At 32.9% G+C, this 144,179-nt stretch overlaps 1 protein-coding gene and 1 non-coding gene across 2 annotated transcripts; one reads left to right on the top strand and one right to left on the bottom strand.

Annotated features, from left to right (window-relative positions):
* Positions 1 to 18,616: 18,616 nt before the first annotated feature.
* tll (nuclear receptor subfamily 2 group E member tailless) lies at positions 18,617 to 66,759 on the bottom strand. Its single transcript, XM_035354471.2, has 9 exons — positions 66,593 to 66,759; positions 53,485 to 53,566; positions 42,844 to 42,862; positions 40,038 to 40,179; positions 33,984 to 34,246; positions 31,169 to 31,309; positions 23,459 to 23,555; positions 20,547 to 20,696; positions 18,617 to 19,014 (listed from the first exon to the last, which is right to left on the bottom strand). Exons 1-9 carry the CDS (start codon positions 66,675 to 66,677, stop codon positions 18,746 to 18,748), a joined length of 1,248 nt encoding a protein of 415 aa, XP_035210362.1. The 5' UTR covers positions 66,678 to 66,759; the 3' UTR covers positions 18,617 to 18,745.
* Positions 66,760 to 92,461: 25,702 nt separating this feature from the next.
* TRNAE-CUC (transfer RNA glutamic acid (anticodon CUC)) lies at positions 92,462 to 92,533 on the top strand. The gene has a single exon. It is a non-coding gene; the product is annotated as a tRNA-Glu (tRNA).
* The last annotated feature ends 51,646 nt before the right edge of the window (positions 92,534 to 144,179 follow it).

Consider the following 144,179-nt stretch of genomic DNA (forward strand, 5'->3'; position numbering starts at 1 on the left):
GACCGCAGATATCGTCATTTGCATAGGTGTCCAAATACTTATTGGTAGTCAGTGTATAAATGTATTGGAAGCAAAACACACTAAAGTAGAATTTAAAATCTGGCGAAAAAGCAGACTTTGCTTCTCGTTGTTCTAACGCAAACTCTTTCTCTTTCGAGGAAGTCCCTATTGTTAAGGCGTGAAAATTTTTACAAAGCCGAGTAATGGAAAACCATATTTATAGTGAAGCACTTTGTGGAACAAAGAGAAAACGAATGTACTGTAACTTCTTGGATTCTTAGTGTGGTTTGACATACATTTTCCAAACCGAATTAGCGGTGGAATTTCACATCAATGCATTCCCATCTTGTGTTCGTAAAAGAAAAATAAGCAAATCCTTGGTACCTAATCATAACTAGTTGTTTAATCACAATTTTGACTTCTGAAAAAGTTATTCATCTAGTTTCTTCATTTGTAGACTGCAATTACTTTTCATATCTGTAAAAATTCGTTCTTTAATAAACGGTTTTATTTCCAATTCCGTTCTCATAAACGCTTTCAAAATGATAACGTCTGAGATTTTTCGCTTTTTCGCTTTTCATTTCGATTTTCCTCAACAAATGGCGTTAGTTTTGGTTTCTCTTTGTTCTGCCCAATAAAAGTTGTTCTTGCTTCTGTCCCCTTGCAAATCCTTTTGGTGCTGGACAAAAGGGATTTATGTCTAAGCTCCCTCTGCGTAAATCTAAAGTTTGCTAATTTTTAATAGAGGCAATTTGCCCAGAATGACTACTAAGTTCGTTTTGGCATTTTGCGTCGATTCACTATAAACGTTGATTCACTTTTCAAATTGTTGCCACCAAATATTATAGCCCTCTGTTATATTTAAAGACATTAAATAATAAAAAAATCTGCGTAAATGTATCTATGTTTCTCCCATTGTGATAAAACAACGGTACCTAGCGCCATCAAATTTTGAATAACGTAATCTTCCACCGAATATGTGCATCTGGAAGCCCTAATTTGGAATTTTAATTTTAATTTTTTTTTTTTTTTTTTTTTGCTATAGATTTCATATTTTGTAACACTTGAACGAATTTTTGATTAACAAACTCAACGATTTCAAAGCGAGCAACTGCAACACCATACGGGAATAAAATAAAATAAAATAAATATGATGCGTACACCACATGACCTCCTTGTACGGAATATTAAATTATACGCATTTTTTCTTGCATTTCGTTTAAACTTATTGGATTGAATTAAACCTACTTCGCCGACAACGCATAAACCACAATAGAATAAATGCATTCTTTAAAATTCACACTATTTGTTTACCATAGCGACACTCTGGCGCTAGGTTCACTTACCAGCATTATAGTTCGTTCATATTATTTCATATTATTACTCAGAATACACAAAATTTATATCATTTAAAGAATTATCTAATCGATGCCACATGTTCTATTCAAATACTATAATAAAGCTAGAACGATGTATCAAAGAAATTAAGCAAACAAAAAAAAGAAACCGTTTTTCACAGACGATTGAGTATTTCTCATTCAATTAATTCAGTTCCCACTTCGTGATAAGGCAAAAATTCATAAAAACTCAAAATATCTGTATTAAAAATTACGAAGTAAATCTTAAACACTTATTTCCTCGAAAAAATTCCAGAAAGGATTAAGCATGATTTAATTCGCAATAATAAATGAAGACGTTATCTTTGTTGTTTCCAAGCTAAGTTTCTCTAGATTGGCAACAAATCCACTACTCTGCTGTTTCATATATAAACAAGCAATAGCCGCCATAAGAAAAATTATTAGGCTTAGCGGCACTTAAACAACTTTAAAATTGTGGATAATTCTAAAAATATCGCATACAGATTTACTAAAGGCATAAAAACCTTAAGCGGAAGATAACAACAACATAATTCAATCATTTTTAAAGCAAAAAATGTACAATTTACAAACATATAAGAGTAAAGAAAGTGAGATCACTGAGCCGGGTAACAGAGTGGATAATATATAAATATATTTATATACGTTTGGTGCGGCCGATTGCAACCAAAATACGAGGTGCACATCTACATGTTATAGTAGTGCTATATAGAAAATTTCAACGTTCTGAGGCTACTCGTTTGTGAGTTATATGAGATACATATGTACATACGTTCGTACAGACGCCACGAAAAATTCTCTTCAGAATTCATTTTAAAGCAGATTTATAATTTTTTTGCAGGAAAAGAGTCTTTTATTCTGTCCTTACGTACAGATATCACGCAAATACATCGTTAAATTGCATTCGAAAGCGGTCAAAATATATATTTTCGTTGAAATATGCTGCCTGAAACTTTTCGCGATTACAATACTTCCTTTTCACTTCGTATAGGGGAGTAAAAAATGTTTATCTCCAACGCGCGAGACTTCGCATCGCAAATTCTAAAGGTATTCTTATTTTAAAATTATTTTGCGATATTGCTCTTGAATTGAATTTTATGGTTTAAGTGCGAAGAACATAATATTTAACAAATAAAGGTAACACACAAAATGTTAAAAAAAAACTTCCCTTCTGGCGTAATGTAAAATCTGAAAGCTTTCAGATTTTTTTAACCTTTTATTTACTTATTTACATTCATATTTTACTAAGCGTTTAACTTCCTTATGTATGTATACGACATTACATTGGCTAAACCAAAGTACATTAGCTAACTCATGCAATTGAAGAAATGTAATTTCAGAATTCAGAAGTTATTTAAGGTTTCTCATCGTGACTGTTGTCTTGTATAATAATCTTTATCCATCGAACAAGCACCTTTCACTACTAAATTATCCTTTTAATAACGCATGAAATTTTTTACTTTCTTATTTGCTTCTGTACGGCTTCTGTCACAAGAACCATATGCGGGCTTGCGGCACCCACGGTCACATTTCCTCCCTCCCACTTTGACATTCCCTGTCAACGCACCCCTCCATTGACAACAATGAATGGCACGACGAATATATACTCGACTATATATACTACATAAGAAGCCGTCAGCGCTCGGTTAGGTTATTGTGAATAGGAAAAGGTGGCTCAGAGTAAATCCTCCCTCCAAAATCCTACTTCCAACCGCTTTGGGATTCAGTGGCTATGAGCTGAGCCGGAACAAAATAGGCATTGAATAAAATGGCAAAGAGGGGGCTGGGATCTTCCCCTGTCATTTAGCACGTCTATTGTGGAGCCATGTTTTCATTCTTACAGCAGACTTTTAAGGGGATTTTGATGGAGTTGGAACCATTTTTCCATCTTCTTTGCTTCCCTTCCCTCTTTTAACTCCGGCGGAACACCTACAAACGGTGGCGGAGTCAGAAAGGTAGGCAAAGAAGCTTGCAGGATCCGATTTTAGGGGGTTTTCGTATATTTTGTCTATTTTTTTTTCATTGTTCGTTCATTCGTTTCTTTGTGATTTGATACTGGTACAAATGAGCCCGCAAATTGTTGAAGAAAGGGACTTTGAATCTTGCCTTAGGAAACACTACTGGAGGTAAGACTATAAAATGAAAGTGCAAGAAATTCAAGCCGGGTTGGAGAAAGGAGTGCATACCGATCCAACTTAGATTGCTCTTTTCCTAGTAGCGACATTTGATGTATGATGTCCCGGGTTAAACATTTCATGAAAAATACTCGAATATCTGAATTAAAATATTTTCTTATCAATGTAATTTTTCTTAAATTTGTTAATGCAGTTTTTTGCTCTCTTAATGTAAAACAGAAGCAGATATATTTAATCTATTTTTTTAAATTCTGTATATTTTCCTAAGCTACCTTGTAAGGTATTTCACCCGCCTTCATAGCGTGCCTTCGTGGTGTAGTTGTCTGCATGCTGGGCCCGTATTCCAGCGGTCCGTGGTTCGATTCCCGGCGAAGACGCTGCTCATTTTTTCACTTCTCCTCGTTTCAAAAAAATACCTAATGCCTTTACAGACGCAGCAGACAAACATAGATCCCCAACCCAGGTCTGACTTGCGAACCCATGCGGAGTTTGGATATCTATGGTCCAGAGGACCTCGTCCTAGCGGGCGCAATCCCCGCAGTCCCCGCCCGGCTTTATACAAAGCATTGGGCAGAACAAATCGTAGATATGAATTGAACTTAGTTTGCCTCCGCGCACCACTCCATCGGCTAAACGTACGTCGTAAAGTGCGCTCAGACCACTCTGTCAGTCCCCGTCACGAGAACTGAATAGGGTCAAACTTCCGGGGACTTGGTCGACGATCTCCAATCTAAAGAAGGAACAGACACGACAGTACCAGTACGGTCAACCGAAGGAACAGACAACCGAGGGAACAGACACGACAGTACCAGTACGGTCACTGCCAAGCCTGAACCAACCTGAGCACAATACTCGGGTTCTAGTCCTGTGAAGTCAAATTATATACCCCCGTGGTTGAGACTGCCTAGGTACAGATCCGAACCAGTACTTCCCAGGAATTCTCCTGAGTCAACCCCCCGGGGGGGACTAATGTCTCTACAGTGGCTCTCGAACTAAAAAAGGTGGGGGATGAAGATTCTCCACTACCAGGATTTGGCGACTCGGTCTCCTAAAACCCCAATCGCTCTTTAAAAGGGGAAATATGTAGGGTATTTCTCCCACCTTCTCAGCGTGCCTTTGTGGTGCAGTGATCTGCATGCTGGGCGCGTATTCTATAGGTCCGTGGTTCGATTCCTGGCCAAGGTGTTGCTCATTTTTTATCGGTCCTGCTTTCAAAAAAATACCTAAAAAAAATACCTAACCTGAGCAAATTATTTCGCGTAAAATTATAATATTTTTATATTAACATAACGTGTTTATACTAGATGTTTTGCATTCTCATTAATTTGAATTTTTTTTTAATATTTATTTCATTTATTTAAACATTTATTTAAATATTTAGCACATTTCTTTTAATTTACTCAGTCGTTTTCTTTACTTGGGCAATTCTTTTCATAGTGTTTATTTTTACAGCATTTTTACTTTCTTGTACGATGTAAGGCAAATAAACGTTGCAAACATTTTGCATAAACCTTCGCTGAGGACGTTTCTAACATCAAACAAATTTGACTATTAAGTTACCGAAAAAGTTTCCTTGCATTTGATTCGGATAAATTAGGTTTTATTGTATTCAGACACGTTGTAATTTCATAATCTTCCAGCTGTTCTTTGCGAATAATGGCATCATAATAACAATAACTGCACGAAGCCGCAAAACATCTTTCATAATATGAATGAGGACTCGCTTTCACAGGATCAACAATACGTATAACTGGCATGGCACAGGATCAAAACTGGATACTTACGTATTAACATGACTACCTTGGCGCAGTTTGACGATTTTTTACAGATGAAAAGGTAAAAGTTACTTATCGAGTGCAAGTTTGCATGTTTTCGCGCCTTTTTTAAAAAGATTCCCAAACTGTCGATATTTATTGTAAATCGGTAGATATTATGAATGTCTGTAAAGCAAACGTACTTTAGCAATTTAAAATACAAATTTTAATTATTAAATAAGGATTTTATGATACACTAAAAAATAAAACACTTACATTCTTTGTCAAATCTTTATGTAATGTTTGCACTGTTTTTCTCCCTACACAGCTCTTCTCTGTAAACAGCCATCTGTTTTCGCTTAAAAAAAAAATTAGATAATTGCACGGACTAGGTATTGCACAAATCTCTGCTATACCGGCTATATACCAAACGTATCTCTTCGTTGTTCTCTTTAGCTATTTTGCTGCTAAGTTCTGTATTTCTGCTGAAATTTCACCGCAGCTTCATCCACCGCTGGCAAACTCCGCAAGCGTATATTTAAACTGAATTTAAGACAAAAATATCTGAATTCGTCTATAAAATCGGTTGCAATTTGGAATGCAACCGAAACGCATTCGAAAACGGCGACACTGCTCAACTGAAGGTTTGTGTTGAGTATGGTTGCCTGAAGAATGGTTATGTGCATGATTGCCACAGTTTGGTACATTCTGGAAATATGGCGACTTTTATTAATGGGGTTGCAACAATGCGTAAGTAAGCTCCATACGATTAAAAAAAAAGGAAATCATAATCTTTTAATAATTAATGAAATCTAATAGTTAGTTAATATTCTAAAAATAATGCCCATTTGTCACCTCTGCTGAGTTGTTGCAAACATACGAAACTTTTCCGACTCCCACCCTTCTTCCTCTGAAGTTTTATGACACTTGTTCCTTTTTCGCATAAGCTCTCCTGCTGGCAAGACGCTTTTCATTCATGCTGCTGCTGCTTACGTTCTGAAGATGACGTCGTACTTCAAAATGCAACTTACTGTATTCAAATATAATTATGAAACATCTTGTCTGAAAAAGGATGATTTGATATACGTTAAAAAATAAAGATTGAGATTCTTCAAAATACGTTGGGCTAAATTGTGTCATCATGCTTTCCACTCAGCCAACTACGCAATATCGTTAAGCAGGTTGTTTCAGTGTCTTCGTCTACGAATTTTAAAATTAAAAATTACATATATATGGAATGATTGGGAATATATATGTGTATGTAATATTTTAAATCAATTGATTAAATTAAATTCTAATAATATTGCTTAATAATGTGTTGGCGATTCTCTACCTAAATTGCATCCCTGTTCCTAAATTTTGGCGAAATCCTTTCTTTAGTATAAAATATATTAACCTGTTGGCGCCCGCCAAATCGCCAAACTCATAAATCTGTCATATTACATAAAGTACTTAAGAACACTCCTGATGAGAAGATAGCGTCACCTCGTGATTTCAATTAATATCGCTGATTGGATGAGCCTCGTGACGCACACATATGTATAAGTAGGGCTTCTGCTCAAGGTACGACAGAAACGCTTGTGAGATGGATGCTAAAATAAACCAACCACTTTATATTCCAAAATTTGTCTCATTCCTGTTGCCCCGGCTGCACGAAACAAATAATGTATGAGAAATTACATTTCATATATATATATATTCCCAACCTGTTATCAGGCACGGTGAGATCAGTATTTTTATTCTTATATTACCATTTTTTGCTTTAAAAGTGGTTCAACTATGTTGTACTTATATTTCGGTTGAGCTTTTTTAGTTAATCTATAGTTGTTGAATTATCAAAAATTCAAAAGTTTAGGAGGTACTAGGCGTAACAAGGCCACCATTTGTTTACATTTCAAACTGTTAGTAGAAAACTGAATTAGATCATTTGTTGAAACAACTGCAATGTCTTTTTGCCCAGTGGGACAGAAAGTTAACTTTCAATTTTGTGCATCGAAAACTTGGTCTTCCGTTGGCCGCTTTGCTTCTTTTTGCATATAAACTTTAATTTTAATTGCAAAAATGGATTATAAACTGTTTTTAACTATATTTGATGTTTCAGATTTTTCTTTATTTTACAAATTTGAATGAAGATGTTTTGAGTTTTTATGTATTTTTCCTTTGCTGCCAAATGAGAACTGAATTGGTTTAATGAGAAACATATCTGTAAAGAAGTTATAGGAAATAAGTTTAAATGAAATCCAGCTAAAATTGTGTATAATTTAATAGGCCGTACAAGGAAGTCGCGTGGTGTCCACATCAGATATTTTATATATGTCTAAATATTTTACAAATTTCATGACTAAAGTTTATACTTTATTATTGCTTTTATGTAAGATTCGACATCTTTTACCTTACGTATTCTTCAGTCTATGTAAATCAGAGATCTAAACTTATTTTCCACTGTATTCTTTCTTTTCCTTTTTCCTTTTTCCAAAATCAGAGGATTATTCTACAGCTGAGAGGGGTGCCATCGCTGAGAAGGAATTGGTTAGCCATTCTTTTTTTCTCGTATTCACTCAACGAAGCAAATCCGACACCGATCCCTTTCCTTGCAACATTTGTTCCTATTTGTCGCCCTTTTTAGCATACAAAAAGACCGGAGGAGGACCTTTCTGGGACGTGCCGCTTCCCAGCTAAAAGTGCCTTTCACCGATGGTGTCAAAAATCAAATTCAGAAACGATGCTTGACAAAAGAGTTCCTTGTTTGTTTAACTTTAAAAAAAAAAAAAAAAGTGCTGTAGCCAATCAGGATGCTTGTTGAAAAAATATGTTATTTTTATGTGGAAAGTTTGGTGTATGGTTTGGTATATATGACTGTGAATCATTTGTGGCTTATATTTGCTACTGCTTTGAAAAGTTGTTGCAAATTGTTATTTGAATTTGAAGAAAGACATTGTGCAGTGGCAATTGAACATAACAGATAATTTTGCCTCTTGCCTGTAGACGCGAGAAATTCTAAAAATTACAATTTTTTAAAACTAGATACATGAAAATCTTAATTAAAAGGAAATTTTTACTTCTTCGTCTATTCAGGTTTAGTTCTTAAAATTGTGTGATGATGTTAATTTAGTCTCAGTGAGGAGTTTTTTAGACAAAATGAGCTGGCTCCCTGAGTTTGCGGTGAAAATTTTCCAAAATGTAAGATAAAAAATGAACCATTTTATTGCGTTTTTCTCAACACCAACAGCGGCAGAGCGGTTAAGTAGCTGAACACTGGTATTTCAGTCCAAGATTCGAATCCCTGCAAATGGGTTGGCTGCATGAGCATTTTTGTGGTTTTCCCCATTGTAATGCGTATACAAGGTTGTTTCCCTTACAAATTCCGCCGGGAAGGCATCCCTCATCTTAGGCACATAATATTATTCTGTGGAAACTTTGCTGTAATACGAATGCCACTGTAGTAAGGAGTGAAGAAAATTACTTTTTCTTAACATTAAAACTAAATTAAATTAATACAGCATAATATGCAGCAGAAAAGTTGTAAAATTCACGAAAGGAATTAGAAGTTTTCATAACGTTTACGGATGTTAATAATAACAATATTAATAATAATATATTGATTAAATAAATAAAAAAAGGTTTGAAAAAGAATAAATTTATTTTTAAGAGATTATTAGGTTACCAAAAACATCTACAGTAAATTATAATAATATCCCAAGTAGCACAGCAACGTCTTAACGACGTTGCAAACTCGTCGCGGATGTCGTTTCAAAAATGTTGCAATATGTCGTCTTTAAGACGCCCAGATGTTCTTTGCAACGGTAGCAAAATAGTGGATGATGACATCCACTATTTTGCAACCGTTGCAAAGACGTCTTTATTACGTATTTGCAGATGAGGTTTTTGTCGCATAGACGTCGTTATTGCGTCTTCCGCAGGTGATATTTTGGTTGTGAAAGCATCGTATCACTACGTCTTAAAGACGCCTAAATGCTCGTGAAATTCCATCTTTTTGCAACAGTTGTTAAAATATAGTTATTATGTCCTTGTGTTACATATTGATTTATGCAGAAAAATAAGCTTAATAATTAATATATTTTTTTTTTCTTTTTTAAAGCCCACCAGCGCCGAGCGGTAAAGTCGCTGAACACTGGTAGTTCAGTCCGAGGTTCGAATCCCGCGAACGGGCTGGCTGCAAGGGCGTTTTCGTGGTTTTCCCTATGTGAAACGTGTATACGAGCCAGTTTCCCTTAGAAAGTCCTCCACGAAGGTATCCTTCCCTTAGGCAGATATCCCTCGAAACTTTGTCATAATCACACACACACACTGGCTCGTATACTGGTAATACATTTGGAAAACCATAAAATGCAGCTACCCCGTTCGCGGGATTCGAACTACCAGTGTTCAGCGATTTTACCGCTCGGCCTCTGGTGGGCCCCATTCTTTCGTAAAATATGGACTCGACAACAAACAAACAAAATCAGAGACCATTTTATAATTGGTTGTTTGTGCTTAACCAACGCAAATATTGATTTATTTATAATTTTTGTTTTTAATAACCGACGCAAATGTTGACTTGTTTATAATTTACTTACTTTCGCGAATTTAATTCTCTAACACAAATTTGTTCAGTTGTGTATTTTGCTTTGCAGCCTGTGTCTTCTATAAACATACATGGGCGTTTTCGTGTTTTTCCCCGTGTGTAACGTGTATAAGAGCCAGTTTCCCTTAGAAAGTCCTCCACGAAGGCATCCCTCCCATTAAGCAGATAGCCCTCGTTGCTTTGCCATAACTCAACACTTGTATTTATCTAAAGTTTAAATATTTTATCATTTCCTGAAAACCAGAAGATAATGCAATTTTTTCTCTTTAGAATAAATATGCATAATTAATAATAGTTTTAATTATTTTCAGCACTTTAAACTATATTTTTTAAATAACTTCAATTTCAAGTTACGATTATTTAAGATTTCATAATTTTTTCCATTAATCCTTTAGTATGTGAATGAGAGTAATTATGAAAGTGGTTATTATAAATATATAACAATAATAGTAGGTTTTAAGTACATAAAACTCAATCAGACATAAGTAAATCTATATATATGGTTAAAAAAAGAGCGTTTCTGATTATAACAGCATTATCGCATTTTCTGTTAAATCTCAGAGACAGCTTTGCAAAATAGCTATATCATTTCAAAGATATTAAATTACTACTGTAAAAGCTTCTTTACCATATATTATGAAAATAAGTAAACTTTTTTCTTTTAATTAAAAAAATTATGATACTAGTCAAAATACATCAAAAGTAATAAAACTTTAACGATATAACATAAAATGGTTAATTATGCACCCTAAAAATGTTATTGTTTGTTTAAGAGCAGCAATTTATTAAATGCATAAACTGTAACTGAAAACATTTCATTTGAAAAGTGTAATATTAATTGAAGACCATAAACCCTTAACAATGTAACACTAAATGCTTAATTATTCACAACGAAAGTTTGATGAGATCTCCGCCAATTTTCATGATTGATGCAATTTCACAAGTGAATGTAATGTTTAACTATGGCGTTTAGATTTGCAATGCCCTTTTTTTTAACTTCCTTGTATGAAGTAAAAAGGAAGTATTGTAATCGCAAAAAATTTCAGGTGTCATATTTCGACGATAATATCCACTCTGACCGCTACCGAATGCAGTTTAACGATATTTTTGCGTGACATCTGTACGTAAGGACAGAATAAAGGACTGTTTTTCCGCAAACAAATTATAAAACTAATTTAAAATGAATTCCGAAGAGAAGTTTTCGTGGCGTCTGTGCGTACGTATGTATCTTGCATAATTCAAAAACGAGTAGCCTCAGAACATTAAACTTTGGTATATGGGACTGCTATAACATGTAGATGTGCACCTCTTATTTTATCTGCAATCAGCCGCACCAAAAGTATGTAAATGTATGTATCCACTCTGTTACTCGGTTCAGTGATCTCAGTTTTATATACTTACATGTTTTTAAATTGTGCATTTTTTGCTTTAAAAATGATTGAATTATGTTATTCTTATCTTCCGGTTAAGGTTTTTAGGTATTTAAGTTACGGCTTTACTAAATTTGCATGCAATATTTGTAGAATTATCAACAATTTAAAAATTGTATAAGTGCCGCTAAGCTTAATTATTTTGCCATGGCGGCCATGTTTATTTACATTTGAAACAGCAGAATAGTAGATTTGTTGCCAATCTAGAAAACTTAAGCTTCGCAACAGCAAAGATAACGCTTTCATTTATTATTGCGATTTAAATCGTGCTTAATCCATTCTGGAATTGTTTCCGAGGAAATAAGTATTCACGATTTACTTCATAACTTTTAATACAGATATTTTGAGTTTTTATGTATTTTTCCCTTGTCGCGAAGTGAATACTGAATTAATTGAATGCGAAATACTAAATCGTTTATGAAAAACTTCTTTTTTTCCTTTCTTTCGTTGTTGTTTGTTTAATTTCTTTTGTACATCGTTTTAGATTTATTATAGTATTTGAATAGAACATGTGGCAACGATTGGATAATTTTTCAGATAATAGAAATTTTGTGCATTGTGAGGTATAAAAGGAATGAGATGTACGCTATTAAGAGAACCTAGCGCCAGAGTTTCGTTATGGTAAACAAATAGAGTGAATTTTAAAGAGTGTATTTATTCTATTGTGGTTTATGCACTATCGACGAAGTAGACTTAATATAATCTTATAAGTTTAAATGAAATGCAAGAAAGAAAGCGTATAATTTAATGTTACGTACAAGGAAGTCATGTGGTGTACACATAACGTTTTTTCTTTTGAAATTTCACATCAAAAAATGCGATTGAAACATTTTTTGCGCATCGTAAAAAATTATGACAAGCGATTTAAATTTTTTGTACGTTATGTCGATAATTTGTCTGTTCTGATTTTACTTGATTACTAAATAAAGACTAATCTAGATCTTCAGTACTCTACCGGAATGATTTCTTTTGTACATCGTTTAGCGCAAGTTTTGGCTATATCTCCGCCAATTTTCATGATTGACGGAATTTCGTAATCGAATCTAATGATTTCCCTCAGTTTAGGTCTGAAATACCGTTTTTTACTTCCTTGTACGAAGTAAAAAGGAAGTATTGTAATCGCGAAAAGTTTCAGGCAGCATATTCCAACGAAAATATCCATTTTGACCGCTTTCGAATGCAATTTAACGATGTTTTTGCATGATATCTGTACGTAAGCACAGAATAAAAGACTCTTTTCCTCCAAAAAATTATAAAACTGCTTTAAAATGAATTCTGAAGAGAATTTTTCGTTGCGTCTGTACGAACATACGTACGTACGTACGTATCTCCCATAACTCAAAAACGGGTAGTCTGAGGCTACCCGTTTTTGAGTTAAAAACGGGTAGCCTCAGTTAAAAACGTTGAAATTTTGTATATAGGACTGCTATAACATATAGATCTGCACCTCGTATTTTGGTTGCAATCGACAGCGCCAAACGTATATAAATATATTTATAAATATATCCACTCTGTTACCCGGCTCAGTGATTTCAGTTTCTTTACTCTTATATGTTTGTAAGTTGTACATTTTTTGCTTTAAAAATGATTGAATTATGTTGTTTTTATCTTCAGGTTAAGGCTTTTGTGCCTTTAGTAAATCTGTATGCAATATTTTTAGAATTATCAACAATTTTAACGTTGTTTAAGTGCCGCTAAGCCTTTTTTTTTTAATGGCGGCCATTGATTGTTTACATTTGAAACAGCAGACTAGTGGATTTGTTGCCAATCTAGAGAAACTTAGCTTCGCAACAACAAAGATAACGCCTTCCTTTATTATTGCCAATTAAATCATGCTTAATCCTTTCTGGAATTTTTTCGAAGAAATAAGTGTTTAAGATTTACTTCGTAATTTTTAATATAGATATTTTGAGTTTTTAGGTACTTTTGCCTTCTCGCAAAGTGAGAACTGAATTGATTGAATGAGAAATTCACAATCGTCTGTAAAAAAAACTGTTTCTTTTTTGTTTTATTTGCTTAATTTCTTTTTTGCATCATTCTAGCTTTATTATAGTACTTGAATAGTACATGTGGGAACGATTTGATAATTCTATTTTTTAAATGATATAAATTTTGTGCATTATGAGTTATAATATGAACGAAATATAATACTGTTAAGTGAATCTAGCGTCAGAGTGTCGCTATGGTAAACAAAAACTTAATGAATTTTAAAGAATGAATTTATTCTATTGTGGTTTATGCGTTGTCGGCGAAGTAGATTTAATTCAATCCAATAAGTTTAAATGAACTGGAAAAAAAAAAAAAAAAAAAAAAAAAAAATGCGTATCATTTAATATTCCGTACAAGGAATTCATGTGGTGTACGCATCAGATTTTTTTATTTCGACCTTAGATAATTTAATTGTAAGTGTTTGATCTTTACGTTAATCACAAGCAAAATTACTCTGATTTTGAACCGGAAATTCTTAGTCCTGTTGATTTGGCTTCTCTGCGGTGAATGGATATTTTATAAGCTCTATCCGGAGTTCAACTTTTCCCGAGATTTCCGGATAGTCGAGCTGTTACTGTACATATACGCATTTTCTGCTGTAAATTATGATGTATCAATTGAACTTTTGCTTAATATAGATTTCATTTCTATAATTCTTGTAAACATCTTCTATTAATTACTCCTATAATCATATTAAGTTTATTAAGCTGGAAATCTATTACAATTACTAGACCAAAAGGGCTATTAGTCACGAAACAGCATTTTGCGTCATTATATGTATCACCTTTCGGCTGTATTACCTTTCAAACTGCTGCAACCATCTATATTTAAAGTACACTTGTACATATTAGCGCCCTGTATTACAATAAAAGAATTTAGATAATGAAGATTCTGCATGAATGTATGAGTTTCCCGCACTGGGAGAAAACCACGATACCTACAGCCACCAAATTTTGAATAACGTAGTCTTCCATTCGAATATGGGTACCTGGAAGCTTGAATCTTGAATTTGCTTTATTATCTATTTCATATTCTGTAAAACTGTAACGATTTTTTTATTAATAAACTCAACGATTTCAAAGAGAGCAATAGCAGTACTGTACGAAAAAAAAAAAAAAAAAAAAAGATTATCTCCAGCGCGTGAGATTGTCTGTCGGAAATTCTGAAGGTATGCTGTTTTCAAATATTTTGTGATACTGCTTCTGAATTGCATTTTATCAGGTTCAAGTGCGAAGAACGTATTTTATGAATAAAGGTAACATACAAAGCGTTAAAAAAAACTTCGGGCGTTTTTTTTTTATCTGAAGGCTTTTATACTTTTTGTCCTTGTTCTATTATTAATTCAGAATTATTCTGAATTTTAAACGCTGCATTGTAATTACGCGCATTATTTGTATTGTTAAATAAACGAATTCTTACACTCACTGTTCTTTTCAAGTTTCTAAATGCCTATAGTTATTTTAAACTCGAGGTAAGCATTGATAATGGTTTTGTTTTCATGTGAGATTTAATTCATTTGTAAAATAAAATTCTTCCAAGTAGAAAGTTTCTCAAACACTATACAGTAATTTATTTCTTTTTCTGTTTATACATTAATACGTCATAATCTTTTATAACATATATTCTATGACTATAGTGCATAAAAGGCTTCATAGTCATCTTCTCAACGAATCACATGACTAGAACATACATCGATAAAATATTCTAGTTAAATATCTTACATACTTAATAACAATAATACAAAAATACATATGTATAATTGCAATCTTACTTGTGAAAAAGGGGTACTTTTTTTACATTATACAGCAAATGATAATGCCTAAAAATAGAATTTTTTACTTGTAATTTAGCATTCTCAATTAATAACTTTTAATTTAATTAAAATGAGAATATAAATGCATTAATAGTTTTACATTTTATGACAAAATAATACTGAACTTTGGTGATATGCAGAAACTGTTTAAGATCAGTACTTAAATCAAAGTTATTCATATTGTCTAGGCCATTTGCCTTACATTTATACATAAGTTGAAAAAAAAATCATGTACATTTAACAGACTATCTGTACACAAATATTCAACTATCTTATCTTCAGCTGATGAAAAGGTGAGAATTTTAATTTAATTAAAATCAGAATATAAATGTATTAATTGTTTTACATTTTATGACAAAATAATACTGAACTTTAGTGATAGGCTGAAACTGTTTAAGATCAGTACTTATAAATCAAAGTTATTCATATTGTCTAGGCCATTTGCTTTACATTTATACATAAGCTGAAAAAAATCATGTACGTGGTGGTGTGGTGTGGTGTATTTAATTATGGCTAAGCACACTAGGGCTATCTGTCTAAGAGGAGGGATGCCTTTCGTGGAGGACTTTCTAAGGGAAACTGGCTCGTATACACGTTACACATGGGGAAAACCACGAAAACACCCATGCAGCCAGCCCGTTCGCGGGATTCGAAACTCGGACCGAACTACCAGTGTTCAGCGACTTTACGCTCGGCCGCTGGTGGGCCTAAAAAAAAAATCATGTACATTTAACAGACTATCTGTACACAAATATTCGACTATCTTATCTTCAGCTGATGAAAAGGTGAAAATTTTAATTTAATTAAAATCAGAATATAAATGTATTAATTGTTTTACATTTTATGACAAAATAATACTGAACTTTGGTGATATGCAGAAACTGTTTAAGATCAGTACTTATAAAACAAAGTTATTCATATTGTCTAGGCCATTTGCCTTACATTTATACATAAGCTGAAAAAAATCATGTACATTTAACAGACTATCTGTACACAAATATTCGACTATCTTATCTTCAGCTGATGAAAAGGTGAGAATTTTAATTTAATTAAAATCAGAATATAAATGTATTAATTGTTTTACATTTTATGACAAAATAATACTGAACTTTGGTGATATGCAGAAACTGTTTAAGATCAGTACTTATAAAACAAAGTTATTCATATTGTCTAGGCCATTTGCCTTACATTTATACATAAGCTGAAAAAAATCATGTACATTTAACAGACTATCTGTACACAAATATTCGACTATCTTATCTTCAGCTGATGAAAAGGTGAGAATTTTAATTTAATTAAAATCAGAATATAAATGTATTAATTGTTTTACATTTTATGACAAAATAATACGGAACTTTGGTGATATGCAGAAACTGTTTAAGATCAGTATTTATAAAACAAAGTTATTCATATTGTCTAGGCCCTTTGCCTTACATTTATACATAAGTTGAAAAAAAAAATCATGTACATTTAACAGACTATCTGTTCGACTATCTTATCTTCAGCTGACGAAAAGGTGAGAATTTTGTAGATGCCAAACTTATCTAGGAAGAATTTTGACTTTGAAAGTTCGCCATCAAAGTATATAAATGCCTTTTTTCCAAGATGGACCTCTTTAGATTTTTTTCCAAGATGGTAATTTGCAAATATTCAAGTTTAGGCACTTTTAAATTAAAAAAAAAAAAAGAAAGTTGTAAAATTATGGAATCAAACTTTTTATTAACCCCCCCCCTGGTTTTTAGTTATATTTAGAAATTTGTTAATCTCATTTTTACTTCCTTGTACGAAGTAAAGGAAGTACTGTAATCGTTAAATATTTCGGCTATCATATTTCAACGAAAATAATCTTATTTTTACTTCCTTGTTCGAAGTAAAGGGAGTATTGTAATCGTTAAATATTTCGGCTATCATATTTCAACGAAAATAAATCTCAGGAAGTATTATAATCGTTAAATATTTCGGCTATCATATTTCAACGAAAATAATCTCATTTTTACTTCCTTGTTCGAAGTAAAGGAAGTATTGTAATCGTTAAATATTTCGGCTATCATATTTCAACGAAAATAATCTCAGGAAGTATTATAATCGTTAAATATTTCGGCTATCATATTTCAACGAAAATAATCTCATTTTTACTTCCTTGTACGAAGTAAAGGAAGTATTGTAATCGTTAAATATTTCGGCTATCATATTTCAACGAAAATAATCTCATTTTTACTTCCTTGTACGAAGTAAAGGAAGTATTGTAATCGTTAAATATTTCGGCTATCATATTTCAACGAAAAGAATCTCATTTTTACTTCCTTGTACGAAGTAAAGGAACTATTGTAATCGTTAAATATTTCGGGTATCATATTTCAACGAAAATAATCTCATTTTTACTTCCTTGTTCGAAGTAAAGGAAGTATTGTAATCGTTAAATATTTCGGTTATCATATTTCAACGAAAATAATCTCAATTTTACTTCCTTGTACGAAGCAAAGGAAGTATTGTAATCGTTAAATATTTCGGCTATCATATTTCAACGAAAATAATCTCATTTTTACTTCCTTGTTCGAAGTAAAGGAAGTATTTATTGTAATCGTTAAATATTTCGGGTATCATATTTCAACGAAAATAATCTCATTTTTACTTGCTTGTACGAAGTAAAGGAAGTATTGTAATCGTTAAATATTTCGGCTATCATTTTTCAAGGAAAATATCCATTTTGTCCTCTCTCGATTCCATTTGAACTATATTTCTGCATTACATCGGCACATAAGGACAGAAGAAAGGACTCTTTTTCCGAAAACGAATTGGAAAATAGATTCACAAACAAAATTTTCTTGACGTCTGTACGTACGTATGTAAGTATCTCGCATAACCCCAAAATAAGTAGCACCAGAACGTTGAAATTGTGTACATAGGAGTGCTATTACATGTAGTTGTGCACCTCCCTCTTTAGTTGTAATCGGCCCAACCAAATGTATATAAATATATGTAAATACATACCCACTCATCTACTCGGCTGTATGAGCTTAAGTTTTTCATTCTTATATGTTGCTAAATTGTGCACTTTTTTTGTTTTTAAAAGTGATTAATATATTTAATTATATTGCTCTTATTTTCCGGTTAAATTTTTTATGCCTTTAGTTAATCTGCATGCAATAGTTGTAGAATTATCAAAGATTCAAAAGTTTTTAAGTTCCATTAAGCATGACGACACCGGTATTTGTTTGCATTTAAAACTCAATAACATAAAGTGAATTAAGTAAAGTTCTGCACTTAAGTGTGTTTTTTGCCGAGTGGAGCCAAAAGTTTTGTGCACGGAAAAATCTGCTTTTCTGCCTAATTTTATTTAATTTAAACTTTAATTTTAATTGTAAAAATTGGTTTAAACGGTTTTTAATTCTATTTGTCAGTTTAGAATTTTCTGTGTTTTACAATTTTTAATGAAGGTTGCTATGAGTTATTTTTTTTCTACTTTTTAGGATAAGTATAAACTTTTATTAAATACAACTATACGGACCTGGGGGCTATTAGTTAGATTTTCCAATTTTCACAAAATTTTAGAAATTTAAAAGTAGTGTAATATGAATATTTTTCTTATTTAAAGCATTTTTATAACTGAAGGCTGCTGCGAAAATAAATAAGAGTTTTATTATTTACAGGAAGTTCTTTCTTTCAGAATTCTCCACTTTTGTACATATCACTCAGAAGTCTTTCAATGGTGATGGCACCTATAGTTTTTCTGAAAAAGAGTTCTTCAATTGTGTTGCTACTAACATCTCTCAAGAGTGGTAGCAAGAGCAGGAGCCTTCCAAATCGGGAGGGATCCAATGGGTAGGTCCTCTGGATGTAGTTACTAAGAGAAATATTAGTTTGGTCTTGAATAGACGACACAGTGCTGTTATCCTGAAGACCTCGAGTCGTAGTTGCACCAGAAGTAAGATCTATTGGAAGGAAAAGTCAGAAATTTTAAATACTATAACATAAATAATATTATAAAATACTATATAACAATTTGAAAATAAATCTTGCATTTTTAGTCCAAAGGGATTTGAATCCCGAAGGACTATTAGTTTCGTTTTGGCATTTTGCGTCGGACTCATAAATGTCGGTTCACTTTTCAAACTGTTGCCACAAAATGTTAGAGTCCTGCATTATATTTGAAGAAATTAAATAATGAAAAATCTGCGTAAATGTATGTATATTTCTCGTATTGTGATAAAACAACGGTACATAGAGTCATCGAATTTTGAATAACGTAATCCTCCAACGAATATGAGCATGTGGAAGACCAAATTTGAAATTTGAAATTTGTTTTATGATCGATTTCCTATTTTTTAAAACTTTGACGAATTTTTGATTAACAAACTCAAGGATTTCAAAGCGAGCAATGGCAACGTTGTGCAGAAAAAACATTTTTATCTCCAGCGCGTGAGTCTCTGTATCGGAAATTCTAAAGATATGCTCGTTTTAAAACTATTTTGCGATATTGCTGTTGCACTGGATGTTATGGTTTAAGTGCGAGGAACATGATATTTAATAAAGAAAGGTAACACACAAAATGTTAAAAAAACGCCCCTTTGGACGTAATTTAAAATCTGAAACATTTCAGATTTTTTTTTTTTATATATATATATTTATTTTATTTTATTTTATTTTATTTTATTTATTTATTTATTTATTTATTTATTTTTTTTTTTTTGTTGTTGTTGTTGTAATTAAACAGCAAGCGAATAACAGTGAAAACACGGTTCACGAATTAATTCCCTACTTAAAGCCGCGTCATTTCGAGAGCCGAAACTTTTTCTCCGTTTCGTAAAACGAAACTTTTTCTCATAGGAATTAATAATAAGAAAAGTAAGGAATTAATTCCTTACTGAAGGCCGTTCGTCATTTCTAAACCAAAACTTTTCTATAGGAATTAATATTAAGCCTTCAATGAGGAATTAATTTCTTACTGAAAGCTGTCCGTCATTTCGTAAACCCAAACACCCATACTTTTTCTCATAGGAATTAATATTCAGTAAGGAACTAAATCCCCATTGAATCCGAGATTAACAGCCATTCTGGGCTAACGCCCCTTTGGGCTAAAAATAAATATTATTGTGACCGTTTTTGATGAAGTACAATCTCTGAAATAGTAAGGAAAATATCAATAAAAATTTGAGCTAAAATTATACATTTTGATATAAACACTGAAAAAAATTAAATGTGCACTCTGATAAACTCTGATAAACTGCTAAACTAATTTGATTTTACATGATTTTCTAAATGCGTGCCCAGAATAAGGACACTTTGCCTTTTTCGCAATAAAACTTTTGCTATTTTTGCAATTTAATCAATTTTTGCAATAAAATTGATTAATTTGAAAAGCGTTGTTGTTACAATGTTAGCAGAACAGATGCCGAAATTTTATAATCGTAGTTTCGGTATTATTACTTTACACAATTCCTTTGCAGAAAGGAAATACACTTACTTGGTTTGAATAAAACGAGAACCTTCAAAAGCATGAACTCTGTGGGATCAAGATTTATCTGTTTAAATTTTGAGATAATTTCTTGGAAAGCCGTTATCTCGGTCATGATAGTCATCATCTTCTGGGAAGATTCAGATTCAGAATTGATACCTAAGGAAACAGATAAATTCAATGTAAGACAACCCAAAATATAAAATTAATAAGTTTCATAAATTCACATTTTTTGGATTTACTTAGCATTGAATTGCAAAGGATTGCAAATCACTGTACTGCAAGAATGAAAAAACTGGACATTTTTTCCCCTTCCTTTCTTTCCTCCAGTATTCGCTTACTTCTACAGTGTGAGTGAGAAATATAACTACAGATTTGACCAATTTATATGATGACAGTATGTTACGGTTACGATAACTGACATAGCACCTCTGGGAAACCAGGAAAAATACGCAACGTTACCAACCAGACTTTTTGCAATGCCTCAAACTGCTGGTCGTTTTGAGCATTTGCAACCCTTGTCAACCTTGTTTGCCGTACTAGTATTACTACAGCCCTTTTAGGTTTTCTTTTTTCTGGCTGTTTCTTTTGTTAAGCAGTCATTTTTGCCACTTTCCACCAGTCGACGCGATTAACACTGCATTAAATTAGCTTCGCAATCATGAAGAACAATAGTCATTATTAGACGGATCATAGCATCTATCATTCTGGGTAATGATTGTTTGCAGCATGGGCAGATGTAATATGCCCATGCAGCAACTGCCCCTTTCATGCTCACTGGCATCTTGGCTAGCGTGCAGATGCTAAAGGCTCAGCGCCATTTTGGAGATGATATAGTTGATATATGTCCAACATCGTATTGGTTATAAGAAAAGCTTGGGCAAGGAACTGATATATTACCATTGGAAACGAAATGATGAAGTTCTAGTTTAATATACCATTCATTACATCAGTCCATAATATATTATAGCATACTATTTATTATTATTATTATTTCCAATGGCAGAAGCTAAGACAAACATTCTAAACACAGAACAAAACTGTGTAAAAACATACCGCAAAAAGTCAATATATCATCATCTGGCCTCTAGCGCTGCAATGCTTCTGCATTTCACAGGCTTCACGCAATGCCAGGAACTTTCGTGGATGTGGGTCTTGTCCATTACTTCAACTAAGCCGCAAGGTGGGAGTTCGGCTGGTAAGGATACAAACACGACAGAGATGGCTCGACAAGAAGTCGTGACTAGTCGCCAAGAAGTCGTGACTAGTCGCCAAGAAGTTGTGACTAGTCGCCAAAAAGTCGTGACTAGTAGCCAAGAAGTCGTGATAAGCCTAAAGCTGCCCACAGCTTCTCCCCGTTGTTTGTTTGGGTATTTCCTTTCCAAGATGTGCTTCCACCTCTTGGTTGAGATAGGCGTCAGATGTTCACCTCTCCATTTTTGTTTCAAAAATTTAAGAATATATAGTTTTGAAGAATGGAAGAATAATTTGTAGATATCTACGAACAATCTTTCTCACTTTGGAAGCAGTTTGTCGGCCTGCTCATTACCATAAAATCGCCAAGAAGTCGTGACTTCTTGGCGATAAATCCATTGCAGCATGTAATCAATCCATTGTAATCAATCCATTGCATCAATCCATTGTAATTAATCCATTGCAGCAAAATCTCTTTACCCCTTACTCTCAATTTATCCAAAACAATTTGGCATTCAAGTCTTTCCACGGAGACTGAAAAAGGTCGCTCATAAAATAGCCTGTAGTGCAGCCCTGGAGACCGAGAGGATGATCCCTTTGTCTTAGCTGAAATCTGTGCATTAATCTACCTTAGGGTCACAAAAACAGCCATTACCTCGCCCTGGAAAGCAGTTCCCCACGTATTGTAACACTATATTTACTTCAAATGTGTAGTCGTACTTCTGACTGACCTTACATATGGTAACAACTGTTATCTGATATTGCATAAACTCTTTCTGCTCACATGTTAAAAGCACTTAACAAAACTGAACACTTGTATAAAAGTCTCTGTCTTGGATCCATAAAACTGTCCTCACTTCTGCAATGTAATATCTGTGATACATCCTTTATGAAAGCTCACTTTGATACTTCCCAGATACACTTACCATCAGGCGACGTAAAGTGTCTTGCGTCATATTCGCGATCTTCAGACATATTGCACTTTTAAGACTGTTAGTATCGGTTAGCATATGACTTTGATACTTCCCAGATACGCTTGCCATCAGGCGACGTAAAGTGTCTTGCGTCATATTCGCGATCTTCAGACATATTGCACTTTTAAGACTGTTAGTATCGGTTAGCATATGACATTAGTATCGGTTAGCATATGGCAGAAAAATTGGATTTTTAAATACCTTTTAAAAATGTTTGATGATTTCCCCGATTGACGTCTCTTCCGAGTTTGTAACAATCGGTGGTTCCCATTCAATTTACAGACTTTACAACAACAGACTTTCTTTTCCTCACCCCGGAGTTATTTGAAAGTTGAAGTTCTCACTCACATCCTACGTGATATAACAGCCTTAAAACGCAGTTCATCAGGATCTCTGTTACTACGCAGCCTACGCTACGCGCCCTACGTAGTGTAGAACTCTGCATAGAGTTTAGTCTGTGAGAGCTACGCTGTACTAGAAGATGGCAGCACAGACTTTTGATTGTCGTAAAAAACATCTCTCAAGCATTGTATTGAAGATATGGGGCTTTTTGTGAATTCGAGACACTGTCTAACTTCTGTTATATTTAGTACAATAAATGTGTTATCCTACTTTGAAAATTCGGTAACGTTAAATGACGTTTCTTGTAGAACAAGCTATTGATTCTAAGCAAAGCATTTTTATTGCATAACAACAATAATATTCTTCTGGTATTAAATAAAAAAATAATATTAAAGACGAAGGATTATTTACCTGCGGCAGCTAATAAAGGTCCTGCTTCAACCGGTAAATTATACTGAGAAAAACTTAATATGAAAAGATCTCTCCAGCCTTCTTCCAATAGCAGCAACTAAAAATAAAAAAACGAGCTTCATTATAAATTTGCATAAATAATATAAATATTTACAAACACCTATAGAATAAATCTGTAAGCCGCCCAGACGGTATAGTGGTTAGGGGGGCCTACTGCGATACCAAAAGGGCCTAGGTTCGAATCCCGGAGAAGGCATGGATGTTTGTAAATGTATAGTGTCTTTGCGGCATGAGGGCACTTTAAATACATGGCGAGCCATAAGTCCTCTCGGGAGGTTTATGGTAAAGGAAGAGAGGTGGGATACCCTCGGATCTGTCCTCCCGGAGTGCTGTCCATCAAAATAGCGGCCAAAATGAGCGAAGTTGAATTGTCCCCTGCATAGTGCTCAAGGCTCTAGCCAAGCAACGTAATCTTGCTCCACTAGTCAGGAGGCGCAATCTTGTTCTCCTTGCCACGATGGACTTCGTAGGCTTGTTTTGATGTTACTATCAGATAAGTGAGATAAGTCACAACAACAATACAAATCTGCAAGGATCTATTGCATTACGGTTGCAGAACATTCGATGGAAGCTGCGAAATTGCGATGCAGCTTTAAACTGACGCATTTTATTCAGGGCTATGGTCATATCTAGAAATTGGTACTTGCAATAAAAAAAATCATGTGATTTTTAAAAGGAAAAGGATCATTTAAATAAGCAACAAGAGTTTATACTTATGTAACTTTTAGCCAAGAATTAATTATCTTATCTTATCTTAGGTTATATCCAATAACTGGCTTTTTCAGTAATTCTAACAATTGTCATTCGCTGTGTAAGTTTTCACTTAATAGTAGATGCGATTGATGAGATCTGTAAATTTCGAGATTAAGTAACTACTATAATTCACCTAGCAAACGACTAACGAATACGTATAAATGGGAAAATTGCATAAATGAAGATTCAGCTTAAGAATGCAGTACATTTATGTTAACTGTAGAATTTTATATATTACTATCATACCTATTATTAAATAAGATTAACACTATCATCCGGTTTTTATTTTGGTTTAAATATTTACTTTTATTTTTTTAAAAGATTAAGATTCGTTTTTTAAATCATAAAAATTCGAAATACATAACAATTAAGGAAAGTTAGACTATGCTTTTATTTCTTTTGTTCCTCTTGAACTAAATTATGCATGCATATTTAAACCTTTCCTAAAAAAAGCTGATACGCTATTTAACCTTTATGCAAAGTACTAAGAAACTCAAAGGTTAAAGCTTTAGGACATGAGATAAAAATGACGTATCTCTTAACAGCAAACGTGTCTGGTTAGCAGGCTTCATCAGTTATTTATTATGTATTCATCCTTTCAAATCACTGTCATGATTTGAGTCCCTAACCAGTATAAGATATTCCACGTCTTTTCCTATGTCTTAGCTGTACATTGTATCTCAATATAAACTTCGAAATATGGCGAAAAAAAGAAATGACTTTTCGAAGATATATTCCAACTTCCAAAAGCATTGCTAATAAATAAATTAGGAGGGTGGACACATAAGCGAAGTTGTGAGTCGTATACATGAATTATTTTACTAGTAAGATAAATAGGAAATAATGAAGACGGAGGAGAAAAAATATTAAAATAAGTGAGAAACCATAAAAAGGCCTTCACTGCATTGGTTATCTGATAAATAGTTATTTTAGTCCAAAGGAGCAATTTGCGTTGGTTCACTATAAAAGTCTGATTTACTTTTCAAATTGTAGCCACCAAATATTATCGCCCTGTATTATATTTAAAGAAATTAAATAATGAAGAATCTGCTTAAATGTATACATGTTTCTCGCATTGTGATAAAACTACAGTACCTAGAGCCATCCAATTTTAAATAACGTACGTTTCCACCCGAATATGGGCATCTGGAAGCCTAAATTTGGAATCTGGAGTTTGTTTTATTATCTATTTCATATTTCGAAAAACTTTAACGAATTTCTGATAACAAACACAACGATTTCAAAGCGAGCTTTGGCAACACTCGAGGGATTTTTTTTTTTTTTTTTTTTTTTTTTTTAATCTCCAGCGCGTGAGACTGTGTATCTTAAATTCTAAAGGTATACTCATTTTAAAATTATTTTGCGATATTGCTGTTGACCTGAATTTTATAGTTTGAATACGTAGAACGTATTTAATAAATAAAGGTAACACACAAAACGTTAAAAAAACGCCCCTTTGGACATAATTTAAAACCTAAAACCTTTCTTCTTATTTATTATTATTTTTTTTTTTAATTTTCTTTAATGCGCACAAAAGTCATCTAATTGCGAAGAAAATTAATTAGTAACATGCTAAATCTGGAAGATTATTTGCCTTATGTAAACATTTCTCTACTGGTTTGGAATATATATATATAACTCGCTTATAAAGCGCCCTGATTTAACGAGAATCCGGATTTTACGAGGAAATCGGATGTACTTGGTCCTTATAATGTTAAATTTATGGGAGCATAACTCGTTTTTAACAAGCAAGCAATCCCCGGTTACAGTGAGTAGTATTTTTGAGATTCATGTACAATTTCTATTGACTTCCATCGCTCTCAACTCAACTAACCCTTTTTTGAAAAAAATTCATTCATTTTTGAAAAACATTCCGAAATCAGCTGAAAGTTAGTGATGACTCATTTAGTTAAAAAAATAGTACTTTTGAGTGCGCAGAAAACCTTCAAACTTTTTTCGAAGCCAAGGGTACAAATGACGATGTTTTCCGGGCCATGTGTTTTCTCCGAAGAATAAATAGCACAAGAAAGATATAATAAGGCAGTTCAAAGCTAATTAACCAACTTCTTTTGTACTGTACAGAAATAAAAAGAATAAGTAAAATACGTATAAAAAAATGTCTGAAAGGTTTCAGATTTTAAATTACGTCCAAAGGGGCGTTTTTTTAACGTTTTGTGTGTTACCGTTATTTATTAACCATAAAATTCAGTTCAATAGCAATGTCTCAAAATAATTTTAAAATGAGCCTATCTTTAAAATTTCCGTTACACAGTTCCGCGCGCTGGAGATAAAAAGGTTTTTCCCCCTCCGTAGAGTGTTGCCATTGTTCGCTTCGAAATCCTTGAATTTGTTAATCAAAAATTCGTTAAAGTTTTAAAAAATATGAAACCCATTATAAAATGACTTACAAATTTCAAATTTGGTCTTCCACATGCCCATATTCGTAGGAGGATTACGTCATTCAAAATTCGATGGCTCTATGTACCGTTGTTTTATCAAAATGCGAGAAATATACATACATTTATGCAGATTTTTCATTATTTAATTTCTTCAAACATAATGCAGGACTCTAACATTTTGTGGCAACAGTTTGAAAAGTGAAACTGATATTTATAGCGATTCAACGCAAAATCGCAAAACGAAAACAAAGCCCCTTTAGACTAATAGTAATATTTGTATTTTTATTTTGTATTAGCGCAGCCCCGGCCCCCCCCCAGCCGATTTAAATCGGCCACATGGCCAAAATGGGACAGGCCCGGAAAATAATAAAATCCACAAAGTTAGTAATAACATGAAACCAAGACAAAACAACACAGAACCATTCATACAAAACATAAAAAGAACTTCCTGTAAAATCTTGATCAGCCTTCGAATGAGCACAAAATTATTGAATAGGTCAGAAGATCTTAACTCTCAATTCCGATCTTTTCTTTATTGCCATTAATAATTTTCATTATTTCTTGAGCAAAATCTTTAAATCTATTACTATTTACGATCATTTCTTCAATCTTCTTGTCTCCATACTTAAGCCTCACACCCCGGGTAAGAATACACGACTCGACGAAGTGATCTGCGTCACCGATCTTATCACAAATGAGGCATTTATCGTTGCCCTGGAGATGGAATCTATGTAGATAGAAGGGAAATCTTCCATGATTGGTTATAATCTGGTTGGCATCAATATTCATATAACATTTCATTCTGTTTGAAACTTCAATAAAATTCAAGAACCTATTTCTTTTAATAGAGGTAGACCAAACCTGCTTCCATTTATCATAGTAAAAATTCTTCATAATTGAGATCATCTTTCTTCTAGCCGGTCTTACATCAAAATAATCCATACCATCCCCCAGGGCAGCCTCCTTTGCCAGTACATCCGCTCTCTCATTGCCAGGATGTCCAATATGTGCCTTAATCCAGTGAACATGGATAACATGATATCCTAATGCTCTTTTAAACAGATCTTTAATGTCTTCCAAAATTTCATTTTTAGGCTCTGGCCGGGAGAGAGCCGTTAGCACAGATAGGGCATCTGAGTATATATGTATACAGTGTCTCTTAGTAAGTTCTCTTAATATCCAGTTAAGAGTTTCCCTCAAAGCAGCCATCTCATCCTGATAAACTGAATTATGTTCAGACATTTTAAATTTCTCTACATGTATCTCAAGTCCATAAAAATAGACAACAAAAGCTGAACCGACTCCCCCCTCGAAGCCAGAGCCATCCGTATAAATTTCAATTTCCTGTAGGTCCAATTTATTGCAATCAAAACTAATGCTACAATAGTCCATAGGAAAAACACTCTCTGGATTAAAATATTTAATAAAATTGGCACAAACTTTAAAATCATTATAATTAAAAGAGTCTCTCAATCCATTACTTAGTAAAAATTTTTCAAAATAAAACTGGTAAAAAATCGAGAGAGGGGCATACCGGCAAGTATGCACAGAACCTCCGTCGAGACCGTCCTAAAAGCTCTGGTAACAGCCAAGAGCCAGCCTCTCTGCAAAGAGTCTAATTTAGTTCTTAAACGGAGGAGCTCCCCTGCCCGGACACCCCATGCGCCAATGCCATATATGATCTTGGGAAGAATAACGCTGATATAAATTTCTCTCAGGGTGGCACCTTTCTGAGCCAGAGTACTTGGATTAAAATTATAAACATAAAAAGTTAAAACCTTCTCTATCTTTCGTTGTATATCTTTAAAATGGGAAATAAAATTCAATTTCTGGTCTAAAATAACACCCAAATATTTTATCTCATCCTTAAAGCGTAGATTTTTTCCGTTAAATTTCAACTTAGGTGGTCTAGTATGAAAGCCACCCTTTGGAAAGAAAATAGCATTTGCTTTATCCAAATTAAAGCGAATAAATTGTTTATGGCTCCATCTATTAAATAAATGATCTATCTGGGAAAACCTCTGTTCCAACTTTTCCAAAGAAGAATCATACACCAAGACCAGAATATCATCGGCAAAGCAGTTAATTTCAATATTTGGTAAATCGATAAGTATTTCATTAATTATAAGGCTCCAGAACAAGGAAGCGCTGCAAGAGCCCTGCGGGCATCCTTTCGTGATCTCATATTTCAGGTTAACACCATCACTATTACCTTGAAAGAACACTTGTCTATTTCTTAGATAATCTTCAATTAAGTAGTATAATATTCCAATAACACCTAATTTCCTAAGGGCAGAAAGGAGTAAAGGCCAGGCAATAGAGTCAAAGGCACCATGTATGTCAAATGAGACAAGTGCAACATGAAAGTCCTTCTTCTTTTCCCTAATCAACTGTATAGTGTGATAAAGTGCAAGTTCAGTAGAACGCCCTCTTCTAAATCCATATTGTCTAGAGCTAATAAAATCTTTCTTGTATAGAATAAAATTAAGACGATTTGTGAAAAGTTTATCTAAAACCTTACCAAAAACTTTCAGAAGACAGATTGGACGATAACGACCTTCACTCTTCGGAACAAGAACAATTTTTCCAATTTTCCAACAGTCAGGGAAAACAGATAAAATTAAACATCGATTATATAAAATTATAAAAAAGGAAGGATATTCACAAAACAATTTTTTAATAATAGTAGCACCTATCCCATCCAAACCAGGAGCAGATCTTGTTCTTAATCTTGAAATCACACAATAAATTTCTTCGTACGTAAAAGGGGAATCATAAACTTCTCTATAATCCTGACTATTTTCTTCATGTCCTATATCTTCTTCATAAGAGTCTCTCATCACAGAGTCCTCCACTCCACCGGAATGGCCCTCATCCAATTTCAAAGCACTGCGGATAATACAGTCATAGTACTGTTCGACTGAATCATTATTCTTATCTTCCCTATCCAAAATAATATGTTGTCTTCTTTTATTTGTAGCAATCCTGTAATACTTATCATAATAATATTTACTATTCAAAAATATTTCTTCTCTATATTGTCTTTTAGTAAACTTAATCTTTTTCTTATAAAATGCAAGGTTTCTTTTATAATCCACTTTCCTTTTAATACGCAACTCATCAGGAATGTTTTTAACTTGGTAGCTTTTCCTAGAGGCTCTTAATTTCCTTCTAAGACTGTTCAATTCATTAGTCCACCATACGGTATGTTCTTATGTTGCAAGGTCTTCTTAATCAATAGATATCTATTCATATTACTAATCAACAGTCTCTCCATTTCACTAATACAATTATTCAACTCTAAAGAGTTGGAGGAACAACTAACTTTGTCTTCAATATCAAAAATATCCCTGCGACTCTTCTTCACCATTATTTCAATTCTTTTAATGTTTCCAGAGTACTTCTTTCTAATGTTACTATTGACTTTAATATCATTCAAATTAATCAAAATATATCTGTGGTCGCTAAGGGTATCCAAATCTAGAACTTCATATTTAACATTACTGATATCCATACCAGATGAACAAAGTGCAAGGTCAGTCCAGCCACTCCCCACAGAGGAAAAAAAGGTTGGAGATAAATTCTTATTGAATATTTAAAAGCTTCAAATTATATTGTACAATAAAATCATAAGTTCCCTAGCTCCCCAATTAAAATAGTAATATACTATTAGTAATTCGCACGAATTTTTTTATGTTTTTTTCACGAACCGGTTTTTTACAAACTCGGTTATAACGCTCAAACATTCGGTTATAACGAACAAAAATTGCGATCCCTTTGCGCTCCTTTTAAGCGAGTTCGACTGTATTGAGAACTTTCAGAAACTTAATGTTGTTAAATCCAATCCATAACGCAATATCTCCTCGTTCATTAATTAAATTTATGTGAAATATATAGACCTATACAAAGTTTGCATTATTCCCTGTATGTATTTGTACGAAAGATGCGTTTATTTTCCATGTTTCTTCTTATTAACAATTTAATAAAAACCGTTTTTATTTGCATTTGCATACTACATTGTCAGAATATAAATAGTTAAAATATGCATTCAAATTTGTATTTCTGTATTTATCAGTTGCTTGGGTTTATACTTATTTTGCACGTGTTATTATTAAAAACTTCAGTATGCACTAATTGATTATCTACAGTAATTGATAGTCTACAGTAATACGCATGCGAAAGATTTATAGGTGCAGAATCTAATGCATATTATCTGTTAACTAATATTTATGAAACGCTTATACTCTCTTTCTAAGAAGGTTTCAAGCTATAGTATGTTCCCGTAGTGTTAATTTGACCTTGGATTTTCAAACTTCCGCAAATATCATTGAGTATTCATCTTGTAAATTTAACTTTTTATTGATGAAAATAAATTAATGTGTTATATTATTCTTAATGTGTTACGTAATTAATGTTCTTTTTCCTAAACTATATCAATTTGGTAGATACAGAAGTCTCGAGCTTATGAGGAGGCGGGGACGAAATAAATCACACCTACCTGATCTCTGAATGGTAGATTAACAAAGGCGGGTACGCTTCTGGCCCACTGGACGTTATGGAAAAGCACCCGCGCTGCTGATTCGCAAATTATTTCTGGATTGAGCAAACTCGAGGGGAAGACCATCGTTGAAGGAGGATACTGAAGAAAATAAATACAAAAGAACAATGATACATTCGTAATGATTATTAAAGATTATTTTATATTACATTCGTTAATGATAAGGTATGACTAGTAAGGATTATTTCAACTTTACATTCATAATGATTAGTAATTAGTTACATTCGTAATCATAAGTAATAATTCTTTCAACATTACATTCGTAATGATAAGCAATGATTAGTAATTAGTTACATTCGTAATGACAAGTAATGATTAGTAATTAGTTACATTCATAATGACAAGTAATGATTAGTAATTATTGTACTAATCATTACTTGTACAGCTGTAAAAATACATTCGTAATGATAAGTAATGATTGTAATGAAAGGTTATAATCAAATGGCTAGTGAAAATTTCAGTGTGCATGATTTAGTAGCTGTCAAATATACATCTAAAAAATAATACTTCAAGCACTATAATTGCTAAATTAAAATAAAATCACATTTCAAATATTAATTAAATGTGAAGCAGACAGAAGAAACATATAACAATATAAAATGTAAAATTAATTCCTTCTTTTTAAACTTAAGATTAATATACTTTTTATATAAACTGTCAATTCTGAGGGACATTTGATATGACTCTCTTTTGTTTGAATTATATAAAAAAATTCTGCCATCTTCCTGTAGTTTTACAAGTGTGAATTAACTCGCAGATATCACGTGAGATAGTTAACAAAATGTACTTACATCGCTAATATTTGCTATCTGTTTCGCAAATATTTTTGAAATTGATAAAAAAATTTGCATTTTCTCAAATTAATGCAAAAATGTTCCTTTGTAGTAAAAGAAAATTTATATTATTGGTTTACAAAATTATTCGTTACCAAAATAGCTAAAAACTTTCGCTGCTGAAACTCCATTAATTCAAACACGTACTCTATTTTAAACATTTTCTTCTAACTTGTACTTTTCTTCAGTAGATCTTGTACTAATTGTATTTTTCTTCAGTAGATGGCAACATCAAATGCAGACGTATTTTTTGTTGGTTAATACTCGACTACAAATAGCAATCACATACTGGTAGAAGGCTTCATGAGTTACGATCATGTGCAAGAACACGTATGGCGTTATCAATATAGTTGACAAGAACTCTTAGTTGCCTAGCACCATTCCAATTTCGAGTGAAAATAATTTGCGAGGGAATTCGAGCCTCTTCTGCCTGCCTTGAGTTTCCGTACCCATAGTTTTAAATGCTTACATCATAAATGTCTTCCATGCGCCATAAATGTACCATAATAATAAACCATAACATTGTTGCAACCACAAATGCCTGACAAAATTGTCCAAAGCATTATCCCTCCGCTTAAAGAAGATAGTCACAGCATGTTTTGCCGTAATCCAATAAATCCGAATCCACCTCATGTCTTGACCATGAATGAAGACGGGTCACTACAGCCAATCTCTGCTGACTCTGAACACGATTATACATATTAAAAGTTAGACAGCAAATTTAAAGCTGGTCCATCTAATTGGGAATTCTTCTTCATAAGAGTGCCCGTCATTTAGGTGCACCCTTATTCAGGTCTACTACAATTCCAAGACATAAACCTCCATAAGGATGACCCCGCTGTAAAAATACACACACCCATCAACCAATCAATTTAAGTTGGAAGTTAAATTTTCAAGTTAGAAGACCAATTCTTAACATTGAAAAAATCAGTCTTTATAAGAAGGCACACACTTTTATGCCGGGGTATCCTAATGAAGTTACCTTTCTTTTCGAATCGTAACCGACCTGCTTAAGGGTGCAGGCACCTTATCACAGGCATCTTCATGAAGGCACCAGATCTAATCAGAGTATCCACCTAAAGTGATATTTTCCTATATGATGAAGATTACATATCTTAGAAACAGTCGACGAGTGATTCTCTAATATTAACGATAATCTCGTTGATCAGCTTGATACTTTAGACGATCATTAGCTCACACTGGTTAGACTCATCAATAAATTTAGGTAGCGTTTTAACAAACGCAATACGTCGAAGAATTCTTATTAAGTAGTTGTGCTACCATCTTAATTTAAACCGGTATTTTGGCTCAGATACCAAGCAGATACCAAGTTTGCCGCTCATGTTGAGGTTGAGTCATTTGAAGATGGCAAAGCACAGGAGGGTTACCTGTTTAGAGAGGATACCTTCGTGAAGGACGTTACTAAGCAAAACTGGAACACATGGGAAAAAACATGGAAACCAGCCATGGAGCCAGCCCGTTCACCTGGGATTGAACATGGGTCGAAATCACATGCTTCCAGTCGTCTTAACCACACGACCACCGGCGGATCAACTGGCACTGAGAATAATGGTTTTGATGTTCCGTCTATCTATTTGATGGCTGTTTCAGCTAGGGCAGTACCTATTACCATTGGATCAAAAAGTAAAATGCTGCAAGTAAGAATCAGTTCTTCCACAACAGATTAAAGTTTTCCACCTATCTAATGAGTTGTCTGAAGTATCACTGGATCTGACAAAGCATTCAGGTCCCAAATATATATATATATTTTTTAAATAAAAGCTGTAAAACTCATAATCTGCAATTTATACGCTTGATTTGGTACGTGAGCTGTAGAAGACATATATGGCAGATAACAAAATATTGTATTAGATTAATTTCCCAGCATTTATTACATTCGATTATACAACCATTTTTCTTACCTTTGCTATAGGATGACAAAGTGGAGCTTGTAGCCTCATCATACTAAAAGCCGTGATAGTGTTCAAAACAGGAGACCTAGAGGTCATAGGACAAGGGGAACCTCTACTGTCAGATGCTAATATGTTGCAGACTGGCGACACATGTGAGTATATAGGTGGTGGGAAGCTAGGTGGTGATACTGTATCGTGTGACCTGTAATCTTTTATTGTCGCCATCTGGCGACGGAGTGTGGAATTGCGAGGTCCTCTTTCGTGCTGTACTGCTGTGAAAAAAAAATCAGGCAAACGGGTTATTTGGAATTCGAAATAATAAATAAATTAGAAAAAACAAGCAAGTATATTAAGCTTAAATTTATTTCAGGAACTTGTATTAGGAGACTGTTTCAGTGTACATATATAAAAAATATTAGTAATATAACATTTTTTTTTCGTGACATCTGTACCTGTGTACGACATATTTATCTAGCATAACTCAAAAAAGATTAACAGTAGATCGTTGAAGTTTTGTATGTGGGACTGCTGTAACACGCTGTTGTGCACCTCCCTTTTTTTTAATTACAGGCAGCCGTACCAAAATATATGTATCCATCTCCCATTATCCAGCCTTTAGTTTCGCAATTCTTCATCGCAATCATGTACTTTCCAATAACAGAAGTATTTTAAATGACAAAAAAATTCCTATCCTGGCAATGTCAAATTAAAATAATAATAATAATAATTTTGGATAAATAACGAAATCTAGCTTTTGAAACGGTCTCTCGATTCCTATACTTGCATTTGGGAAAGTTTAATACTTGTTACGAAAAAATAAAATTATACAACGTTTGACTCCTCTACGATAAAAATTGACTGATATAGTTAATTTTAAAATTTGAAATTTTTGGTAACATTTTCAATTTGCCTCGAAGAATTGGTTAATTAAGTTAAAATAATTCGAGGAAATAAGTTTAAATAAAGTGCATCAAAAAATGTGTATCATTTGATCAGCCGATATCTTGTGTCATATATACTAAAAAAATCACCAGATCAGATTACTAAAAATTACTATATCAATTATATATGCTAAAAATACTATGACTGTGCACTTATCAAATATACTAAAAATCTGATGTGTACACCACATAACTTCCTTGTACGAAATATTAAATTATACGCTTTTTTTTTTTTTTTTTTTGCATTTCATTTAAACTTATTAGATTAAATTAAACCTACGTCGCCGACAGCGCATAAACCGCAATAGAATAAATGCATTCTTTAAAATTCACATCATAAAAAAAAAAAAGCTTAGCGGCACTTAGACAACTTTAAAATTGTTGATAATTCTAAAAATATTGCATACAGATTTACTAAAGGCACCAAAACCTTAACCTGAAGATAAAAACAACATAATTCAATCATTTTTAAAGCAAAATATGTACAATTTACAAACATATAAGAGTAAAAAACTGAGATTACTGAGCCGAGTAACAGAGTGGATATATATATATAAATATATTTATACACGTTTGGCGCGGCCGATTGCAAACAAAGTACGAGGTGCACATCTACATGTTATAGCAGTCCTATATACAAAATTTCAACGTTCTTGAGGCTACTCGTTTTTGAGTTATGCGAGATACGTACGTACGCACGTACGTACATGCGTTCGTACCGACGCCACGAAAAATTCTCTTCAGAATTCATTTTAAAGCAGTTTTATAATTTTTGGGAGGAAAAGAGTGTTTTATTCTGTCCTTACATACACATATCACGAAATACATCGTTAAATTGCATTTGAAAGAGGTCAAAATGGGATATTTTCGTTGAAATATGCTGCCTGAAACTTTTCGCGATTACAATACTTCTTTTTTACTTCGTACAAGGAAGTATTAAAAATCACCACATCAGATTCTTAGATATGTGACTGTGATAATTAGTTTCCTTTTGTGAATTATCAGTCAGATCTTTTACTTTTTTTTTTTTTTTTTTTTTTTTTTTTTTTTGTGTGTGTGTGTGTGTGTGTGGCATAATCCATTTTTTATACCGGATCGGACGCAACGAACCATCGAATATAACGAACCGGACATTCGGTTATAGGGGCTTTGACTGCGATAAAACATTAAAATTGGAGGGGCAATGACAAACTAAGTAATTTCTCACTTTTCTGGATATACAGCGAAACAGGTTAGGAGAAGAAGGATTGAAATTATGATTAAACATTAGAAATTCAAATGAAAGAGGATGAGCACGGTTGCAGTCAAAGGATAATTCAGAAAATCAATAAAAAAAATTCGGATCACCCTGCGCAGCATCAAGCAGCAAATCGTGCATAAGCGTGTGTCAAAACGCAATTCGCACAGCCACGCACATGATTCCACCCCGTCCTATTAGAATCAGTCGAATGAGTCCTTGTCATCGATACTGTGGACACCCCTGTGCACCAATTAATGCAGGTGCTCGGGTCCCATACAGACCGAATTCGAATGTTTTTGTTCACCAACTGAGCTTCCGACTGCAAGTTCGGCCTGTCTAAACTCGGTTTTTCTGCTCCAAGCATGCCTTTGTGACGTAATGGGGGCTCTGTTATTGATCCACCCCACCCCCCACACGCATTCTTTTAACGAAGAGCAGTGCACCTGGTGGGCCCGAGTGCTTCGTTATAAAAGGGGGATCATGATTCTATCCGATTTCTGAATTCACATCTAACTCCCTTCTTTGAAAAGAGGAATGGGGGAACTCATTATCAGCGGTGAAGTTGCACCCATCAGTTTGAATAACTCATGAAGCTCTTGCTGCTTTATTTACGCACTTTCCGCGGATGGACTTTTAAGGGTACTTTGGTTGAAAATGAGACCTTTTTTTTTCCCCCAATCCATGAAGGGGCAAGAACTTTTTTTGACGGCTCCGCTGAAGAGGGGGGCAGTGGAGAGTTGCGTCGTTCTTTGATCGACTTTGCTTTTGATTTCGATTCATGGACTTAAGACTGCGTGGCCGGAAAGATCGCATGAGTCAAGGTACTTCAGGTATAAAAGTTACCCAGCAGGAAGGGCAGTAGGGGTTGGCGTCAAAAAGTCTCAAGTTTCCGAACAGTATTATGGGATAGGAAGTGAATATCTTCCTGACTAACCCAGAAGAAAAGGTGTTTTCAACTCCCGTAGTTCACAGAAAAATGACGTCATACGGCTGAGGTGTGGCTTAAGAATTTCACGTCGAGAAAGATTTATCACGCATTAAATGACTCACAGCATTTAGATAATAAGATTGCCATGAGGCAATTAGATAGAATTTGAGTATATACAATATATAAAGTACACTACCAACTCCAATTATTCCAATTCCTATTATCCGAATCGCTTTCAGTATTTAAAAAAATTAAGACGTTAACGTAGTGTTGGACAATCAACGACTTCAGATATTAAGAGGTGAAAACCTACACTTTTGAAACCTCCTGTCACTGCTTGAAAACAAAGATGGGAGCTCTTCCAGAAAATTAATAAAGACAGGAACAAACAAAAATTTTGAAGATGTCGTTTTCAAGTGGTTTTTGCAGGGAAACCGAGTTTCGGGTTCCATTCTTCGTGAAAAAGCTAAGATCTCAGCTCAGAAGCTAGGCTGCTTGTTCGTACTTTAAAGCAAATAACGGCTGGCTAAGAAATTTCAAGTGCAAGCACGGTACCCGTCAAGCAGCTTACTATAAACGAGATGTTCAGCTAGCAATGACTTTCAGCATATGTACAGTACGCTATATAATAGGTACGTAAAAGTGTCGCCTTTTTCTTTTAATTAATTAAAACACCTTTTTCTTTAAAAATCGTTTTTTTCCTCCCATTTTCAACATGCGGTACATACACAATTAAATTGTACATAGACCCTTTCTTAGGAAACAAATTCAATTATCCGAATTTTTGATTATCCGAATGGTGTCCAGTCCCAATTGATTCGGATAAATGGATTTCTATGTTTGGAGACGGGGCTACCAGTTTGAAGGAAAGTACGCAGAAAAACTTATCGAAAATTGAGATTTGTGGTTTTGTAGAACTAAGAACGAAAGATTATTTCTTATTGACTCACTTTTTGAATAACTTTGTGCTCATAGTTTAACTAAAATAGTAAGTAAATGCTGTTCATAGACCACAAATGAGCAGAAATTTATAGCTGGCTGATTTTATTGTTGCTCAGTCTGATTCTTGGGTTTTACCTTTAACGAGGCGCAACTCAGTCTAACCCAATTAAGAGCAAAAGTAGTTTAACCAAGATTATTTCTTATTGGGTGACAGAATAACGACCTTTAAATTTGAGTTTTTGTTGTTTTTATATCCTTTTCGATCCCAGAGAGCTGAAGGATTTCAACAAAAACTCGCTTTCTGAACAACTTTGTGCTCATAGTTCAACAAAAAACAGTAAGTAAATGCTGTTCGTAGACTACAAATGAGCAGAAATTTATAGCTGGCTGGTTTTATTTGGGCTCGGTCTGATTCTTGGCTTTTACCTTTAAAGAGGCTCAATTCAGTCTAACCCCCTTTAGAGCAAAAGTTAGTTGGACCAATCGTCGGCTTTAGTTCAGGCATAAGCAAGATTTTTTGGCTGCGGATTGAAATCAACCAAAATGAGTTTATTAAGGTGACGTTTCAGATCAGGGGTATTTTTATTTTAAAACAGTCTTTTTTAGTGAATAATAAGATAATGTTTCTTGAGAAAATCATTACATTAAATTTTTAAGCTTTAATTATAAAGTATTACTACATTAAATATAACAACTATAATTATAATTTTTAAAAAATAAACCTAACTGGATCAACTTTACTCTGGTCTTCGACATCAATGGCTGCCGTGATGCTTAACTTGTGACGCCAACTAAGACAAGTCTGGCTCATAGTCAAGTTGAAATCAAGTCTGGCTTATAGCTAGTCGTCTTGAGACTAATACAATCATGTGAATCTCCGATAGTTAAGCTGCTTACTTAAAATATATTTTATGTGTGAAAATATTTGTTCGCATTTATAAGATGAACTGAATGCGGACAAAATGGCAAAGCCAGTTTTTTGGAATTGCAGATTACAGACGGGCGTTGCCAATCATATTCATATCGATTTCTTCGTGTAATTACGTTACAGTTTACTTATTATCAATTTTATTATTTGGTTATTTAAAAATAAAAATGCATATTCGTTACTGCTGCAACTTTTCAATCAAACAAAAATATCATTGTTATTATTTATTTCCCTTTTAATTTTTTTATTGATTGTTCAAGTATGTTTTTTTTCATATTTATGTTTTCTAATTAATTTTGATATATTATACTTTATCTTGAAACTCAAATGGATCGCTTGAAATTGTGGAACGGGTCACATGCTTTATTATTTTCTATGCTTTATTATTTTAATATCTTAATTGCTTATTATTTTAATATTATGCACATATAAGCTTAAGTAAATACCTATATGAATTTCTAAAACTCAGCAAAAAAAAAACAAAGCTGAAAGGGGGAAATCATTGTCGTTGTCTTGTCCATGGAACAATGGTTGCCAGATTCTACTCCAAAGTGAGATTGGACTTCTATTTTCCACCTCAATTTTGAGGGAGAGCACCTAGGGAGGTAGCCGGGGTCTCCCCCCTCTCTCCTTACACCAATCCACACGAGAGGACCTTCGGCTCGCCGCATATTTGGAGTACCGTCATGCTGGCACTCCAAATATGCGGCGAGCCGAAAGCGGCACTAATACTACGCATAACCAATATGCGGCACTGATACCATCCATGTCCTCTCCGGGATTCGTACCCGGACTCTTCGATATCGTAGTAGGCTTCCCTAACCACTATACCGTCTGGGTGACGGTGGAATTTCCTGAAAATTTAAACATAAATTTGCAGTGTAGTATAGGCAAGTCGACGAACTTTAGCAATCATCTAACAATGAGTATAAGTGAATAAAGATGCCATTGGCCACCACTGGTCGTCAATTATTTAATATTGAACGCTATGCCATTGGTCATCAGTCATCTAACATTATGAAAACATCGAATATGTCTACTATTACTTATTGGCTTTGTTTGTATAAGACAATCTGAGACTCACCGTCTTTATTCATGCCGGCCGCTAAACATTTTCTAAGTCTGCAGGAACGACATTGGTTTCTGTGCGTTTTGTCAATTGGACATTTATTGAGAGTTTCACCTTGACCTTTGCAAGGGTACTGACGACTTTTGCGAATTGATCTCTGCAAAATAAAGATATTGTCACGAATTTTTTATACATTTAAATAATTTTAATGAAGATATAAGTGAAATTGTAGTATCTTTTATATAACGTAACATGAAATTGAGGCAATGAATCCTTGCAAAATAAATAAATAAATAAATGAATAAATAAATAAAAATATAAATAAAAATAAAGTAAAATATAAATAAAAATATAAATAAATAAATAAATAAAAATATTAATAAATAAATAAATAAATAAATAAATAAAAATATAAATAAATAAATAAATATATAAAAAAGTACATAAATAAAAATATTAATAAATAAAAATATAAATAAATAAAAATATAAATAAGTACATAAATAAAAATATTAATAAATAAATAAATAAATAAATAAAAATATAAATAAATGAATAAATAAATATATAAACACATAAATAAAAATATTAATAAATAAATAAATAAAAATATAAATAAATAAATAAAAATATAAATAAGTACATAAATAAAAATATTAATAAATAAATAAATAAAAATATAAATAGATAAATAAATAAAAATATAAATAAATATATAAATAAAAATATAAATAAATAAATAAATAAAAAATATAAATAAATAAATAAAAATATAAATAAATAAATAAAAATATAAATAAGTACATAAAATTATTAATAAATAAATAAATAAATAAATAAAAATATAAAAAATAAACGAATAAAAAATAATAATAAATAAAATAATAATAATAAAAAAATAAATAAATAAAAAAGTTACAGGGGCAATTCTATTTAACACTGAGGTCCGGTTGTCTCCCTAAATTGGCGAGATATCGCCAAGGTGGCAAGGAAAAATAAAATTGCTAAAAGTCGCCAAAACTGACGCCATTTGGTACAGTCTACGTTTAACTGCAATTGATACTCTAATTGAATAACTGGAACTGATACCTGTAAGAAAATTAACAATTTGTAGAAACTAATCATTTGGTCAGGGAATTGTAAATAGTCCCATTTTAAAAAGTACGCTTTAAAAAAAAAAAAAAAAAAAAATCTGAAATGTTTCAGATTTTAAATTACGTCCAAAGGGGCGTTTTTTAACATTTTGTGTGTTACCTTTCTTTATTAAATATCATGTTCCTCGCACTTAAACCATAAGATCCAGTGCAACAGCAATATCGCAAAATAGTTTTAAAACGAGCATATCTTTAGAATTTCCGATACAGAGACTCACGCGCTGGAGATAAAAATGTTTTTTCTGCACAACGTTGCCATTGCTCGCTTTGAAATCCTTGAGTTTGTTAATCAAAAATTCGTCAAAGTTTTAAAAAATAGGAAATCGATCATAAAACAAATTTCAAATTTCAAATTTGGTCTTCCACATGCTCATATTCGTTGGAGGATTACGTTATTCAAAATTCGATGACTCTATGTACCGTTATTTTATGATAATGTGAGAAATATACATACATTTACGCAGATTTTCATTATTTAATTTCTTCAAATATAATGCAGGACTCTAACATTTTATGGCAACAGTTTGAAAAGTGAACCGACATTTATCCGTCCGACGCAAAATGCCAAAACGAAACTAATAGTCCTTCGGGATTCAAATCCCTTTGGACTAAAAAGACGGAGATTAAAAAAAATGATTAAAAAAAATCCTAGCGCCCAAACATAATTTAACGCAGATTACTTTCCATGTACATGACTCTTAAGTAGGAACATTTAAAAGATTGTATACCTGTTATCACTAAGATAACAAATTCCTGCATAATTTAGCTCTTTGCGCATATTTAAACTTTAGTTGTTTTACAAATTGAACCATTCACCTACATTTTCTTTCGTAGTACTTGTAGACAGGATAATACATGCATAAGTACAAAACTAAATATTAAAGTGAAAAACTAACATGATACTGAGTGCAGAAATACAGAAAGCTGATCCCTAATGCCTGCATACATAACACTTAAAAATGCATACGTAATACATGAAAACTAAAACTAAAACTGATAAACATAATACATAAAAACTGATCATTAAGTAATGCTATGTAATCTAAATCCTAGCCAAGTACGAACTGACCTCCACAATACATGCAGAGAAGGAATAAATACAGACTTGAGTACTTTAAAGTACAGCATAAACACTTTGTACTTGAGTACTTTAAAGTGAACATAAACAGAAAAGTACAGCACCATACTCAGTAAAACTGATATCTGATTCCAAACACTTGAATACATAATGCTGATACATAATTACAAAGAGAACCTTACCTACATTAATTCCATAGTTACTTTTATCACCTTTATCACCTTTATCACTTTTATCACCTTACTTTTATCAAGCCGTCATCGGTCCTATATGCCTTCAATCTATTACGAACCCGTGCACACGCAAAAGAAGTATGTTAAATGTTAACAATGAAGAGAGCAAATGCTCAAAATTACTCTGAAGTTGTAATAAGATTGCGAAAAATGTAAAGAAATTTTATTTCTTCTTTACTAATTCTTTATTAAACATATCAAATAAAATATAGCGCTAGCTTTAAAAATTTAATTGCACGAGAGTATTAATTGCACTGCATATTTTAGTCTTTAAAAATGAGCATTATTATAGACAAAGAAAATTTTAATAATTTAATTAATATCAGATTCAAAATTGAGAAGAAAAAATAACTTACCTTAAAAAACCCAGCGCATCTGAAAAGAAAAATGTGAAAATAATATTAGTTAAAAATACATTTTAAAGAAAGTAGTGCATTTCATAACAAAATCGCTAAATATTAAAAAAGTGAAAAAAAGAAAAGAAAGACTGAAAAATTCTAATCGCAACTCGTGTCGAACTTCCAGTATTCAGCGGTCTTAACCACTCGTTCATAAGTAAGGCTTTGAAGATTATGCAATTTGTTTAAAAAATTTTTTCTTAATCAACAAATTACTTTAAACTACATTTTAAATAAATACATATTACTTATATTTTAAATAAATATACATTACTAAGTTTTTGCACTATTATATTTTCCCATTTCATGCACAAATTTCCGAATTTTTGTACAATTTTATTCTAATAAAACTATGCTATCTTAAAGAGTGTAAAAATACATTTCTGTGCATGTAAAAATTTTAATTCTGATTAACTAACAATGAGTCTTTTAAAAAGAAAGCTACTGAACAAAAATTTAGTTCATCTGCTTATCCAATAACATAGAGATTTAAATAAAAAATCTGATGCGGACACCACGTGACTTCCTTGAACGGCCTATTAAATTATACACATTTTTTGCTGCAATTCATTTAAACTTATAACCCCTAACTTAATTAGAGGCACATTTCTCATTCAGTTAATTCGGTTCTTATTTCGCGGCAAGGCAAGATTGCATAAAACATCTCTATTATAAGTTGAAAAATATAGAAAACATAAAACACCAAATACAGTTACAAGACTTTAAGAAAAAAAAAAAAAAGTTTTTACAATTAAGATTAATGTTTTTAAGCAAAAACAAGCAATTCTGCCAGCAGACAAGAACACAGATATTTGGGTGCACAAAACTGAAATTTTAATTTAATCGTAAAAACGTAAAAATCTGCACAAAACTGAAATTTTAATTTAATCGTAAAAACGTAAAAATCATTAATCTTAATCGTAAAAACTGTTTTTTTGGTTACACTCGGCAAAAAGATACTAAAAGTGCAGAAACTGAATTAATTCACAATTCTGTTAAGTTTCAAATGTAAACAAATGGCTGCTCTCTTAAGTTTACTCCCACTTTAACAGCTTTCAAATTGTTGATAATTCTACAACTATTGCATGCAAATTAACAAAAGGCATAAAAACCTTAACCAGACATAAGAAGAACATAATTCAATCACTTTTAAAGCAAAAAACGCACAATTTTTCCAACATATAAGAATAAAAACTGAGCTCATAGAGCCGACCAAGAAAGTGGGTATATATATATATATATATATATATGACTAATAGCAAATCGCTATTTATTTTATTTTGTACATTGGCATTACCAGTCCATTATGTAAAGTTATTATTACACCTTAATGTGTTTCTTCAATCGGACGCGTCGGGAAATTGGAACAGAGAATTGAGACTAAAGTTTATGGCGAAGTTTATTCAATTAATTTTTTTAAAAAAGAGTAGTTTCATATACAGTTTCAATTGTCTGTTTCGGCGAAACGCGATATGGAATTAGCTGGACTCGAAAATCATTAAAATAATTTCCCGTGCAGAGCCTTAATGAGATTCGAATTGGGCTAATCTACCATTTAGCGCTTCTTTTTTTTTTTTTTTTTTTTTGTGTGTGTATTTTAAGTCTTTTGTTCCACTTTAATTCTAATGTTCGAAATACGTCTTACTTTGATCAGCATATTGCTTACAATTAGTATTGAATTTTATTTATAAATATTCAAATGTTTATATTGTTTATTTAATCTTTTATATTTACACATTTCATTGCACTTTATTTTACTTATGTTAATATTGTCAACGGAACCACAGTATCTAAGCAACTTTTTGGCGTACGATCTAGGAATTTTCATTTTTTTTTCTAAATTTTGCAGCTCAATGCGCAAAGTTTTTGGACCAACTAGGTCTTTTATAGTTTGTTCTCTTTTCTTTAATTATATATATATATATATCACACACACACATACACATACATACATACATATGTGTGTGTGTATATGTATTTTTGGTACAGTCCATTGCAAAAAAAAAAAAAAAAAGGGGGGGGGAGGTGCACAGCTACATGTTATAGCACTCCCATATACAAAATTTCAACGTTTTGAGGCTATTCGTTTTTCAGTTATGAGAGATAGGTGCATACGCACGTACGTACGTACAGAAGTCACGAAAAAGTCTCTTCTGAATTCATTTTAAATCCATTTTTTAATCCGTTTTGGGAGACGTATAAACGTCGCACAAAAAAGTTGTCCAGATGGATTCGAAAATGGTCAAAATGGCTACTGCCATTGAAATATGATATCCGAAATTTTTCGCGATTACAATACTTCGTACAACGAATTAAAAATTAAATTTAGGGAGGAAAACTAGTGATTTTTGCATTATAAACCACACCTACAAGTGTTTCGCTATGATGTTAAGATAAGTCTTTTGCTAATCCTTCTGTAAAAGCTACATCAAGCAGGAAAATCTTAGATGAAGAGAATTATAACTCTCTCTCTATATATGTATTATATATTAACATTATAACAATAAAATACATTTTCTTTGTTATAACTGATGAAAGATGTTTCTAATATCATATATTTCGATCCTAATAAAGAATTATTTTTCCTTTTGCCATGTGCCTGCATTTGCAATAGAAGTCCAATTATCCGAATCCGAATTTTTGATTATCCGAACCTTCATTTTATTTAATTAAAAACCACTTTTTCTTTAAAAAGTTTTTCTCTCTCATTTTCAATATACAGTACGTATAGCAATTAAAACGTAGGCAGATCCTTTCTTCAGGAAAAAATCCAATTATCCGAATTTTTGATTATCCGAACCACTGCATATTGAAAATGAGAGAGAAAAACTTTTTAAAGAAAAAGTGGTTTTTAATTAAATAAAATGAAAAGACAACACTTTTACGCACATGTTGCATAGATTACTATAGCACTTAAAAGTGCTGAAAGTCGTTGCTTGCTGAACATCTCGGTCAAAGTAAGTGTTTGACCGTCTTCATCCGTTTTCGGACAGCCAAGCCGCGAGTCCGCTTCACAATGAAAGAAGCTGCATGCGGCCACACGCTATTAACTTTGCTAGTCTAAATTTTTTATTAATACTTCGAAAACATGTTATTGTTTCAAATTTGCTAAAAGTTGTGTAAACTATAAGCTGATGCTACTGTCAATAGACGATGCATAAACTTATCTTCAATTCTTTTAATGTCCACCGTGGCTTAACTAAATCTTTGAAATCGCTTTCTTCATTTGTGACGTGAATACAAACCAGTATCCCTTAAAAAGTTCTCCACGAAATCACACCTTCCCCGAGACGAGATACTCTCGTATGCTTAACCGTAATTCAAACAGTCTACTCTCTTAGAAAAGTTCTCCACGAAGGCAACCGGTTTCCTATGCACGCAGGCCGTGTGTAGTAATTTCTATAACCCAATCAATTCAGTAGTAGAGAAAACAACGTGAATCAAACGATCCAAATATCAATCCAAGTTTATCGTTTTGCAATATTATTTTATACATTAAATATTATAAAATTTTCCAACACTTTACAATAGATGCAAAATTCCTAACTCGGATTCTTGTGTTCATTATAGTCTGCATTCAGAATGAAATTTAAAGATTGTGATGAAATTTTTGTAGTTACGTATGTTGGAAACTTTCCATATATTTTTAACTTTATTCAAACGAAATACGTTTTCTAAGGTGATGTGGGAGAAAGAGGTTTTAAAAGTAAAATTCTTTTCGAGTTGAATTTCAATTATTTTCCCAGCAGGAAAGATTTTTTTTATTTTTTAACCTAAACTTCATGTACCCATCGAGCACATTAAAATAAAAAAAAAACTTGCATTTCTTTCTTATAAAAAATTCACATTCAGCGTCTGAGGGTTGAGAAATAACCTAATTATATCTTCACCAAATAAAATCCGAAAAAAATTCTAGCATTCGTTCTAGGACAGAAGACAAATAAAACATGCGAAGTTTCCCTCCCACAAATCATGTTTCTCACGACCCCTGACTGGCAGTTTTCCCAAACAGCAGCACGTGACCATGGGTGCACAAACCAACCACCGTGTGGCGCTGAGTCCCCGCATTTCCAACGCATTTCCTTTTGTAGGAAATGACAGAAAATGAGTAGGGAGGGATCAGGCTCTAAAGAATCTCCATCTGCGCGAGCTTAGGGGTGGTTTAGAGCTGCCCTTTTAATACCGGCAGAAATTGCTCCCACCCTCTTTGAAAGCGAGGGCTTAGCCTTTGACTTGGTGACGCGCTTTGACCGGGGACTTCCAGCCATTCTGGTAAGAGAGGGGTTAGTAGCAAACGTAGAGAGAAAAAAACTTTGCGTGAAATATCAAAGATGAGTTCTTGAACTTCTAAAATTAAATGCCATAAATATTTATCGCTGTAAATAGCAGCGTCTGAATAGTACAGCCATTCCTAGAATATGAAACTTTTGGAAGTTATAAACTCTCAATATTATCTCCTAGAATATATTAACTTTTTATAACCTTATCTTTTTCAAATAAAGGTGAAAAGCTGCACTGGTATATATTTATAATAAATTTCTTATTGATATCGAAAGCAGTTCAATAATCGATAAGTTTTGTTAAAAGTCTAGGCTAATTTAATTTTTTTTTCCCCAGGCCAAAGGGCTATTAGTCTCAAAATGGCATTTTGCGTCGTTTCACTTTTCAGACTGTTGCCACCAAATATTATCTCTGTGTATTATACTTAAAGAAACTAAATAACGAAGAATCTGCATGAATGCTTCTCGCTTTGTGAAAAAACAAAGGTACCTAGAAACATCCAATTTTGAATAACGTAGTCCTCCAACCGAACATGGGCACTTTAAAGCCCGAATTTTGAATTTGTTTATTATCTATTTCAAATTTTGTAAAACTTTAAATAATTTTTGATTAACAAACTCAGCGATTTCAAAGCGAGCAATGGCAACACTGTATGGAAAAAAAAAAAAAAGTACCTCCAGCGCACGAGACCGTATATCGGAAAATTTTAAAGATGGTGCTTTTTTGCTCGTATTAAATAGTTTGTGAATTGAATTGTATGTGGTTTAAGTGCGAAGAACACGATATTTAATAAATAAGGGTAACACACAAAACGTTAAATAAAAAGTTCTTTTGAGGTAATGTAAAATATGAATTCCCTTCCCTCCCCGTATTTTAAATTCGCCGTTGTCGATTTTCTTTCCCAAGAAGATAGATAATCTTTTCTTATGAATGCTTATATCGCTCGTATGTAAAATGGTTACATTCTTTTAAAATTTAAATGTCTTTAAAGGAAATTTATCAGATGCTGTTTTTATAATTACTTACTATTTCTTACTACTAACTTTGTTAGGTATACTGTTTCCAAATATTTAAATACGAGATTTTATTGCAAGAAAATTAAATATATAAATACTTGTTTTATTCTATTACGTTTTTTCAAGAATTTCAAAAAAAAAAAAAAAAAAGAGAAAGATGGGGGAGAAAAGGAGAAAGAAAATAAAGCAAGCAGAAAGGAAGGAAAGAAAATATTTGGCAGGAATATTTAAAAGTCTCTGAAATCTAAAATATAAAAATCTATGTAAATTCTCGTTTTCGTGATGAAGAATTTATTATTTTATTACGGTAAAATGTACTAGCGTTATCTGGCTAAGAACAGGCATATCTTCGAGGAGGAATTTTTAAGGGACCCTGGCTTATATTTATTTTATACACAAGGGAAATCACAAATGTTTACCTGCAACCAAGCGCTGGCCAAGGTTTGAACCCGGGTTAAATTCTTAATGCCTGGCGATGAACGAACATATCCCAATAATTCAAAATTTGTTTAATTCAAATTTTTGTTCTTAACGTTAATCAAAATTAGTGATTATATTCGTTAAGTAAAACCCTTTCGCTTGCTTAGAATAATTCACTAATATTAATTAACAGGAATAGGAGAAATGTGAATAAATTTGCAAGTCTTGAAGCTTCGAAGATAAAATACAACCTCCTTTACCAGCTGTGGAAATGAAATTGATTAAACAAATACATAATATTCATTAGCCCACATACAATACATAGCGTACATTAATAAACATTACTATACAGTTGTTAAACAAGAATATCCTTAGAATTTCGCACTAAAGAGTATGAAACTTATGTTTGGAAAAAGGAAAGTCGTAAATGCTTTACTGCCCATCTTACTGTGAAGGGAATATTCCATATTTTCTTTTTCTGCTCAGCCAAAATTACTCCTTTGACGAATTCAGTTTTTTGGAGGAATTTCAGATCCAGATCCGTGAAACTTTTTTGGTTCCGTTTAATGATCCCAGATCTATCCAGTCTTTTCCAATAACGTTTTAAAGTTTGTTTTTAGTTCACTTTTTATTCAATAGATGGCGTTATGGGTTTCGCTTTCTATCATTTAGCTATAACATTCGTGAATTCTTTGTTTTTTTTTCAATCAAGCCAATCTTTCTTTCATTCCGGCAGTCAAGGCAGAAGGTTCTACTTTGCTTACTAAACCATAGTTTTGTAAATTTACCACGTTAAGCAGATTTCTGTTGCTTATTATTGGTTGTTTACTGCTTTTCTTCTTGCTTTACTAACACATATATAAGTCGAAAAAAGTTTCATAATTGGTAATTAGAACGCGAAACATTACGAGGACCTTTTCACAAATAATATAAAATCATCGAGGACGAAAATGTTACTGAGAACAAACATAACACAAGACGAAAACGTCATCCTACAAAACCATCTTGGAGAAAAGAAAGCAAAGAGAAAATATCACAGTTCTAAAACATGGTGGACGAGAATACGAGGGCCATCCAGGAAGTAGATTACGTTTCCGTCTGTGTCCGCTAGAGGCGGGGCTAGCGCGGCCATCTTGGGGTCAGAGCGTTGCGCAGCTCAGTCTGCATCTAGCCGTGCTAGTGAGAGGTTCGTGCTGTGCTCCGTTCAGATACTGTGACGGTTTGAAATGTCTGCGTTAATTGAAAATCCCGCGAGCTGCGAGGTGCGCTCAGTAATAAGGTTTCTGACTGCAAAAAACTGTAAACCGATAGAAATCTATCGGCAGCTTCGTGAAGTGTATGGGGACAACATTATCACTGAAGGTGGAGTGCGTCAGTGGGTCATAAGATTTCAAAATGGCCGAACCAATGTTCACGACGAAGATCGAAGTGGGAGACCCAGCATAGTGACCGCCGAACTTCTCGAAAAAGTCGATGCTAAAGTCCGTGAAAATCGAAATTTCACAATAACGGAACTTTCTTTGAGTTTTCCACAAATTTCGCGAAGTTTGTTGCACGAAATCATCAGCGAAAAGCTTGGTTACCACAAGTTTTGTGCAAGATGGAAGGCAAGAAGAGGTAACGAAGTGGTTGAAGGCGCAGGCGGCCGAATTTTTCGACGAAGGAATTTCCAAGCTCGTACATCGCTACGATAAATGCCTTAATTTGTATGGTGACTATGTAGAAAAGTAGTATTTGAGTGTGGCTTTCATCTGTATATAATAAAATTTGTTTCCTATACTTTGTTTATTTTTTTATTCCAAAACGTAATCTACTTTCTGGATAGCCCTCGTATATTGCTAAAAATTAAAGCACCTACAAATAATCGCATGATGATAATGTAGCAGACATATGTTTTAAAGGATTTAAAAGTTGCAAATCCACGTTCGCATAATGATTTGTGAACGCAAGAAGGAATGAAGAATATTTTTACTTTTATGTTTCTGAAATAGCTAATACATTTTTGCTAAAACATTAAGAAGAAAACTTAGACATTCCAAAACTGAAAATAAGTAGAAAATTAATCCTACTTCTAATGCTTATGTTTCCTTCTTACTTTTCAGCAAAAATTTATTAGCTAATTCAAAAATATAAAAGTAAAGATTTTCCTCATTCCTTACACTCGCAAATCCCAATGCTAATAATATGAGAGTTTTTAAAGCCTGAAAAAGCATGCCTGAGATATTATCGTCATGCGATGATTTGTAGGTGCTTTATTTTTTACCACGAAGTTTTCGACGACGTTTTTGAACTGCGAAGTTCTTGAATTTTTTATGACGATGCGTATATTATTTTACGTACCACGATGTTTTCACCTTTCTTTCTTTTCTCCCTCGATGTTTTGAACAACGACGTTTTCCCTTGCGATGTTTCGTCCAGAAAGTTTTCGGCAAACAGCTGATCAAACTAATTGCTAGGTTTATATAGGAGTGTAATTTGTGACTAAGTCAAAAGTTATAACGCATTATAGGTAGCAATTAATCATTAACAGTCCATAAATTATATATTATATATGGAAAAGTATTAATAAGCATGTATATGTATTATATATGGAATGTATAATTTCATTGCTCTTTCAGTCTTCAAACCCTCTTTCTGACCAATTAAATTTACCAGAATAACTTCCCTCCGTCTCACATTCGCAGAAATTCTCACACGTAAGTAAAGTCTACAGGAGTTCTTTATGCCTTTGGCAAAGCATCATTCTGCTTTATGTACATAAATATTCTCCCCTAATGCTTCTAACCCAGCGCTACAACAAAGGAAGGAGGTGTCACCTACAGAAGTCCATTGTGAAGAGAAAAATATCTGCCTCTGGTGTTTGATTCCCGCCACTTGAAGTGCAGAAAACATCCCCTGGGGAAAAGGGGACTCAATGAGGGACCGCCTCCTGTCCCGCACAGACAGGGGACCCTCTGCCCTTGCATCCTGCTGTAGAAGCCCCGTCGTGTGATATCTTTATCACAGGGATTCCCCTCCCTCTGCTTATGGAGCAATCGGAAAGAATGTGCAACGAATTGTCAACAACGTTTGCAATTTTATGAATGAACTTTACAAAGCTGCAATTCACGACGATGTCTGACCACAGCATATTTAATGAAACAACGTTAAGATGAACTAGAAAAGATGTTTTGTGTTCAACAAATTAAGATCTTTAATAATAGTAATTAATCAGCCCCCCCCCAAAAAAATTAGAAAAGCTTATTTATGTGGAAGATGTATGTTTATAGAAGACACAGGCTGCAAAGCAAAATACACAACTGAATAAATTTGTGTTAGAGAATTAAATTCGCGAAAGTAAGTAAATTATAAACAAGTCAACATTTGCGTCGGTTATTAAAAACAAAAATTATAAACAAATCAATATTTGCGTTGGTTAAGCACAAACAACCAATTATAAAATGGTCTCTGATTTTGTTTGTTTGTTGTCGAGTCCATATTTTACGAAAGAATGGGGCCCACCAGCGGCCGAGCGGTAAAATCGCTGAACACTGGTAGTTCGGTCAAGAGTTCGAATCCCGCGAACGCGATAGCTGCATTTTATGGTTTTCGAAATGTATTACCAGTAAATTCTCAAGGGCTATCTGCCTAAGGGAGGGATACCTTCGTGGAAGATTTTAAGGGAAACTGGCTCGTATACACGTTACACATGGGGGAAAACCACGAAAACGCCCATGCAGCCAGCTCGTTCGCGGGATTCGAACTTCGGACCGAACTACCAGTGTTCAGCGACTTTACCGCTCGGCCGCTGGTGGGCTTAGTATACGAGCCAGTTTTCCTTAGAGAGTCCTTCACGAAGGCATTCCTTCCCTTAGACAGACAGCCCTCGAATGCTTTGCCGTAATTAAATAAACCAAGCCAAACCATGGAATGATGGTTTTCAGAGCCACAAGAAGGTTGGACTTCTACTTCCACCCCAATTTTGAGAAAAATCATCCCACCCGCGGGAGGGACGCAGGCCTCCCGCCACTCTCCCCTACCACCAAACACACTGGAATTAAGTAATCAATTATTATCATTAGTAAACGAAAAAAAGCTCTTATGGCTACGAAAATTGAAAATACAACCATAATGTCATATAACCAACTTAATTAAGAGAACATAACTTAGTTAAAGGAAAGCATTAATATATTTTCTTGAGCCATTTTTTAACGGAAGTTATTTTTGAAAACTTTTCTTTCATTGCTCCATTAATGAAGCCAAAATGAATTACTTTGTTATATTTATATATACTTATTTATTCGCCGCCTAGATGGGAAAATGGACACTGGCCACGGGTTCGAATCCCGGAGAAGGCACGGATGTTATTTATCCGTCCCTTCACACAGGTGGTCCACCTATTAGGTGCCTCCATAATAAAGTGACCACCAATTCCGGCTTTAGTCAGTAGCCCACTTGGGGGGGGGAATGTATTTACTCTTTTTTTCCCCTCTAATGGCGGGCCCAATCCGTCCACAGACGTTGACCATTACTAAGGCCACAATCAGTGGTCACTTTATTATGGAGGCACCTAATAGGTGGGCCACCTATGCCTTCTATAAAGGGGACGTACAAATGCAACCATACCTTCTCCGGGATTCGAACCTGGGCCTTTCGACACTGCTGTCGGACTCCTCTAAAAACTATCGTCTGGGTAACGAATGTATTTACTCTTCGATGTGAAAATTACTTGAAGAATCAGAACAATTACTTAACAGTTACTTGAAGAATTGTTGCGATTTAAAGAATCATAGATAGCAATTATTTAAAAAAAAAATTGAACAAAAAATACTTGAAAAATCATAGCAATCATCTGAAGAACTTTAAGATAATTAAGTTAAGAAGTGAAATTACTTGTACTTACCCATCGCAAGCAAAAATTCCGTAATGTTTACCAGATGAATGATCTCTGCACACTTTGCAAGGGACATCAAATAATATACGACCTGGAAATAGAAATGAGAGAGGTTTAATTCACATTTCGAATTTTTAAAGGCAATAATAAGTATTAGTTGGAAAATTGGATGATAAATTATTAAGGGTTAAAACGTAAACTGTTTTTACATTTTATTTGATCTGAAGTGTCATTTCAGTTTTACTGTTATTTGCTGAAGTTAATCCATACATAAATTATGAATCTTCCGAATAATACGAAACGATTTATAAAAATTTTTCGAAACCGTACATTCAAATTAATAAAAATCTTCGCACTTTTTAGCCAAATTAATAAAATTTTCACATTTTTGTAAAGATATTAATGAAACTCACGTATTGGCGATTTAAACTAAAGAAACTTAATTATGTCAAATTAAGGGAATTTTCGTATTCGTGTGATCAGATTAAAGAAATTTATCTTATCTACATTATTAATTAATGTGACCAGATTAAAGAAATACATCTTATCTGCTTTATTAATTAATGTGATCAGATTAAAGAAATTTATCTTATCTTATCTGCATTATTAATTAAGGTGATCAGATTAAAGAAATACATCTTATCTGCTTTATTAATTAATGTGATCAGATTAAAGAAATACATCTTATCTGAATTATTAATTAATGTTAATGATTCAGATAAAGAAATACATTAGTTTAAAGAAATACACCTTATCTGCTTTATTAATTAATGTGATCAGATTAAAGAAATACATCTTATCTGAATTATTAATTAATGTGATCAGATTAAAGAAATAGATCTTATCTGCATTATCAATTAATGTGATCAGATTAAAGAAATTTATCTTATCTGCATTATTAATTAACGAAACTAATTGAACTAAAATAAAACGGTCTTACATCATACGGCTCACAAGCGGCCCAGCGTTAAAATCGCGTAACACTGGTAGTTCGGTCCGGTTTCGATTCCGGGCGAACAGGCTGGCTTTATGGGTGTTTTCGTGATTTTTTCAATGTGTAACGTAACGTATATACGAGCCAGATAGAGAGTCTGTTCTGACACAGTCTCACTCGCTGGAGATAAAAATGCTCTCCCCCCCGTACAATGTTGCTACTACTTGCTTTGAAATCGTTGCATTTGTTCATAATAAATTCGTTAAAATTTCACAAAATATGAAATAGGCGATAAAACAAATCCCAAATTCAAAAGTCGTACTTCTAGGTGCCTGTATTCCGGTGGATGACTATGTTATTCAAAATTGAATGGCTTTAGGTTCCGTTGTTTTTTCACAATGTGAGAAACATGCATGCATTCACGCAGCTTCTTCAAGATATAATTTCTTTAACTATAATACAGGGTGATAATATTTGGTGGCAACAGTTTGAAAAGTGATGCGCGGTTTATAGTAGTAATTGACTGCAAAATGCCGTTTCGAGACTAATATCCCATTTGCGCAAAGTCCCTTTTGCGCCAATAAAGTCTGCATTTAACGAGTGCTGAAAAAAATTGTTACAAATATTTTCAATACCATTGTACGCTTTTTGCTAGCAGGTTAAGCTCAAAATTTTTGCTCTTAAAATTTTCTTATGTAAAGATATTGCAGATACTATATGACAATATACATCCAAAATACCGACTGACTGGAAAAATTACCTCCATTGCAAGAATGTTTTAATAGTATAAGTAGGAATAGGAATCTCGCACGCGCCAAGCGGTTTTCTATGGAACGGTATTTGCGCCAAATTGATACTTCCAGCGAGAAGACTTATTGTTATCATCAGCTCAATTAAAGTGTGGTTATCTCCCCCCCCTCCGCCCAGACGGGATTAGTGATGTTGACTGCTGTACCCAGGGGCTGGGGGTGGAATATCGGAGAAAATGTGGTTATTTGAAAATGTACAGTTTATATACGACAATGTGGCGGCACTCAAAATATAAGGCAAGTCGAAATCCTGTCTGGACGTTGGTGGTAGGGGAAGAAAGCAGCTTCGAACCGCTTCATGGGGTGTTCTCCATCCGAATTCTGAAAACTGGGGTGAAACCTTATCAGTTAGCTAAGTGCAGATATATCTCAACCACCTGTGATACTTACAGAGAAGCTGGACTAGCTTCTACCTGCATCTGTAACTGTTGGTCAGTTTTTTCTGAATATAAAAAATATCTGTGGAATAATTTACTTCAATTAAAATAGAGCGAAAGAAGAAATCGCAAGATTCATTTCAAAATCTTTTGTTGGCAGTGCGCTAATTGAAGACAAAAACGCTAGCAACGTTGTCCCATACATTTTAGTAGAAAATTGTTTGGTGCGTTTTGTCCTTTAATGAACAAGTAGGAGAAATTTAGAATAATTATCTTATTTTTAGTTCATTTTCAAGTTTTTAATGCATGATGGCCTCAAATACCTTTTATCAGCTCCTCTAGGGAACCCCTATTCGTTACATTATACTGCAGCTTGTGAATAAATACATACCTATAATGATAGTAATAAATGAGAAAAATAAAATAATAGTAATAATTGAGGTAAAAGGTGCTGAGAAAAACTCTTTCAAAGCATTTTACCTAATAACAAAATACAACTTTTCAATGGAGAGGTGATTCCTTCGGTCAACCGCCATTGGTTGACCCCCAGCAGCATCTGGTGTTGCAAACACACATCAACCCCATCCTCTTTAATGTCATTGCGAAATGCAGAAACATCTGTTCATCCAGCAACGGTTAACTTATTTGTTTTCAAGGTCCTGAATAGCATTCTGACGCACTGACGAAAAACATATCATTCATAACTTTCTGTGATAAGCTGTTTATTTTTTCATTGGCTGGTTTTAAATCAACACATTTTGATTTCTTTTGCTAACTGAGCTTTTAGCAACTGAACACATTTTGATTTCTTTCACTCACTGAAAACACCGATTTCTTTCACGTAACTGAACACATTTTGATATCTTTTACGTAACCGAGCGTTGCATAACTGAACGTATTTTGACTACTTACGTTACTCATATTCCATAATTGACAACATTTTTAATCTTATTTATGTAACTCAACACACTTTGATATCTTTTACGCAAATGAACACATTTTGATTTCTTTTACGTAACTGAAAACATTTTGATATCTTTTACGCAAATGAACAAATTTAGATTTCTTTTACGTAACTGAAAATATTTTGATTGTTTTTCTTTTTACATAACTGAGCATTTCGTAACTGAAAACATTTTATCATCTTTCACATTATTAAAAACATTTTGATATCTTTTGCGTAACTGAAAACATTTTATCATCTTTCACGTAACTGAACACATTTCTTTTACTTAATTAAACACGTTTCTTTTATGCAAATGATCAGATTTTGATTTTTTTGACATAACTGAGAATTTCGTAACTGAAAACATTTTAATATCTTTTACGTAACTGAGAGCATTTTAATTTCTAACGCAACTGAACACATTTTAAAATTTTTTTTCGAAACTGAAAACATGATTTCTTTCATATAACTGAACACGTTTTGATACCTTTTACGTAAACGAGCATTGAATAACTGAACATATTTTGATTACTTTTACGTTACTGAACATTCCTTAACTGAACATATTTTTAATTTATTTTATGCAACTGAACACATTTTGATTTCGTTTACGTAACTAAACGCATTTTGATTTTTTTTACGTAACTGAGCATTTTGTTACCAAAAATATTTTAATTTCTTTCACGTAACTGAAAATACTTTGAAATCTTTTACGTAACCCAGCATTTCGTAACTTAGCATATTTTGATTACTTTTGCGTTACTAAGCATTTCATAACTGAAAATATTTTAGCGTTTGCTTTGGGCCGCAATCTGAGTGAAAATTAGCTACTTGTGTAAGCCCACGTTGGGATTATAGTTTATTTAATTCATGTTATGTGAAATTTCGTTACTTTGAATACTTACGTTACTCATATTCCATAATTGGCAACATTTTTAATCTTATTTATGTAACTCAACACATTTTGATATCTTTTACGTAAATGAACACATTTTGATTTCTTTTACGTAACTGAAAATATTTTGATTTTTTTTTCTTTTTACATAACTGAGCATTTCGTAACTGAAAACATTTTATCATCTTTCACATTACTAAAAACATTTATCATTTGTTACTTCTGAGATGATGGTTGTTTCTCTAAACAACTATGAAACTTCCAACTTGATACTTCGGACGAATAAACAGGAACCAGCTTTGATTTTTAGTTATAGGACTTTAAGAGAAACTTATCTTCAGAATACGTAGAGTCATAGAAATGAAGACAAAATCCTATTTAAACAGATCTTAGCTCACGTTGTTGTCCGTCATCTTTAAATTAAATGTATTGTAATCTCTTATAGCAGTGTTCTTGTTTTCGAAATAATTATTTTCAATATAAAGATTTTAAAGTGAGTCATTTTATAATAATTTCTTTATTGAAATTATGAACCTATGAGATATGTTTCTCATGCTTAGAAAAATTATTTTACAATGTAATGCTAAAAAATAGTCAATGAAAACTGATGCTAAATAAAGAAATAGTGAAAAGAAGCTGTGATCAAAGACATTATTTTAATTTTAAATAATTGTTCGTTTCAGTGATTTTATTATTTGATTGCTTTTTCTTTTCAAAAGTTTTAAAAGTTAACATTACCTTTTTTTTTTATATTTACGGCGTGTGTTACATTGGATCATATTGTGATGAACTCGTGAAGTTCCAGATAAGCCCCCCCCCAGTTGGTGCTACTTATCCTTATCCTAAATCCTAATGGGTGCTTTCAAAATTTAGGTTCATATTCATGACTTTTACATGCTTGTTTTTTACTTTCATAATTTAAATAGGTCCATTAAACATAAACAAAGTTTCAATGATTTTGGAGTTACGCATAGGGTTCGATTAAGATGATTTATAATAGGAATTTCCAGACCTTTTCTTGGATCAACAAAGTTTAAAAGAATGGCAAACCTTCTTTCCTTTTTCTGCATATTATACAGCATGCAATATAATTATAATAAAATAATTGTACATAAATGGTTTAAACACTAAGTATTAGGACAAGGGAAAAAAAAAAAAAAATGTTTTGAAACTAGACTTATGCACAATTACTCTCTCTCTCTTTTTTTTTTTTTTCTTTTTTTGACCCAAAGAGGAAATTTTTGCCACTAAATATTATAACCCTGAGTTATATTTAAAGAAATTAAATAATGAGGATTGTGAAAAAACAACAATACTAGAACCATCAACTTTTGAATAACGTAAAACTTCACCCAAACATGGACACCTGGGAGGCCGAATCTCGAATTTGTTTTATTTATCTATTTCACGTCTTTTAAACTTTAATGAATTTTGAATTAAGAAACTCAACGATTTCAAAGCGAGCAATGGCAACACACTGTACGGTATACATTATTTTTATCTCCAGCGCGCGAGACTGTCTGTCGGAAATTGTGAAGATATGCTTTTTTAAAAAATATTTTTAGCCCAAAGGAACGTTAGCCCGCTCTCAAAACGTGTATATATGCGTAAAAAAAAAAAAAAAAAAAAAAAAAAAAAAAACTGAAAGGTTTTAGATTTTAAATTACGTTCAAAGGGGTGTTTTTTTAACGTTTTGTGTGTTACCTTTATTTATTAAATATAATGTTCTGAGTGCTCAAAACATAAAATTCAGTTCAAGAGCAGTATCACAAAATAATTTTAAAAATGAATTAGCTTTAGAAATCTCGATACACAGTTCCGCGCGCTGGAGATAAAAAGGTTGCCCCCCCCTCGAACAGTGTTGCCTTTGCTCGCTTTGAAATCGTTTAGTTTATTAATCAAAAATTCGCTGAAGTGTTACAAAATATGAAATCGATAATAAAACCAATTTTAAATCCCAATTTGGGCTTCCACACGCCCGTATTCCATGGAAGATTACGTTATTCAAATTTGGATGGCTCTAGGTACCGTTGTTTTATCACAGTGCGAGAAACATACATACATTCATGCAGATTCCTCATTATTTAATTTCTTTAAATATAATACAGGGCGATGATATTTGGTGGCAACAATTTGAAAAGTGAATCAACGCAAGATGCCAAAACGAAACTAATAGTCTTTCCGCGCAAATTGCCTTTTCGGACGTAACATAAATCTGAAAGCTTTCAGAATTTTTCATTTATATATTTATATAGTTTTGTTTTTAGTTAATAGATGGCGACACTCAAATTCTAACAACAAAAAGCAAAATTTCCTTTTTTGTTGAGTATGAATCCCCTTTCCTAACACCATCACATTGACGAAAAGGTAACAACATTAATTAAAATTCAGAGTTTACAATTCAAATGTCAGTACAGCTCATTCACAACTTATGAAAGGGAAATGCTGTTTTTATTAACAATTACATAAAATGCATATTCGCCATCGGACTTCTGAGAAGAATTTACAAACCATTTTGATACGCCGTATTCGTATCTGTCAGAACCAGGTACAGAAATCAAAATGCGTGGCATCATTCTATGAGCAAATCGCCACCATGTATTTCTAACTTGTGGCGTCACTGATGTGTGAGTAGTGTTCGTTCACGCAAGCTAACGGTTTCGCACGAGACAAGACGTGATTTCCGTACCGTGATGATACTGACGTCACCTCCCCTGTAGCATCTGTTCCGATATGGTTGAGTAAGTTTTGTAGGGGATGGGCTACAGGTTGAGCATCGTCTGCAGTGATTTTGGTGGCAGACTTTCTGACGACAAACTCACCCATGTGATATTAAGGAAAATCTAACACCTGTTACTTAATATATGGCACAGAATTAAATTGATAGAAACATTTTCTTGATGTTTCATGCAAAGAAATTAAAAGTCCATAAATTTGGCACTATTTTTGTGATACGTTTTGTTCAGAATTCTAAATGTTTTGCTATGAAAAGGTGGTAAAGTTCTTAATGAGTAGATATTTTAGTAGAATTTATTTACAACATCATCTAATTCTTGCATTATTTATGCGTTTTTCTGCCACTAATAAAACCAGTCTTCCACTTAAAACTGAAATTAAGGAATTGCATTCCTGGTATACAGGGATTTTTTTTTTTTTTTTTTAATTTTATACTAGCAACATTAAGTACATAACGGTTGCTGAAACAAAATGCAATAAACAACCAAGGGGGGAAATTCCGCAATTGCAGTTCAGCAAATAATTATGAAAGCACAGAAGAAGACATTGCTAAATTATTTAATTTATAATTTATAGCTTTAAAATTTTTTATCTTTCTTTTATATCTTTTTTAAATCTTTATATCTTTATCTTTTTTATCTTTATATCTTTATCTTTTTAAATCTTTATATCTTTATCTTTTTTAATCCTTATAAACTTTATCTATTTCTTTCTACCCTGGTCCACCACCGGCAGAGCGGTCAATTCTCTGAACACTGGTAGTTCGGTCCGAGGTTTTCGAATCCCGCGAACGGGCGGCCTGCATGGGCGTTTTCGTGGTTTTCTCCATGTGTAACATGTATAAGAGCAAATTCCCCTTAAAAGTACTCCACGAAGACTCTTTCCTCCTCTTAGGCAGATAGCCCTTAAGGTTTTGCCGTAATCATATAAACCAAATTAAACCAATCTTTCTCCCTCCCCCTTCTTCCCTTTCCGTTCTAACTAGTCTATATATTTGGAATTGCTCTATGCTATACCATTAAAACGTTCAAATTCTGTTTTAAATTAACCACATATATGATTTATAATACTCGCGTTTTCAAGTATATGCTTTCATATAAAAGTGCTATAAAGAAAATATTAGATTAAAAAAGAAGTTACGATTGATTAAAATTTGTTTCATTCACCTTTTTTATCTAAAATTTCATCGTCACATTTCTTTGAACGACTGAGAAAACATTCATTTTCTATTCAATCTTAAATTACATTTAGTTCCTCTAAGCACTTAATTTTGTCTACAGGAATGAACTAATTGTCTCTTTTGTGACAATTAGTTCATTTTAGCCGAAAAGGGACAATTGGTCTCGAAATGCGATTTTGCGTCGGTTCACTATAAACGACAAATCACTTTTCAAATTGTTGCCACCAAATTTAACAGCCTTCTATTATTTTAAAAGAAATTAAATAATGAAAAATTTGCATGTATGGATGTATTTTTCTTGCGTTGAGAGAAAACGATGGTACCTCACACGAGCCATCAAATTCTGAATAACGTAATCCTCCATCTGAACATATGCATCTGGAAGACAGAATTTTGAATTTTAGTTTAAAATTTTGTAAAACGTTAATGAATTTTTGATTAACACACTCAGCGACTTCCAAATGACAGTGGCAAAACTGTACGGAATAAAACATTTTTATCTTCAGTGTCAGAATGTGTATCGGAAATTCTAAAGATAAGCTGTTTTTAATTGTTTGCGATTTTGCTGATGAATTGAATTTTATGTGGTTTAAGTGCGAAGGACTTGGTATTTAATAAATAAAGGTAATACACAAATAAAATCTGAAAGCTTTCAGATTTTATTTTATAGTGATTCCACACAAAATCCCGTTTTGAGAGAAATAGCCCATGATAACACTCCTTTGGGCTAAAAAGTTTTTTAAAAAAAAAAGTGTTACGTATAGAGTTGCCATAATTGCGTAGCATTGATAGGGGACTTTTAAGTGCTACATAAATAAAACGTGAAAAAATGAGTAATTGTTTATTTTATTCTGATTTAAAAAAATTATGATGGGTTCTGTCTTTTAGTTTAAAGAGTCACTGGCATGAAATGCGTAGGAAGTGCGAAAAACATGATACCTAATAAAAAAAAATTAAAGCACAAAACTTAAAAATAACTTAAAAAAAAATTGTAAGCCCTGTTACTAAGAAAACTGAACATTGTTATCATAAACTGGAAAAAAAAAAATGTATACCAACATCGGGAATTCTTAGTAGGCTGCTACGTTGTTTTAAAAATTCTTCTAATTATGTTGTTGAATTATATATGCCACAAGTGATGAAAAAACGTGATGCTTAATAATAAAGCTAAAAATACAACTAAATGGGTTAGCATGAGCGAGTGTAACAGCAAACTGGTACACTGAGCTCAGCGAAACCATAGAAAACCTATAATAATCCTTTTAGGTGATCATTAAAATCTGAAACCTTTCAGATATTTTTAATATCATTTATTATTGTTGCACCTGTATTAACATAAAATTTTCAGTACTTTTACCTTATACCGAGAATTAATTTCCTTTTAGTAAGCAGAAAATTCAGTGTGTGAAGGAGAGAGCTGGCGCAGTGACTTTTGGGGTAATATAATGACTGTGAAGTCTCCATAAAAATCGAACCCACTTTTAGAAATCAATGGTATGAAAAATAGCCATAATTTTCCCACCCCCTTTTATAAAACAATAGCTTTCAAACCCTCCATAAAAATCCAACCCACTTTTAGAAATTTATGGCTCTGTTTTATTCATATAAATTTTGTAAAACAATGACTTTCAAACCCCCCCCCAAAAATCGAACCCACTTTTAGAAATCAATGGTATGAAAAATAGCCATAATTTTCCCACCCCCTTTTATAAAACAATGGCTTTCAAACCCCCCATAAAAATCGAACCCACTTTTAGAAATCAATGGTATGAAAAATTGCCATAATTTCCCCCCTTTTATAAAACAATAGCTTTCAAACCCTCCATAAAAATCCAACCCACTTTTAGAAAATTATGGCTCTGTTTTATCCATATAAATTTTGTAAAATAATGGCTTTCAACCCCCCCCCCCAAAAAAAAAATCGAACTTACTTTTAGAAATCAATGATATGAAAAATCGCCATAATTTCCCCACCCCGTTTAAAAAAACAATGGTGAATAAAAGCCCCATTAAAAATCCAACCCACTTTTAGAAAGTAATGGCTCTATTTTTATTCATATAATTTTTTATAAAACAATGGCTTCCAAACCCTCCATAAAAATCCAACCAACTTTTAGAAAGCAATGGCTCTATTTTTATCCATATAATTTTTAGGAACGAACAAGCGAAGAATCGCTGAGACCTTCGGCGAGCGCCCCCTTTTCTGAGACCACCCCCTTTTCGAAGGGCCTGATGAAACCTAGTGAATATTAAATTCATTTAAAGAGATGATTTCTATATGTAAAGATGGAAAATATTTATGACTTATTCGGGGATATTAGAGCTTTATATAGCTCAGGTAATAACAGTAGAATGTAAAACTATATTGAAACTATAATTCAGTAAAGCTATATTGAAAATATGATCATTGATGAGAAAGTATATATATTTTAAAATCGCTGCTTCCATTTAATGTACCAAAAAGCAATATTTTGAAAATTTATTATTTTGAATAAATATTAATTGAATTTAGAATTCAAGTATAACTAGTTATTAGAATACTTATGAAAAGTTGAGCACACTGTCTGCTGAAATAGCAAGAAGCTCAGGAGAAGAATCAAGTCGAAAGAAGATACGAAAATTGCTGATGGAGTTTTTATAGATTGCTGAATAATAAGAGATTGACAGTGACTGACAGCTTTTTGAATTGACAATAGACACTGACTACTTAAAACCGTATACTTTGTGGCTGGATTGTTAGAGGGGGTGTATCTTCATGGTCTTGGAATAAAAACTCTTTAGAAAAGGCTTTCTGACAATGCAACATTGCTTATTGGGAATACATCTTAAATGAAGGTATCTTAAAAGAACTTGAGTAAGACATTGAAAATTCGTTAATTTTGAATTAACTAACACTACTACTAACTAGGAATATTTTAGGTTGCTTTTACATATCCTGATAATTTTTCCTAATATATTCTAATTATATAAGACTCATTTAAATATCACCAGTACTCAGTATATATTTTACCCGCACCGTAATATGGTCACATGAAGTTCAATTTGCCTAAGGGGAGAAATGCCTTTGTGGAAAACTTTCTGAGAACTGTCTAATGCTTACCATAATGCTTGGAAAAATAGGAAACCAACCGTGTCGCCAGCCCGTTTATTCAAGATCTAACCTGGGTCGAACTTCCATGCTCATGCGGTCTTAACCACTAGACCATTGACGACGAGTAAAAAACTCCACTTTTCATTGTAATTTAAAAATTTGAAAAAAGTAATGTTTATGAGACCTTTTATACTATTTACACAACAACTATATCAGTTACACCAGTGAAATAAGAGCACTAAAGTAAGGTTATTGAAAATTATCACCTAAGTCTGATTTTACGACAAAATTGACGATCTGAAATTTGGCAACAGAATGTAAAGATAGTTATTCATATGCGAGAGGAGAGTTTTGAAAGAAATTACGAAATTTACACACACACACACACACTAAAAAAAGATCTTCCAATCTATCAATAAATTTTTATTTAATTATTTAATTTTAAGGGTTCGAAAATTTAGATCAAAATCGAAACATATATACTGCACATGCATCAATATAAAAAAGTATGCGATGCATATTGACCTAAGTGGCAATTAATAGCATTGGAATATTGTCCCTCCACATCCGCGGAAACCCATGCAATTCTAGACTGAATTAACTATTTATCCATGCAGATTTGGATTAAAATTGAATTCTACATCAGCCAAGCAATGATTTTAAATTAATCATGCACTTTTCGATTGAATTGAATTTTAAATTTTCATACTATAATTATTTAATTTTGAATTTAATTTTAAAAAATTATTCTGTAATCTGTTAAATAAGCGAAATTTCCACTATTAAACTGAATTTGAAACGATAATTTATTAATTATAAGTAAAAAACACTCTGAAGTTTCATTAAATTACTAAAACATATTGAATACCTTATAATTACTAATAAATATCCTCATTACCCCTTCTAGACAAGCGTAAATAATTCTAATAATGATGAAAATATCTAAATTTTGTCTCGGGACCTCCAGCAACCGAGCGGCCAAAATCGGTGAAACACTGGTAGTTTCGACTTCGTTTCGATTCCAGGCAAATGGGCTGGCTGCATGGGCGTTTTTGTGATTTTCCCCATGTGTAACTAACTATACAAGCCAATTTTCAACAGAAAGAACTCCACGAAGGCATCACTTCCTTTAGATAGATAGCTTTAGTGTGCTTTGCCAACAAACCAATCGTCAAGTATCAATCATTAATTCAGTTGAATTAACAAGAAATAATGGCCAAAGAATCGTAAAAACTACACGAAGATATTGATTGTTATTTGCCCCTCAAATGAATAAAATGTGAGATGCAATACCTTTATGGAGGTTTTTTTAAGGGGACTGTTCTTTACGATGCACATTTTGAAAAATGATAATTACTATTCAAATACTAATAAAATAATAATAAAGTAGATAAATGCTAATAAAAGGATAAATACTAATAATAGTAGCAATAAATAAGATACGCTATATAATGGAAAGCATAACTGTAACAATTTTAAACTTTATTTACACATTAATTTAAATAGCAGCACTATTATATTTTAGTAGCTGATTGTTATACAAGCAGTAGAATATACCAAAAATATAATTTTAAATTAAAAGATAAGTTATAACATTGGATAGGATTAATTAGATCCTGATAAATTGCATTAAGGTTTATTTACCTCAAGAAGAAGGATGCTTCTGTGGAGGATATTTTAAGGGAGGTTGACGATAAAAAAAATCCACAGAAACTTCCATGCAATTAACCCTTTTCTCTGAAATTTTAACTGGGGTTGAATTATCAGTGAGTTTTATCCGCTCATTCGTATGGGCTGTGGAGCTATAAGAATGGCACACCAGTTTGCAGTAAGGACAGTGTTCTTACTCGGTATTATTTTCATTAACACTAAAGGCATTTTTAATTGAATTTGAATAGTTTAGATAAAAAGGAATAGATAATTTATAAGACATTTAAGCAGTCATTATCGCTGTAAATTTCAGAATAGATGAATTCTGAATGAAAAATTTAAATTTTTAACAACAGACAAGACACTTTAGAACACAAAGATTTCAGTTCTAGTAACAAAACATAGACAAACAGTTCTACACAAAACATTTGAAATAAAGCAACAGCAGCAATTTGAGGGGAAAAAAAAAAAAAAAACTGAAAATTCAATATTTACTTACTTGATGTAGTGGCTGGAGGTGATTTTCTGCTCATGTTAGTCATGGCGTCACCACTCATTATTTTCAACGCAAATCTGGATTTCATGAGCAATGTTGATATCCACTAGAACGTTCGCTATTGTGTAGAACTCGCTATAGCTCAACAGAATCTGTATGTGCTTCGCATGTCAGCACCCCACTGAAGACCGTACGAATCACTGTTTTACTAAATCTGTTTTCCGGAAGGAAGGTGGTTATTACATCCCCCCCCCCACAGTCAACTTTTGGCGCAAAGAGTGAATGCTTAAAAGCTATTGGCTTTCGGCGATGGGTGGCAGTCATGACTTTAGCAGAACGTTAGTGCACAATACCGGCAGTCATTGGTCGAAGTGAGAGTAAACTGGTTGTTCATTGGGTGCTTTTTGACTGGGGGCTTTGCTTTCAGTAAGCCACATTTTAGGGGGGGCATCTTTTGTAAACTTTGGATACATTTGACGTCATCAAGTTAATTGGATGGCCGGTATAATACATAAAAGTTAAGAGCCTTGTAGAAAGAACCTGAACCAATTGTATACATTTCTTATATTATCTTGATTGTTTGTATTCTTTGATGTTTTTCAGGTCTAACACGTATTTTTTTATTTACATATTTACGTAAAAAATTGGTATACTTTAGAACTGCGGATGTTTCCGAAGTACTAATTACTTGAAAAGTTTATTTTTCGAAATTACTAATTTAACGAGACACATTTTTGTTATCAGTAAATTGAAATCAGGTGTTATTAAAAATGTATTAGCCAACATATGAACGTTCTCTTTCATTTAGTTTAATTCATTTAGACTTCAGTTACTTTTAATTGCTTTAGACTTATTTATTTTATTTTAAATTGCTTTAGACTTTAATTGCTTGTGTGTGTGTGTAATTGCTGATGGGTACTGAAATCAAGCAGCTTAGAATCGAAAATACTTCCGAATTACTAATTATTGGGAAGTAATTAATTTCCGGAAAATGTTTATTTAATGAGATAAATCAAAGATAATTTATTAAAAAATATATTAGCCAACATATGAACGTTCTCTTTCATTTAGTTTAATTCATTTAGACTTCGGTTACTTTTAATTGCTTTAGACTCATTTATTTTAATTTAAATTGCTTTAGACTTTAATTGCTTGTGTGTGTGTGTAATTGCTGATGGGTACTGAAATCAAGCAGCTTAGAATCGAAAATACTCCCGAATTACTAATTATTGCGAAGTAATTAATTTCCGGAAAATGTTTATTTAATGAGATAAATCAAAGATAATTTATTAAAAAATATATTAGCCAACATATGAACGTTCTCTTTCATTTAGTTTAATTCATTTAAACTTCAGTTACTTTTAATTGCTTTAGATTTATTTATTTTATTTTTAATTTCTTTAGACTTAAATTTGCTTTTGTGTGTGTCTGATTGTTGATGGATGAAATCAAGAGATGCAGCTTAGAATCGAAAATACTTCCGAATTACTTATTACTACGAAGTAATTAATTTCCGGAAAATGTTTATTTAATGAGATAAATCAAAGATAATTTAATAAAAAATATATTAGCCAACATATGAACGTTCTCTTTCATTTAGTTTAATTCATTTAGACTTTAATTGAGTTACTTTCATTCAGTTACTTTTAATTGCTTTAGACTTATTTATTTTATTTTAAATTGCTTTAGACTTAAATTTGCTTTTGTGTGTGTGTGATTGTTGATGGATGAAATCAAGAGATGCAGCTTAGAATCGAAAATACTTCCGAATTACTAATTACTACGAAGTAATTAATTTCCGGAAAATGTTTATTTAATGAGATAAATCAAAGATAATTTATTAAAAATATTTGTGAGATATATATGACGTACTATTTCATTTATTTTAATTCCTTAAAAACAAAATTTTTATTTTTTGTTACCCCAAAACGGCATTTTGGGTCAAATCAATAAAAGCGCTGGATTACTTTTCAGATTGTTGCCACCAAATATCATCCCTCCGCATTATATTAATGAACTTAAATAATGGATTTTTTATAAATTTTAAATTAATGTACACTTTTTACATTACTTTATAAGAATTGCTTAAACATGTGTTCCAAAATTAATTATTTAACATTAATTAGTTTATTTCTGCATGTAAGAGTTGTCGGAATTAATTAGTTTTCCATGTTACATTTCTTTACTTATTTGATTTTAATTTTAAATTACTATACATAACAAAAAATATTTGAATAAGATTTTAAGTAACATTATTGCAGTTATTGAAGCACTTGTTTCGAAATTTGTTACGTATCCTTAATTAGTTTCTTGCTTTGTTAGATTTTTCAAAATATTTTTGAATTAATGTAGACGTTTTAGGTCACTTTACTATAAATCGTGTTTCAGATTTTATTGGTTCTTCTTTTTTTTTTTTTAATAACTTTTCTTTTATAAAAGACAACTTGTTAAAATTATTTAGATCTTTTTTAGCGGGATTGTTACAGATTAAGAAAAATTTCGCCATTTTGATATGATAGTTACTCCTATTTTAATATTTTTACTAGTTAGTTGTCTGCGTTTAGGTGCTCTATTTCTGCTAATGTGTGTCTTTTTCTTTTATATTATTGGGTCCTACTGTAAATTTATTAATATAACAGTAGGACACAATAATATATATATATATATATTAAAAAAAAAAAAAAAAAAAAAAAAGACATATTATTTTAACTGAAATTTGCGTTCATTGAAATTCAAAAAGTCATTTGATTTTATAAAACCTCGTTTTAATTTCACTATGGTGATTTAATTTCAATATGATTTTTAATATGATTTTCAATATGATTTTAGATGATTTCAATAAGATTTTATTATACGATAATCATAATCGTATGTGTATGAATTATACGATTATGATTGATGATTTCAATATGATTTTAGAAATAAGGTACATATTCTAAGAGCTATCTTAGAATATTTACCTTATTTCTAAAATCATCCACCAATTTTACATAGGGTCATTTTGAATGAATAAATGCAATAAATAAAATTTAAAAAAAAGGAAAATGTGAAAGCTTTTAGGTTTTATATTACGCTCAAAAAGGGCGTGTTTTTTTTTTTTTTTACGTTTTGTGTGTTACCTTTATTTAATAAATATCATGTTCTTCACCCTTAAACCATAAAATTCTGTTCAACAGACATGTCGCAAAATGATTTAAAGGCACATATGTTTAGAATTTCCGATGCACAGTCTCGAACGCTGGAGATAAAAATGATTTTTTTCCCCCTTACAGTGTTGCCACTGCTCGCTTTGAGTCTGTTAATCAAAAATTCATTAAAATTTTACAAAATATGAAAGAAATAATAAAACGTATTTCAAATTTGGGCTTCCAGATGCGAATATTCACATGGAGGACTACGTTATTCAAAAATTAAGGTACCGTTGTTTTTTTCACAGTGCAAGAAACATACATACATTCATGCAGATTCTCTTTTATTTATTTTTTTTTTTTTAAATATGATGCAGGGATTAACAGAATCAATCTAATGTTAAGAAATAAAATTTTGAAGTAATTGTAAGTAGCGTTAATGAAATTTGGCTAACTTTAAATGAGCTATTTTAAATGGATGTTTCTTATGCAATACATGATGTAAACCTATGAAAATCTCAATGCATATCCGATGTGTCTTGACATAAGTCAACAACCTTAAATTGTCTTTTTTTTTTTTTAACGAGTTTCTTATTTATCCTTATAATTTTAATTTTTTTTCCAATTTTTCCCTTAATATAAAGGTAACGCTTCTGCTTACCCTCGTATTTGTTCACAACAGTCAAGCCATACCTTATACGCCTCATTAGCCTTTTGGGGAGTCTAATGTAACTGACAATCACACTGACTTGCCATTGATGATGAAAGAAAAGGATAAAAGCAGGTGCAATGCAGGAGTAACACCCCAGGTAACGAAGTCAGATCTGGAACAAAAGAGAAAAGATAAGGCACACTTTCGAACAAACAGGCTTGAGCGGAGGTTGATTTCCCACACACATTCTTTGCCTCAAGTTCATGGTAGGCGAGCTTCTTATATGGAATGATTATGTACTCAAGGTGAAAACTATCCTCAAAAGCAGAAAGATTCGTTTCCAGGTATTTCCCAAACACATTAAAAAAAAAAAAAAAAATCTGATGTGTACACCACATGACTTCCTTGAACGGAATATTAAATTATACGCATTTTTTCTTGCATTTCATTTAAACTTATTGGATTGAATTAAATCTACTTCGCCGACAGCGCATAAACCACAATAGAATAAGTGCATTCTTTAAAATTCACTTTGTTTACCATAGCGACACTCTGGCGCTAGGTTCACTTAAAAGTATTATATTTCGTTCATATTATAACTCAGAATGGACAAAATTTATTTCATTTAAAGAATTGTCTAATCGTTACAACATGTTCTATTCAAATACTATAATAAAGCTAGAACTCTAGAACTATGTATAAAAGAAGTTAAGCAAACAAAACAAAAAAGAAAGAGTTTTTCACAGACGATTGAGTATTTGTCATTCAATTAATTCAGTTTTCACTTCGCGACAAGGCCAAAATACATAAAAATTCAAAATATCTGTATTAAAAATTACGAAGTAAATCTTAAACGCTTATTTCCTCGAAAAAAATTCCAGAAAGGATTAAGCATGATTTAAATAATAAATGAAGGCGTCATCTTTGTTATTGTGAAGCTAAGTTTCTCTAACCATTCTGCTGTTTCAAAAGCAAACAAGCAATGGCCGCCATGAAAAACATTATTAGGCTTAGCGGCACTTAAACAATTTTAAAATTGTTGATAATTCTAAAAATACTGCATACAGATTTACTAAAGGCATAAAAACCCTAACCGGAAGATAAGAACAACATAATTCAATCATTTTTAAAGCAAAAAATGTACAATTTACAAACATATAAGAGTAAAGAAACTGAGATCACTGAGCCGGGTAACAGAGTGGATATATATATAAATATATTTATATACGTTTGGTGCAGCCGATTGCAACCAAAATACGAGGTGCACATCTACATGTTATAGCAGTCCTATATTCAAAATTTCAACGTTCTGAGGCTACTCGTTTTTGAGTTATGCGAGATATGTACGTACATACGTTCGTACAGACGCCACGAAAAATTCTCTTCAGAATTCATTTTAAAGCAGTTTTATAATTTTTGGGGAGGAAAAGAGTGTTTTATTCTGTCCTTACATACAGATATCACGGAAATACATCGTTAAATTGCATTTGAAAGAGGTCAAAATGGGTTATTTTCGTTGAAATATGCTGCCTGATACTTTTCGCGATTACAATACTTCCTTTTTACTTCGTACAAGGAAGTAAAAAGAACATTAATAGCAGTCATAAGTTAGTAGGAGGTACGTGGTTTTCATTAATATAGATAATGAGTAGAATCGGTTATGCACAAGATCTACAGTGCGTAGCGTTACATAGCATAGAATTCACATCGACATCGGCATGAGTGGTATATGAGTTACAGGCTGGGCATGCTGCAAAACAAATAATCATAATAATTATAAAATCTGAAAGGTTTCAGATTTTAACCGTCATCCAAAATGGTTCGTTAAAGGTTTTCTTACTCATTCGCTGAGGTCGTAGTCTACCAGAAGACAGAAGACCATCAACAGAGCAACCACTCTATCATTTAGACTTTCGGTTTGTCTGCTCCATTGATAGGTACTATCCACCATCTGCAACTCAGCGGCATTTATTAAAAACAATTTAGTGTATTTATTACGTTACAATTGGTTAATGTACAAAACATAAGTAATTAGAAATGTTGAATACATAACATAACTTTCAACTTACATAACTCTTAAAATAAAAATAAAAATAAAATATGAAGCCCATGTAGAAGTCAACATATAAATATATGTAAAAGACCATATGTAGAAGTCCATATCTTGTAGAATGTTCATATGTAGAATATCCATACGTATAATGTCTATATGTAGTAAAATTAAAAGTCATAAAATAAAAAATATAAAGTCTATGTACTAGTCCATGTAATTATATATAGAAGTCCATGTCTCAGTCTATATGTAGTAAAATTAAAAGTCATAAAATAAAAAATATAAAGTCTATGTACTAGTCCATGTAATTATATATAGAAGTCCATGTCTCAGTCTATATGTAGTAAAATTAAAAGTCATAAAATAAAAAATATAAAGTCTATGTACTAGTCCATGTAAATTACATATAAGTCCATGTCTCAGTCTATATGTAGTAAAATTAAAAGTCATAAAATAAAAAATATAAAGTCTATGTAGTAATCCATGTAATTATATATAGAAGTCCATGTCTCAATCTATATGTAGTAAAATTAAAAGTCATAAAATAAAAAATATAAAGTCTATGTACTAGTCCATGTAAATTACATATAAGTCCATGTCTCAGTCTATATGTAGTAAAATTAAAAGTCATAAAATAAAAAATATAAAGTCTATGTAGTAATCCATGTAATTACATATAGAAGTCCATGTCTCAGTCTATATGTAGTAAAATTTAAAGTCATAAAATAAAAAACATAAAGTCTATGTACTAGTCCATGTAATTACATATAGAAGTCCATGTCTCAGTCTATATGTAGTAAAATTAAAAGTCATAAAATAAAAAATATAAAGTCTATGTAGTAATCCTATGTAGTAATATATAGAAGTCCATGTCTCAAAGAGAGTGAAAGAATGTCTATATGTAGAATGTTCATTTCTTGTAGAAGTCTATATATGTTGAAGTCCATAGTTTAACAATATTGTTAATTAGATCAGAATCTCCTTGCTCAATTATTTTTATGGAGCTTTTAAATTTTCACAGTTTGATGGATAAGTAGTTTATGATATTTTGAAGTTTATTGCGAAGGAAATTACTTTTTAGTGTTTGTCTGAACCAGAGTTGTGCTTGTTGTGGTAAACGGCTTGAGGTGAGATCCTTTGTGATTTCGCAGTTAAAGAGGTACTGATCCAGAGTGCCAATGTGTCCGCAGATACATAGGTTTAAGTGATGGAGACCGAATATATTAAGATATTCTGGAAAAAGACCATGTGAGGTGAGAAAGATGGTGATTGTTCTATTGGAGGATAATAATTTTCTTGAGAGTACAAGGGGGATAGGAATAGGAAAGTTCTTTTACCTGTATTCTCCAATGTCCATTGGTGTTTCCAGAGGTCAAGTAGATCTTCTTCTAGTTTATTGCTGAAGTAAGATAAAGGATTTGGAAGGAAATGTTGAGGAAATGACGGATCGCATTCTACCAGTCTGCAGCTATAATTATTCGTATTACCCCGGTGTTTTTTTTTTTTTTTTTTTTTTTTTTTTTTTTTTTTTTTTTAAGTCCAAAGGGGCTTTGTCCCTGAAGGACTATTGTTTTCGTTTTGCGATTTTGCGTCGGACTCATAAACGTCGGTTCACTTTTCAAACTGTTGCCACAAAATGTTAGAGTCCTGCATTATATTTGAAGAAATTAAATAATGAAAAATCTGCATAAATGATTGTCTATTTCTCGCATTGTGATAAAACAATGGTACATAGAGCCATCGAATTTTGAATGACGAAATCCTACTGCGAATATGGGCATCTGAAATCCCAAATTTGGAATTTGTTTTATTATAGATTTTATATTTTGTAAAACTTTAACGAATTTTTGATTTACAAACTCAATGCTTTAAAAGCGAGAAATGGCAACGTTATATATATAAAAAAAAATACTTTTATCTCCAGCTCGCGAGACTGTGTATATCGGAAATTCTAAAGATATGCTTAATTTAACATTATTTTGCGATATTGCTCTTGAACTGAATTTTATGGTTTAAGTGCAAAGAACATGATATTTAATAAATAAAGGTAACACTCAAAACGTTAAAAAAACGCCCCTTTGGACGTAATTTAAAATCTGAAACATTTCAGATTTTTTTTTTTTTTTTTTTTTTTGCTTTACTATTAAGCTTCATTTTCTTCGCACTTACGCCATATCCAATTCAACAGCAAAATTACAAACATTTTTAAAGCATCATACTAGCAGGTTTAGAATTCTCGATGCAGTGTTAAGTGTTGGCATATATTTTTAGCCCAATGACGCGGTAGCCCAGAAAGGCTATTAATCTGATAAACGGCATTTCACTGTAAACGGCAAATCACTTTTTAAATGGTTGTCACCAAATATTATCACCCTGTATTATATTTAAATAAAATAAATAATGAAGGATCTGCATATATATATGTATGTATGTTTTTCTCATTGTGGAAAAAAAAAAAAAAAAAAAAAACGGTAGGGAGTCTACTGAGTGGCGATTCTGTGTCTGACAACTCTGTTGCAAGCGAGTAATTTGTATTAAATCCACTTAATCAGTATTAAATCCTTATCAAAATTCCGCTTTTAAAATGCCGATCGTATGCCAGTAATTAGTGTCAGCCATGGCTATGATCTAATCCTATAGTCTACATTGAGACCAATGCTAAATTGGATTCCAGCCCATACAGGTATACCAGTTAATGAACTAGCAGAGTCTCTTGTTAATCAAGCAGCAATAGGATTAAACCCAGGCAGCACGTCTCCAAAAATATACGTATAATAATTTTGGTGAAATAAGGGTATGATATTTTTTGCACGTTACTTTTACGAAATTTGTACGAATGAAAAAGGCTGAAGTTACTGTTGACTCTTGATCGTTATTTTCCACGCGTTATTTTTACGAAAATTATACGAATCCGAATATACTGAAAAAAAAAAAAAAACTACCGCTATAATAGAACATTTTATTCGTCACTTTTACGCATACTATACGAATTCGAATGTTCTGAAAGAAACTAAATCTACCAGAATTTACGATACGTGTTCCAAAATCACATCTTAAACATATCACATTCAAAGATTTATTATTACGATGACAATCAAGATGGACTAATACTAAAATAGGACAAAAAAACTAAAGTTTTTACCAAATGTTTCAACTAAATTGATATCGTATTCCTTTAGGATTACAGCATTTTTAACTGGACATGGTCCATTTCTAACATATTTAAATAGATTTAAACTCAAAGATACTGACATGTGTAATTGTGGTAAAATAGGAAGTCCCGACAATTATGTTTTTGAATGTTAATTTACAAACGAGAATCACTTAAATAAACCTTCAAATCAATACTGGAAAGAATAGACCCAACAACCTATTAAAACCCTCTGCTTTATATAATAAATAAACTAAACAAAAACAATACAATGCTGTAGCAATCATAACAAATAATTTCAACACTTATTTTCATCAACAAATTTCTTTTTGAATCAATTAAATAACTTTTTTAATTATTTATTTCATATATACCAAAATTAACTAAATTCTATAACCATTTATACAAAGACTATAATATTCGGACTAGGTCTAAATGGAAACTAGAACTTATTTGTTTTATATGAATCAACCAAGACCATCTGACATTACGATGATCTGAAACATCGAACTTTATGTACGAAATATTCGATCAAAAGAATTTAAAACTTCAGAACTTTATATATCACTAACTTTTGATCTATTGAACTTTATTCAACTTGTAGAACTTTCGCTGAATCTTGAACTATTGAAATTCATTAAAATCAAATTGAAATGTATATCAAAATTTAGCTCATCGTAGCATATAAATGCAACGAAGATTGTTAATAACTTTCACTGTCATGTAAAAAGAGAATCGGTACTTTTCCGTTTTGCCGGCGCAGGCGATAAAGTCGCCAATAATGGTACAACCGATGCCAAACGGAATATTCTCGCTGGTAACCTTTTACGCCTCATTTTCAAAACAAGTCGCGGCCATTTCTTATCAGATTGATTGTTTCTTTCAATACTTGCATAATATTACATAGAATTTTTACCAGATAGTTCAATTTTTATGCCCTAAGGCCATTCGCGGTAATTAAGTCAATTAGGATGGAATCACACCGCTCATCGGAAGGCGAAAGTATAGAAAAGACAAAGTCAAGTGTTAAATTCATCCATTCTAATGAGAATATACTAGCGAAGTAAAGCACTGCGGTTTTACATAATTTCTCAGTAAGCTATTCGTACGAATTGAAATAATTCTTGCATTTAAACTTGTATTCCAAACTAAGATTTAACTTGAAATTAATCTGAATGAATACTGAGAGAATTAGATTTTTGTAGCGTAGTTTACGTGAGATGAGATCACTTGGGGTCACGTGATACGAACCGGCGAATCAGGATGTTGAAACATGAAAGCATAATAAATTCTTAAATTAATGTCTTTTTACAAATTTATTATCTTTATTTATTGGCTTTTTTCAAAATTTTAAACGCTATTAAAATGTTTATTCCTTCAAAATAAAAAAATCGTAGAACTAACATTTGTTAACATTTTTTTATGTGTATACTGTATGTTGTCGCCAATAAAGTCAGCTTGGCGAGATCTGCGCCGGCGAAACGGAAAAGTACCAAAGATTATCGTAAAAAGGATCTTCTCAATAAATAATTTCACTGGGTGGGGTTTTTCCGTTGGGTGTTACTTTAGGTCGGGAAACCTGTCAGTATGCAGATGGGTACAGGCGGCAACTTTCGCTATCCCAATGTAAATAAACTTAACGATTTTCGAACACATATTAGTTCATAAGTCACTTAGTGATTGGAGAAGTCCATAGTCATTTAGAAAGCAATTATAGCATATGAGGGTAATCCAGTAATAGTTCAAAAGTAATAATTCATCATCGATGTATAAGAATAGAACGAAAGTAAGCTCTAACACCAACCGCAGAGTGTCCAAGTATGTGTATGTGTGTATTTAATTATGGCAAAGCACACTAGGGCTATCTGCCTAAGAGGAGGGATGCCTTTCGTGGAGGACTTTCTAAGGGAAACTGGCTCGTATACACGTTACACATGGGGAAAACCACGAAAACGCCCATGCAGCCAGCCCGTTCGCGGGATTCGAACCTCGGACCGAACTACCAGTGTTCAGCGTCTTTACCGCTCGGCCGCTGGTGGGCACAGAGTGTCCAAGCCAGGCGAGTGAGATTCACGAGGTAGCGCGCATAGTGGTAAGATGCGAATTATCAGTGTCAGCAGGTTATAAAGAAGTGCCGGTGATTGTAAAACGATATCAAACAATTAATCTGTGGGCTAACTTAAATAATTACAAATGCAGTTAAAAAGTGGGAAACACACACACACACACACACACACAAAAAAAAAAAAAAAAAAAAAAAAAAAAAAAAAAGGAACATGGATGGTGTAACAAAATTTAATGTGGAGAAAAATAAGATACATGGATTATATATGTTACCGTGAAAGACCGAAATTGGAGAATGTCATCATTCACCAAATACGTCGGTGAAAGATCGAATATTGCATTACATTCTTGCACATTCGGACCCTCACCGGTGTATGTCGACAATCACAGATATGCTCTGGTGTAGGTCGAAAAGAGAGGAGTATATGTACTGGCTGTCATTTCAAAAGGAAGTGTTCAACAAATAAATGCAGTTGTAAAAGCAAGGGCCTCTTGTACAATTCAAAGTGTCCTAATAGTTTAAGTTGTTGTAATAAATAAGATTTCAATCACATAATTTAATAAGTTTTTAATTTCTATTATTTTCCTTTCTCATTTTGAATCTACTGTGTGTTTTAAGTTCTTATGTTCTCAAGTTCTTATTTTAAGTCTCAAGTGCGTTTTTTCGAGAATGAATTACGGAGAAGAAAATATAATATTCTTAGATGTTTAACATTCACCATTAGTACATGGTGAATGTCGACACTAACCGGTGTAAGTCAGAAATAAGAGTATTTGAAATATATTTCGGACATACACCAAGCGACTATGTGAATGTTGACATTCACCGGTGAAAGTCGACATTCTCCAGATTTCGGTATTTCACCGTAACATATACACAAAGTAACAGAGAAATTACTAAGTAATGTGCCTTAACACGGCCTTCGGCCTCTTCCTGTTTTCATGCGAACAGAAATCATAGTTAAGTATAGGAAAAAGTGGGAAACACACCAGTCGGGATTTTCCAGAACTTTTCAGTCAGTTTGGCTATGTAAACATTAATTTCGATTCTATCCCGTTTCGATGTTAAGAATCGTCTATCCAATGAATATAAGCAGAAAATTTTACTTCTATAATTAGCAATTTTTCATATTTTCACATCCGCTAACCGTTTCATAGACGAAAAAGCAACTTTTACAAAATAACTTTTTGATCTGTTCTATTTGGCTTCAGAAAAACACTTGTAGAATCTCAAGTATTAACTTTTAGTTTTTCTTTAATTGTAAATTATTGTCTGCCTAAAACCTCCAGTTCAAAAGACGCGTTTTAATTAAGTGCCACGCTAGGAAAATGAGCAGCCTAGGTCAATTTCCCTTGTATTTAGTAACACCATATGCGACACTTAATAACATATTCGTTTCTTATAATCGCTTAGTGACTGAACTAAGTAATCGGCGAGGGAAAAAAAAACAAAGAAAAGAAAGAAACATATGCTTACCAAGTATTCCTTAAAAAAGCGCCGTTCCTACTTTTTCTAATGGGAAATTAGAAGTTAAAAAGCTATCACAGATAAGTTAACTGACATAGCTATAATCACTTCGTAGATTTCTGTCTATATTCAGATGTCTTTAACTGTCATGGTTATAATCACCCTTCTGATCCTTGAGGTTAATTACCATCTTGTTTTTTTTTTTTTTCACTGTTCTTGAGCTCACACGGTTTTATGGTGGGTACTAGCATGGAGGTAAGAAAGGACTTCCTAAAAACCTCCATGGGTACTAGGAACTCTGCAGGGGACATATAGCCTTAGGTTGTATCTTTTCATGGAGTTCTTAAAATTAGTTAATGCTTCATCAAACAGTTAGTTAATGCTTCATCAAACAAGCTGTTGAAAGTGACGTTAACTTTCCCTGGTTATAGTTCATGGAAGTAGGAAGTAAGAGGGAGTAGCCCTAAGCAAGTTTCTCCCGTACCCTGCTCTGAAGCACCGGCGATTCCTACGTGGTGACCAAAGCATTGGATCATTTACCATTAAGTTCAATGGGTTTTGACACGATCGGATGTAAATATTTTGCAATTACGTCGTAAATATACATATGAATGTATATATTTTCTTTTTCTACAACACTTCAGAGTCCTAAGTATATGAAAACAACATATTTTTAAACAACATTTCATTCTGTACGGAATTAAATGCTATACTTTTCGCAGAACAGTTTTCTCAGAATGGTTTAATCAGAATGAATGAAATATTTTCATATGTTTTCGTTAATTACATTAGAAAAAAAATTTAAGGTAATTCGATTTTATTCGGTTAAGGTACAAAAATTAAGATCAAAGTTTATTGTATTATTAATATTAAAATTATGCATTATTTCTTTTCTATTTATAGAGCTTCTTCCTAAAATACTTTCTTTAATATGACATGATTTTTTGGCTTCTGAGGCATCTTTTAAATCGAAAAATATAAGTCAATTTATAATTAATGTTCTATTCGATTCATTTTAAATTAGAGAATTATTAAAAATTAGCGAAATACTTTAAATAGTACTTAACTTTCTCTGAACATTTCTGAAAGGGAATTAAAATAAGGATTTTTTTTTAAGTATTATTTAAAACTTGTAACTGAGTTATTATAAAATGTAACGGGAATAATTCTTTTAGTTATACTTATCAGATTTTTTTTTACCATTAATTTCAACAATACATATTCCAAAACTCTTTATTACTTTCTTAAATGCGCAGCTCATAGCATTTGCTTTACAATGCCTTTTAACAGATTGCTTTCCAGTACGAACAATTCTTGCTTAAATAGTTTTATAACGTATTTGTCAACAGGATTTCAATTTATGTTTACAATTCAATATTAAGGTTATTATATATTTAGATAACATTTATAATCATTATAAATTAGATACATTTAATAATTAGATTTCTTCACAGTTGTTTATAAATGAATAAATTCTTCATTTCAAATATATTTATAAATAATTTAATGAACATTTATGTATTTTGTCAAGGGCAGATACATGCTTTTTGCAAGCACATGCATAAATACCCATACATATTTCATATTTTCCATTTCCGGCATGTGCAAATCTTTAATTTCTGTGCATTCTATTTTATTTTTAATTAACCCAAATAAGTAAAACGTGTAAGCCCAAAGGGATTATGTTCCAGATATATAAAATTAAAATGATGAGTTTAAAATGAGCAACAGTAAAGCCTCTCCTCTAAAAAATTTTAAAAGGTACATGTTACAATAATATGTGGATGTGAAAAAAATTTATTTTATTTAAAACATTTTGGCGTTTGGAACATAAAATAAAAGTAGCGAATACTCTATCAAGGGTATCGAAAGACGTATACAATTTTAAATGTACCGTAAGGTATTTTTCAATCTTTAAGCATATCATTTTTGTTAAAATTTATATTTTTGTAGTTCAACAGCTTAGAATTTTATAAAACAAATTCATAATCAAAATCGCTGTTGTTAGTTATCGAAAAATAACCAAGATGGGATTTTTGCGTAAATGTCACTAAACTATACAAATTGCTATTATCTATCACACTATGAATGTTTCTTTCATGTGAAAGTGTCCCTTTTTCGATTTGTATGGAACTGTCATGTGTCGAAATAATATCAGAATACTGTCAAGCGACCTTCTGAATGTAAACAAAGAACACCCCATCTGGTGACCGAAGCTTCGAAGCAATGCTTCACTTCTACTGCCGGTTGGCCACTCCTTCCTTTCTTACCTCCATATTATAGTTCCTACGATACTTTACATTATCCTGCGCTACGTCTTTATCGCAGACTTAGCTAAAACTTTAGCTTTTTTTAATTATCAGGAAATATCACATGTGTTGGAGGTACTTTCATTACCGTGAACGAAAACTTAAGTACAGTTAACTTGAAATTGTCTGACGACAGATTACACAGATTCTGTTTGATAAACAGTTCAGTCTGTCTTTTGCGGAACGATGGAAAAATTATTGTCATAAACCATTAACGAAAAATAAAACTGTCTGTGAAAGATACCAAAACAATAAGAAAATTCAGACAATAACAAAAAACGGTACTATTCCGTTTTGAGGATCGTCAAAAATCGCCAAACTATTGTTGATGCCAGGGCTGCCAAAAATAATTGCGGCAACCCTAACGCAGGAAAGGAAGTATAATAGTAAATAACTATCTAAAAGATTATTGTTTTAATTTAGATGAAAGGTTAATTTAATATAATACATTTTTATTATTATAATGTATATAAAAAAGGCTAAACATAGCTGAATAGAAGCACAAAATAACTATTTCAAATCATTAATAATAACTATTTCAAATAACTATTTCAAATCATTATTATAATTTATATAAAAAAAAAGCTAAACATAACTGAAGGGATTCCTGCATCGCTATTCCGCTACGGAGTTATCTCTAAAGCATAATTTCATTTCGCTGGTTGTTCAAACATAATTTTCTATAATGAATGAGGCCCACCAGCGGCCGAGCGGTAAAGTCGCTGAACACTGGTAGTTCGGTCCGAGGTTCGAATCCCGCCAACGGGCTGGCTGCATGGGTGCTTTCGTGGTTTTTCCCATGTGTAACGTGTATACGAGCCAGTTTCCCTTAGAAAGTCCTCCACGAAGGCATCCCTCCCCCTTAGGCAGATAGCCCTATTGTGCTTTGCCATAATTAAATACACCTCACACCTATAATGAATGATGCCTTTTCTCTGAAAATATTCTCCGTAAAGTGCAGAATCGTCCACTTATTTGTTTGGGTATTTACAAGGGTAAAATCAATTGGATTTTTGTCAATTTTCTTTTACTTTTTAAGTGAAAATAGGCCATACATAGATAACATACATACATAGATACATACATTTTTTTTTTTTTTTTTTTTTTTTTTTTAAAGGGAAGATAAGTCAATGTGTATGTAAAATTGCAGACTTTTCGTCATGGGCAATTCCCAAATTGTCAAATCCATAGGATATCAAAAAAGGATTTAAAAATTAAACTAGTATTTCAATGGCGTTTTAAGAAATATAGAACTATCTAAACTTCCGCAATATGAAATCAGCTCGTACGCTAGATTTGGCGCGCCATTAAATGGGCGCGTTTGCTAGATTTGGCGCTTTTGCGCATATATTTTCGCTGCAATTTTTTTTACGATCCTCAAAACGGAATAGTACCCAAAAAACTGATAGCGAATATACAGAGGGTATTTACATATTTTTTAACGATATTGATTTTCTCCATGAATTTAAATATTAATTTTAAAATACAAACATGACTGGCATCAAATTGGAGTAAGGTTTGATTATCGTCTGCAGCATTAAAAATATCTTTTCTTTAAAATGCCGCTAAAAAATAAACAATGAATCGAGGCTATATTTTTGCGCTATCACATAAACCAAACCATCCTATCAACAACCGTGCAATGATTCATATCAAGTTGACACTGGCAGAAACTAATGGATGTTAAATCTAAACCCCATGCATAAATGAAACAAATTCCTTTTGGTTTGGTTTATTTACCTATGGCAAAGCACATTAGGGCTATCTGCCTAAGGGGAGGGATGCCTTCGTGGAGGACTTTCTAAGGGAAACTGGCTCGTATACATGTTACACATGGGAAAAGCATGAAAACGCCCATGCAGCCAGCCCGGGATTCGAACCTCGGACCGAACTACCAGTGTTCTGCGACGTTACCGCTCGGCCGCTGGTGGGCCAAATTGCCTTTAAGAAAGTGATTCCCGATCGTTCAAAACAATTTTACATAATAGTTTTAGCCCAAAAGGGCTATTAATTTAGTTTTGGCATTTTGTGCTCTTTTACTTTTCAAACTGTTGCCACCAAATATTATCGCCCTGAATTATATTTAGGAAATTAAATAATGAAGAATCCGCATAAATTTATGTATGTTTCTCACACTGTGATAAAACAGCGGTGCTAGAGGCATCAAATTTTGAATAACGTACGTCTCCATCTGGCATCTGAAATCTGGCATCTGAAAACCCAAATTTGGAATTTAGAATTTGTTTTATTATCGACCTCATATTTTGTAAAACATTTATGAGTTTTTGATTACAAAACTCAACGATTTCAAAGCGAGCAATGACAACACTTTACTAAAAAAGAAAATTATCTCCAGCGCGGGAGACTGTTTAGGAAATTCCAAAAACTTGCTCTTTTAACCTTTAACTACTGTGACTTAAATTGTCGCATAACTACTGTGAGCGGTCTCTCAGGCCGCTTCTGCTAAAAAAAAATAAGATGTTGTTTTATTTTTCTTATTTGAATAAATGTTATTTAATTTTATATATTTAACTTTTTCATGGCGATATAAAGCAATTTTTATATTTAAATCAGTTCATTAAAATAAAATATACACTATGATAATAATTCCTTCGCTCACGTATCTGGATGGAAGAAGTAAATTTTTAAATTCAACTTTTTTATTTTACATTAAAATTTGCGAAAAGAATGCTTTAATAAGAATATAGAAAATTAATTTTTATTTTAAAAATTATAATTCGAGCTGCATTTTATACATACTTTTCTACTGCATAGTAGACACACTGGTTCTTTGCATGCTATACATTTGTAATCTGTTTTCCTTTTTTTTTTTTTTTTTTTTTTTTTGCTCGTTGAACAAATATAGCACGTTCTTTTTTTTTTTTTTTTTTATCTAATTTATCGTTTTCGATCGCAATGTTTCCTTCATCATCATTTATTCCGAAAACTCTTTTTGTTGTAAGTTTGAATTCTTTAGGTATAGAACTGATGAAGTTATCCTCCATTTTACATGAGACTGCACCAACTGAATTGCTAATGAAATCTTTTCGTTTCATTTTCGGAGCCAATGGAATAAGACTGAAATAATACGAATACATTTATTGCATATCCAAGTTTCTGAAGAATATTGCCATAGGCCAACATCGGGTTCGACGAGCAGTTGAATAGATTGAAAGAAGAATAATATTGTGACTACGAGTTCGAACACCCTTGTTGGGTTCTTGAATAGACCATTTGAATTCATTTTTTCCAATAAAAAATTCTCTTGTAGAGGGAGAACATGGATTTTCATTTTCATTGGCAGATATTTCTAAATTTTTGTTGTGGTCGCTCTCAATAATTTCATCATGGGAACTTTCATCAGAGAACTGTAAATTAGACCAATTTCGAACTGTTTATTCAATTTGTCTTGGGTAAGATATATAGAACGTTTCCTGCACGCATTTGAACCCATTTCAAGAATATTTATAAAAAAGCGAAATATGTAACAATAAGGAAAAGTGAACTTTATCGGCCGAAATTTGAATCGTATCTGCTGTGATCGGTCCCACAGACCGCTGAGGGAGGGAAGTTTAAAAAAAAAAAAAAAAAAAAAGAAGAAGAAATAAAGCTAGCTAAATGCAACTTGGTATATGACCTTGGGCGACTGGTTTAGGAAGATACTAAGAATGGCAAGAGCCATTAATTATTCTAAGGGGTGGAAGCATTTAATAGAAAATGTCGTGCAGTCTGAGAGACCGCTCACAGCAGTTAAAAAGGTTAAATAGTATTTTGCGATATTGCAGTTGAACTGAATTTTATGGTTCAAGTGCGAAGAACATGATATTTAATAAATAAAGGTAACACATAAGAGGTTTAAAAACGCGCCTTTGGGAATAATATAAAATCTGAAAGCTTTTAGACTTTTATTTTTTATAATTTTTGTCCTCGGAGCGGCACATCTTCAAATCCCCATTTCAGTGCTTTCTTCAGTTGAAAGTAGAACTTTATGTTATGTATGAACTTCATATTCCTGCATTTTCATTCATGTTCGCTTTGGTATGTTTAATTATACCAAAGCATTTAAGTGCTATCTGCCTTCGTGAAGGATTTTTTACATTAAATGTATATACGTTACACATAGGAAGAATCACGAAAACGCTCATGCAACCAACCCCTTCAGCGGGATTTGAAATTTAGACCGAACTAATAGTGTTTAGCGACTTTAGCTCGCTGGATGGGTGCATTTTCTGTAAGAGTGAATACTTCCTCGTTTGTATTGAAGAAATTGTATGGAAGATGTTTCATCTTTAGTTAACACCCAAAGTTTCCTATCCATGGTAAATGCAATAATAATAAAAATACAAGTGACGGTTACGTCTTTAAAATTTGTATTCTGGTTGCCAATATTAGAGGCATTCTTTTACTTTTAAAAAATGTAAACGTTAGGTTAACATTAGGTTCTTTACTTTTAGGTTAACATTCTTTTACTTTTTAAAAAATGTAAACATTAGGTTTTAAAAAAGTAAACATTAGGTTTTAAAAATGTAAACATTAGGTTCTTTACTTTTAGGTTAACATTCTTTTACTTTTTAAAAAATGTAAACATTATGTTTTAAAAATGTAAACATTAGGTTTTAAAAATGTAAACATTAGGTAAACATTCATTAACTTTGAAGGTAAACATTGGCGACTCCGTATAAAACCAATCTCTTGGCGAATTAAGCAAAACATTTGGCGGCGACTCCGGTCCCGATAACAGAACAGTACCCAGTTTTCAATCCAAGTTTGGTTTGGTTTATTTAATTATGCATTCGAGGGCAATCTGCCTAAGAAGATGAATGCCTTCGTGAAAGTCTTTATAAGGGAAAATGGCTCGTATACACGTTAAAGATGGAGAAAACCACGAAAGCGCCCAGCCTGTTCCCGGGCATTCGAACACCGGATCAAACTACCAATGTTCAGCGGCTTTACCGCTCGGCCGCTAGTGGGTCAGTTTTGAATCCAAATAGAATATTTTTCATATCAGTGCTACAACAAAATGTCTTACATTCGCATAACTTTTCAAATAGAATTATGGTTGCAATATTTCATATTAGGAATCGCATGCATTACGATTTAGTATTAGGTGTAGAATTCTGTGTGAAATTAAAAATCGTCATTCTAGTTTTTCAGCTCAGCATCAAAAGGATCCTGCAGAACATGAGAATAACTAGTTTCTTTTACATGACGGTTCCAAATATTCATAATTTGGGTACTTAAAACCGTAACTTCATTTTTATTATTAATATTAGTATTATTCTTTTATTTCGTTACAGATGTATAAATTAACGCCTTCACAACCAACTCTTTCAAGATTTATCCACTGTAGTGCTAATATTAAAAAACATGTCAGTTCAGTGCTCGTAAATATTATATTTTTAATTTATGGGACTTTTTCTAACACATTGCTTTTGCAATTAGGAAAAGCTACGAGGATCATATTTTAAATTTATCGAATATTAAAATAGTGTCAAAAATTGAGGGTTATTTTTCGTTATTTATCGATAAACCGGTTCATCTATATTATACGAGTAATTATGAGTTACTCAATACAAATATTATAATGGCCCACCAACGACCGAGTGGAAGAGTCCCTGAACACTAGTAGTTCGGTCAACGGTTCGAATTCCGGAAAACAGGCTCGCTAATTGGGCGTCCTTCTACGAAGACATCTCTCCATCCTTAGGCAGATAGCCCTTACCATAACCAAACTTACCAACGGCTGAGCTGTAAAAGCCGTCGCATACTGGAGGAAGTAGAGGTATTGGGAAGGCGAGATACAAAATATATTTATAGGTTATACTGCAGACTCTATTTCAGTTTTTGCCCACCAGCGACCGAGCGGTAAAATCGCTGAACACTGGTAGTTCGGTCCGAGGTTCGAATCCTGCGAACGGGCTGGCTGCAAGGGTGTTTTCGTGGTTTTACCCATGTGTAACGTGTATACGAGCCAGTTTCCCTTAGAAAATCCTCCACGAAGGCAACCCTCCCCTTAGGCAGATAGCCCTAGAGTGCTTTGCCATAATTAAATACACCACCAGACACATCTTTTTTAGTTTTGCTATTCTCTTTAACCTTTGATTTTTCTGTCTACAGTTGTCTTTGTAATCTGCCATTAGAAATATATATTTTTTAAAAAGGAATCTGAAAGCTTTCAAATTTTACATTAGGCTCAAATGGGTGTTTTATTAATGTTCCGTGTGTTACCTTTATATATTAAATATCATGTTCTTCGCACTTAAATCATAAAATTCAATTCAACAGCAACATCACAAAATAACTTGAAAGAGCATATCTTTAGAATTTTGGATACACAGTCTCGCGCGCAGGAGATATATATATTTTTTCTTTTTTCCCTGCACAGTGTTGCCATTGCTCGCTTTGAAATCGTTGGGTTTGTTAATCGAAAAATTCTTTAAAGTTTTTTAAAATATAGATTGGATTTGGATTATTCAATTATGGCAAAGCACACGAGGGCTATCTGCCTAACGGGAGGGATGCCTTCGTGGAGGACTTTCTAAGGGAAACTGGCTCGTATACACGTTACACATGGGGAAAACCACGAAAACATCCATGCAGCCAGCCCGTTCGCGGGATTCGAACCTCGGATCGAACTACCATGTTCAGCGTCTTTACCGCTTGGCCGCTGGTGGGCTTTTATAAAATATGAAACAGATAATAAAACAAATTTAAAGTTTGGGCTTCCAGATGCCCATATTCGAGTGGAGGACTACGTTATTCAAAATTAGACGTCTCTTGGTACATTTGTTTTTTCAGAGAGAGAGCTACAAACATACATTACATACATTCATGCAGATTATTTATTATTTAATTTCTCTAAATATAATGCAGGGCTCTAATATTTGGTGGCAACAATTTGAAGAGTGAAAGTGAACCAACGCAAAATGCCAAAACCAAATTAATAGCCCTTCTGGGCAAGTTGCTCCTTTCGGCTAACGATTTGTGGTAAATATCTTAGGCGATGATTGACGATTTATCGTCAAACTGATTTACGGGTACTACAGCTTCTTTTCCACCGCTAAACGGGTTGCTTTCGACCCCCCTAAGGGGCGCTCTTACCTGGCCTTTAAACGTCGCACTAAATAGCGACCAAAATTTTCTTCTCCTCCATCAGCTGTATCACTCTGAACTGCTACTAGAACCCGCCCGACGGGTTTAACCCCCCCCCCGCCAGCCCTTTTTGCCCAACTCTCCGGTCTGCTTGTCCTAAGGATTTTATTTTACTGTTGATATCAAGAATCTTCAAAAGATTCCATTCTCCAATCTCCTAATGGTGTTCAGCAACAACAAGATGCACAAGTAGAAACTACTAATGGGAAACAGAATGTTCAACAACATGTAATTCGTGTTTGTTCTCCTTTTTATTATACCACTGACGGGAATCAGACTGAACTTATTAGTATTCCTAGAGTTGTTGGCACTATACCTGCTGAAAATAATCGTACGTCATAGCCAAATCATGAAATCAAGGAAATGTATTGTACCTTTTTATTGTTATCAAAATTTTTTAAATGTTGACTCCTTTCTCAAAATTTAATCCTGGCGCTTTTTAGACACGAAATTTAATTTAAAGACTTTCTATGAGTTTTACCTTTTTCTCATGCGGAAGGGATTATCTGAAAAGCTTTTATTTTTATAATTAGGCTTCAAAATTTGGAACCCCTTTTTTGATGTAATTATTTTATCTCTCATGATGTGGAGTTAAAAGGCCTAGCCTAGCGCACTCCGTAAATTAACTTCCTTAATCCTTGATTCTAATTTTTTAGCTGCCGCACCAAACTCTTTATGATTGGCGAAAGGAAGTTAGTTATAATAGAAGCGAAAATGCAGTAACTTACTCATCACCCATCTCACAAAACAAACCCAACGGTTGGTACCGCACCCACCAAAAATATTACTAAATTAGCAACCACCACCTGTAATCCCTCAACCAATTCGCACAACCCAAATTTCCCACGCTCTTTCAAAATGACAAAAACCGACCCGAAATTAACCTAATAAAAAAAAAGAACCTCATGTCAAAAAATGAATCCCAGTCTCTTCAGTAACTTAACGAAGTCCAAAAAAACTTCATATCACACCGGGACAGAATCGGAAACACACTCTGCCCGCACGTGTACGCGAGCCATGAAACAAAAAGCCAGGCGCTTCAATCGTTTTAAACGGGTGGATCCATCTGCTGGCTCCTGACATGCAGTGATGACCCCCTTCCCGAACGCAGTGTTGTTTAATGACGGATATTATAGCATCTCCCAGCGTGGGTTGCTGCATCCGCCCAGATGGCTCCTTTTGGTGCGGGAGTTGAGTGACGCTACTTCAGGTGAGGTGAGGGATTTTTTGCAGGTCTTTTAGGGAATTTCTGTAAGCAACCAGCGGTTCTCAATCCTTTGACTAACACGTAACTTCTCAACAAAAATTGAAAAACTTTAGTACCACCACTATATTTTACAATAATTATTTTTCAATCTATCTATCTCTAAGCGAAATACCACTGACTCATCACGATATTGACTTGAAATTTTGCATAGTTACTCATTCTACGATGTAGACGCGCACTAAGAACGGATTTTGCGTAAATCCTGTCCAAAATGGATATTTGTTATACAATAGAAGTTTCTCATTCATTTGGTCTTCAAATCCAAGTTCAGAATTTTCTTTTATTGTTTGTTGCCAAAACTAGATATGAAGTACAATGTTGCCAATGAATGCATTTTCCTTTAAAATTATTAAATTGGTAAATAACTTCCATCTATCCAATGAATGCAAATAACATTTTAAATGATAAGGTTAATAATAACATTTATATTTAACTGTTATCATAAGTTTCATGAAAATAAATGTTATTTATTATCTTTGTTATCAAATTTTTTAAGCAATTATAATTATATTTCCTTGATTTTTTTTATTTATGGCAATTTTTATAAATAGCAACAACATTTTTATTTTTTATCACAATAATTTATTTCTCTTAATAATAACATTTATTTTCATGAAACTTATGATAACAGTTAAATATAAATAATTATAATTGATTAAAAAATTTGATAACAAAGATAATAACATTAATTTTCATGAAACTTATGATAACAATTAAATCTATATAAACCTTAGCTTTATCTTTGAAATTTTTCGTGGTGTGGGCCTAATCCCAACACGTTAAAGGAGACGCATCCCAATACACGGGTGATGTAGGTGGGGTGATTGGGATGCGTTAAAGGAGATGCATCCCAATACACGGGTGATGTAGAATCCATGTATGACAGATTCACTGACTGGAACTATATTTACAAACTTAAAAAAGAAAAAAGAGAGAAAAAAAAAAAAAAAAAAGAAATCTGAAAGGTTTCAGATTTTAAATTACGTCTAAAGGGGCATTTTGTTAATGTTTTGTGTGTTACCTTTATTTATAAAATATCATGTTCTTTGCACTTAAACCATAAAATTCAGTTCAGTAGCAATATCGCAAAATAATTTTCAAATGAGCATATCTTTAGGATTTCCGATACACAGTTCCGCGCGTTGGAGATAAAAAGGTTTCCCCCCCCCCGTAGAGTATTGCCATTGCTCACTTTTAAATCGTTGAGTTTGTTACTCAAAAATTCATTAAAGTTTTACAAAATATGAAATCGATAATAAAACAAATTCCAAATTTCAAATTTGGTCATCTACATGCCCACATTCGTAGGAGGATTACGTCATTCAAAATTCGATGGCTCTATGGACCGTTGTTTTATCAGAATGCGAGAAATAAATCAGCATACATTTATGCTGATTTTTCATTATTTAATTTCTTCAAGTATAATGCAGACTCTAACATTGGGTGGCAACAGTTTGAAAAAAGAAACGGACATTTACTATAGTGAACCAGTGCAAAATCGCAAAACGGAAACAGTAGTCCTTCAGGGACAAAACCTCTTTAGACTTTAAAAAAAAAAAAAAAAAAAAAAAAAAATCTGAAATATTTTAGATTTTAAATTACGTCCAAAGGGGCGTTTTTTAACATTTTGTGTGTTACCTTTCTTTATTAAATATCATGTTCCTCGCACTTAAACCATAACATCCAGTGCAACAGCAATATCGCAAAATAGTTTTAAAACGAGCATATCTTTAGAATTTCCGATACAGAGACTCACGCGCTGGAGATAAAAATGTTTTTTCTGCACAACGTTGCCATTGCTCGCTTTGAAATCCTTGAGTTTGTTAATCAAAAATTCGTCAAAGTTTTAAAAAATAGGAAATCGATCATAAAACAAATTTCAAATTTCAAATTTGGTCTTCCACATGCTCATATTCGTTGGAGGATTACGTTATTCAAAATTCGATGACTCTATGTACCGTTGTTTTATCACAATACGAGAAATATACATACATTTATGCAGATTTTTCATTATTTAATTTCTTCAAATATAATGCAGGACTCTAACATTTTGTGGCAACAGTTTGAAAAGTGAACCGACATTTATGAGTCCGACGCAAAATGCCAAAACGAAACTAATAGTCCTTCGGGATTCAAATCCCTTTGGACTAAAAAAAAAACCTTTTTGAAAAAACTTTATTGCATTTTCAGTGATAAAAATGGAGATCCATTTAATCATGAGCTATTTTGTACTAATATTTGTCAAAGATAACAAAAGTCTGTTTAGTATTGAACCATCAATATCTAATATTAATTAATGTTTCAGAATCACTTATTCCTTAAACGATGAAGAAAAACAGAACTCAGAAAAGTTTAAATTTATATTAGTTTTATGGAGAAGTTTAAATTTATATAAGTTTTATGGAAAAGTTGTATGCATTTTGAAGTAACATAGCTATAACCTTTGTCCTTCAACGACATGAAGTATTGCAAATTATTTTATTGAGATTAAATCATTTTAAATCAAAGAAATAAAAATCAATAAATAATGAGAAAGAAAAGGAAAATAACTCCTGCACTTACTTTTAAGCAAAAAACTATTTTTTTTATCTAGTTCAAAAGATTGACTTACTCTATCTCGGGTGTAAGTCCCACGTGGTCTAGTGGCTAGGATACCTGGCTCTCACCCAGGAGGCCCGGGTTCGATTCCCGGCGTGGGAAGATTGTTTTTTCTTTATTCCTTAGAAATTTTTCATCCTTAAAGGTTAAAAATTTTCAGATTTTATATTACGCCCAAAAGGTTTTTTTTTTTTTTTTTTTTTTTTTTTTTAAACGTTTTGTGTGTTACCTTTATTTATTACATATCATGTTCTTCGCAAATATTAAATATCACTTTCTAGCATCAAATTAAATAATTTAAATAGATAATCCACTTAAACCATAAAATTGAGTTCAACAGCAATATCGCAGAATAATTTTAACATGAGCATATCTTTAGAATTCCCAATAGACAGTCTCGACTGCTGGAGATAAAATATATATATGTTTTTTTCTTTCCGTGCACTATTGTGATTCCTCGCTTTGAAATCGTTGAGTTTCTTAATCAAAAACTCTTAAATGTTTTACAAAATATGAAGCATAAAACAAATTTCAAAACTTGGGCTACCAGATGCTCATATTCGGGTGGAGGCGTACATTATTCAAAATTCGATGTCTCTAGGTACCGTGTTTTATCACAGCGCGAGAAACATACATACATGTATGAAGGTTCTTCATTATTTAATTTCTTTAAATATAATACAGGGCGATAATATTTGGTGACAACAATTTGGAAAGTTAAACGCCGTTTATAGTCAAGCGCCACAAAATGCCAAAATGAAATTAATAGTCCTTCTGGGCTAAAGCACTTCCGGCTAAAATGAAAAAATAAATAAATAAATAAATAAATAAATAAATAAATAAATAAAAATAAAAAAAAAATAAATAAATAAAAAAAAGAGAGAGAGAACGCTGTAAATCTTTTTCCACGTGGAAAAGGAAAATTCCCCAAACATCTTTAATTTTCCCTTCATCCGTTGACTATCGAATACGTTTTCATTTACTTTTTCCCCATCCACCGGACGGCATTTCACGCCCTCTGGTGATGCTACTGAAAACTTTATCGGAAGCGTCATCAGTGATGTATTTTGAGGGGGATAAGCGTTCCATTGATTGATTGCTGCGTTGCACGGATGGGGTATTAATGAGGTGCAGTCATTTTGTGGGAAAATCAGGAAGTGTGGACTGCATTTGCGGTGACTTCATCTCATACAGTCCACTGGTACATCTGCCTGATGTTATAACTCGGATGTTAAAAATGTAGTGTCTTTTTATTCCCTTTCTTTCAATCACTTCATTAACTGGAACTGTGACTCTATACATTTATATCCCGTGGGAATATTTGAAAACGTGGGCCATTTATTTTTAAATTTATTTTGTCCCAATTTTTCTTCCAGGCCTTTTCAACTCGTATAAAACAATACGAAGTTCTTTTTTGCTCTTCTCTGGAAACCGAAATTGCCCCCCCTTTCTATATACCTTTGTTTCGCACCTAAGCTTGATTTTTCGCCCATCGGAGCAGAAAGACTTGGTGCAAAACAAGACATCTGTCTATTTTGTCTGTCTGTCTGTAATGTTTGAAAATTCCACTGACATGCATGCGTATTTACGTTACTGTTTTAAATTTAGACACGGAAAGTGCTTGCGCCTTTGCTATTAAAATTTACAAATTTATCATATAAGCTCGAAGTTTTATTACATTAAGTATTTCATTCAATAAAAATTAAGTTCACATCGTTGCAGAGCGCTATTATAATACGGGGGAAAATATTTCTATCAGTTTATGTATAACTGATAGAACTGCTTCATAACAGTGTGGGTCATTATAAAGGTTCATACCACTTTATACAAGTCAGCCGGTTGCTTTCAAAAGGAGGGAAAAAAAAAATCCTTAAGGATCCCCGCACCTTTTTGAATATCCTTTTGCAATATGTATTAGTGACTTTCGTGAAGGCTTAACACCTTTACGCAGGAGCATCATTCTGTGAGCAGGCCTTGAATTTTTATTCTGATTAGCAATTCAAAGGGGAATTCTATTTGCATAGTTGTGTCGCGATATAAAAGCGCCCGCTCCTTGATGAAGATTGTCTTTCTTCCTTATAAGAAGCCAGGACTTTAACTAGAGACATGCGCGGGAAAAAAAAAAAAAAGTACAATGAGGCCTCCCTTTTATTATTTTTCCCAGTCTTGACCACTTTTTACATCATTGCGCGAAGTAAAGGACTTATTGTAATCGCGAAAAATTTCGGGAAACACATTTCAAAAGAAATAACCATTTTGATCGTTCGCGAATCCATTTGGACTTTTTTTGGCTTGACATTTGTTAATCTTAGTATTCACTTAGCCGTCTAGTTAATATATCGCAGGTATAGATTTCTGAGTCAGCCTGTTAGATTAACTTGAATTGTGCAGTTTCGAACTACATCTCTACCTTTAAATTTTTTGTCACATTAACTTTCACATTCTCACTGCAAGCGGTTGGTGTTTTTTGTACGCACGTAAACCCGTGACTTCTGTTAAACAGTTTGGGATAAATAAAAGGGTCTTTTACACCCTTTCCCTGTTGTGTTCATCTCCTCGCCTGTGTGAGAATTCGTAAGGAACAAACCTTGAGTAGATCTGTTTACCATTTTTAGATTGGTGATATCCTTGAAGAACCCCACAAAGTACACGTACTTCTTTCTGATTTCCAGAATTAAGCTATTCTGCTAAACGTTAAAAGCCGTCGTTCCAAATTCTCTTTCAGTTACCTTCAGTTACGTACAGACTTGCTGACACTTGCAAACGTTACATTGAGAAAGTGTGAAAAGTAAGTTTCAAAATTTTTCCTTTATTCTACAAAAATGATCAGAACTAAAAAAAAATTATCTCAGATATCTAAAAGACGGATTTACAGCAGAATAAATCGACGTATATTATCGGATTCGTCAGAAGATGAAGTAGCATTTAATTATGAAAAAGCCTGTGACGAATTTTCGCTCTAGAAAATATTCTTTAAGTTCCATTTCAAACTGTGATTCGAAATATGAACTTTTATGTCTCAAGAAGAACTGACTGATGATGATTACCAAAACGATTATCCCATTTTAAGGAATATTCCAAATATAGGACTAATAAATATTCTGTTAGACTTTATGCCCCTTGTGTGCTTAAGAGTAGTACAAAAAATGATTACTATTAGGATAGGCGGAGGCCTCTTACAAGCACAATTAACACATAAAAATGTTGAACTAATTTTTAGTCCAAAGGGATTAGAATCCCGAAGGACTATTAGTTTCGTTTTGGCATTTTGCGTCGGACTCATAAATGTCGGTTCACTTTTCAAACTGTTGCCACAAAATGTTAGAGTCCTGCATTATATTTGAAGAAATTAAATAATGAAAAATCTGCATAAATGTATGTATATTTCTCGTATTGTGATAAAACAACGGTACATAGAGTCATCGAATTTTGAATAACGTAATCCTCCAACGAATATGAGCATGTGGAAGACGAAATTTGAAATTTGAAATTTGTTTTATGATCGATTTCCTATTTTTTAAAACTTTGACGAATTTTTGATTAACAAACTCAGGCATTTCAAAGCGAGCAATGGCAACGTTGTGCAGAAAAAACATTTTTATCTCCAGCGCGTGAGTCTCTATATCGGAAATTTTAAAGATATGCTCGTTTTAAAACTATTTTGCGATATTGCTGTTGCACTGGATCTTATGGTTTAAGTGCGAGGAACACGATATTTAATAAAGAAAGGTAACACACAAAATGTTAAAAAACGCCCCTTTAGACGTAATTTAAAATCTGAAACATTTCAGAATTTTTTTTTTTTTTTTTTTTTAAATGACCAGTTTTTAATGCCTTATGTACCAATTGAATTTGCAAGAAAACCAAGGAACCAAGTCTAAGAGAATTGAAACACTGGAAAGCTACAGAATGCCGTCAATTTTTACTGTACACTAGCCCACATTTTTTTTTTTTTTAAATTTAACAAAAAGCTATATGATCATTTTTTACTACTTCATATTTCGATTAGACTCTTATGCAAAATACAGAATCAGACGGCAATTGATGAATATGCACAGCCTCTATTAAAACTCTTCGTAGTAAATTTTGGGCTTTATTATGAAAAACAGTATATTTCTCATAATGTTCACAGCCTACTGCATATTTACGAAGATGTAAAAATATTTGGGCCGTTAGATAATTACAGTGCATTTAAATTTGAAAGCTATATATCTTCTATAAAAAAATTGATTAGAAAAGAAAATATTCCGCTCCATTACAGCAAATAGCAAGACGAACTCATGAACTGTTTAATCGTATTGTAGCCATGAATAATGTTTCAATCAGCGTAACCGACTTAAGTTCAGAATTTCAAAATTTACACACATGTGGTCCACTACTTAAAAGTTATTAAATGCTTAATTTTATTATTGAATTTTAAATACAAATTAACTGAAGTCAGAATTGAATTTGTAGAATAATTTAATTATGAATATATCGAAGAATTCAGTTTCGGGCTATTGAATGGTTAAAAATGATCGAAAGATTTTTCATATTTTAAAGCAAAATTTTCTCTTATAATATTTTGTATTAATAATTCATTTAAAGTCTTTTGCTCAGTTTTAGATATATTTACAAATTATTAAATAAATTGAAAATCAAATTAGAAAATAAATTGAATAAATATTCTTAATATTTCTTATTTTTCCATAGTAACCACAGATGGAGGACCTGAGACTGTCTGTGGAAAATAAGCAAGTTTCAGGTTATCACAACACCTTCACACACTTTCACTGGAATATAAAGAAGATTTCTGGGGATATACTGGGATGTAACATTAAGCAGTTGAGAGTATGCATTTAAGAGGTTAAAGGGATATTGTAACTAGTATTTCAAATCCTGATAACATCCCATACGCTGCCAGTGGGACCTAGATAGGATGTCCTGAGGATATACTGGGATGTGACATTAAGCACTCGGGAGGATGAGTTTAGGAGGAAACTGGGATATTCTCGGATGTCCTGAGGATGTAGTAAGTAGGACTTTAAATCCTAATAACATCCCATACACTGTCAAAGGGACATAGATAGGATGTTTTTAGGATATAATGGGATGTTTTCAGGAGGTTAGTGGGATATCCCGGGATGTCCTGAGGATGTAGTAAGTAGGAGTTCATATCCTAATAACATCCCGCACACTGTCGATGGGACTTAGTTAGGATGTCCTGAGGATATCCCGGGATGTGACATTAAGCACTCAGGAGGAGGTGTTTAGGAGGTTCGCGGGATATTCCGGGATGTCCTGAGGATGTGCGCATATCCCGCGAGCAACATCCTAGGGATATCCCAAGGATGTTTTTGTGCTATGTGGGTTGTTTTTAAAACTGTTTTTGACAGTATTTGGTGTTTTATGTTTTTCTATATTTTACGATTTTTAATGAAAATGTTTTGAGTTTCATGTACAATATTTTTGCCCTGCTACGAAGTGAGAACTGAAAAAAATTGAATGAGAAATGTATCTATAATGAAATTCGAGGAAATGAGTTTAAATGAAATGCAGCGTAGATGTGTATAATTTTATAGGCCGTATAAGAAAATCATGTGGTCTCCACATCAAGTTTTTTTAGAAACAGCTGCTTTTAGTTTCTCTTATTTACACATCAGCTGGAAAGAATATATAGTCACAAATACTCGTTTCCATAATCATAGAGTATTAGTGTTTTAGAACCCACATAAGGCACAATTCTATAGAATTACATTTCATATTTCGCGTATCTATTACCCGCTGGGGCTAGAATTACAACTCATTATGTTTTCATATATTCATGCCTCTCTCTCTCTCGCTGTTACAAAAGAGTGGACCTCTGGTAAACTTCTAGGGTTTCATTTAGAGATTTATGAAATCTAAAAAGTTTTTCTTAGGATTCACTCGAAAAACAATAACTAGTTGAGTTGAAAATATTTTAGTGCCAAAATAGGAGATTTACAAACAACAATCTTAAAAAACAAGTTTCGCCCTCACAATAAATCTAATGTGAGACATTTTGATAGCTAAATGCTCTGATAACTATATCACAAGAAAACAAGGAAAAACCTTAAATTTCTTACAGTGATAATTTTAACAATATGATTTTTAGGATCTGTTTGATTTGAAAAATGTTAAGCTGACTGATACATCTCATAAAGAAATTTTTAGAAATATTTGAAATCAATACTGTTATTAGCCCAAAGAGGTGTTGGAGAAAGTTTATTAATCTCGAAACGGCATTTTGATCAGAATTATGATAACATCTTTGAAGAATTTCTAAAGTTTCAGTAAGCAGAAAAAATCGAGAAAAACAAAATTATGGAAATGAGGTTTTTGAAAGTTTCAAATGCACACTATTGCACAGACGACATATTATTATGATGAATGATCCTGCTGCAGTCTTCTGTTTAGAGCAATACCTTCAATCTTTGTCGACTGAAACAATTTATAAAGCTATTTAAAAAAATGTGAGGACACTTAAAAAAGATAAATGGTAAAAAAAAAAAAAAAAAAAAAAAAAAAAAAAAAAAAAAATCTGAAATGTTTCAGATTTTAAATTACGTCCAAAGGGGCGTTTTTTAACATTTTGTGTGTTACCTTTCTTTATTAAATATCATGTTCCTCGCACTTAAGCCATAAGATCCAGTGCAACAGCAATATCGCAAAATAGTTTTAAAACGAGCATATCTTTAGAATTTCCGTTACAGAGACTCACGCGCTGGAGATAAAAATGTTTTTTCTGCACAACGTTGCCATTGCTCGCTTTGAAATCCTTGAGTTTGTTAATCAAAAATTCGTCAAAGTTTTAAAAAATAGGAAATCGATCATAAAACAAATTTCAAATTTCAAATTTGGTCTTCCACATGCTCATATTCGTTGGAGGATTACGTTATTCAAAATTCGATGACTCTATGTACCATTGTTTTACCACAATACGAGAAATATACATACATTTATGCAGATTTTTCATTATTTAATTTCTTCAAATATAATGCAGGACTCTAACATGTTATGGCAACAGTTTGAAAAGTGAACCGACATTTATCCGTCCGACGCAAAATGCCAAAACGAAACTAATAGTCCTTCGGGATTCAAATCCCTTTGGACTAAAAACGTAATGAAAATATACCAACAATGCTTGTGTTGAAAGTGAAAACAAAATTATGCATATAATTTCATTATAATTTAATCATATAATAGATCTGTCTTTCATTATTTTAGGCAATAACTACAAAAGAAGTAAAAAAATATTATTTACTTAATTAATAACATGACATGTGTAGTTTTGCTGTCTGTGCCAAATTAAAAAATTCTTTCGAATTTTCATTTTGACTTGTGGAACTTTTAGAGTAGACGCATGGAACCACAAGGGTCTGCGAGACACAGTTTGAAGATCACATGTGTAGAGAATATGGGCGACTTTTATTCCAAAAATTTATATAAAATAATAATATAGTATAAACAAGATTTATATGGAGCCTATTGTTAGGCTTTTGTATTTATTTAGATATTTTTAGCAGAATTTGTAATATTCCCGTGCAGTGCAGCACGATACTTATTTGAAGAGAAAGCTATGCCACAAAAGTTAAAATACAGAAGTACGAGCATTTAACATTTTAATCAAGCTATATCTCGTAATTGTACTCTTTAGCTATCCAGAAAAATCGATAAAGTACCAGATTTTTCTTGTGCTTGTTTTAAAAATCTTATAAATGCTGGAGGCAAACATCTCAATTCAGTTGTTTACTTATTGCTGTTATTGATTGTAGGGAATTTGCTTACTCTGTTTTGAATTGAGTTCTGTTGAGCGTTGTATAACTACTGTGAGATATTGCGAAATTGTACGAATAACTTAGGAAATTTAAGCATTTTGTTTTATTTGTCGTGATAATAATAAATTTCATTCACTTTTCATTGGATTTGTGCTTTCAATTTATTACAAACCCGTACGCACGCAAACACTATTTTCTAAATGATTGATTTAATTATTTTGAGCATGTTTCACTTGATGTTGTCTATAAGAGGTACGAGCAGACAACAGGAAGATTCCAAAATTCTCATGCTGTAGCATACAAGAATATTAATTCTTGTTTTATTTATTTGTTTATCAACAGGATTTTGCAGTGTACATTATACATTTACTAGCGAATGAATGCATATTCATGTACTGTTATTATAAAAACAATTTGAACCGTACGGAAATAAAGTTGCTTATAGAAGTATCATGTCGACCACGAAAGCTAGCTTGTTACTTACAGTCTCTTTGAAGCTTGAAAAGTATTTAAGATTGAAGAGCCATTGCCAACGACGAAAATTGCATACTTTGAGTTATTTACATGCCTAAGTCCTTGAAGACGACGCTTTTTGAGAGAGCTAAGCTTGTTATCTGGGACTTCCCAGCCCTCAGTCAAAGCATGGCTGACTTTTACCAAAAACAAGCGGTCACTATCATTGCACCCTTGCACGATCAGCGGTGAAGTTGAGCGGAAGATGGGGTCAAATAGCGACTCTTTGCCATTCGGCTTCTGTGGCAGAGGATCTTTTCTTATGGGGTTATCTTTATTGAGGTTTCCTGCGAGATTAGTCTGTCATGTTATTTGAGGATCAACCGAGAAGTTATCAAAAAAATTCCGACTCTGGTTTCGGAACTTTCTCTGCGATGGCGGCTGCTTTTGAGAACACGTCTTGTTGAAATTCTCCTGGAGTGGTGAAAGGGATAAAGATCTGCCGAGAGTTTGAAGGCAGTTATAACACAGCATTGAAGAAATTCTAAAGCTTCCAGTTTATTCAAATATGAAAACTATGATTCTTCCGAGAGGATAAATTTAATAAATTAAGGTTTAATTCAAGATCTGCTTTTCAACTATTTTTCTGTAAGTTAACATTGATTACTAGCTCAAAGGGGTAATTTGGAGAGAAGGGCTATTAATTTCGTCTTGACATTTTGCATTGATTTATTAAAACGAATGGCTTTTTAAATTGTTACCACCAAATATTATCGCCTTAGGACTGCTGTTCATTATTACGCGAAATTCACACTACTGTAAAATAAAAATAAATAAAAAAAATAATAAAATTATAGAACAGTTTTAATAATGTATTTTCAGTAGTAGTAGTACTACTACTAGTGTAAAACTTTAAAAAATAATTTTTAGCACAGAAGGGCTATTAATTTCGTTTTGTCATTTTGTGACGTTTCACTTTTCAAATTGTTGCCACCAAATATTATCGCACTCTATTACATTTAAAGAAATTAAATAATGAACAATCTGCATAAATGTACGTATGTTTCTCGCAATGGTATAAAACAACGATACCTAGGGCCGTCAAAGTTTGAATTGCGTATGTTTCCACCCGAGTATGGGCATCTGGAAGCCAATATTCGGAATTTATTTTGTTATCTATATTATATTTTGTAAAACTTTAACGAATTTTTGATTAACAAACTCAACGATTTCAATGCGAGCAATGGCAACACTGTACCAAAAAAAAAAAACATTATTATCCCCAGCGCGCGAGACTCTGTATCGGAAATTCTAAATATATGCTGTATTAAATATTTTGTGATATTGCTGCTGAATTGAATTTTACAGTTTAAGTGCGAAGAACATGATATTTAGTAAGTAAAGGTAACGTACTGAATGTAAAAAAACAACGCCCCTTTGGACGTAATATAAAATCTGAAAGCTTTCAGATTTTTTTCATTTATTTATTTAATTAGTCCAAAGGGATTTGAATACCGAAGGACTATTAGTTTCGTTTTGGCATTTTGCGTCGGACTCATAAATGTCGGTTCACTTTTCAAACTGTTGCCACAAAATGTTAGAGTCCTGCATTATATTTGAAGAAATTAAATAATGAAAAATCTGCATAAATGTATGTATGTTTCTCGTATTGTGATAAAACAACGGTACATAGAACAATCGAATTTTGAATGACGTAATCCTACTACGAATATGGGCATCTGGGATCCCAAATTTGAAATTTGGAATTTGTTTTATTATCGATTTCCTATTTTGTAAAACTTTAACGAATTTTTGAGTAACAAACTCAACTATTTAAAAGCGAGCAATGGCAACGTTGTGCAGAAGAAACATTTATATCTCCAGCGCGTGAGTCTCTGTATCGGAAATTCTAAAGATATGCTCGTTTTAAAACTATTTTGCGATATTGCTGTTGCACTGGATCTTATGGTTTAAGTGCGAGGAACATGATATTTAATAAAGAAAGGTAACACACAAAATGTTAAAAAACGCCCCTTTGGATGTAATTTAAAATCTGAAACATTTCAGATTTTTTTTTTTTTTTTTTTTTTTTTTTATTTTATTTCTTTTAAATTTTTTTGAGGGGGCTAGTTTTAAATTTCCCATTGATGAGTTTCTCTTTCATTTGATTACGAAATGTCGCAAGTGTTATTCGAAATATAAGATCTTTAATATATCTTCCAGGAGATCTGGCAAATAGTAAGTTCCAGAGCAATTCCATCCAATGTATCACAAGATCTTTGATTTATTTTTCCTATTTCGTAAAATTTTAAAGAATTTCTGATTAACCACTCAAAGCTTTAAAATCAAGCAGTGGCAACAACACTACACGGAATAAAATATTTTCATCTCCAGCGCGGGAGGACAGGCTGTGGGAAATTCTAAAGATATGCTGTTTTTAAATGGTTTGTGATTTTACTGTTGAATTGGAATTTAAGACACGTAAGTGAACAGAAAGTGATATCTAATAAATAAAGTTAACACACAACAAGTTAATATTAAAAGGAAAGTAAACAAAGCTTTGTAAGCTATCTTACTACGAAAAGTGAATATTAATTTGATGAACTGAGAAAAGACTGAAAAATATAGGAAAGGCTTATGCCAACACTTAACACCACTTCGGCAATTCTAAACATATGCTGCAACACTGATTTTAAAAATTTGCAATTTTGCTATTCAATTGTACATGACATAAGTGCGAAGAATATGGTGTTTAATAATAGAGCTAGCAGGCTGGTAGAATGTGAGCTTAGCGAGAGCATAGAAAACCTTAACAAACCTTTCTGCGCGATCGTTAAAATCTGATCTCTTTCAGATTTCTTTTATTGCCTTTATCGCTTGTTTCTGTTGGGATTAAGCCCACCAGCGGCCGAGCGGTAAAGACGCTGAACACTGGTAGCTCGGTCTGAGATTCGAATCCCGCGAACGGGCTGGCTGCATGGGTGTTTTCGTGGTTTTCCCCATGTGTAACGTGTATACGAGCCAGTTTCCCTTAGAAAGTCCTCCACGAAAGGCATCCCTCCCTTTAGGCAGATAGCCCTCGTGTGCTTTACCATAATTAAATATACCACCACACCACTACATCTGTTGGGATTAAAGCAGATCAATTATGCCGATTCTGTTAAAGCTTAACTTTATTCCTCAGTGAACAGTGGATGAACATGTATTGCAGGAGTCAAGCTAGTGAATGTCGGACGAGAATTAAATGTAGAAAGAAACTGTTATTCACATTTGTTAAAAGCACGTTCTAGGAAGTGATGAGATGTTTAGTTTAGTTTAGTTTAGTTTAGTTTACGAGTATGCTGCAACCCTCCTGGCCGACAATAATCGGCCTCATGGTTAACGCAGCCCACCGACGCAGACAAACAAAAAAAAATTTAAATATTTAATGTCCTATTCCTATGATAGTCTTGTTTTCATTCACAATCCTCATAATTTCTGTTGCATAGCTATTCAAGAATTTTCTTTTTTCAATTACATTCTGTTCATTTATTTTTCCAAATCTCGTCCTCACACTCTCGGTCAGTTTACATTCTTCCATAAAATGAGCTGCATTTCCGTACTTTCCACAAGCCAAGCATTGATCATTGCCCTGGAGATTAAAACGTTTTAAATAGGCGGGGAATCTACCATGATCCGTGATAACTTGAATAGTATCGATATTATGAAATAGATGCATTTTTCTCTTTATGGTCAAAAATCCTCAGGTAACCCTTATTTTTATTTGAACCATTCCATTCCCGAGCCCATTTCTCAATTATACTTGCTTTCATTTTTCTCAGTGTAATTCTTCTGGAATCATTAATAGCGTCATAAATATCACCCTCTCCCAGGGCAGCCTCTTTAGCTAGCATATCCGCCCTTTCATTCCCGATAACACCAATATGTGTCTTGCCCCAATGAAAATATATACCATTTTTCTCTCTTATTTTGTTATAAATGTTTTTTATATCCAAAAGAATTCTATTGCTTGGTTCTGGATTTGCCAAGCCTTGTAGGGTCGAGAGAGCATCAGAATAAATATGTATTGTAAAGTACTGTTTTAAGTTTTCATAACTCCACCACATGCCTCTCTAATTGCAATCGCTTCGGCTTGATACACTGATTTATTTCCTTCTAATCATATTTTTCTATTAAAAATTTCACTCTGTAATAAAAAATAACAAAAGCGCAGCCAGTTCCATCTTCATATCCGGAGCCATCAGTGTATATATCAATCATGCCAGTATTCATACAATCTTGTGATGGGATGGGATGTATCAGTCATAATAAGTGATGGCATGTATCAGTCAATGATCCAAATTAAAAATATATTTGAGGACCATGGGAAAAGCTAGCTAAGGTCTCGGAGTTAGCCTCTGAATCCATTCCCGAGCCTCGTATCAGATCTCATTTGCTAAATAAATAAAATCTGAAAGCTTTCAGTTTTTACATTACACCCAAAGGGGCATTTTTTTAACGTTTTGTGTGTTACCTTTAGTTATTAAATAACATGTTCCTCGCACTTAAACCATAAAATCCATTTAAACAGCAATATCGCAAAATAATTTTAAATGAGCATAACTTTAGAATTTCCGATACACAGCCACGCGCGCTAGAGATAAAAATGTTTTCTCTCCCCCCCTTTTTTTTCTCCTCCTGAACGAATGTTGCCATTGCTCGCTTTGAAATCGTTGAGTTTCTTAATCAAAAATTCATAAATGCTTTGCAAAATATGAAATTGATAATAAAATTAATTTCAAATTCCAAATTTAGGCTTCCAGATGCACATATTCGAAGGGAGACGTACGTTATTCAAAATTGAATGGCTGTAGGTGCCGTTGTTTTATCACAATACGAGAAACATACATAAATATGTGCAGATTCTTCCTTATTTAATTTCTTTAAATATAACACAAGGGGGTATATTTGGTGGCAACGATTTAAAAGGTGATTCGCCGTTTATAGTGAATCGATGCAAGAGACGTAAAAAATTGGCAATGCCTTCGCCGGGACTTGAACCTGGACTTCTCGACTGTAACGGTAGTATGCTACCGTTACAGCATGAAGGCATGCTGAAAGAGGGAGAAAATACCTCCCTTTTAAAGGGTGACTGGGGATTAGAGGACCCAATCGCCAAATCCTGATAGTGATGAATAATCGTCCACCACCTTTTAATTCGTACCCCCCTGTAGAATCAGTAGGTTTTTCTCATGCGGGAGACATAAAAAATGAGCAATGCCCTCGCCGGGACTTGAAACTGGACCTCTTAAATACGAGCCGAGTATGCTTACACTTACACTACGAAGTCACGCTGAAAATATCTTATTCGTTCATCCAGCGCAGCCCGCAAAAAGGCCATAGGGTGATTTAAAGTCTGCCAGGAGCGTCGGGCTGCGTCCCTCATATCATCTTATCCGTTCCTTTCCTATTTAACTTTTTCATACTTTAACATTATGCTGAAGGATTGTGTCATGAATACATGAAAATTATTATGTTGGAGTAATAATGCATAACAGTAATTTTGCATATTCGGTTTGTTGGTGTGGTGTCATACAAGTTCCAATTTTTAGAAAAGTTTAATACATATTATTTAATTAATTAAGTGATAGTCAGTTTATGCCGCTGTTTTGTATTTGTCAAACTTCCTTTCTTAGAATTCTTTAAGGTTGTAGAGTCATTAAGTTAATTGGAAGCAGAGAAGATGAAAAATATGCAACCGCCTTCGCCGGGAATCGAACTACGGACCTCTGGAATACCGGTCCACCGTGCTACCGTTACACCATGAAGGCACGCTAGGGAAGTGGGAGAAATACCTTATATACCCCTTCTTAAAGAGGGCGACTAGGGTTTTTGGGGACCTAGTCGCCAAATCCTGGGTGCGGAGAATCATCATCCACAACCCTTTTAGTTCGGGCGCCATTTGTAGAGTCATTAGGATGTTTTTAGGGGCAGAAAAGATGAAAAATAGCAAACGCCTTCGCCGGGAATCGAACCACGGACCTCTGGAATACCGGCCTAGCGTGCTACTGTTACACCACGAAGTCACGCTAGGGAAGTGGGAGAAATACCTTATAAGGTAAAGTTTGAGAAATTGTTAGCGAAATCGTCAGATTTGATTCCGAGACGCAAAAATTGCGCAAAAGCGAACTCTAAAAGAGATTCTCTCCGAAAGTTTTAGTAACATTTTCTATTCACTGACCCATAAAATATGTGAAAATGTTTTTTCCCGTCTTGTCATTTTGAAGCTCACCATAGTTCAGCGTACTCACCTTGTTCAGATAGCCCATAGTCACTTATCATTACATCATTTTGCAAATCTTGGATTTCGACTCTTTGAAAAAAGCGAAAAAAGATTGTGCAAAAAACAGAATGGTTGCAATAGTACAAGAGATCAGGCCAAAGTTGAGTCGAGAGTAAGAGGAACTCACTCTCTTGTACAAATCTGGGAACTGTATCTAAGAGGAAGATGCGAAGAGTACTTCAGTTAGCTTTGAAATCTCCGAAGTACTGTGAGAAAACGAGGGTAAAACTATGGATGAGAAGTATGAAAAGAGAAGTCGCGAATCGTCCCTGTCTGCGGAAGATTTCCTGTACTTAAGCGTTTTCTCCCCACTTCTGTAGCTCTTCACGAATATTCAGAAGACGAGATTTAAAGGAAAGTTCGAAATAGGAAGTCTTTACTTTCTTAAACTATGTAAGTTGAATGTTGAAGATGTGAGAAAACGTAACTTTCAAACCCTATGATAGGAAAGTGTGAACATAAGAGCAAATATGTAACAGTAAAGAGAAGAATAAAAACCTCAAAAGCAGGGGATTGCATACGAGACTTGCATAATTCCTTAGTAAATGGTTTAAAAGTTTCAAAGTTAAAGATTTTTTTTGTAATTTTATTGAACGTTTTAGTGTACAGTTTTTTACTTATCCATAAAACTCAATACTAGGAAGAACAAAACTGAATACTAAGATGAACTGATGAACAAAACTGAATACTAACTGAATACTAAGATGAAAAAAATTGAATACTAAGATGAACTAATGAAAACTGAATACTATAATGATTAAAACTGAATACTATAATGAATAAAACTGAATACTGAAATGAACTAATGAATAAAACACAATACTAAGATGAACTAATGAATAAAACTAAATACTAAGATGAACAAAATTGAACACTAAGATGAACTAGTGAATAAAACTGAATACTCTTAGGAATAAAACTGAATACTAAGATGAACTAATGAATAAAACTGAATGTTAAGATTAACTAATGAACAAAACCGAATATTAAGATGAACTAACGAATAAAACTGAGTACTAAGAGGAACTAATAAATCAAACTCAATACTAAGATGAACTAAACAAAACTGAATACTAAGATGAACTAAACAAAACTGAATCCTAAGAACTTATGAATAAAACTGAATACTGAGATGAACAATGGTCAAAGCCTTCCTAATGGCATGATGGTAGATATCATAATGTTGGCTCGAGTTATTAAAGCATGGGTATTTACAAGTGTATAGTATCTTTGCGGCATAGAGGTACTACAGATACCCCCCCCCAATGGCGAGTTCTAGCTTTCTATAGGCGTTGGCTACTACCAAGGCCAAAAGAGGTGGTGTGTTTATTATGGGAGGCACCTAATAAGAGAGCCATCGTTGTCTCCTATGAAAGGATGGACATCCCCGCCGTCTTCGGGCTTCGAACTTGGACCTTTGGTAGGACAATCAGAGTCTTCAGACACTTTCCCGTCTGAACGGCTCCAGTCATTTATATTTTTCAAAATTCCAGGATTCGAATATCATATCCTTGCATATGAGCAATAAGGTTAAAATAGTCTACGACATTTTCTGATCTTATCATCAGACTTTGTTTGACAGAAATAATACGTCAGACTTTAAAAAAAAAAAAAAAAAAAAAAAAACCTTAAAATGATAAATAAAACAAAAGTGAAAGCTTTCAGATTTTATACTACACCTAAAGGGGGTTTTTCTTAACGTTTTGTGTGTTACCTTTATTTATTAAATACCGTGTTCTTTGCACTTAAACCATAAAATTCAACAGGAATATCACAAAATAATTTAAAAAGAGCGTAGCATTTCCGATACACAGTCTCGAGCGCTGGAGATAAAAATGGATTCCCCTCTACAATGTTGTCTTTCCTCGCTTTGAAATCTTTGACTGTGTTAATCAAAAATTTGGTGAAGTTTTATAAAGTATGAAATAGATAATAGAACAAATTCCAAATCTGGGCTTCCAGATGCCCATATTCGAGTGGAGGACTACGTCATTCAAGATTTGATGTCCCTGGGTATCGCTATTTTTTCACAGTGCGAGAAACATGCATACATTCATGTAGATTCTTCATAATTTAATTTCTTTAAATATAAAGCAGGGCTGGAAGATTTGGTGGCAACAACTTGACGCCCTTTTATAGTAGACAACTCAAAATGCAAAACAAAAGTAATAGACCTTCTGGGCAAATTGCCCCTTTGGGCTAAAAAGAAAAATAGATAAAAGACCAAAAAAGAAGACTTGAAAAATGAGTGCTGCTAAAAAATAACTAATGGTATGAAATATAACCACCGACTCAGCCTTTCCGTGAGTTTTAACAGTGTATCGTTGATGATAACCTAATATCTACTTATCTAAGGAATAAAAAAGATCTGAGTAATTAGAAAAAAAGGAGCCTTTTTTGTTGATTCTCCCTTTCTTTTATTTTTGAAATTTTGTACGGTACTCTCTAGTTTTTTGTACTTGTTGACCAATGCTCTCTTGTCTTACAATAGTCAGCCCGAGCCCACGAAAATCCTCGTGTCAAGGAGCGCAAGGTGTGCCTGTCGTTGGCAACAGCCTTGAGCCCCTTACAGGTAACAGTGCGATTTAGTTCAGTTCCGCCCCACATTTTATGAGAGCACTCCGGAGGGACGGGTCCGAGGGTCTGTCTCCCACCCCTCTTTCCCTAGCATCAACATCTTGAGAAGACTTTCGGTTCGCCACATATTTCGAGTGCCCCTATGCCGCACGGAAGCTATACATTTTCGAACATCAATGCCTTCTCCAGAATTCGAATCTGGACCCTTCGAAATGTCAGTCAGCGAAGCTAACCACTAACCTGTTGGGTGCTACTCTCTACTTTTGCAGTTTATAAGCAATTGTGTCTTCTTTACGTACTTTCTTTACGTACGTTCTTCTTTACGTACGCTTTTCTTTTAATAAATGTGCTGCTGGTGATATCCAACCAAAAGTCTTTTAACGACTTAACTGTCTTTTTAACCTTCCCCGATTTATGCTGGGTTCAACGTAATGCCAAATCTTTCGCTGTCTTTTCCCACCGATTCACTCTTTCCCCATTCATCCACTTCTCGAAAAGTTAATTTCTGATACAAATGCTTGTCTTACCTTTCGTCAGTTACAATGAGGGGCTACGTGCCTAAGGGAAGGGATACTTTCGTGGAGGACTTTCTAAGCGAAACTGGCTCGTGTACACGTTACACTGGAGGAAAACCAAGAAAACGCCCATGCAGTCAGCCCGTTCGAGGGATTCGAATCTCGGACCTAGTTGACGAAAGGTAATTTTGCAAAATGACCTAACCTTAATGATCACTTATCATTGCACTAGTGAATGATTAGTGACAATTTAGTGCAATGATCTGGCTTAGTTTCCAGTTTCTATTGATTTCAAATATTAAATATTTTTTAAGACGGTTTAATGAGCAGAATAAGGAATTTCAGGCACGCTGAAATTATGTGTACCTGAGTCAAGATTTTCCTACATATTGCTTTTATTTATTTATTTAAAGTTTCACGTCTTTTTAAAGCACACCTCCTCCGGATATTAGATTTGGATGATCGCTTCCTTTCAATAAACTGCTAATCCTCTTTTAAACCATGCCTCAAACTGTCAAAAGGTACATCTAAAATAATCAGTTGTAATTGAAAATACTACTGTATGTCACATCTGTGAATTACTTTAAAATCACTTCACAGCATCTGGCATACTGATCAGACGGCTAAATGTAACTAGGCAATGGTTTTTTTTTTTTTTTTTTTTTTTTTTTTTTTTTTTTTTTTTTTTTTGTCATTTGACGTTTCTTATCTCAATATGTAGAGACATTTATTTCGAAGCAGGAGAGAGGAAAAATGAGCAACGCCTTCGTCGGGAATCGAACCACGGACCTCTCGAATACGCGCCGAGCGTGCAGACCACTACACCAAGAAGGCACGTTAAGAAGTCGGGAGAAGTACCTCATATACTCCCCCTTTTAAACGGCGACTGTGGTTTAGGGGACCCAATCGTTAAATCCTGGGTGTGGAGAATCATCACCCACCATCATTTTAGTTCGGGCGCCACTGTTGAGACATTAGGTTTTTTGAGGCAGGAAATTGAAGAAATGTACAACGTCCTTCGCCGAGAATCGAACCACGGACCTCTGGAATACGCGCGCCGAGGGTGTAGACAGCTACATCACGAAGGCACGTTAAGAAGGAGGGAGAAACACCTTTTAAATAAAGGACTGTCTTAACAACGACTTTTGGGAAAAAAAAGGATGACTCAGGAAATATTCAGCTTTGCGTAGGGCTCCGTTCCCCCAGACGGTGGTATAAATGTCATAACTGGTTTAAGCCAAGCTTCGTTGCTAGGTAACCAGAACTTGATACTTCACAAAAACTGGTTTAAGGATCATGGCATAAAATTCGAAGTGTTAAACCCTATGCCGACTTGGTACAAGAGTCGACGAATCAGAGCGAACACGCGAAACTTATTGAGCGGAAAAGCTGTAGACCCGTCCACACATGCGCAAATTTACCTTCTCTAATTGGCTACGGCTTAGACCCTGTCTCACAGGTGTGAACGTAACTCCCGCATGTTATGCCGTATGACTATGTCTCTATGACATTTATAGAACCGTTTGGACAGAGCCTAAGGGTAGCTGACGCAGCGGATGAATTGGGAAAGAGTTGTGTTTGAAGGGAATGGACGGTAGGAGCAGATGAAACATTACGATTTTGTCCATAGGATGAAACGGGAAAGGACGAAACTGAAAAATTATCCCACTGAATAGGTTAGTCATTGTCGAAGAGAGGCTCAAGAATCCGCTCCTGGGAATTCTGTTTCTAAACTGGAATGAAGCAGGAAATTTCTTGCTTACCTTCTGTAAGGAGCCCAAGCCCAAGGCCTAGAACAACGAAAAGCTGTTGGCCTTCATAAAATTCTTTGACCTGATATGGTTAAAAGGTCAGGAGAATTATTAACAACAATAAAATATTTAACAAGCCGATTATGAGGCATCCAGAAAGCCAGAATTGCAATTTTTAAAATGAAATTAGCGAGTTTAACGGCCTTAGTGTGGTACAGTGGTTTGGTATAATCTTGCTGTTTGCTTGACTGTAGAAAATATTTTGGAACCCCTGTGAGGGATGAAAATGGTCAACTTAATGGGAATGCTAAAACTTTAGAAAAACCATTTAAAGGAAACTCTTTTTAAAGGTTCACCCAGGGAAAAAATGATAAGAAATTAGAAATTCGCTGAGTGGAATGTGCACTGAAAAGGGCCCAAAAATAATTCCAAAAACATCTTTCGTGCTGTTAATGATTTCTTTAAAATAATCAAAGAAGTTGTAGCCAATATTCGATTACGGATATTCTCAGAACATTCTCCGAAAGCTTGAATAAAATGAGAAATATTCAAGAATTTATAGATACATTATTCGTAGTATTTAATATCTTTTAGAAAATCTTCAGTGGGAATTTTTTCATAAACACAAGAAATTAATATTACTTTATTGCCTAAGTTATATTACAGGTTTACTCAAATTTTTCACAGTCATGGTTGGCTCACAAGCGGCTGGGCTTAAACCCTTTCCGGCACGCTACCTTTTAAAGTTAGAGTTTTGATTTAAAAAAAAATAAAAATAAATAAATAAATAAATAAAAAATAAAATAAAATAAAATAAAATAAAATAAAAATATATAATAAAATAAAATAAAAATTAAAAAAAAAAATAAAATAAAAATGCGTAGGCAGTCTAATTAGGCCTAGAGGAGTACACAAGTAAAATTTTGTGAAGATAGTACTTATCGTTTTAATTCTGCGGGTGTGCCTAAATTGGGCGCACTGATTGAATAGAGCTTCGAAAAGAGTGCTGAGCATTGTTGTCAATGAATTGACTGATGAAATGCGGAGAAACAAAGAATACAGACTCTCAGTTGTCCTAGATTATCGGTGAGCTCGGTCTGGGCACACCTAGGGTTCGCCGTTTGATTTTAGGCAAGAATTCAAGGTAAAAATTTGAAACTAATATAGAATAAGGAGATTAGCATACAGCCAAAAATATAACATAGAAATTTCTTTTCAAACAATTCCTTTTATACCCTAAAAAAATCTAGATGATTTCTTTGAAAAATGAGGGTCTTAAAAAACTAAACATGGCTAAAATATATGGACTGGTTTGTGTTGAGCTGAAATCTACTATAAATAAAGAAGGTTCAGAGTAACCTATAGTAACCTATAAATAATTTTTCATTCAATTTTTCTGTGCGTACAGAAGGAATTTTTTAGGTGTGTCCAGACCGGATACACTGTGCCACAAAAGGTTAAAATCGCTGAACTCTGGTAGTTCGGTTCAGGTTCAAATCCCGGCGAACTGGCTGGCTGCATGGGTGTTTGCGTGATTTTCTCATGTGTAACGTACTATATACGAGCTAGTGTCCCTTCAAGTCATCCACGAAGGCATCCGTCCTTTTCAGCAGATAGGCTTCGTGTGCTTTGCCGTAATCAACTAAACCAAACCGTCTTCGTGGTTTTTTGGTAGCTAGGTGAATTTTTGTGGGTATTTTCGGTTGCTTTGCTCGCTATTTCTCGTTGCAGGGATTTATATTTATTTTAGCTAACAAGTTAAAGTTTAATTTTAGAAACTTTCCTATAAGCCTTCATTCTCCTAATTGTCAGTGAAAAAAAAATTAAATGTTGTAGCGTGCGTGAAGGAAGGCACATTTCTACTTTGTATAAAATATTTAAAAGCCAACTGTTGGTAGGAGAAGCCAGCTAGTTAGTTAGTTCCAGCTAGTTAGTTCGGTAAAAGAAGCCAGCTAGTTAGTTTGGTAGGAGAAGCTAGCTAGTTAGTTAATTCCAGCTAGTTAGTTCGGTAGGAGAAGCCAGCTAGTTAGCATCTAGCCGCAACTTCTGCCGTAGGTACGTTTGTTTATTGCTGGTTCAAGTGGCTTAATTGCATTTATTTGCTGCCACTAGCTTCGAAGGGGGTTTAAGTTAAGGGATCTCGAAAAGCCCTGTAGTCTAGTTCTATTGTTTGTTAATATCTTCAGATTTTTAGTTTAGTTACTTGATTTTATCTTCAGATTTTTAGTTTAGTTACTTGATTTTATCTTCAGATTTTTAGTTTAGTTACTTGATTTTATCTTCAGATTTTTAGTTTAGTTACTTGATTTTATCTTCAGATTTTTATTTAGTTACTTGATTTTATCTTCAGATTTTTAGTTTAGTTACTTGATTCTATCTTCAGATTTTTAGTTTAGTTACTTGATTTTATCTTCAGATTTTTAGTTTAGTTACTTGATTTTATCTTCAAATTTTTAGTTTAGTTACTTGATTTTATCTTCAGATTTTTAGTTTAGTTACTTGATTTTATCTCCAGATTTTTAGTTTAGTTACTTGATTTTCAGTTACCGTCCAAGCAGAGGCGAAGTATGTTAGCGTCGGGTTGACGCATTGTAAATTTTCAAGGATTTAATAAAGGGTACTTTAACCAACCCTTCTCTTGTGTAGTTTCCTGCTACTCCAGTTTTAGGCAGAAGTTCATCTACTAGACTCTACATCGTAATGGTCAGTTTCAGGTTTTGTAATGTATTCTGAATCTCGGGTTGTTTTTATATTGTTGGTTGTAATTCTTGCTATAATTTTGTATGTTGTAGTGGTAACTTTTTGGGTAACGTTGTGTTCAGGCACTTGGGTAATAGTATTTTTAGTGTTTTGGTCTGTATTCTTTTTTGGAGATATGTTTCTTCAGAGTTTTTGTATTGCACTTTGTATTTAGTTTCTTTTGGTTTATGTTACGTGTCTTAATATATTTCGCACGGCCTTTATTTTTACTCGGGGAGCTTTTAACTCACTGCAAGAACGTCCCCAGGTGGGGGATAGGAGAATGCCCCCATTGCTTTTTCCTTTGGGTGGTAGAAGGGAAATAAAATACCTTCCGCAGACCAACAGACAGAAGTCCAATGGCATTCCTTTCTGTGATGACCGGCCATCTTTGCTGAATTGTAAAAACTGAGGTCTTATGTGACCGAGCTTCTGTGATGATAACATTTTGCAGATTGACAGGGCTGTGAAATTCGCCCATAGCACTATTTGTTTATCACTGACAAGACAACAGTAACAGATACCTTTATTGTTGTTTATATGTGCTTTTCGTTTACCTCGCCACAGCTTAGCTAGTTTTTCGACAGTAACTTCGTGAGAATTTCATTGGTCCAATTTCTCAATGGAGCTCAATGGATAGTTTCGAACTCGTCCAATTCTCCAAGAACCGGGTACTCCGGTGCTGAATCTATGTTGAACCTCACTAAGAATCTGCAGATAAAATAAATAATAAAAATATCTCCTTTTGATTTGAGAAGTTTATTTATGATTTGAGAGTACTGATTTTTAATTTGAAATATTTTCTATCTGAAATATTTAAACATGTGTATTTAAACATAGAAGAATTAAAGAAAAGACGAACTGTAGTTAGGAGTATGACAACAAAGTTGATAAATAATTGTAAAGAATACCTCCAAGAAACAGAACACGATTTGTGTATTCTTAATGAAAATATTGATTTATTAGATTCAAAACATAACAGCCTAAAAGAATTAGATAAACAAGTACAAGAATTAATTGAGGCTACTGAATATGAATCGGAATTTGAAACTTGTGAAGTTTATTCCGAGAAAATAATTTCCATGAAATCAAAACTAACATTTATGTTAAAAGAGAATAGGAAACCTGAAATTCCTGTTTCGAATACAATTGGTAATATTGTGAATAATGATATTTCAAATATTTCTGTATCTCATTCAAAAATTAAATTGCCTAAATTATCGATCAATAAATTTAATGGCGATCCTGTTAATTGGTTATCATTTTGGAACCAGTTTGACAATGCCATACATCAGAATAGTGATTTAACAGATACAGACAAATTTAATTATTTGATATCATTTTTATCAGGTGCTGCTTGTAATGCTGTTAGTGGTTTTGCATTATCAAGTGAAAATTATTTTGCCGCAATCGAGTTACTTAAAACACTCTTTGGTCGAACAGATTTAATTATAAATGCACATATGGGAAAACTGTTAAATTCAGAACCTGTTAGGAATGCTAACAACATATTGGCATTACGTAAGTTGTATGATGATATCGAAATACAGATAAGAAGTTTAAAATCACTTAATGTAACTTCTGGCACATATGGCACGTTATTGACACCAGTTTTATTAAAATTAATTCCGAATGAACTGAATCTTGATTTCCAAAGAAAAAGGAAATCGAAAGATAATTTCGATGTAAACGAATTATTAGAGTTCTTGAAAACGGAAATTGAGTGCCGCGAATCCATGCTACAAATTCAAGATAAAATAAACAACCATAATTCGAGCCACTTTCCTAAAAAAAAAAAAAAAAAAAAAAAAAAAAAAAAAAAAAAAAAAAAAAAATTTTATTTGTATTTCAAATACAGGTAGCTTCATAATTCCAGGTAGCTTCATAATTCCATCAGTGTACAACATCTGTGGTTTATCGTCGAAAAACTTGGCCAAGTGATTTTCAGCGGCGCTTCTTTCGGCCAATTTTTTGCCATCAAAAGAGTTTTTCAGACACCGAAACAAATGGTAGCCAGTTGGTTCAAAGTCCGGGCTATACGGTGGGTGCATCCAAACTTCCCAACCAAGTTCCGTCAATTTGCTCCGAGTTATCAAAAATGTGTGCAGCTGCGCATTGTCATAATGGAACACAACTCCCTTTCTGTTGGCCAAATCTGGTCGCCCTTCTGAACTGCTTAGTTCAAACGGTCGACTTATGTACTTACTGTACAGGGCCGAATGGATGGTTTTGCCAGGTTGCAGCAGCTCATAATGAACCAAGCCTTTCCAGTCTCGACATCGAAATTTCAGGAATGGAATCAAGCAAAACACTGCTGTGACCTTCGTTCACTCAGAGCATTCTCACCTTATACTTACTTCAGAAACGATTTTACCGTTTTTACTTCCTTGTACGATATAAAAAGGAAGTATTGTAATCGCGAAAAGTTTCAGGCAGCATATTTCAACGAAAATATCCATTTTGACCGCTATCGAATACAATTTAACGATGTTTTTGCGTGATATCTGTACGTAAGGACAGAATAAAAGACTCGTTTCCTCCAAAAAAATTATAAAACTGCTTTAAAATGAATTCTGAAGAGAATTTTTAACGGCGTCTGTACGAACATACGTACGTACGTATCTCGCATAACTCAAAACGAGTAGCCTCAGAACGTTGAAATTTTGTATATAGGACTGCTATAACATGTAGATGTGCACCTCGTATTTTGGTTGCAATCGCCCGCACCAAACGTATATAAATACATTTATATATATATCCACTCTGTTACCCGGCTCAGTGATCTCAGATTCTTTACTCTTATATGTTTGTAAATTGTACATTTTTTGCTTTAAAAATGACTGAATTATGTTGTTTTTATCTTCCGGTTAAAGTTTTTATGCATTTAGTAAATCTGTATGCAATATTTTTAGAATTATCAACAATTTTAAACTTGCTTAAGTGCCGCTAAGACTTTTCTTTTATGGCGGCCATTGATTGTTTACATTTGAAACAGCAGACTAGTGGATTTGTTGCCAATCTAGAGAAACTTAGCTTCGCAACAACAAAGATAACGCCTTCATTTATTATTGCTAATTAAATCATGCTTAATCCTTTCTGGAATTTTTTCGAGGAAATAAGTGTTTAAGATTTACTTCGTAATTTTTAATACAGATATTTTGAGTTTTTATGTATTTTTGCCTTCTCGCGAAGTGACAACTGAATTAATTGAATGAGAAATACTCAATCGTCTGTGAAAAACTGTTTCTTTTTTGTTTTGTTTGCTTAATTTCTTCTATACATCATTCTAGCTCTATTATAGTATTTGAATAGAACATATGGCAACGATTAGATAATTCTATTCTTTAAATGATGTAAATTTTGTGCATTATGAGTTATAATAGAAACGAAATACAATACTGTTAAGTGAATCTAGCGCCAGAATGTCGCTATGGTAAGCAAATACTAGAGTGAATTTTAAAGAATGCATTTATTCTATTATGGTTTATGCGCTGTCGTCGAAGTAGATTTAATTCAATCCAATAAGTTTAAATGAAATGCAAGAAAAAATGCGTATAATTTAATATTCCATACAAGGAAGTCATGTGGTGTACACATCAGATTTTTTTTAGAGTAAAATAGATCATATACCGTATTTCTTCAGATATTTAACTCATTTTCAAATCAGTATTACTTTTGACACAATCAACAAATTAGAAACTATCTTCACAAACGATGGAAGCTGAGTGTCACCTTTTAAGCCCATGTTCGTTTGAGACAATCGGGTGAGTGCTTCCGGATATATAGGCATCAGCACCATCTAGTGGCAAAAACGTGAGGAGACTTTTTATATGACCCAATATTTCAAATAATAAATACAAGGGAAAACAAAAAGGAGCCGCCCAACCGGGATAGTAATCAGTGGCTCTAACTGGCGTACCGAATCGCACGAGTTAGAATCCCAGAGAAGGCACTGATGTTTGTAAATGTATAGTGTCTGTGCGGCATAGAGACACTCTAAATATGCAGCGAGCGGAAATTTCGTTCGAGAGGTAGCTGGTACGGGAAGTGAGGTGGGAGACCCTCGATCCCCCCCACCACGGAGGGCTGCATAGAGGTAGAAAGTAAGATGGAGTAGCCCTAAACAGGTTTCTCCCGTACCCTGCTCTGAAGCACCGGCGATCCCTACGTGGTGACCAAAACATTGGGTCATTTACCATTAAGTTCAATGGGTTTTGAGGCGATCGGATGTAAATATTTTGCAATTACGTCGTAAATATACATATAAATGTATATATTTTCTTTTTCTACAACACTTCAGAGTCCTAAGTATATGAAAACAACATATTTTTAAACAACATTTCATTCTGTACGGAATTAAATGCTGTACTTTTCGCAGAACAGTTTTCTCAGAATGGTTTAATCAGAATGAATGAAATATTTTCACATGTTTTCGTTAATTACATTAGAAAAAAAATTTAAGGTAATTCGATTTTATTCGGTTAAGGTACAAAAATTAAGATCAAAGTTTATTGTATTATTAATATTAAAATTATGCATTATTTCTTTTCTATTTATAGAGCTTCTTCCTAAAATACTTTCTTTAATATGACATGATTTTTTGGCTTCTGAGGCATCTTTTAAATCGAAAAATATAAGTCAATTTATAATTAATGCTCTATTCGGTTCATTTTAATTTAGAGAGCTATTAGAAATTAGCGAAATACTTTAAATAGTACTTTCTCTGAACATTTCTGAAACGGAATAAAATAAGGATTTTTTTAAAGTATTATTTAAAACCTGTAACTGAGTTATTATAAAATGTAAGGGGAATAATTCTTTTAATTATACTTATCAGATTTTTATTTTTACGCTTAATTTCAACAATGCATATTCCAAAACTCTTTAATACCTTCTTAAGTGCGCATCTCATAGCATTTGCTTTACAATGCCTTTTAACAGATTGCTTTCCAGTACGAACAATTCTTGCTTAAATAGTTTTATAACGTATTTGTCAACAGGATTTCAATTTATGTTTACAATTCAATATTAAGGTTATTATATATTTAGATAACATTTATAATCATTATATATTAGATACATTTAATAATTAGATTTCTTCACAGTTGTTTATAAATGAACAAATTCCTCATTTCAAATACATTTATAAATAATTTAATGAATATTTATGTATTTTGTTAAAGACAGATACACGCTTTTTGCAAGCACATGCATAAATACCCATACATATTTCACATTTTTCATTTCCGGCATGTGCAAATCTTTAATTTCTGTGCGTTCACTGTATTTTATTTTTAATTAACCCAAATAAGTAAAACGTGTAAGCCCAAAGGGTTTATTTTTCAGGTATATAAAATTAAAATGATAAAAAATTTATTTTATTTTAAACATTTTGGCGTTTGGAACATAAAATAAAAGTACCTATTACTCTATCAAGGGTATCGAAAGCCGTATACAATTTTAAAGCTACCGTAAGGTATTTTTCATTCTTTAAGCATAACATTTTTGTTAAAATTTATATTTTTGTAGTTCAACAGCTTAGAATTTTATTAAACAATTTCATAATCAAAATCGCTGTTTTTAGTTATCGAAAAATAACCAAGATGTGATTTTTGAGTAAATGTCACTAAATTATACAAATTGCTATTATCTATCACACTAAGAAATGTGAATTCTTTCACGTGAAAGTGTTCCTTTTTCGATTTCTATGGAACTGTCGTGTGTCGAAATACTATCAGAACACTGTCAAGCGAACTTCTCAATGTAAACAAAGAACTCCCCATTTGGTGATGGAAGCTTGGAAGCAGTGTTTCACTTCTAGCGCCGGTTGGCCACTCCTACCTTCCTGGAAGGCTGTCACACAAAATTGGGAGTGAAAGTGAGCTACAGTCGGCTGTCACCTATAAGATACTCAAGGTTGTTGCCAAGGTGCAAACGACTCTTTACCACGGTGAATGCCGTGAGCTTGTAACCATTGTAACTATTGTCAGATAAGTGAAACTGGTAATATGACCATTGTCAGATAAGTGAAGTAAGGTAACCATTGTCAGACAAGTGAAATTGGTAATATAACCATTGTCAGATAGGTAAAATTGGTAGTATAACCATTTTCAGATAAGTGAAACTGGTAATATAGCCATTGTTAGATAAGAGAAATTGGTAACAACAATAAATTAAATGGAAGAAATGCTAATATAAAAATGCAAATACAAACTGAATAGATTGAATAAAGATTTTTTAAGAAAATCTGAAAGTTTCAGATATTGTGCCCAAAAAAGCTTCTTTTTTTAAAATTATTATTTCATTTACGAACACTTACACGCTTCGAGAGCACTCGGGCTAACGTTCCTTTGGGCTAAAAATATTTAAAAATAGCCTAGTTTTAGAATTTCCGATAGACGGTCTAGCGCGCTGGAGATGAAAATGTTTCTTTTTCGGTACAGTGTTGCCATTGCTCGCTTTGAAATCATTGAGTTTGTTAATCAAAAATTCCTTAAAGTTTTACAAAATAGGAAATAGGCAATAAAATAAATTCGAATTTCAAAATTCGGGCTTCTGGGTATCTATATTCCAGTGGAGAACTACGTTATTCAAAATTTAACGGCTTTAGGTATCAATTTTTTTCTTTTCTTATAATGCGAAAAACATGCCTACATTTATGCAAATTATTCATTATTTAATTTCTTGAACTATAATACAGGGCGATAATATTTGGTGGCAACAATTTGAAAAGCTATTCAGATTGTTACAGTGAATTCAAGGCAAAATGCCGTTTAGATGCTAATAGCCCTTCTGGGCTAATGCTCCTTTGGGTTAATAATAAAGGAAATACAAATTGCCAATAATCTAGTTTCTGAGAGGAAAGCTATATACAGCAGAAGGAAGAAAGCTGGGTAGGGAAGGTACGAGAGAAAATACGATATTTATATCCAACTGGCTGTAGAATGTTTTCCGAAATGTTCTTAACTGAAAACTCCCTTTTAAAATGTTTATAAATCACAGCAACACAGGATAGTAATACAATAATAATGTTAGAAAAGCATAAAAATTATTATCTAATATTACCAGAATTAATTTTTGCATTCCTATTGCAAAGTAAATAAAATAAATAACATAAACAAAAATTTGAAAGTTTTCAGAATTTATATTACGTTCAAAGGGACGTTTTTTTAATGTTTTGTGTGTTATCTTTATTTATTAAGTAGCATGTTCTTCGCACTTAAACCATAAAATTCAATTCAACAGCAACATCACAAAATATTTAAAAGAGCATATGTTCAGAATTTCCAATACACTGTCTCGCGCGCTGGAGATATAATTTTTTTTTCTCGTATAGTGTTGCCATTACTCGCTTTGCAATCGTTGAGTTTTTTAATCAAAAATTGATAAATGCTTTATAAAATAGGAAACAGATAATAAAGCAAATTCCAAGTTTGCGCTGCTTCCAGTTGCCCCTATTCGGGTGGAGACGTACGCTATTCAAAATTGGATGGCTCTAGGTACCGTTGTTTTTTCACAATGCGAGACACATACACACATTTATGCAGATTCTTCATTATTTAATTTCTTTATATATAACACAGAGCGATGATGTTTAATGGCAACAATTTGAAAAGTGATTCCAACTTTTAATGTTTTCGGAACAAAATGCCAAAACGAATTTAATAGCCCTTCTGGGCTAACACCCTTTGGGATAATAATACTGCATTTTAACATTTGTGTGAATGGTGATAAGGAATTCTTTTCTGCATTTCTTGATAAATTCAAATTTCAGCTCACTCAATAACTTTCCTTTGTCTTCTTGAACTTTGAGATATTGTTAAGTTTATTGCACATGCCTAACTGAGTCTAGAAATAAATCCAATTCCCACGCAAAATCAGGTTTTTTTCCCCATCTGTGAGAAAAAGATGACATCATAAATTCATATCGACAATAAACTGATTTTTTTATTAACTATTAAGCTTTCCAGTAGTATTTGGATATCCTCCACAGAAAAAGTTTCAAGTTCCTTATTCAACAAAAGCAGGATTTCAAGAAACTCATCTCCAGCACAGCGTTACGTCCTCCAAAAGATAAAGCGAAAAATTGGACAGAGATAAAATTCAGCCAAGTGGAATCGAAATTCTGGATAGAAGCAAACTTCTGGATACATGTTATGATTCATGCGTAGGAGATATCGAAAAAACACAAAGATAACGGAAGAAATTTTCCGGCTTTTTGACTCTGAAAAGTCTCCGAGGAGATTCGGGTTCTATCATTTCTTTTCAAAGTACTTTCAACCCGCCCCCAGCTAAAGAAAGATGAGGCAGCAACAAGTGCCTAGATCTTGATTCCAAGCCAGTGGGGATGAAGTATTTTAAGATTTGAAGTTTCGATGTGGGAATCAGGGATGACGGCTTCGTGTGAATTTTTCATGACATCTCGGATTAAGATGAATACAGGTTTGTTATATTAAGTATTCCTCAGCTTTGGTTTGTTGGTGGTTCAAATTTTCATTCTTGTTTAAAATTTTTGGAGAAAATAGCGGAGTAATTTCTGTCTAAAATTTTATGTCTATTGGGTTGTCTGAAAAATCATGACGCAATTTTTTTTCTGTGTTCTCCAAAGTCTGCGATTTATATAAAGATCACTTAATGATGAAAATGTCAGTAATAAGTTAATGTCTAAAAATTAGTTAATAGTATATACCAGGGGTGGCCAAAGTGCGGCTCTCGCAGTCAATTTGTGCGGCTCTTGCATATAAAATATATATATGAAATATGGTAAACTAAAACTTTTCAGTTTCCACAAAGAAATAATTAGTTTAGACTCTTTTCACAAAGTTATCAGAGATTTCTTTCTATTTAAATCCTCCTCCACTACTTCTATAATGATGTAAATATGAACTTGTGGCTTTTAGAAATGTAGATGCGGCTCTCGAACATTCCTGAATTGAAACGTGCGGCTCTTATTGACATGAAGTTTGGCCAACCCTGGTATATACCTCGTTTTCTTTTCTTAAAGAGCTTGGTAATTCTTCATTCATAAAAAAGAGTTCAGTTTTATCTCAAGCTAAAAAATCTGATGCGTATACCACATGACTTCCTTGTACGGAATATTAAATTATACGCATTTTTTCTTGCATTTCTTTTAAACTTATTGGATTGAATTCAATTTACTTCGCCGACAGCGCATAAACCACAATAGAATAAATGCATTCTTTAAAATTCACTCTATTTGTTTACCATAGCGACATTCTGGCGCTAGGTTCGATTTTGTGAATAAAGAATTACCAAGCTCTTTAAGAACTTAACAGTATTATATTTCGTTCCTATTATAACTCAGAATGCACAAAATTTATATCATTTAAAGAATTATCTAATCGTTGCCACATGTCCTATTGAAATACTATAATAAAGCTAGAACGATGCATAAAAGAAATTAAGAAAACAAAACAAAAAAGAACCTTTTCACAGAACGATTGAGTATTTCTCATTCAATTAATTCAGTTCTCACTTCGCGATAAGGAAAAATACATAAAACTCAAAATATCTGTATTAAAAATTACTAACTATTAAAAATTAAATTACTGATTATTAAAAACTAAATTATTAAAAATTAAATCTTTAACACTTACTTCCTCGAAAAAAATTCCAGAAAGGATTAAGCATGATTTATTTCGCAATAATAAATAAAGGCGTTATCTTTGCTTTTGCGAAGCTACGTTTCTCTAGATTGGCAACAAATCCACTACTGCTGTTTCAAATGTAAACAAGCAATGGCCGCCATGAAAAACATTATTAGGCTTAGCGGCACTTAAACAATTTTAAAATTGTTGATAATTCTAAAAATATTGCATACAGATTTACTAAAGGCATAAAAACCTTAACCGGAAGACAAGGACAACATAATTCAATCATTTTTAAAGCAAAAAATGTACAATTTACGAACATATAAGAGTAAAGAAACTGAGATCACTGAGCCGGGTAACAGAGTGGATATATTTATAAATATATTTATATACGTTTGGCACGGCCGATTGCAACCAAAATACGAGGTGCACATCTACATGTTATAGTAGTCCTATATACAAAATTTCAACGTTCTGAGGCTACTCGTTTTTGAGGTATGCGAGATACGTACGTACATACGTTCGTACAGACGCCACGAAAAATTCTCTTCAGATTTCATTTTAAAGCAGTTTTAGAATTTTTTTGGAGGAAAAGAGTCTTTTATTCTGTTCTTACGTACAGATATCACGCAAAAACATCGTTAAATTGCATTCGAAAGCGGTCAAAATGGATATTTTCGCTAAATATGCTGCCTGAAACTTTTAGCGATTACAATACTTCGTTTTTACTTCGTACAATGAAGTAAAAAGGGGCTGAGTCAGTAGAATGTTATACCATGAAAGAACTATTGAAGACCGAAACAAGTGAAAGTCTAAGGGCACAAGATGAGACTAGTTATTGAATTATTAGCCTAAAGGACGTTAGCCCAGAAGAGCTATTAATTTCGCTTTGGCAATTTGCGTTGAAAACTTTAAATGTCCCTTTCACCAAAGAATTCTTTGGTTTCACTTTTCAAATTGTTTCCACCAAATATTATTGCTGTATGTTATATATAAAGAAATCAAACAATGAAGAATCTGCATAAATGTATGTATATTTCTCGCATTGTGAAAAAACAATGGTACCTAGAGCCATCCAATTTTGAATAACGTAATCTTCCACGCACATATGGGCATCTGGAAACCCTAATTTGGAATTAGTTTCATTATCGATTTCATATTTTGTAATATTTTAACGAATTTTCGATTGATAAACTCAACGATTTCGAAGCGAGCAATGGCAACACTGTATGGGGAAACAAAAACATTTCTATGTCCAGCACGAGAGACTATGCATCGGAAATTCTAAACATATGCTCATTTTCAAATTATTTTACGACATTACTGTTGAACTGAATTTTATTGTATTGTTTAAGTGTGAAGAACGTGATATTTAATAAATAAAGGTAACACACAAAACGTTAAAAAAAAAAAAAAAGCCCCTTTGGGAGTAATGTAAAATCTGAAAGCTTTTAGCGTCTGTGCTATGTTTGTTTGTACTATCCGTTAGATGGTGTCGGAACATGTCCCAAACTAAAAGAATTTCTGGATTCTTTAAAGCAACAGAACACTTTTACCAAGCATTCCATATCCAAATTTTCACATCGCATTCGTCCATCCATCCTTTGTCTTGAATATAAATAAAAACACCATTTGGAACACTACATTTCTTCACCGTCTTTCTTTTTAAAAATAACCAGAGGTTTTAATTTTGTATCAACAGCTAATTAGGAAAGCACGACAGTGAGATAAGATTTTTCGTGACCTGTTGTTAAAAATACCTTGTTTATACCCACGTCTGTAAATATTCACACTGACTGCCTGTCACTTCTCCATGCGCTCTCCCGCCCAGACAGTTGTAAAACATAAATTGTCGAAATTAAGAGTCATTTAGAAACTTTGAGTTCATATTTAAATATTAAGCTAAATTGGGTTAAAGCCCATATAGGCTTTATTGGTAATGAGAAGGCCGACAGCCTGACTAAGCAGGCGGTCTCAAATTTCAATGCAATTGATATCGAAGTAACAGGTTTAAAGAAAATTGCTATTCGAAGAATGAAAGAGTTTTACGTTAACAAAAGGAAAATACAGTGGTTCTCTTCACCTAACAACAAAGGATTTATGGAACTAATTAAAGTCACGAATAAGATGAAATGTATGAACAATATTGAAGTTAATCAGGTTTTAACTGGGCATGGTAGGTTTCCGTTCTATTTCAACCGATTTAATCTGCAGAAAAATAAAGTATGTAATAGTTGTCAGGTTGGTGGTGATGCTAGGCATTTTGTGGTTGATTGTAGTTTAACAGCCACTATTAGACAGGTTTTTAGCATTACTGATTTTAATGTAAGTACCATTAATCTATTAAGTTTTTAAATCATATACCATTGCCCTAATGTAAGTACCATTAATCTAAAGTTTTTAAATCATATGCCATTGCCCTAATGAAGATTATGAATGAAACTACGGGGCTTGTTGAATCTTCTGTTAAAATTGATGTCTGTATTTATTATGTCTCAGATATATGTGGTGTTCTATGTTGTGATTTTGTTTTTGTGGGTTTTTGTTTGTTTGTAATTTTGGGTAAGATGTGCTTACTTATTTTTAATTTAGTACTTTTGTTTGTTGTTTGGTGGCGGCTAGGTTGCTCGCTGCCCTCGTTTGTGAAGAGATGGGGCCCCTTCTTTTGATCTATGGTGACATTCGTGTCCAGGTGGGCTGAAAGAAAACTCCAATTCTTACCTGTTGTTTTTAAGTTAACTACCTTTTGTTCTTTTACATCAATTGTTTTGTTTCCCATCATATTAAATATTACTGAAAAATCATCTATGTTTCCAATCTGCAATAAATAATTTTGTTGTTTTTTTTATGTCATTAACATGCTTCTGTTATTTGTTATTACAACAAATTTGTATTTGTTATTTACAACAAATTTGTATCAATTTGTTGTCCAAATCTTTCGGAAGTCTTTGCAAAACTTTTGTTTTTTCTCGTAGAATTAAATTTTTCGTCACCATAAATCTACTACACCAACAGACAAGACTTTCCGGATTCTTTGAGGCAACAGGACGCTTTTGCCAAACATTTCTTATCCACAGTTTCACATTGGCAACACATCCATTCTTTCTCGTTAACACGAATGAAAACACTATTTGGGAAATGTCCTTTTGGCCAAAGAATGTCTATGTACAATACATATTCTTTGTTTTGGCACCGTCGTCTTTCTTCTAAGAATAACCATGGGTTTTGATTTTTGTACCGTCCTCTAAGCGGGAAAGGGGTGCGACTAAATTTCACCTTGGCAGGAAATTTTCATTGGTTGGCTCTGGTGACGTCATTCTGACGTACTTAAACTCCGCCTCTCATCTGGTTTACAATCAAAACTTATCATGCGCCATGTTTAGTCATGACCAAAGATGGATTCTTCTCTCGCTTTATCAAGATATCCGTTTAGCCAGGGCTTAAATTGCGTCGGAGTACACCGGAGGCTGGCTCCGGCACTTTTTAGTTTCAGGGACAATTCATAATTTCAGCCGGAGCGCATCGGAGCCCTAAATAAGAAGGCTCCGGCACTTCTTTTATGTAACTGAACAATAATTTCAGTAGAAATTTGATCTTGGAAGCTTTATTTTTAGTAATAAAATTATATTAAAAATTACTTATTACATTCTAATTTATCTCTTTGCATTTTATTAAATTTTAATTATTTAATTACTTGAACCATTCATAATTTAATTTTTTTAATAATGAATTATTTAATTTTTAATTGTTAATAATTTTATTAGTCCATTTATTCATTTATTTATTCTTGTTCCTCTTTCCTGAACGTCTTCTGTAGGGTTCTGGTACTTCTAAGTTTTTAAATTAAACCCTGCGTATAGCGAACCCTTTTGTTTTTCTAATATGCTTTCTGAGGGATTATGACAGCCATATACTAGTAAAAGGGCGTAGACCGTTTACCAAAGCGAAGATCCGAGATACTTTATATTGTAAATATGAGAGTTCGTAAAGAAGCTTATATTGTAAGAATTTCGTTTGGAACGAAATCTTCAGTTTTCATAAAGGAAGTTGGATAAAATGAGAGAAATTTCATTTTATCCTTTTTTTCCCATGAGAGAAAAATCCTAAAATTACTTCAACTGTTTTATTTTGTTAATAAAGATAAAATATCGCCTGATATGTGTATGCACAAAACAGAACTTCACATTACTTAGTGAAATATGGTGTGTATTTAATTATGGCAAAGCACACTGGGGCTGTCTGCCTAAGGGAAGGGATGCCTTTCGTGGAGGACTTTCTAAGGGAAACTGGCTCGTATACACGTTACACATGGGGAAAACCACGAAACCACCCATGCAGCCAGCCCGTTCGCGGGATTTGAACCTCGGACCGAACTACCAGTGTTTACCGCTCGGCCGCTGGTGGGCCTATGTAGTGAAATAAAGTGACAAAATACAAAATTTGAAATTGTAGTTTAAAAATTTTTTTAAAAATAAGTTTATTTGACTATGGTAAAGCTCTCGAGAGCTATCTGCGCACTGGGAAGGAAGCCTTCGTGAAGAACTTTCTAAGGGAAACTGGCTCGTATACACGTTACACATGAGGAGAAACACGAAAACACCTATGCAGCCAGCCGGCTCGCAGGATTAAAAAAAAAAAAAAAAAAAAAAAAAAAAGGGTTTTTTAAAATTTTTTTTTTACCATGGTTACAATAAAAGTTAATTTGTTATTCATTATCATTTGCGACCAGTGGTAGTAAAATCCATTTAGAGCAAGATCTGCAAAGAAATAAATACGGAAGAATTTAAATTCTCAGAGAAGAATTATCTGATTATAATCAGTATGATTTGCTCTAAGTTAATCCGTATTATGTAATGTTATGTTATCAGGTGGTTAAAAGTATAAAGCATTGATAATTAATTCTCCTTTGTTTGATTTGTAGTAGCTGAATGAAATGATCATAAGGTAATTTCATGACAAGGAAGCACTTAAAAGTCTATCATGCCTGAAATCTACTTGAGTGTTGGAGTAATTATTAAACCCCTATACATTTTGTGTTAATTAAATAAATCCGGCACAAATAGTACAAATGATTAGGCAAAGGTTTTTTGAGTCTTTTGCTATACTTGATCCATTAGCATGCTAATATAATCTAGCTTCATACTTATTTTTACCCTGTGTATCAATGATTTCTTATTATATGCAGATATTAAATTTTAGTCTTTACTCATACTGTAATTCAATATGAAAAATACATTTCTGATTTAAATTGAAAACGATTAGTTTAGTGTTAACAGATTCAAGTGATGTAATAAAAGTTTATAAGTTGTTAAAATTAAGAATATTCTGTTGGTTTATTTTTTTTAAATGAAACTTTAATGTTTCTCATCTGGAAAAAAATCCATATCGCTTTATGTAAGAATCATTAAAGGAATCTTTATCAATAACAATGTGTTAATTAATGGAAACTATACTTGTGTGTATATCAATAATATTTTCCTTTGAAATCTGTGTTCAAAGGAACAATTCTGTGTGTGTGCCTTAGAATAAATAATCTCAAGTTGTGAGATTTATAATATCGTAATATTCTGAAAAGACATGCAAGTTTCATGAAAAATTAAAAGCTGTATAATTTGCATACATACATAAAAGCAAGAACTATGCATACATAATTTCTAGTTTTACTATATCGAGAAAATTATCAAAAGCATTATCAAAGCAGCCTTATAATAGCACATAGCCTAAGTTTCATCACAAAAACAACTACATTGCAGAGCATGTTTCCAAAGTATTTCAATTTTTTTAAAGTACATACTGATTCTACTGAAAATGTATTGTTTACAAGATAAATAGCTCTCAGATGCTTCGCCACTTCGTAAAATTTTTAAAGATTTTATTTTTATTTTTGTTATTGGTCTTCATATATCTGAAAGGCAGGATACTTTTGTAGACCAACAATTTATTTACTGTATGAAATTTATTAATCAATTTTCTTAGAATAGTTTAAGTTTTCATTATTCATAAATTGTAATTGTAATCACTAGCGATGCAAAAATGCTTAATAACAAAATACAGTAGCATTTTAAAAACCATTGAGATTTACACTTATATGAATTTAATTATTTTATAGCACTAATTATATTTTTGTGGCTTTTTTAATCATTTATTTAGAGAAATATCAGCACACTCTGGTTTGTCAGCAGATAATGAATTATAATTTTCCTTTTCAATAATCAAGTGCTATTGTTATTCGTACTATTATGTTACTCTCTTCTCTATATTTCATGCTGAAACTTTTACTTCTTTTGCACATATTGTTGTGATATGTACTAATAAATACATTATATGTTGAATTAACGATAATGATGTTGCTAACTGTACTGTATATATACCATCAACTAGAAAACTTTACACTAATAAATTAGTAGTGAAATACTGAGATAGAATATGCAGATCAAAAACTAATTAATAAATTAATTGTGTAACTAGTAAGGATGAAGTAGTGACAAGATGAAGATGAAGAGCATTTTATTTTATATACTGTATTAAATTCATCTTAGTATATTTTAATTTATAAAATATTTATAGATTATTTTATATACAACAACCTTATTTTGGCGCTGATTTTAAACGGATACTGGTCCCTTTAGCATAGTTTTTTCCTCTTGAAGAAGAGGGACCTGTGTCCAGTTGCTCTAAAAACTGACAGTTTTATTTAAAATCTATACTGAAATAAAGTTGCCTAATTTTATTGGCATATTTTTCTTCCTGTTTGACAGTTACTAATACTAGTGTTCCAGATAAATAGACTTAAACGTATTCCCCAAAGTTGTATAATAATGCAAGAAATTTATTTTTAGAGACAAATTATCATCAGACATTTTCCATAACATGAACGTATTTGGCCTATGTATAATGTAAAAAAAAATGTAACATATTTTCTGATAATTAATACAATGTGTACAGCTCATTAAAATTTTAAGACATTGATTAAATTTCTTTATTTCATTTAAGTAGTTTTAAAATAACATATAATAAATTTTAAGCCTCATTGACATATAATGCCCACCATCGGCCGAGCGGTAAAGTCGCTGAACCCTGGTAGTTCGGTCCGAGGTTCGAATCCCGCGAACGGGCTGGCTGCATGGGCGTTTTCGTGGCTTTCCCCATGTGTAACGTGTATACGAGCCAGTTTCCCTTAGAAAGTCCTCCACGAAGGCATCCCTCCTATTAGGCAGATAGCCCTCGAGGCTTTGCCATAATTCCACACACACACACACATTGACATATAATAAAATATGCGGCTATCATTATGATGCTAAATTTACGATTGAAGGTTGCCGGTTCTTTAATGAAGATTTTAAACAATTTTTTATATCTTAGTCATACATATGCATTAAGAAATCCGTTTGTGTAATATAAGAATAGTCTAATTTTTTTTTTTTTTTTTTTTTTTTTTTAAACAAAGAACTGAATTACATGCATAAAATAATTTAAATTATGTAGCAGTACTGTATATGTTTTTATTATTTACAAAATGTTTACTTCATATTTCAAACAGTTGAAAGGAGGAAAGAAATATTACTTTGAAATATTTTTATTGAAGAATAATGGTGAATTATAGAAGACGCTAAGGAAATTATTCAGCTATCAATTATATTCACAAAAATAGATGTATTTTATTCTCCAGCTTGATAAATGAATTTGCAAAAATAGTAATTTGTACTCATTTTTGGGCGATTCAAATTAAAAATACTTATCGCAGAATATGTAATTTTCTAATATTTAACGTTCATATGTATTAAATGTCATTTCAACGGAGTTAAGAGTGTATTCATGTTTATCTTTTATGTGATTTCTTAAATCTTCAAAAGTTCTACATGAAAAACTGCAGACATTAATGGGACATTTCAAATTTCCTTCAACCACAACAGGTACTTTATGTACTTCTCGAATGTGTTCATATAAAATCTTTTTTTTTTTTTTTTGTTTTGTTTTTGTACTTCTTGCAGCAGTACATACATTCAAATACTGCTATCTCTTGACATTCCATTGTGAACTTTCCTAAAACGTTATGTACTGCAATAGAGACTAAAAAATTTATTTTGTCATCACAAATATTCAAAAATTAATAAAAACAAAATAGTAGCATATGATATTAAAGTATTTAATGTTTGACTGAAACTAACGTCTAGCTGTTGTGAAACATTTTTCCAGATAGCGAACACAGGAAATTTCAGCTAAATTTATCTATTCTCAAAATTCAATATATTAAAAATAAATAGATTACAAAGTTAGTCTCAAAAATAAATACTTTTCATTAATTTTTAATAGCGTGTTTATTTACAAGCAAACAATACCTAAATCATCAATTAAAATATTTTCTCAAAAAACACATATAACCCGCCAAAAATACCACTGCACAGTTCAGCAAACAAGCAGCCGAAAATGGCAGACAATCCTTTGGGGTAAAGCTAAAACATGCCACCTTTGACGTCACACATGACGTATATTTTCGACCAATCAAATTTTCCTGCCGAGTTGAAATTTAGTCGCTCCCGCGGGAAAGTACTATAGTGAGGTGAGATTTTTCGTCACCTGTTGTTTTATGTAAACAGGTTCTGTAACCGCAAAATCCCACACATACTGTTGTTCCCCTTATCGCTTGTTAATTCAGTATATATCGAGTTTACTATTGTAATAGTCGCATTTTCTTTGTCAATTTCTCATTGTGAAAGTTCTAAGTGCGACTATTAGGCGGGGAAATATACTACACAGTATTGTACACGTTTGACGATTTTTTCTATTTCAAAACGGGGGTGCGACTATTACACGAGTAAACATGGTAATTGTAACCCTTAAGACCTTCGAATATGTGACTGTTGCAAGAATTGAGATATTTTATTTATTTTAAAAGCAATTACTTCCAACTCCTTACAGCTGACTACATAATACAGCTGCTTTGGGAACTAGTAAACAGAAAGTTTTTGTTGCCACAAATATTTTTGTAAATCTGCTTTGTGACAAAATTTTTTATGCGTTCACGTCATGTTTCCACCTTGCGCGCACGATATTTTAAAAATGTCTAATGATACATACTTGAAATTTGATGGAATTTTTTATATGGACACTGTCTTCTAACTGAAATAAAAATTTAATGAATATTTTAATATTAAAAAATTTTATGCACGAAAACATTACAGATTTTTTTTATATAACCTCAACTCCAAATAAAATAAAACTTTAGCATGGAATTCTTAAATTTTTTGGTTCACAGCAGTTTCAAATGTTATAAAAGCTATATATTAAATATGGAATTAAATTATGCAACAGAATATTTTAAACTCTGCGCGCAAGGTGGAAACTGGACGTGAACGCATAACAAATTTTGTAACAAAGCAGATTAAATTATAAAAATATTTGTGGCAACACAAACCTTCTGGTTACTAGTTCCCAAAGCAGATAGATGTATTATGTAGTCAGCTGTAAAAAGTTGGAAGTAATTAATTGCTTTTAAAATAAATAAAATATCCCAATTCTTGCAAAAGTCACATATTCGAAGATCTTAAGGGATTTAAGGTGTATGAGTCTCCTTAAAGAAAAGGGCGGATATACCTAAAAATTAAAATTATACTTAGGAATTATAGCTGAGCATTATGCGCCGAAATCTACGATAGGTCAAATTGCAAAATTATAGAAAATTGTCAAAAAGATCTTTCGGACTGGATTAGTCCTTTTCATCTCTTCATTTACGAAGAAATCATCTCCCTATCCAATCATCATATCTTCATACACAGGGAAATTAAATGAACATTGCTATTCGGGTATCAAAGTCGTGATTTAGGAAATTTCACTTTGATGAAAGTCGATGCAGCTCTAAATTAAAATTTAGGTATCACTTCAAATCCAAAGAATCAAAGATTTTTAGAATTTCCAGAGCTATAAATCCGCCTTTAACGGCAAGGCAAAAAGAGAAAAATTCACTTGAACTTCTGAATCAAACTTCTGAATCAAAGATCTTTAGAATTTCCAGAACTATAAAGACGCCTTTAATAGCAAGGCAAAAAGAGAAAAATTCACTTTACATCAGTTTTTGAAAGTCCATTAATTAACAGGAAATTTTTAGTAACCTGACAAAATCTGACCTCTGACCTTTAATTCAGACCTTTAATAGACCACAATTGACGAATTGGGAAAATAAAATACCAAGATCATTAACTCACTGTTGTGAATGTGACCTTGAAATCTGAAGAGACGGTTCTGGACTGATGGGAAGTTTCTAAGCCATGTGCCTATTATACAAAGCATCTCTTCCTGGAACCCACGGCTTTGTGAAAATTAACCAGAAAGCGGATTTTAGAACTCAGAGGGGATTACCAGACATAAAGGACATTTAGAGCTGGAAAACTTGTCAAACTCTCATTACTTAACCACACAACACGTGGTAGTACCACAAAACATGAAAGAATGAGTCCCATTCACCTTTCTTTGACAAACTAGAGTACAGTTTTACACCTTTTGTTGACGCTAGACAAAGGAACAAAGGAAGACTCAAAGGGATGTGGTTTCAAGAAATACGACTGAGGATGCAGCATGCATTTACAAAGTTTGTCAGGGAACTAGCCAGGTAACAGACACCTGCCTTCAGAAATGTTGAACAAACTGAATGAAGCCCTCAGACTTACTTAAAAAAAAGTCAATCACTTCCTAGATCGACTTCAGAGTTAATGCACATTTGTTAGAGGAAGAGAAAGATAATTGAGATGAACCCTAAGCAGTTGGTAAGCGTGGGCGTGCGCAGTGAGAGGGAAGGGATGAAACGCTTGCCCTCTAGAAACTAATAATATTTGGGGATTTGTATCGATGCATAAATAGTACATATGTTGTTGTATTGATGCAGTGCTGTATTCTATAAGGAAGACCAAATAATGTTAAATACGGATAACTCTTGTAATAATCACTTATTTTGATTAATTTTTTATACATTAAATAGTATATTTAATGAAAATTATGTATGAAATATGACATCAGACAAATGTCCACCATTTTTCTCGTTACAGAGCGCCAGGTTTATTTGGTAAACCCTATATAATCTACTTTGGCCCTCCAAATTAAATATTTAAATGAATATGTTATTGCTGCATTTATATCCAATATTTCCACGGTTGTAAAATTGGCCGCGAATGCATGTGTGGAAGCAAGTTATTTCAAAGAGACGGATAAGTGAATTGAAGGTCATTTTATTATATATTATTTTTAAGGTGGTCAAAAAAATTATCGGAATTTAATTCGATCAGATTTAAGAATCAGGTTAAACCTTTAATTGGATCAGATTTAAGAATCAGATTAAGATTTTAATTGGATCAGATTAAGATTGAATCAGATTTTAATTGGCTATGCGACGAAATAAGATATCCCATTTCATTAACATTCGCCTCAATATTCAAAATATGAGAAATTACAGAGAATTTTCTCTGTAATTTGTCAATTTTGACAAAGATCTTTCAGTAATTTTAATCCCGTTCTTTTTCATTAGCAATACAATAATATTACCTTGTTACTTAAATCTGGAATGCGAAATGCTAACTTCTACTCCCAGTGGTTTTTAACATACTCGCGACCAGTGTCATTTAACAGTTATGATAAGAAAGAAAAAATATATATTAATGTTTTTAACTAGTAAATCTAGAAAATAACAATAATGAACATGAAGAAAAGTGTTTATTCTATTTAAATCGCTTAGTTTGTTTATCAGTAAGAGAGAGGTTAAATTTGAAAGGAAAATTGAAAACACTTTGTGGAAAGGGAATACATCGGATTTCTTGAAAGATAAAAATATATTATTTCGAGCAGTGGCAACACATTCCTTTTAAATCGCAGAGTTTATTGATTAAATTTGAAATATAAAATCTTGGCAGTTTGCTGAGTGGAAACAGACTGCTTAAATAGCAGAATTTGTTAATCACAGATTTACTGAATTGGCACAAAATATGAAATAATTAAAAAAATTTCTGAAAGTTTTCAGGTTTTATATTACGCCTATTAAGGGGCCGTTTTTTAATGTTTTGTGTGTTACCTTTATTTACTAAATATCATGTTCTTTGCACTTAAACCACGAAATTCAATTCAACAGCAATATTAAAAAAAAATATTTAAAAAGAGCATAACTTTAGAATTTCCGATACACAGTCTCGCGCACTGGAGATTTTTTTTTTTTTTTTTTTTTAAATGTGTTGTCATTGCTGCTTTAAAATCGTTGAGCTTGTTAATAAAAAATTCAGCATAGTTTAACTAAGCAAGAAATAGATAATAAAACAAATACCGTTTGTTTGGTATTTGTTTTATTATTTACCATCCCAATATGGACATCTTCCAGACATAAATATTGGGGTGGTAACGTACGATATTCAAAATTAGATTGCTATAGGTACTGTTGTTTTTTCACAATGCGAGAAACATGCCAACATTCATGCAGATTCTTCATTATTTAATTTCTTTAATTGTAATGTAAGGTTGCAATATTTTGTGGCAACAATTTGAAAAGTGAAGCGCCATTTTATATTGGACTGCACAAATAACCAAAACGAAATTAATTGCCTTTTCGGGCAAATTGCCTCTTTGGGCTAAAAAGTAAAAAATAAAAATAAAAATCTGAAATGTTTCAGATTTTAATATTCGATAGTCTAAAAGTGTTTGTTAATGTTTTATGCTGCCTCTGAGCTTTCGCACTCTACCAATCTGCTTTTGCACTTCTTCCTGCTAACCCTTATTTATTTATGTATATTTTTTAGCTCTATTATAATATTCGCTGGCCTAAAAGTGTTTGTTAATGTTTTTACGCTGTCTCTGAGCTTTCGCACTCTACCAATCTGCTCTTGCATTCCTTCCTGCTAACCTTTATTTATTTATTTAAAATTTTTAGCTTTATTATAATATTCGCTAGCCTATATTTATTTATTTATATTTTTTAGCTTTATTATAATATTCGCTAGCCTAAAAGTGTTTGTTAATGTTTTTACGCTGCCTCTGAGCTTTCGCACTCTACCAATCTGCTCTTGAATTCCTTCCTGCTAACCTTTATTTATTTATTTATATTTTTTAGCTTTATTATAATATTCGCTAGCCTATATTTATTTATTTATATTTTTTAGCTTTATTATAATATTCTCTAGCCTAAAAGTGTTTGTTAATGTTTTTACGTTGAAATGTGGCTCTCCACCCGAACATGGGCATCTGGAAGGCCGAATTTCGAATTTGTTTTACTATCGATTTCATATTTTGTAAAACTTAAAAGAATTTTTGTTTAACAAAAGCGAGCAATGGCCACACTACATGGAAAATAACATTTCTATCTCCAGCACGAATCTGTCCCTTAATAATTCTAAAGATATGCTGTTTTTAAATATTTCCAGATATTGCTGTTGAATTGAATTGTATGTGGTTTAAGTGCGAAGAACATGATATTTGCAGCTATTGCGCAAGTATTAGAAAAACTTATTTTCGAACTAAGTGAATTTTAGATCATTCAACATTTCATATATATATATGAAAGTTTTCTTATTATAAATAATTATGAATTAAGTCATAGGCTTTTTAATTTATTTTTAATTACTTTATTTTGAATTATAAATTCATTAGATTTTTATTCTTATATGTTGGTAAATTGTGCATTTTTCGCTTTAAAAGTGGCTGAATTATGCGGTTTTTATGTTCCGATTAAGGTTTTTATGAACTTAGTTCATCTGCATGCAATAGTTATAGAATTATTAACAATAGTTAAGTGGCGAGTTAAGCTTAACCAACTGCCATTTATTTACATTTGAAACTCAGAAGAGTAGTGAATTATGTCAGTTTCTGCACCTTCAAGTCTTTTTGCCGAATAGGCCCAAAAGTAAACTTTCAGTTTTGCGCACCAAAATATCTGCTTTCTTGATCGCTAGCCGAATTGCTTGTTTTTTTTTCCTTTGTCTAGAAACTGATTTTTAATTGTAATTTTTTAAAAACTGTTTTAATTATATTGTTTTATGTTTTTCTGCATTTTGCATTTTTTAATGTTGAACACTGTTGTACTTATGTTCCGGTTAAGGTTTTCACGGTTTCAGTTAATCTGCATGCAATATCTGTTGAATTATTACAAGTCAAAAGTTTAAGAGCTAGGCGTAACTAGACCACCATTTCTTTACATTTGAAACTCTTAGTAGAATAATGAATTCAGTACATTGGTGCACCAACTTCGATGTCTTTTTGTCAGTGGGACTTTCATTTTGGTTAATTTTCAATTTTGAGCACCGAAAACTTGATCTTCCTGCCCGTTGGCCGTTTGCTTCTTTTTGCACGGAAACTTTAATTTTAATTGCAAAATTGTTTATAAACTGTTTTTAACTATATTTTATGCTTTAGATTCTCCTACAATTTTTAACGAATACATTTTGAGTTTTTATATATTTTTGCTCTGCCGAGAAATGAGAAATATATCTCTAATGAAATTCGAGGAAGTAAGTTTAAGTAAAATGCAGCAAAAATGTGTATAATTTAATAGGCCATATAATGAAGTCGAAAAGATATTATATGTGTAGTCAATTTATCTCTGGAGATTTATCTCTCTAAAGAAGACCAGAGTTCCAAGGACATCATCATCTTCCTGACTGCAGATCAGCATTGTAAGCGATCCAGAAGAGCAAATGTCAACTCAGTCATCAGATCATTAAGTTCACAAACAAAATCATTGCCACCCAAAGATCCTGCATCTTACATTGGATACCGTCTCATGTAAATATTTTTGGTAATGAGAAGGCCGATGAGCTTGCAAAGGCATCTCGTGATTCTCCTCAGCCATCCAACTGCCTAACCCTCGTTGATGCCAATGCAGTTGCCAGCCAAAAACTAATCGGTCAAGTTAAAGGAAACTCCATCCCGGAATTGAACTGTGACAGAGCCATATCGACTATCATAACCAGGCTTAGGACAAATCACTTAAAAAAGAATAAGGATTTCTGCAGACGGACAGCGTAGTTACACCAACATTTGTCCTCATTGCCCAGATGACATCCCACTGTCTTGCCATCACATCTTCAGCTGCCCAGCAATCCAGGCCAGACTGTTTGACATCGGCACTGAAGACCCAGTGGGCCTACTTTATACTGATAGAGCTGCCGAGGTTGCAAAAGCTGTCTTTGACAGCTTCGGAGCTAGATAATTGCACTTTGCCATAGACACGACATCATCATCATCATCATCATGTGTAGTCAATGGCAACACATTTAATTTCCCTCTAAAATATATTATTTATTTCAATTCAGGTCATTTTATGAGAGAGTCAATATTTTGATTTCATTAAACCTCCATACACAGTTCTATCCGAATTCTTCTTTCAGCGCAGGAATATCGCATTAAACTTCCAGACATCCGAAAACATGTCAAGCTATATATTTCCCGAGCGAGTACTTAACCTCAGCTTCCCACAGTAGATCAACTACAAATACTGCACAAATCAAGAAGCTTGTTATTAAAGGCCAATTGAATGGTCGCAGTCCCACCAAGAAAGGAGCTTAATCCGCAGGGATCTTTTATACGACCGTATTTATATAGTCTGATCCGAGAGTTGGAAGATTAGCTGTAGCTTGCCGACGTTTTTCTTCTATTATTCCCCGTACATTCGTTACAATAGTAGGAGAAAATATTCCCTGGGAGTTTTGATTGAGGTAGAGCACAGAAGGGAGCAGATTTATGCGGTTGCCGAATATTAGGCAAACAAAATAGGAAACCGAATCTTGAATAAGACTGCGGTTTTGAGAATTTGTAAGAGTCACTTATGTAGCAGAGTTTATTCCCTGCTAGCTGAACGGCGCAGTAGAAATGGAGTGGGAAAAAAAAAAAGAAAATCGGTTGTAAGTTTGAGGATACACTGCAAAAAGTTTATTAGTTGAACTTATTGCAATTGCATTAAATTTTGAAATATTGGAATTAGAAAATTACATTTCCAAAAATAAAATAACAAACAAACCAAAAAAAAAAAAGGGGGGGGAAGATTCAGATTTTAAATTACGTCCAAAGGGGCGTTTTTTAAACGTTTTGTGTGTTACCTTTATTTATTAAATATCATGTTCTTTGCACTTAAACCATAAAATTCAGTTCAATAGCAATGTCGCAAAATAATTTTAAAAATGACCGTATCTTAAGAATTTCCGATACACAGTTCCGCACGCGCTGGAGTTAAAAAAAAAAAAAAAAAAAAAAAAAATTCCCCCGTAGAGTGTTGCCATTGCTCGCTTTTAAATCGTTGAGTTTGTTAATTAAAAATTCGTTAAAGTTTCACAAAATATGAAATCGATTATAAAACAAAATCCAAATTTCAAATTTGATCTTCCACATGCCCATATTCGTAGAAGGATTACGTCATTCAAAATTCGATGGCTCTGTCTACCGCTATTTTATCACAATGCGAGAAATACACATACATTTATGCAGATTTTTCATTATTTAATTTCTTCAAATATAATGCAGGACTCTAACATTTGGTGGCAACAGTTTGAAAAGTGATTTGCCGTTTATAGTGATTCAACGCAAAACGAAACAATAATCCTTCAGGAACAAAAACCCCTTTGGACTAAAAATGTTATTACGAATTTTGTATACATATTGTTGCATGAGTATGGGTTCGTAGTGGATTGACTGCACAAGTCGATAAAAAGTTAATAAAATTTATGATTATCCCAAGAAATAAATCAAAATGCTGAAATTTCCTCAGAGATATTCGCACAATAACGCGATGTCTCACAGTAGTCGTATTTTAAACTACTAAAACAATAAATAGAATTCAATTCAAAAACACAGAGAAAGCTAAAGTAAATAACTGCAAAGAATTGAGATGTTTTCTTCCAGCTTTTATAAGCTTTTTAAATCACGCAGGAAAACATTCTGGTATTTTCTCGAGGTTTCTGAAAAGCAAAAGAGTACGATTACAAGATATATATTTATTAAATGCGCGTGCTTCTGTATTTTTGTAGGGGGGGGTAGCAGCATTTCAGTGAGATATAAAACAATTTTAATTACAATTATACTAAAAATAGCTACATAAATGCAAGTCGATAAAAAGTAACACTATAAGTAATTTTAGTGAAATTATGTCTAAAACTGTAGTATCTTTTGTGTAATCTATACTATTAAAATATGAGCGTGTCTGTCTGTTTGTGGCATTATCTCCTCCGGAATGATGGGGAGATGAGCTTCCAGAGAGATACCTCCCCCTCCCCGGATTCCAAATTTGGAAGCGATTTCGACCATTCTCATCTTCGTACAACTTTAAATAGCCGATATATCAATTAAAAACTCTGAAAACGCCAAGTATCGCTCTCATTTTTCCGAAGTGCGAAGTGGCAACAGTCTTGCCCGCTGGAGATAAAAATTTGCTTTATTTGGGAAAGTGTTGCCACTGCTCGCTTTCAAATCGTTTGTTGATAAATAGTCTCAGGCTTAATAAAATACTAAATAGACTCAAATTTTAACAGTCAGCTAAAAGGGTTTGTTAAGGTTTTACCAGTCTGCTGTTGTATTCACTCCTGCTAACCCATTTTCTTTCTGTCTTTCTAGCTGTATTATTAAGTATTATTTTCTTTACACTTACGCATTTACAATGCAAAAGCAAATTGACAAAAATTTTAAAAGCAGCCTGTGTATAGAATTCCCGATGTTGGTAAACATTTTCATTTTTTTCGATCTTTTCTCAGTTTATCATATCAGCGCATAGTTTTCTTAATAAGAATAAACTGTTTTCATTCATATTGAAATGTTTTTATGCATTTTCTTTTCAGTTGTACATAGTACTTATAAATTTCGCTTTGGCAGCAGCCCGCTAGTTATATCGTATCATTTGTTCCTAAGGTATTGCGGGTAGGTAAATGATAGGTACCGTATGGTGCCAGTAAACATTAAGCGACGACTATTTTACTCGTGGAAATCAACAATAGTAATGTAACGCTTTACACGTTCACATTTAAAGGTGAAAGCAAGTGTAAAAACAACTTTATCATATTGTCTATTACAAGCATGACAGTAGTTGCCATCTCTAAAATAACCATTAATAGCACAAACAACTAAAAGTACTTTCCGGTCAAAAACTTTGCCAAATCTCAACGGTCAGTCCATGGGCCTATTATAGCGGTATGAGATCAAAAGCAATTACAGCGACCAACCTTTGAAAAGGCCGAAATCTCAATATGGAAAACCCACAGGAAATGAGCAATAATATAATGGAACAGATTTCATCTTTTCTTGGGCATCGGAGCATAAAAAGGGACCAAGTCCGATTTGTCAAGATTCTATGGGACACACACCTCCTGCCCTTCCTCCTCAATTTCCCATTCAAGTTAGGCCAGGAGCCAATAGGGTTATAGAATACGGTGTTCGTAATCCACGGAACGTCGACACCCTGCTGTGGAAAATCATGGAAAATGACCACCCTTGAAGGGAGGATTGTGGGTAATTAACTCCGGTTTTTATACTCGGCAACAGTTGGCTGTTGTGTTCCTTACTATAGAATTACTATAAACAGCTAACTTTTATAGTAACTCTATAGTGGTATAGTTTTGTTTTCGTACGCGTTCATGAATTCTGCTTTGAACTATGAGCATTTTCAGCACGGAACAACAGGGCGATGTTTACAACAATTTCCGTATATTAAAAGTTGCTTAAACACAGGTTTAGATTGACGTCTTTCTAACGGTGCCTCTTCATAAAGGTACCAGCACCTTCGCACATGTCGAAGAGACCGAAACTTTCATTAAGGATACTCTAATATAAATATGCCAGCACTTTTATGTACATCAGTTTCTAGTACTCATCTTCATAACGACGTGAGAACTTCTATTCCGAGAGACTCATGTAGAGGATTTTGTTTTTACGAACAGTGAACGACTTACGAAAAGTTCCGGCACACCTATGATAGTGCACCATTGCAAAGCGGTACCCCTTTAGAATTTCTGTCAGTGACCGCAGATCTTTCTTTATCCATATTAAAAAAATTTAATCAGACATGTCTAATTTTTATAATAGTAAAATCTAGTGATTTATGCAATTGCAGCTAAATGATTATTTTGATATAAAAGAAACATTGTTTTGTTATAAAACAAAAAAAGCAATTTTTTCCATCATAATATTTCAAAATGATGTAAGAATTTGATTGCTTTATACACCCAAGATTATGACATAGGGTCCCAAGAGCCCAAGAATATTTCATTGCCTATTACAACCAAGAATATACATTAAAAATACCAATTTGCGATGAAAGTACAAAATGATTCAATATTACATTTTATATGTAATTAGTTTATTATATACAAATGAATTATATATAACTGACTTGCTGACATTGCTGGCCTTTAATTGGCATTGCTGACATTTAATTGGCATTGCTGACATTTAATTGGCATTGCTGACATTTAATTGACATTGCTGACTAAATTTTAGGCAAATATTAGAGTTTGAGGAAAGTTTGGTTGGAATATGTTCTAGAACAACAGCGATTCTCAACCGGTTGTATGCGTAACATTTGTGGTACGCAAAAGCACGCAAGGTACTTTTAACTGCTAAATTCAAAATCTTGTGAAGAAAAATAACAATTGATAGACATTTTCTATGATCGTACTCTAACTGAAGATTTCAAAAATAGCACACTTGTTAACTTTTCGCTGAACTAACTAACTAACTAAATAAATAAATAAATAAATAAATGATAAAAAATAAATAAATAAATAAATAAAAAAAGACATTTCAAATAAAGCTATTAAATTTTTATTGTCTTTTTTACACAACCTATTTCTGTGAACAATTTTCTTCCATGTTATATTTGAAAAATAAATACAGAACAAAATTAAAAATTGATCCTAATTTACGGTTAAAAGACCAGAAAGACATTAAAAAATTAATTTCTCTTAAACAGACCCAAATTTCACACTAAATTTTAGGATTAAATTATTATAACTTAAATTTTGATTTTAATTAATTAAATTTTGATAGTAAAGATGGT

This window comes from Stegodyphus dumicola, chromosome 11 (genome assembly GCF_044657685.1).
Source record: "Stegodyphus dumicola isolate Sdum_Otavi_A_Nest chromosome 11, ASM4465768v1".
NCBI lineage: Eukaryota > Metazoa > Arthropoda > Arachnida > Araneae > Eresidae > Stegodyphus > Stegodyphus dumicola.

Bases quoted from the DNA above. Each gene is read 5' to 3' on its own strand.
- tll (XM_035354471.2), bottom strand. From the start codon at position 66,677: ATGAAATCCAGATTTGCGTTGAAAATAATGAGTGGTGACGCCATGACT. The intron at 34,247-40,037 runs GTGAGTCTCAGA...TTTTTTTCACAG, and splicing joins GGCCGGCATGAATAAAGACG to CAGTACAGCACGAAAGAGGA. The intron at 19,015-20,546 runs GTAAGTGTATTT...TCCTTCCAATAG, and splicing joins TCTCGTTTTATTCAAACCAA to ATCTTACTTCTGGTGCAACT.